General features: G+C 33.9%; 5 protein-coding genes and 1 long non-coding RNA gene across 10 annotated transcripts; 4 read left to right on the top strand and 2 right to left on the bottom strand.

The window, feature by feature from the left end:
* Nucleotides 1-5,337: 5,337 nt before the first annotated feature.
* Nucleotides 5,338-7,901, top strand: LOC133183802 (uncharacterized). The gene is made up of 4 exons (XR_009720729.1): nt 5,338-5,454; nt 6,492-6,923; nt 7,075-7,159; nt 7,265-7,901. It is a non-coding gene; the product is annotated as an uncharacterized LOC133183802 (long non-coding RNA).
* A 12,560-nt stretch (nt 7,902-20,461) lies between these two features.
* LOC133182856 (alpha-soluble NSF attachment protein-like) lies at nt 20,462-26,160 on the top strand. The gene is made up of 9 exons (XM_061317703.1): nt 20,462-20,654; nt 20,785-20,864; nt 22,067-22,183; nt 22,341-22,387; nt 22,548-22,625; nt 23,752-23,807; nt 23,912-23,996; nt 24,524-24,697; nt 25,077-26,160. Exons 1-9 carry the CDS (start codon nt 20,563-20,565, stop codon nt 25,221-25,223), a joined length of 876 nt encoding a protein of 291 aa, XP_061173687.1. The 5' UTR covers nt 20,462-20,562; the 3' UTR covers nt 25,224-26,160.
* A 4,299-nt stretch (nt 26,161-30,459) lies between these two features.
* Nucleotides 30,460-42,905, bottom strand: LOC133182797 (golgin subfamily A member 5-like). Of its 2 annotated transcripts, none has more exons than XM_061317641.1 (15): nt 42,772-42,905; nt 41,941-42,573; nt 40,475-40,717; nt 39,682-39,901; nt 39,000-39,123; nt 38,771-38,867; nt 38,417-38,523; nt 38,012-38,179; nt 37,428-37,556; nt 36,135-36,233; nt 35,715-35,864; nt 35,363-35,438; nt 32,447-32,546; nt 32,268-32,331; nt 30,460-31,528 (listed from the first exon to the last, which is right to left on the bottom strand). In XM_061317641.1, exons 1-15 carry the CDS (start codon nt 42,875-42,877, stop codon nt 31,418-31,420), a joined length of 2,427 nt encoding a protein of 808 aa, XP_061173625.1. In that variant the 5' UTR covers nt 42,878-42,905; the 3' UTR covers nt 30,460-31,417. The 2 variants fall into 2 exon arrangements, with proteins under 2 accessions (XP_061173625.1, XP_061173626.1); XM_061317642.1 differs by having other exon boundaries at nt 32,447-32,543.
* A 38-nt stretch (nt 42,906-42,943) lies between these two features.
* Nucleotides 42,944-58,562, top strand: LOC133183801 (uncharacterized). 2 transcript variants are annotated; one of them, XM_061318709.1, is made up of 17 exons: nt 42,944-43,064; nt 43,354-43,445; nt 44,120-44,304; nt 44,506-44,579; nt 44,818-44,936; nt 45,168-45,229; nt 45,323-45,414; nt 45,855-45,948; nt 46,077-46,224; nt 46,505-46,633; nt 47,227-47,368; nt 50,323-50,473; nt 52,126-52,359; nt 53,113-53,245; nt 53,475-53,573; nt 53,765-53,929; nt 58,314-58,562. In XM_061318709.1, the coding sequence occupies exons 1-17, from the start codon at nt 43,042-43,044 to the stop codon at nt 58,409-58,411; spliced, it is 2,040 nt and encodes a 679-aa protein (XP_061174693.1). In that variant the 5' UTR covers nt 42,944-43,041; the 3' UTR covers nt 58,412-58,562. The 2 variants fall into 2 exon arrangements, with proteins under 2 accessions (XP_061174693.1, XP_061174692.1); XM_061318708.1 differs by having other exon boundaries at nt 53,110-53,245.
* A 1,611-nt stretch (nt 58,563-60,173) lies between these two features.
* On the bottom strand, nt 60,174-76,972 carry LOC133182794 (forkhead box protein N3-like). 3 transcript variants are annotated; one of them, XM_061317639.1, is made up of 8 exons: nt 76,927-76,972; nt 70,851-71,479; nt 67,001-67,149; nt 65,616-65,689; nt 65,326-65,379; nt 64,300-64,359; nt 63,530-63,578; nt 60,174-63,306 (listed from the first exon to the last, which is right to left on the bottom strand). In XM_061317639.1, the coding sequence occupies exons 2-8, from the start codon at nt 71,445-71,447 to the stop codon at nt 62,817-62,819; spliced, it is 1,473 nt and encodes a 490-aa protein (XP_061173623.1). In that variant the 5' UTR covers nt 71,448-71,479; nt 76,927-76,972; the 3' UTR covers nt 60,174-62,816. The 3 variants fall into 3 exon arrangements, with proteins under 3 accessions (XP_061173623.1, XP_061173624.1, XP_061173622.1); XM_061317640.1 differs by lacking the exon at nt 76,927-76,972 and adding an exon at nt 73,846-73,998; XM_061317638.1 differs by lacking the exon at nt 76,927-76,972 and adding an exon at nt 73,199-73,383.
* A 19,119-nt stretch (nt 76,973-96,091) lies between these two features.
* Nucleotides 96,092-105,710, top strand: LOC133182791 (stress-induced-phosphoprotein 1-like). The gene is made up of 13 exons (XM_061317635.1): nt 96,092-96,177; nt 98,398-98,607; nt 98,966-99,107; nt 100,067-100,217; nt 100,866-101,070; nt 101,268-101,394; nt 102,084-102,186; nt 102,403-102,523; nt 102,771-102,867; nt 103,242-103,403; nt 104,448-104,551; nt 104,889-105,052; nt 105,422-105,710. The coding sequence occupies exons 1-13, from the start codon at nt 96,154-96,156 to the stop codon at nt 105,492-105,494; spliced, it is 1,683 nt and encodes a 560-aa protein (XP_061173619.1). The 5' UTR covers nt 96,092-96,153; the 3' UTR covers nt 105,495-105,710.
* Nucleotides 105,711-111,409: the final 5,699 nt, after the last annotated feature.

The raw sequence follows: 111,409 nt of genomic DNA, 5'->3' as shown, positions 1-111,409 counted from the left end.
TACTTGAACAGGTACTATGTATATTTCATTTCAATAGACAAGATGTGATGCAAGTTTAGAGAAGGCCAGTATATGTACTTAACTATAGTCGGCCATTGATTTCAGGTGGCCCCTAAGAAAGTTGTGATTGTACGTAACCTTTGAAATCACTTCCAAAAAGTACAACCATTTTTAACCATTTTTATCCTCATGACTCTGAGGTTTGAAGTACTTTTAAATTTTTTGAAAGAAGATGGGCGATCAAGGAGAGCGAAATGCCTATAGTGCGACAAACATGGAGGTGAAAAATGACATTTCAATTATGACATTTTCTCCAAAATTTCATAAAAAATTAAAGTTTACTTTACGTAAAATCTCAACAATTTGCAAAAATCTCACAAAGATTAAAATTATTTGCCTTTTAAAAAGCACACACATCCTAAAGAGGGCAGAAAGGATCATTTTCTCATGAGTGGGTCTTCGCTCCATATTTTTGAATGTTTTTTGGAGCATGCAGATCTATTCCCATGTAACTACAATCCCTATTGTCACTGAACTTGCAATGAGGAAGCAGCTTACCAGATTTGCTTCAGATGCTGGGTCTAACATACAAGATTTTGAACATGAGTTAAAAATTTTGGAGCAGGTACATTCTTTAAGTATTAATGAAAGGACTTAGTATCCAAACTTGCAAGACTGAATATAGATGATGCATCATGGGATACTCAATACAGGCTAGACCTGACCTACATTTCTAGACAAGTGACCAGTTAAAGGTTTTGAATAGGTCCATTGCAAATTAACTATAAATAAACCCTACCTTAACCACACTTGTATGATGGATGCACCTACATATGTAGGGATGCACATTAACCAGATATGCATCAGATGCAGCATCTGACTTATCTGGATGAACTGATCTACATTTTCCTGGTAACCAAAACAAAATTTTTTAGCAGAACCATTCCCAAGAAACTATAAAACTTACAAAGACAAAACTTGTATGCGTGGATTTACACCTATAGAATAACCCATGCACATATATCAGAACATTCTTGTTATTAGTGTGAGACTTTGACGGAAGTTAGATGACATTCATGGAGATGACATATTTAAATTGTTTATATTTAAAATTAGTTCATGAGATAATTGGATGCATGGTTTAAATATTTATAATTCAGTCCTTGGCAGAAGTTGGGTTGGATGTGGTTAGTAGTGGTGGTGGTGAGAATATTCTAGATCATCAATTAACCTAAATTCATACAAACACCTGTATTCTTTAAATGTAGTATTTAGTATGTTAAAATCCATAAGCCAATTCATAATTAAACTAGTAAGTAAATCATCCATAACACAGAGTCAAATATCAGGCATCTAATAAAGTACTGTTTATTTTCAGTTTCCTACTTAATATTTGAAATCTTCTCTCCGCTCTTTTTGCCGGGACCTCATTGTTGGAGATGGTGGAATAAAAACTTGGAGGCAGCTGGGCATATTGGATTGGAACAGCATCCCAACAACGCTGGAATGGAGGTATCTCTTAGTCATCAAGAAATAGCAGAGGTAAGATTGTTTCATTATTATTTTGGCACCTCTACTAAGTACTAACATTTCCCTTCCCTTCCCCTCTCTCAGCACATCTTTTTGTACAGTAGTAGTTTTTTGTTGTGTTGTGTTGTTTTTGATTTGTCTAATCTTCTCTGTTTTCTCTTTGCCGGGACCTCATCGTTGGAGATGGTGGAATAAGGACTTGGAGGCGGCTGGGCACATTGGATTGGAACAGCATCCCAACAACGCTGGAATGGAGGTATTTCTTAGTCATTAAGAAATAGCAGAGGTAAGATCGTTTCATTATTATTTTGGCACCCCTACTAAGTACTAACATTTCCCTTCCCTTCCCCCACTCTCAGCACATCTTTTGTACAGTAATAGTTTTTTGTTGTCTTGTGTTGTTTTTGATTTGTCTAATCTTCTTTGTTTTCTCTTTGCCGGGACCTCATCGTTGGAGATGGTGGAATAAGGACTTGGAGGCGGCTGGGCACGTTGGATTGGAACAGCATCCCAACAACGCTGGAATGGAGGTATTTCTTAGTCATTAAGAAATAGCAGAGGTAAGATCGTTTCATTATTATTTTGGCACCCCTACTAAGTACTAACATTTCCCTTCCCTCCCCCACTCTCAGCACATCTTTTGTACAGTAATAGTTTTTTGTTGTCTTGTGTTGTTTTTGATTTGTCTAATCTTCTTTGTTTTCTCTTTGCCGGGACCTCATCGTTGGAGATGGTGGAATAAGGACTTGGAGGCGGCTGGGCACATTGGATTGGAACAGCATCCCAACAACGCTGGAATGGAGGTATTTCTTAGTCATTAAGAAATAGCAGAGGTAAGATCGTTTCATTATTATTTTGGCACCCCTACTAAGTACTAACATTTCCCTTCCCTCCCCCACTCTCAGCACATCTTTTGTACAGTAATAGTTTTTTGTTGTCTTGTGTTGTTTTTGATTTGTCTAATCTTCTTTGTTTTCTCTTTGCCGGGACCTCATCGTTGGAGATGGTGGAATAAGGACTTGGAGGCGGCTGGGCACGTTGGATTGGAACAGCATCCCAACAACGCTGGAATGGAGGTATTTCTTAGTCATTAAGAAATAGCAGAGGTAAGATCGTTTCATTATTATTTTGGCACCCCTACTAAGTACTAACATTTCCCTTCCTTTCCCCCACTCTCAGCACATCTTTTGTACAGTAATAGTTTTTTGTTGTCTTGTGTTGTTTTTGATTTGTCTAATCTTCTTTGTTTTCTCTTTGCCGGGACCTCATCGTTGGAGATGGTGGAATAAGGACTTGGAGGCGGCTGGGCACATTGGATTGGAACAGCATCCCAACAACGCTGGAATGGAGGTATTTCTTAGTCATTAAGAAATAGCAGAGGTAAGATCGTTTCATTATTATTTTGGCACCCCTACTAAGTACTAACATTTCCCTTCCCTCCCCCACTCTCAGCACATCTTTTGTACAGTAATAGTTTTTTGTTGTCTTGTGTTGTTTTTGATTTGTCTAATCTTCTCTGTTTTCTCTTTGCCGGGACCTCATCGTTGGAGATGGTGGAATAAGGACTTGGAGGCGGCTGGGCACATTGGATTGGAACAGCATCCCAACAACGCTGGAATGGAGGTATTTCTTAGTCATTAAGAAATAGCAGAGGTAAGATCGTTTCATTATTATTTTGGCACCCCTACTAAGTACTAACATTTCCCTTCCCTCCCCCACTCTCAGCACATCTTTTGTACAGTAATAGTTTTTTGTTGTCTTGTGTTGTTTTTGATTTGTCTAATCTTCTCTGTTTTCTCTTTGCCGGGACCTCATCGCTGGAGATGGTGGAATAAGGACTTGGAGGCGGCTGGGCACATTGGATTGGAACAGCATCCCAACAACGCTGGAATGGAGGTATTTCTTAGTCATTAAGAAATAGCAGAGGTAAGATCGTTTCATTATTATTTTGGCACCCCTACTAAGTACTAACATTTCCCTTCCCTCCCCCACTCTCAGCACATCTTTTGTACAGTAATAGATTTTTGTTGTCTTGTGTTGTTTTTGATTTGTCTAATCTTCTTTGTTTTCTCTTTGCCGGGACCTCATCGTTGGAGATGGTGGAATAAGGACTTGGAGGCGGCTGAGCACATTGGATTGGAACAGCATCCCAACAACGCTGGAATGGAGGTATTTCTTAGTCATTAAGAAATAGCAGAGGTAAGATCGTTTCAGTATTATTTTGGCACCCCTACTAAGTACTAACATTTCCCTTCCCTCCCCCACTCTCAGCACATCTTTTGTACAGTAATAGATTTTTGTTGTCTTGTGTTGTTTTTGATTTGTCTAATCTTCTTTGTTTTCTCTTTGCCGGGACCTCATCGTTGGAGATGGTGGAATAAGGACTTGGAGGCGGCTGGGCACATTGGATTGGAACAGCATCCCAACAACGCTGGATGGAGGTATTTCTTAGTCATTAAGAAATAGCAGAGGTAAGATCGTTTCAGTATTATTTTGGCACCCCTACTAAGTACTAACATTTCCCTTCCCTCCCCCACTCTCAGCACATCTTTTGTACAGTAATAGTTTTTTGTTATGTTGTGTTGTTTTTGATTTGTCTAATCTTCTCTGTTTTCTCTTTGCCGGGACCTCATCGTTGGAGATGGTGGAATAAGGACTTGGAGGCGGCTGGGCATATTGGATTGGAACAGCATGCCAACAACGCTGGAATGGATGTTTTTGTTATGTTGTTTTGTTTTTATTATGTTAATGTTAGGTTGTTTTGTTATCTTAGTTATTTGTTATAGTTCTTGCTTTGTTACTGTTGTTAGTTGTAAGTTATTTGTTTATTTTTAGATAATATTATTTATCTAATGTTTATTTTGTTTGTTTTGTTCATTATATTAGTTATTTGTTACATGACATAATGTGTTACATTATGTTTTTTGTTAGACATTTGTTAATTCAAGTTTTGTTTGTACTTTGTTATGTTGATTTGGTAAGTTAAGTATTTTGTTATAATTGTTATTAGTATAATATTTTTGTTGTTGTTATGATTATGTTATTTGTTACTGTTATGAGTTTTAGTTATTTGTTTTTGTTATGAGTGCTAGTTATTTGTTATTGGTATATCAGTATTAGGTATTTGTTATTGGTGTGTTGTTATGGGTTTAAGCTATTTGTTATCATTATGAGTTTTACTTATTTGTTATTGTTATGAGTTTAAGTGATTTGTTATTGTTATGAGTTTTAGTTATTTGTTATTTCTATGAGTTTAAGTTATTTGTTATTTTTATGAGTTTTAGTTATTTGTTATTGTTATGTCAGTATTATTTTGGTATTTTTTATTGGTATGTAAGTATTAGGTATTTGTTATTGATATGTCAGTATTAGTTATTTGTTATTGGTATATATATCAGTATTAGTTATTTGTTGATTGTATCAGTATTAAGCATGTTTCTAATGTTCTTTGTTGTATTTTGCAGTGATATTTACATTTCAGTTCTGATTGAAAAAGACAACAGGAGATGGTGGAAATGGAATATGCATGTCTGATGGACAATCAATCTCCAAGATGTGGAAACAGCAGCTGCACTCAACAGAACTTGGTAAAACCAACTGGAGGAACAAGTTTGATGGATGTTGACCTTCCAAGATGTGGAAACAGCAGCTGGAACCAACAGGACTTGGTGGAAACAACTGGAGGAGACATGCCTGATGGATGTTGACTTTCCAAGATGTGGAAACAGCAGCTGGAACCAACAGGACTTGGTGGAAACAACTGGAGGAGACGTGCCTGATGGACGTTGACTTTCCAGGATGTGGAAACAGCAGCTGGAACCAACAGGACTTGGTGGAAACAAATGGAGGAGACAAGCCTGATGGATGTTTCCCCCCCCCCCCCCCTTTCAAGACATTTCACAGCAGATAACTGACACTGATCAGGTATGTGACATAATCATGATCCAAGATTACTAGGAATTCCAAAAAACTTTGCTATATCTGTGAATCCACTATATCCATGTACATACTAAACGAGTTTTACTGAACACAGCATTTAATGCGAATTAGCTTTGCTTAGCATTCACATGGAGCTAATGCAAAATAATTTGATAGGCAGTTGATTTGAATTAAAATAATTCACATTAAATTTTCCAAGTGAATGTGGTTCAAGTTGAATTCGCAGTAACTTGCATTCAATTGGAATTAAACCATCTATGTGAACAGGGCATAAATTGTGTAGCTTCTGTCAGACATGTGAGGAAACAATTTTTCATATTATTTCATGTGGGCCGGATTCCCACAGTGGGAATGCCAGAGGGTTCAGGAACATATAATTTCTGTTAAGCTTATAATCAGGTCGAGTACACTACCTTTTATGGAAGGTATTCTTAATCACGTGACGATATTTTCGTCAAACCCATTCTCCAATCAATTGAATGTGTTACAGTGCAAAGCATGACAGTCTACTATGTGTTTACTATTAAACAGCTACATGTGGTTTTTGTCATTATAGTGCATAATATTTACTTGGTCACTGGAAAAACTGTACATCTTTTTCATTTTCTATGGCTGAAATTGAAAGATTATATATATCAAAGACAATGTTCCAAGCTCACATTGAATATTGAAGATGTATTAGATTAATAGTTAAGTCAAATACTGTCTAAACTCTTTGATATATGCATACATTGAATATGTTTTGAAAATAATGAAAACAAAAATTGCGCACTGCATGGTGTACTGATGTTTAAGATCTAAGAAAAATATTTTAAATACAAGTTATATACTTCTGACATACATGGATAGATATATGTAGATACACAATTATGCATTCAATGACAGAATTCACACTCCTGAAAATATCAAAAAATCCTGTCCCACTCGTGAAATAAATTCCATATTCATCTACAAAACATTGAATATCCTCTATATATATACCCTGACTTTGGGAATTACCTTACTTTTACTTTCATTTTCAGATGTTTTTGCGAACATGTGAATTTTGCTGGAAAACGAATCTGACATGCCATATTTGTGCACCTTGAGATTTTAATCAGTTAAAGAAAATTTGATGAGCTTTCATTTAAGGGGTGTCCCATCCTTCAATGAAAATAATGGGAGAAGCTGTGTAAGAAAACATTAACATTGTTACCTAATATGGGAAATGAATTTGTGGACTGTACCCAGACTAATGGATATGTTGACCCTCTAAGATGTGAAAATGAGCTTAATTCTACACCAGACAGGAATTGGTGGAAAAACCTGGAAAAGGATGTTGACTTTCTAAGATGTGGAAATGAACAGCCACAGTCAGACAGGAATTGGTGGAAGCAACTAGAAAAGACGAGACTGATGGATGATGACCTCCCCAACAGCAAGACTTTTCCCCATGGAGAACTGTCACTGATCAGGTATGTGACATAATCAATGATCCAACATCTTTTTTTGAAAAAGTACAACAAAAAGATATCTTAGAGCTATATAATATTTAACTTAGATATTCTTTTATTAATTTCTGTTTATACTTAGATAGATGCTGAAGTATTAACTTCTATGTTATAGTGTGCTTTGATGACAATACCCAGTAGGAGACTCAGATAAAGTCATGTGGATGTGCTTGACATTATGAATGACAAGGAGCCCTCAGGTATGGAAATAAGCCACCCAAGTATGCCATTCTGTAAGACTCTGTTCTTCATTTTACTTCATTGATCCTATTGGTTAATTACCTTTTTTTCTCATTCATTGACAGAAAATAAAAGTATTGAAGAGGCATATCCTTGTGATCGCATGTGGACAAAGACAAAGATAGATGACCATGTAGAAAGCCAGATTATTTTGCACACACAAGCACATCCAGTTTACAATGTTATAATCCAAAACAATTTTTTTTTTGAAACATTTGTTTTGGAAATGGGTGTCTGAGTTGTAAGAGGGTATGGGGTCGCCCACTCAGACACGTGGGTTTTCTCCGGGGGCTCCGGTTTCCTCCCACACTGACCCCATTCTTTTTCTCTGTGCCAATGTAAATATATTTTATTATCTATTGTTTTGCTCTAATGTTATTTTATGTAGTTTGTTATATTTTATATTATAAAATGTTTAGATGAAGTAGTTGAAAGCTAGTTGTAAGTAGACCTTGTCGATACCCTGGGGCATTACTGGTTGGAACTTCGTGGATCCTTGGCCGCTACGGTTGCCAGGCTGGCCTGGGGAGGAGAGGTTGAAAACGCAACTAGTTGTAGGCTGCTTTGTCTTTAATAATCTGTTTTCATTTTATCTAAAATCAAAAAATCATATATGTTGCAGAAATAATGATTGTTAAATATTAAATTAGTATTCCTGGAATGTACAAATTCTGTCAGCTACTGTACCAGTAATAATTTGTATAGTCAATTCCGATTATCAGCTTATTGTGAAATTGAATGCATTATATACTGTCTAAATCTTCAGTAAAAGTAACTGATTATAAATTTTGATGTGAAATTATGATTTGTATTCAATAATGTAAAGTAATGGGATTTGAACATGTTAAATTGTGATCTGTGAATGTTAAATTGTGATTTTTGAATGTCAAATTGTGATTTGTTTATGTAAAAGTGATTTGTGAATGTTTGTGAATTTAATGTCTGATTTCATTGTGCAAAAAAAAGAAAAGAAAACAAACAATCAAAAAAAAGCCAGGAAAAAAAAACAAGAAAAGACAAAAAAAAAAAGAAAAAAAAGAAAAACATAGTAACCAAAAAAAAACAAAACAAAAAAACAAAAAACAAAAGAACAAAAAAAAAAACCCAAAAAAAACAAAAAAACAAAAACAAAAAACAAAAACAAAAAAAACAAAAAAAAAAAAAAAAAAGAAACAAAGAAAACAGATTTGAAAGAAAAAAATATATATAAAGGAGCAAAACAAAAAGGCACAAAACTTTTAATGCTGCCTGCTTGAATGAACATATTTGCATGTTTTTTCAAGCAGAAGGTTCCAAGCCCTTAAAAGCAGAGGAGAAGTTTTGGTATCTTATGTATATTGACATTACTGAATGTATGCCAAAGAAGATGTGCAGACAATGGCAAGCAGAATACCTATGGTGCAGTTCAAACATGAAGGTAAAAAATAAAATCTCAATTTATTTATAACAAAATTTTCTTTGATTTTCATCTAACATAGTATACTTTATGTAAAATCTCTGCAATTTGCAAAAAATCTCACAAAGATTGAAATTATTTGCTTATAAAATAGCATACACACACTAAAGAGGGCAAAAAGGATCATTATCTGATACTATATTACACAACTTTTCGATATGAATGGGTCTTTGCTTCATTTTTTTGAAAGTTTATCCTCAAAGTTTGCGTTAAACTAAACATTTTTTGGTGAACAAAAACATGGAGAAAAGACCCACCATCTCTTAAAAATACACTTTTATGACACAACATTTGTATCTTTCCGAGAAATATTTAGAGACCATTTAGTCAAGAGTCATATCACAAACATGATCTAAATGCTGCTATTCATCAGGAGTTGTGTAGCGTAGTGGTTATCAAAGGAAATTGATACTTAGGATTTTTATTGCTAGGATTAGAAACCCACGAATACCATGCTATTTTTTTTATGGAATTCCATATACAACAGCCAACTGCTCACTGCTTCTTTTTATATTCACATTATTATGCCTTTTTTGGCATTGCATTTGCAGGAAAATAATGCAATAGCTTTTTTTAATGGGGGGGGGGGGGGTAACATTTGTTGATATATGTATTTATATGAAAAATACTTTTGAAAATTATATTACAAGGCATTTTACTATATTTAAAAACAATTTAATTCTGGTTATAACACGGTATTTGATTGGATAAAAATTTACTTTATATCGTATAATATGGGTTGCCTGCGTCACAATTACTTGAGTGAAAAACGTATCGATCTGCCTGATGTTACATTAAAATTTTATACAATTTGATGTCACTTTTTAAGGGCAATAATTTTTTTTTCTAACACTGAATGAAAATTAAATTATAAGGAATGAATTTAAAAGCTATCCAATTTATATGGTATAAACTGGGTTGGAACAGTTTATGCTTTTCTAGAAACCTCTTCGCGGTTTATTAAGCGTAAACTATTCCAACCCAGTTTATACTGTATAGTTTATGGGAGGGACAACCCAGCCAATAATTAACAAGAGGCCCATGGGCCACATCGCTCACCTGAGCACATTAGGCTAGGCAAAAGCACAAATCAGTTCAGTATTGAAAAGATTTCGGGGGGGGGGGGGTTGAATTTTAAGGTAGTATGGGATACCTCTACGTTATGACGTATTTCCGTTTGAAGTATTGTTTTGATTTGCATGAGTGCTTATTATCGGGTCAAAATTTGTAGATACACCGTTGAAAAGAACACTCTGAAGCCTATTTCAATGCAAGTTCTCACAAGTCGGCATTTTTAGTAAAAACAGACAAAAAAATCGCAAGTATATAAATTTACTTATAATTGTACAACGGACATTTAAAAAAGCAAACCCCTGTAAAAGGTAGTTTCAACATTGCTGCTTTTGAACACTTTTAAGCAAAAGCTGTATTTCAATTGTTTGAGTAACTGTACAGCACCTTGTGTGCGGTGAGACATGGATAAGTGCGATTACTTCACATTGTGCTGAATTATCACCAATCAATTATCACGTTAACCAGAGCTGGACTTTTTTGTTATTTAATTCAAGAAGTAACTGTTTGGTCACAAATCAGCTAGCTGTTGTATATAGTCCCAAAACGTTCAGATGAATGCAATTGCTCTGAACAAGACACGTCCTGGAGAGCGATTGTCCATGCATTGTTTTCAAAACTGCTCAAAGTTGAAAACTACAAAGTGCGATTTTTTTATGGTTGGGAAAAAATGCTCATCATTTCTAAGATAGCACCCAGGTTTTTTCAACCCTTGGAAAATAAAGGAGGATAACTCTTCCGCTCGGATCTTTTAATTCAAAAAATTTTAAATGCATTTTATATTTTCCATTTATATATATATTTTCAATTTGTTTATTTCACTTTGCTAACATATTAAGATACATTCTTATTGTAGACTTTCATGAAATGTTATCCGTCTGTTTTCAAGAAATAAAGTTTTCCCAGTTTTTTACGCTTATTTTTTGTTGAAAGTTAAAAAAATACTCAGACATATTTCTTGTCATTTTTGTTTTTATAAACACTTTATATTAGCAAACGCCTGTCTATAATATTAAGCTTATGAAAAAAGAATTATGCAAGAAAAAAAAATCGTTTTTGTATTTCTCATTAAAATAATAAAAAAATTATTAAAATTACACTTTAATATACTGAAAGGTGGGGGTATTTCAAATCTTTCTAATTTGGGTACATAAATATGTAGGAGAAGTTTCGTTTGGTATCCCATACCACCTTAAACTACCTGATGATGCTTCTATGTCAATATAACAAATGGCTTTGATTATAAAAAAAAATGCTTCTATGTCAATATAACAAATGGTTAAGATTATAAAAAAAATTTCCCATATATTCCTTTGTTAAAATTTGATCCCCATTGTGGCTCCTCCCTATCCCAGGGGTCATCATTTGAACAAACTTGAATCTACACTACCTGAGGATGCTTCCATATCAATATGACTAAACAGAGCTTTTCTGAGAAGAAATATTTTTTCTATATGTTCTTATGTAAAACTTTCAACCCCCCATTGGGCCCCACCGTACCCCCGGGGGTCATTATTTGAACAAAATTGAATTTACACTACCTGAGGATGCTATCATATCAAAATGACTAAACATGATTTTCAGTTCTTGAGAAGAGGGTATTTTTCTATATGTTCCTATGTAAAATTTTCCTATTTTATATGCTTCCATATAAATATGTCTCATTATGGCTTTGCTGTTCTTGAGAAGAAGATTTTTCCTATAATATTTCTATTTATAAGCTTTGATCCTCCATTGTGGCCCCACCCTACCCCCGGGGGTCATGATTTGAACAAACTTGAATCTACACTATCTGAGGATGCTTCCATATAAATATGACTCATCATGGCTTTGCTGTTCTTGAGAAGAAGATTTTTAAAGGTTTTTCCTCTATATTTCTATGTAAAACTTTGATCCTCCATTGTGGCCCTGCCCTACACCCGGGGGTCATGATTTGAACAAACTTGAATCTACACTACTTGAGGATGCTTCCACATGAGTTACATCTTTCCTGGCCCTGTGGTTCTTGAGAAGAAGATTTTAAAAAGATGCTATTAATTTTTCACTAATTCTTTATCATCTCCCCTTGAAAAGGGGCCCTTCATTTGAACAAACTTAAATCCCTTTGACCCAAGGATACTTTGTGGCAAGTTTGGTTGAAATTGGCCCAGTGGTTCTTGAGAAGAAGTCGAAAATGTTAAAAGTTTACAGACAGACGGACGCCGGACAAAAAGTGATCAGAAAAGCTCACTTGAGCCTTCAGCTCAGGTGAGCTAAAAAGGTCACAGGCGTCATTATTGAGGGAGCATAACTGTAAAAACCCTAGTGCCCCCCCCCCCCTTCTCTCCACAGCCACCACCACCAATGTTTCTACAGACCTAACATTATCCATTAATTTGATTTAAATACAACACATATAAAAATCTCAATTACATGTACTTTTCATTTAGGGTAAAAAGAAACACTAAAAGATATTACATGTTTTACCCTTGGCAAAAGTTATGTTATTATGAGTTTTGTAAAATTTCTAGTATAAATACAATAATACATATACCAAAAATGTAACACCCAAGACCCTGCTGAAAGTTTGTTCTTTTGTCATATGTGAAACCCCCATCCCCCACCCCCACTCGTCAAACTCGTTTTGTGTATTATGTGTTTTTCTAGGTGTGTATGAATACATTCATTAAAATAAAAAACAAAAACCTCTGAAATTACACGTATCACTGTATTCAAAAGAGTCTTTTATATAATCTTTTATATCTTATATTTTTACCCCCCCCCCCCATTCCCCTACCTGAAACAACAAAACCATTGGTCAGGTATGAATTTGTGAAATAAAATTGTTTCACTGGAGGGGGTGGGGGGGGGGGTTAAAAAATATTTTTCATTTCCATTGATTTCTATAGTGAAAAAAAAACACACACAATTTTACCAAAATTATAAACTTATCTCCTTTTGTTTTCCCAAATAAGTTATGTTTTATGATGAAATTTTACATAAATATCTATATGAATATGAAAAATCATTCAAATATGTTAACATTTTAAATTTATTCGGAGATTATGGCGGCAGAATATAACCATCGTTTGCAGTGATATGATTTATTCAAGCATGGGCATTAAAGTATTAAGAAAACAAAATAGGCAATATCATCTATAAGCAGTGACAGTTGGCAGTAAGCAGTTGACAGTTGGCAGTAAGTGGGCAGTGACAGTTGGCAGTAAGCAGTTGGCTGTTGTTTATGGAATTCCATAATTTTTTAATACCAGAATAATTTTTGCTGAGAAAATTTTCATCATAAAAGTTTTGTTTATCATATACCTGTAATTTCATAAATTTCAATATTATGAACTTTACTCTAAAGACTAAATCACAAATTAAATATGATTTGTATATATCTGAATCTATAGGCACTCTGCAAGCCATCATGTTCACCAATCTCCTTAATGTTGGCACACCTGATCATGATATATCTCTAATCACTGGAAGATATAAATTATTTTGATATGTATAATGTATCAATTCAAATAATTAAAATCTCTTCAAAAAAAAAAAAAATACTCGTAATGGTATCTTTAATTCTGATTTTTTTAATGCAGTATTTTGTTGAAATGAGGTGCAAAATCATGATTTCTAAATACAACTTTGTTGCTCTCTTCAAATGGATTAATATCAACAGTTGAATTTATGCATGCACAAATTAAAAAAATATGTGCCACAATGCTCATTCTTATTGTTACATTGATCCTGCTGTTCTTGAGAAAGAGATTTTTTTAAAACATATACTTGGCTAGGTCTCATCTAAGTTGCTTTGACTTTTGACATTACTGTTTATTAGTATATGATGTTTCAAACCCTGTTTTAGATATTTCCATCAAATTAATACACTAATATAAATTTGTGAGTAGTATTTAACTGTGACATAATTTGCTGACATTAACCTTCCATGTGACCTTGAACTACATGTACTTGTCCTAATCTTAAACATAGAGGAGGGTACTTTTGAGGGTACTAGCTCACCTTGACGAAGTCGAGATGAGCTTATGCTATATCCCCGGCGTCAGCGTTAACGACTGCGTCCTGGTTAAAGTTTTAGGAGCAAGTCCAATTCCCAAGTAACTATAAGCCCTACCTGGACCAAACGTGCATGGATAATGCATCTAGAGATGGACACTACCACACTTGCTACAGATGCTGGATCTGACCTAGATTTTCCACATGTAAGACCAGGTTTAGATTTGGAGCAGTCCCGTTCCCAAGTAACTATATGCCTTACATGGACCAAATTTTAATGGATGATGCATCTAGGGATGTACACTAACCAACCTGCTTCGGATGCTGGATCTGACCTAGATTTTCCAGATGAATGACCAGGTTAAAGTTTTTGGATCAGGTCCATTCCCAAGTAACTATAAGCCCTACCTGGACCAAACTTGTAGGATGATGCATCTAGGGATGGACACTACCACACTTGCTTCGGATGCTGGATCTGACCTAGATTTTCCAGATGAATGACCAGGTTAAAGTTTTTGGATCAGGTCCATTCCCAAGTAAATATAAGCCCTACCTGGACCAAACTTGCATGTATGATGCATCGAGGGATGGACACTACCACACTTGCTACAGATGCTGGATCTGACCTAGATTTTCCAGATGAATGACCAGGTTAAAGTTTTTGGATCAGGTCCATTCCCAAGTAAATATAAGCCCTACCTGGACCAAACTTGCATGGATGATGCATCGAGGGATGGACACTACCACACTTGCTACAGATGCTGGATCTGACCTAGATTTTCCAGACGAATGACCAGGTTAAAGTTTTTGGATCAGGTCCATAGCCCTACTTGGACCAAACTTGCATGGATGATACATCTAGGGATGGACACTACCACACTTGCTTCGGGTGCTGAATCTGACCTAGATTTTCCAGATGAATGACCAGGTTCAAGTTTTTGGATCAGGTCCATTCCCAAGTAACTATAAGCCCTACCTGGACTAAACTTGCATGGATGATGCATCTAGGGATGGACACTACCACACTTTCTTCAGATGCTTGATTTGACCTAGATTTTTCAGATGAATGACCACGTTAAAGTTTTTTGAGCAGGTCCATTCCCAGGTAACTATAAGCCCTACCTGGACCAAACTTGCATGGATGATGCATCCAGGGATGGACATTAATAAGCTTGCTTCAGATGCTGGATCTGAATTACATTTTCCAGATGAGTGACATGGTTAAGGTTTTGTGGAGCAGGTCCATTCTCAGGTAACTATAAGTCCTACCTGGACCAAACTTGCATGGATGGTGCATCCAGGGATGGACATTACCAAACTTGCTTCGGATGCTGGATCTGACCTAGATTTTCCACATGAGTGAATTTTTGCTATATTTTAACCAAATTAGCATGGATGATGTATATAGGGATGGACACTTCCAGACTTGCTTTGGATTCTGAATCTGACCTACATTTTCCAGATGAGTAACCAGGGTAATTTTTTGGAGAAGTTTTATAACATTATGGCCTTTTATGATTAAACTTGCATAGTAAGGATGAAAACTTCCAGACTTGCTTTGGATGTTGGAACTACCACACTTGCTAACCCTAACTAGAAAAAAAAATTGTGAAATTTGCCTTACTTATAGATTACATTCGTCGAGGTGAGCTTCGTAATCTTTGATTACCTATGTTTTCATGTTGTTAATGAACCCTAGCTGGGGCATTCATGTCCTATGGTCATATTTCTAGTTTTAGATTTTCCCAGTAGATATTCCTATGGGACGTACCACCCCATTTCGAATAACATCATCTATCCAATCTAAATTAAAATTAAATCTTCCATTCGCTCCCCGATATAAAAAATCGGGGAGCGAATGGAAGATCTAATTTTAATTATATTGATCTCAGGCTAGCGTAAAATTATTGAAATCGAATTTTAAAAAAAGACAGATTCCCAAATACTCAACCATCGGTCATCCAAGTATATTTTTTCAAACCTACTATATATCATCGTCGAGTGCTTACACAGGCCTCGTGTGGCACAGTAATTCTAGTGTTCGTTTTGGAGTCACGACGTAATTCAGGAGCTTATTCTAAGTCACATGCAGGTCCCGACGTGGGACGTGGAGACTGCAGGTCAGTCGAATGAGACCGTAAAAAACTTAGTCCATGCAGTGTCGCAGTATACATGTAGATGTTGGCAAGAAAAAGATCCCTTACTGATGCTTTATGATCAATGGCCATAAGTGCCGAGAAAAAGTCTATAAATTAGGAGCCCTACACCAGGCAGATGTTCAATGAAATATATGGAGATAACGAACAGTATTAAAACTCAAAAGTCCAATGTTGTCGACCCAACAATTTTTAAAGGTATTTTAAAGAAAGAAACAAACTATTTTCAAGGGCCTAACTAAAGAAAAATATACTGGACGTCTTAGGAAGCCGTGCCATAAGCCAATTTTAAAGAATTCAACACTATTTGGAAAAAGTGTACCTGTATAAACAATATTTAATTCAACCAAACCAATTAAAATTTCATATATCTAATGTTATAGTCACGAAGTTTACCCAAGAAGACACCACATCTGAATTATATTTATCAAGATGAAATGATTAGAAAAACTCCTCTGGTCCTATATATATAGTAAAAATAGAATGATACATGAAGTGTTTATTACATCGAAACGAATGAAATGCAGTGAAATGTATTGATGTGCATACACAAGGTGGGCCCCTCATCTGCTCATGAGGCAGGCTTTGCCATGCTTACTACGTACATTAATTTTAGAGGACACGTTTGTAACACTCCTTAGTCATGGTATATTTAATTCACGAAGTGTTTCAAGAGTGTAGGATTCTAATAAGTTGAAGATATATATGTATAAGATTGCTATATCGCCGTTGTTTTATAACACCTCTGTGACGACATGTTGTAGGCGCTAAATGAGAGTAAAACAAAAGCCGGCGTTCTGATAAAAAAAAAAACGGATTTTGATGAAATTGTATTTTTAAAAAGTTGATAAACAATTAAAAAAAAATGTTTGAATAATCTTATTAAAAAAAACTTTTCAGTCGGCACGATTCAAGTGGGTCGGTCGCGTTAGGGGAAACAAAGGTATTTTTTATTTTGGCCTTAATATTTTAATTTTGATTAGTTTGATAAAACCGATTCACGTGTATTTCACAGAGAGAGAGAGAGAGATGCCCGTGTGTAGAAGTTCCAAGTTGCACTTGGAATTTCCAAGTAAATCACTTGGAATTCTTCATTTGGAATTTCCAAATCACCATTCGGAGTATTGGAACAAACTTCCAAATGGTTCCAAATGACTTCCAAGTTACTTCCAAGTTGTTTCCAAATAATTAAAATACAGAATTTTCTAGAAATTTCCAAATGACTTCCAAATGGATTCCGAATTACTCAATCAAATGTGATCAACAAATCAAAGCAAGATTTCATTGGCTAATTATATTTAAACATTTTGTTTAGATAACAAACAACCAGCGATTTGATAATATATATCACACAAAACACTTTTCTTTTGGCATCATTTAATGTTTAATATTCATTGCATTTGAAAAAGACAAACCTTCCTGGTTAAAGATTATCCTGTAAAACTGTTTTTGATTTGATTAAAATATTCACTGATAATTTTGGGAAATCTAAATCCAAGTCACAATTAATGAATAGCGGTGATTTGGGTATTTCCTTGGTTCATGAATTTACGGATGTAATAAAGGTCGAACACGTTGTATTATCATCAGATACAAGCACTGACACGTATCGAAATGACGAGTATTTCCCAAAAATATTGACACTTTCCACAGTTTCAGCAATGATGATCAATCTGAGAGTAACGGTTTAACTGTTATCCAAGAGAAGTGTGACATAAAATGGAGATACCAATGAAGGAGTCATGAATTCAAAAGATGTAAATTATCTCCATTGAATTACATATACTTCATAGAAGACCAATCCTCCTTTAATGTGATCATGATGCAACACTATTTATGATTGAACCGCCTGATTTCAAAAAAATATTTTATTGGCACAAACACAATTACAGTAATTGGTAAAGGCCCATACAGAACATATTAATAAGTATAATAATACAGTAGAACACAACTAGAATACAAACAATTGGTGTAGCAAATAATGTAGTGTACTCATCAGATACTAAATGATTCATAACAATGTAGTTAGCTCATTTATAGCTAAAACATTTTTTCTAATATCAGATATTTGACATAAAAATGAAGATAATATTTTAAGAACCCTTTTAGACCTGGTTTTCATCAATGATTTTAATAAATTGTCATTATTATGGATTGTTTGGTTGAAATTAGGGAAAGTAGATAATTTTGTTTTGAATATTTTTCTCTGCGCTTCATATTTCGGACAGAGCAAAATGAAATGTTTTTCATCCTCAATATCAAGGTTTTGACAAACTTTACACAACCTATCATTTTTATTAATTTCAACATATCTACCTTTTTCAATTTCTAAATTATGTGCACTTAACCTAATTTTTGCTAAAAATGATCTATCATGCAGTGACTCTAGTTTATCAACATAATGTGCACGTTTATTATTAAAACAGAAGTTTCGATAGAATGATAGTTTTGAGGAGTTCATAATACTTGCATTTTGTTCTTGTAATATTTGATCATGAATACGTTGCTTAACAATGCTAAGCACTGGTTTCAATGACATATTAAAATTTGTTAAATAAGAAAACCCTAAGTTATTAAGACAAGTCCTTAAACACATAGATCATGTGTTATTTTCTTTAGTTTTGATAAAAATATCATGTGCCAATGTATGTTCAAATGAAATTAAATGATCAAGGTATTTGATAGCAAACATAATAATTTTTGATCTGACTGGGAGTCTCCCGAGTTCAGAATAGCAAACATTATTTGAAGTTTTGCAATGACCGACTCAATACCCCAAACTTCGCTTCCGTATAGCAAAATGGGAATTACCATGGTATCAAACAATTTTTCAAGTAATCGACAGGAATTATGTATTCCAAGGGTTTTCTTTATCTTGAATAAAGCTTTTCTGGCTTTATCTACTAACTGAGCTGCAGCAAGGTTAAATTTGCCATTACATTTAAGATTTATACCAAGATAGCAATATTTGTCAACAGTTTCAATACAGATACAATTAATAGTAAAATGGTTTTAAAAAGTTTTACCATTAGAATTAAATACTATAATTTTTGATTTGGACGTGTTAATCTGTAGCTTCCAATTAACACAATAATTTTCAAGAATATTCAGACTACATTGTAGATTATCAGGACTACTTGACAACAAAACTAAGTCATCTGCATATAATAAGCAATGTATTTTTGTATCCTTTACTAATATTGGATCAGAGTTAATACTGTTCAATTCATCAACAATTTTGTTTATGAAAATGTTAAAAAGCAAGGGACTTAGTACATCACCTTGTTTGACACCTCTTTCAGATATAAATGGTCCACTTAACCCCTCATTAAACTTTATTTTGTTCATGGTGTTCGCATACATAGAATAGATCACATTGAAAATTTTCTTTGGAACACCATTTGTTAGAAGTATGTAAAATAATCCTATTCTCCAAATCGTATCAAATGCTTTTTTCAGATCAATGAATGCTGCATTAACTTTTTTCTTTTTGAGTTTGTAGTGGTCAATTATTGATTTTATAGAAAATATATGGTCAGCTGTTCTGCTGTGTTCCATAATGCCAGTTTGATTTTTGCTAATCTGATTATTATCTAGAGTAAATTTGATTAATCTCAAATGTATGATCTTATTGAATACTTTCCCCAAGTTTGAGCTTATTGATAATCCTCTATAGTTGTTTGGATCAGATTTACTACCTGTCTTATGCAGTGGGACGATAAATGTTTCATTCCATATTTTAGGAAACTCCCCCTTTTCAAATACAAAATTAAAAAGTTTAGTAAGTGACTCGAGCAAAGTATGTGTACTATTTTTTATCATTTCATTTGAAATTAAATCAATAGCTGGGGATTTACCATTCTTCAGGGATTTAATGGCTTTTTGTATTTCGCTAGATGTGATTGCACTATTCAGTACATTTGTGTCAAAAAATGACTCTTGTTTTTTCTTTAGCTCTTCAAATTTTTCAATAATTTCCCTTTGAAATGTATTAAAATTTGAATTATCTAAAGATAATTTTTTAAAATGATCCTTAAACTTATCATGGGGTAATACATCATCAATTGGGCACTTTGATGAACGATCAAGTTTGTTAATTTCCAAAATGATTTAGGATTGGAATCAAGGGATTTTTCTAGTTCATTACAAATCTTTTTTTTTTTTGCATTGTTTCTCCTCGTATATATACAGGTATTCATAGGGTTAAAACAAGTTTTCACAGACAAGCAAGTGTGGTCATTGGGAAATTTCGTCGATTTTAGAAAGAAGTCACATGTGGATAATCGCGATGTTTTTTTTAGACATTGAATATTTGTTATACATATTTATTTATCAAAATGTTCGCGTAATTTTTTGTCATAAATATATCAATATACGGACCAATATTTTTAAAATGTCAAAGTAAGTAATCTCTATGAAACAACAAATCATGCTGACTCATAACAGCATAATGTGTAAATAAAATTATTTGACTACAATCCGGACTTATCACCGATACATAATAAGATTGTATGCATATCATCAATGTAGTTTGTACGCTTTGTTCATTTAATTGTCATCTGATCTTCCGTAAAACTTTTTTGCGATCTTGATTATTATGATGATGTCGATAGTAAATAGTGGTGTGACACAGACGTAAAAATATATTTTGTGTCAATTGTATGTCGTTTTCTTAAATTTCAGAATGGCTGATAACGAAGCGAAGGGACGAGAATTAATGCAAGAGGCAGAAAAGAAGCTTTCATCCTCAAAAGGATTCTTCAGTTCACTATTTGGGTAAATATTGTTTATTTTCATCAGAAGTGGACTTCGTCCAAAAGTTGACACTTCAAAATGTGTCAGTAAGATTTTTATTTAATTCAAGTACTACTCGATAGATGGAAGAACTGCATTTTTACTCTTGCAGGAGCTCCTCAAAAGTGGAAGATGCAGCTGACTTGTTTGTTAGAGCGGCTAACATGTTTAAAATGGCCAAAAAGTGGGCAGGTATGTGTACTGGGATATTAACAGGTCCAGCATAATCTCTTGATTTAGCTATATAGCTTGAATTACTTATATCCCTTGATTTAGCTATTCGAAATAGCTTGGTTTAGCCATAGGGACTTGAGACAATCTTAGCAAAATCGGGTATATAGTATAATAGGGGATTATACTATATACATACTATTATACTATATACCCGATTTTGCTAAGATTGTCTCAAGTCCCTGTGGGTTTAGCTATCTTACCATACTTTTTTTCTTAAAAGTGCAATTTTTTCAGCATGTAAAAAAAAAAACGCACATAGGTGCAGTGAAAGTTTTAAACTTTTGAACGCTTCTGAAAACGCTACATTAAAAAAATCACTCATCAAATTACATCTCCTTGAGATACTTCGTACTCAGAGTTCTAAAAGTTTTGGGGCTATATAAAGCAATTGATTTGTGACCACACAGTTACTTCTTGAATGAAATTAAGAAGGTCTGGTGTGGTCAACAGGATAATTGATTGGTAATAATTCAGCACAATGTGAAGTAATCATACTCTCTTGAGGTGTGTACAGTTACTAAAACAATGAAATATATTTTGCTTAAAAAGTGTTCAAAAGCAGCATTATCCTGCCTCTGATAAAAATCTTGAAATTTCATTGGTCGAGAAGAATACTGTATTAAACCGTATTATGCTGCCTACCCACATCATATTGTTAATGTGTCCCCTCCATGTGACCTACCCACCACACATCAAATCAATATGCCCCCTCCACGTGCCATACGATATTCAGTATATTGTTTTCATTTGAACACACAAGGAGCCTAATAACTGATGTCACATAAGCATCAAATGACATCACAATGTAGACAATTGTTACGGAACGATTAGCTAACTCAGAGAAAATGAATCTCATTAAAAAAATCTTTGACAGGATAAATTCGTTATGTAGACACTTAGAGGGGTAATACGGAGATGTATGGGGTCTTTGAAAAAATACCTTATCATATTGGTTCAACTGATTTCAGTCCTTATTTAAAAGTTTAATTCAAATTACCATTGTGTTAATTAATACAAGATTAGTTTACTATTCAAAATGATTTGAAATGTTTACTTAAAAAAAACTTGCATATCAGTTAATTTCTATATTATTTTAAAGTTCTGGAAATGTATTTAGATTTTATTTTTGTGGCTTGACAGTAGGTACCTTATTTTTACAGCTGCTGGTGAAGCATTCTGTCGAGCAGCTGAGCTACAGGTGCAGTTAGGTAGCAAACACCAGGCAGCCACTGAATACGTTAATGCTGGCACCTGTTATAAAAAAGCTGATCCCAATGGTATGGATAAAAGCAGCTTAATTTTGAGGCACACTTTTCATAAATATAAACCTATGAAAAAGCGTAAATCCATTATTGCCCTTTTTAATAGTAAATGAATTTATCTTTTTTTAAATAATTTGTTGTAATGTACGTGATGTGTTCCTTTTCTTTTCAGAGGCAATCAACTGTTTACTAAAGGCCGTAGAAATTTACACTGATATGGTACTTGGCTATTAATATATTTTGACCTGATATCTTGACAGCGGAAAAAAATGTGTTGTAAACTGCACTCAATTTTAAAATAATCAACTTGAATGGCAGAAATGAATATCTATCAATGTCTTTAATGTATGGGATAAAGTTATATATCGATTTTAAACAGGGTAGATTTACCATAGCAGCTAAACACCATGTCTCCATTGCTGAAATCTATGAAACAGATATGGTGGACATAGAGAAGGTTAGTTACAACTTTAACATATCTTAAAAGCAACATTTTAAAGTATTTCAAGTTTTAATTTGTTATGTTATAGTTACACTATAGATATTAATTGGTTAGCGGTAAATACACTCACAGTTTTTCATTCACGAGGGGCGGAGCCCCGAGTGAATAAAAACTGTGAGTGTATTTACCGCTAACCAATTAATATCTATTGTGTAAGTTACTTGTACCAGAGGACCAATGAGAGAAAAGCAAGTTGATAATTAGCACCGCCTACTACGAGGTGTCAAGCCACGGTCCGTATATATAAGCTGTCTCCATCTGCAAGGATCATATTTAGCTGCGTCACTGCTACCTAATTTGTTGATGAAAGATTCGGAATTGGTACCTGTGAAGATATTGTACCTTTGGAATGTTGAAGACGCAGAAAACATGATCTTTGTCAGAAACAGGTACAGGGGTAGCGATTGTAGGCTTTTATATTCAAGTCGTGAAGTCTGAAAGAAAATTTATCTTTCTAGATCGTTTTTTTTTTTAAAAGGGGGGGGGGGGGTATGGGAAACATCGCCATTGAACTTTTTCTATATGGCAGTCAGTGCACAGAAAAAAATGAAATGATTTTTGACATTTTAATGAAAGTTTGAAATGGTATTGGAAGTAAAAAAAAAAAAAAAACGTGGGGACTTCTGATGTGAAATTGCTATTTGTATTTGGAGACGGGAAAGAGATTGATGAGAACTCGAGATAGGACGTATCATTTACTGATTAAGGATACGCGGAGAAAACATACAGAAACATTTATGAAGCTAACATCGACAAGCTAATGTTAGCATTTTTGAAATTAAAAATGTTGACTTAATTCATTCATCGATCAGCCAGGTCTGGAAATTGACATCATTCATTCATCAGTCAAGGTCTTGTCACAGTATGGCTTGATGCCAAAAGGTGGGCGTGACTTGAAAAAACTGTGATTCTTCTGGCAAATACACCACAGCAACATCAAAGCAAAATCTAAATTTGCCGCCAGTCCTATGGTACAAATATATATACATGTACATGATAATGGATAATTAGGTATACTCTGTTATATACATAATACATGTATATGGTTAAGCAGACATACAATGATTTTGTTTCCTCCCAGGCAATAACAAGCTATGAACATGCTGCAGATTATTATAAAGGGGAAGAATCTAACAGGTATGTCACTTCTTGTGTTAGAAGTCTCTGTCCAGACCCTTAATGCCAGCTGAATTGTAAGGTCTCAACGATTTTGTTTAATATGTCTAATTTTCTTTTGACAGTTCTGCAAACAAATGTCTTGTTAAAGTTGCCCAGTATGCAGCGCAGCTTGAACAGTATGAGAAGGCAATATCTATCTATGAAGAAGTAAGTTACAGTACTGTAGACACCAAAATTTTCCTGACACCCTAATTTTGCAAGATTAGTTGGTATTTATAAGCAAGACAAAATTTTAAAGAATTTTGGTTATTGTATTTAATCTTTAATTATACAAGTATATGCAAGAATGAAATTTTTGTGAGCTGACAGTCTCAAATAATTACACAAAAATAAAGTTCTCGCCTGTGAGTAGTGATTTTAATACAGTACAGTTGAACTTTGGTATCTCGAACACTATGGATATGTCAAAGTGATTTGGAAGCCCCAACCACTTATTCTTTAAGTAGTTTTCCCTCAATATCTCGAATCATCAGATATCTCGAAATTTTATTGCAGTCCCTTGAAGTTTGAGATAATGAGATTTGACTGTATATGTTAGTGGTCTAGCATTTAAATTATGCACTCCAAGTCTCTTCTAAAATAGTAGTCATGAAATAGTTGCATTGTAATTAATTTTAAACTACACATCTTAGCAATGTAGTTGCAATTTAAGAATTGATAAATTTGATTTGTAGATTGGTGTGTCATGCATGGATAACCAGCTTCTGAAGTACAGTGCCAAGGACCACTTTTTTAAGGCAGCTCTTTGTCAGTTGTGTGTGGACACACTGAATGCTGAGCAAGCCATTCAGAAATATGAAGAAATGTTTCCACAGTTTGGGGATGCCAGAGAATGCAAGCTTCTCAAGGTAGGATGTTCAAAATAAACACAATAAATAAATACAATATGTGTGTTTATTTAAGGATAGTAGGATTTGTAAGCATCTCAAAGAAGAATGTTTTCTGTGTCTTTTATGGAATTGCCACAGAATGCAAGCTTCCCAAGGTATGATGTTCACAATATTAAGTGCCTCATTTATGGGAATATGATAATGCAAGCTTCTCAGGGCAGAGTGTTGTGTTGAAAGTACAAAGTGTCTGTTCACTAATAGTGCAGAGTAAATAAGGAAATAATGATCATCTAACTTCTTCCTTTACATATTTTTTTTTCTCATTCTGAATGTATACATAACAAGGAAACAGGAAATAAATATATTTTATTTGTCTTTGATGATTTTTTTTTAATAGACTTTGATCAGTGCAATAAATGAAGAGGATATTGATAAATTTACTGACACAGTCAAAGATTACGATAGTATATCCCGTTTGGACCAATGGACAACAACCATGCTGCTTAGAGTCAAGAAGAATATCAGTGGGGAGGATCTTAGATGATTTCCCCCCTATTTTACCCTCCCACAAGATCACATTTAGTGTTTCTCTTTGATGGATGTAATTTTGATATTATACCTTTGAAGGATTTTTCTTACTACTGTTATATGCTATGTGTCAAAAGCAATGTTGTGGACATTTTCCTTTGAATTTTGAGCAAAAATGTACAATCCATTTGTTTATGACAATAATATGCAACATTCTCATTACCTCTAATACATTGTTCAGCTGTTAACGTGTGTTGGATCATCTTGAATGTGATATGGCATACGGCATTGTCATGTTATTCAAAACAAAAGTAGAAATGTGAAAAACATTTTAACTGATATATTACATGTTGTTGTTTTTCCAAAACATCAGTTGTCAATTGATAGACAATTTAGTAATTGTTTTTAGATTTACCAGTAGATGTACATGTAGATTTGCTGTTGATGCCTCATAGTTTTCTATAGACACAAAAGATAGCTTTGTGCATTCACTGCAAACTTAACCTAATTAAATGAACTTAAATGAACTTCATATGGCATTTACAGTGTATGGCAAAAGCATTACCTAGAAAAGAAGAGAAAAACTCTCATTTTATGTTTTAAAAATTATTACATAAAAGTGAAATCTTCTTACAGGCATATATATTCAGCTGCACTGGATTACCTGAATATCAGTTATGGAGTATGAAATGTTGTTACAAAATTGTTGACAAAATTTTATTACTGGAATCCCGTATTTAAAGTATGGTATATGAAGTTATTAAGTGCTGTATGTCTTCAATTGTCTTGATAACCATAATAAGTTTCTAATGTATAAAAATGATCAGTGGTTTGTTAAATATTTTATACATGTAACAGATGTAAGTTGTTATTATGCATTTCAAAATGTACAATATACTTGTCCGTCAATTTGTGAATAAGCTTGAATTGATAATAAAGTTAAAAAGCACCAAGTTTTAAACTCTGTTATAGTCAAACAAAGTCATGACTTTTGTGAAATAATGTCAAAATGATTTGGAAAAATGATAAAACATGGACCACCCTGGTAAGAAAAATTGGGTACCACTCTAAGTCCCAGTTTCAATCAGAATGCTTTTTAGCTCTTCTGAGCCAAAGGCTCATAGAGCTAATGCTATGGACATTTGTGCGGTGTGCGTTAACTTTTTAGAATATGGGCCATAACTCAAGAACCCCTTGGTCAATTATTGTCAAATTTTTCACAGGGTATCCTTGGCCCAAGGGCTCCCTTTTGTACTAAAACTAGGGTTGTGACCCTTAAACAAGGGGAGATAATTAGGAAAATGGAAACAAAAGTACTGGTTGCTAAAAAATCTTCTTCTCAAGAACCACTGGGCAGATTATCACCGAACTTACACAAAAGGATGAGGATATGTTGTAGATTAAAATTTGCTCTGGGATTTAGCCTGGGGCAAAGGGCATGGTCTCAAGGTCACTTCAAAGTTGACCAAAAATTACATTTTATTAAAATGTTGATATTTTGCTTACTATAAGGACTAGGTTCATCAAATCTTGTCAGTTTTGCAGCCATTCTTTTTCAAAATGATTTAGAGGCATATTTTGAACAATTTAAGGCCCATGATCATCCAACTTTGTCAGTTGATGTATCTTGGGTCCTCAAAGTACGTCAACTAAAAAGTAGGTCACCTTGACCTACTTTTTGAACTTTATGGCTAATCTTTTTCAAAAACAATTAAGGTCATTAATTCGAATACCGAGTGGTTTAGAATCATTAAATCTTGTAAGATGATGCATCTTGGGGCCATAAAACACATTTATTAAAAAGTAGGTAAAAAAAAGTAGTGACCTACTTTTTGAACTTTGCAGGCATTCAATTTCAAAGCATTTTAGAGGCATAATTTGGACATTTTAAGGCCTATGATCATAAAACTTTGTAAGTTGATGCAGCTTGGGTCCTCAAAAAAGGTCAACTGAAAAGTAGGTCACTGTGCCCTACTTTTCAATTTATATGACTATAATTAAATATTTCAGGTACTAATTGGCTTAGAATCAAAAAACTTTGTCAGTTGATGCATCTTAGGTCTTCGGAGTAGGTCGACTGAAAAGTAGGTCACTGTGACCTACTTTTGAAAATTTATGGCTTTAATTAAATATTTCAGGTACTAATTGGCTTAGAATCATCAAACTTTGTCAGTTGATGCATCTTGGGTCCTTGGAGTACGACAACTGAAAAGTAGGTCACGGTGACCTACTTTTGAAAATTTATGGCTTTAATTAAATATTTTCGGGTACTAATTTGGCTTAGAATCGTCAAAATTTGTCAGTTGATGCATCTTGGGTCCTCGGAGTAGGTTGACTGAAAAGTAGGTCACCGTGACCTACTTTTGAAAATTTACGGCTTTAATTAAATATTTTGGGTACTAACTGGCTTAGAATCATCAAACTTTGTCAGTTGATGTATCTTGGGTCCTCGGAGTACAACAACTGAAAAGTAGGTCACTTTGACCTACTTATAAAATTTTATGGTTATAATTTTAAAAAATATTTTAGGTATTAATTGGCTTAGAATCATCACTTAGGTGATGGGTCCTCAGGGAATGACAAGTGATAAGTAGGTCACCATGACCAACTCTCAGGTACTAATTGGCTTAGAATCATCTTGGGTTCTCAGAGTGTGAATTGGAATTTCAAGGGTTTATCTAAATATACAGGATACTTATAGGCTTCAAATATAAGTGATAGGTTGTACAGTTTATCAGAAAAGCGATTCAAGGCCCTTGGGCCTCTTGTTAATGCATGCTAGAAAATTGACCAGTCAGCAAGGGCCCTACAGAGGGATGGAAATCTAAAGATGAGAATTTGACTTAAGAAAAAATTTATATGGAAATTTAAAAAAAAAAAATATGTAGAAAGTAAAACAGCAACTGTATTTATAAAATGTTAGAGATACTTCCTAAATGACAAATGAGATTATCCAACCACCTGACAGAAATTAATAGTATCCTTGTATTTATACAAGTCAGTAAAAAACATCATATCATGTAATAATTCAATTCAATGTATATTTAAACCAGAATGAAGCATGCACTTCATAAAATGATAGCCTTTTGTGAATGCAAACATCACCCAGGCATGACCTTAACTTTAAAACAAGTATCATTTGCAAATGGAGGCATTAATTAATCTTAATGTGACAGATAAAAGATTAAGTACTGGATTTTCTACAGCAGGCAAGATAAATGATCCCGGGGATTAATTGATCTACTGTTTTATCATTTTATTCTAAGTTTACAACCTTATATTCTAAGTTTACAAAAAGAACATTTTCAGCTATGACAAAATGAGACTAAAGTTACCATACTGTAAAAATTAATATGTTCCTTGAATTTACACAAACCATCAATTAAAAAAAACTGATATTTTTAACTCCTTTTTTTTTGTTAAATTCTCCAAATTATATTTTAATAAAATGTGTATTTTAACCTGAATAAATATGGACATCATAAAAATTCACTCTTCTGTGATGCAAACATAATCCAATGTTGACCTTAACTTCAAAATAATCATCAGTTGCAGACAGAGGTGTTAATTAATCTGGATGAGACAGATACAGATCAGGCTCTGGATTTTCTACAGCATACAAGTTAATTAATCACAGGGGACTCGTTGCAGCTTTCATGGTTTACAAGAGGAACATTTTCAACAGTTATCTTTCTTTGCCCATTCATCTTATATTAAGTTAGGAAACTATCCCACCACCCCAGCTCCAAACCAAATGACAAATAGAATCAAACTTAGTACCAAAATAAGTATAAGTACTGCATGCTCAACCAACATACCAAATTTTAACTTAAAAAGGACAACCAAAAAAAGTTACTAGAAAAAAGAAGAAAATCTGCAGATGGAAGAATGACAGATGGACAGACACACAGTGATTACTATAGGACTCAACTTAATCCTTATGGGCCCAAATTTTATTGTTCTTGAGAAAAAAGGATTTATATTAAAAAGTATGTTAAAATTTTGGACCTCCACAGCTTTTATTCATTATACTCAGACCATTGATTCCTAATGTGGACAAAGCATACACAATACAAAGAACTAGAGATATGTCCATAAGTCATGAATGCCCCGCCAAGGGTATATTAGTAATGCTACATTTTAACACAAATTGAGAAAAGTGAGGTCAAGGTCAAAGGAAAGGTCAAGGTCAAAAATTGTTGATGCAGTTGAAAAGGTTACATCAGTATGTATTAGCATATGAAGTTTGATAAAAATATTATGAATGGTTTCTTAAAAACTGAGCTAAACATTAATTTAGGAAAAGTGAAGTCAAGGTCAAAGGAAAGGTCAAGGTCAAAAAATGTTGATGCAGTTGATTAGCTCTCATCCGTATGTATCAGCATATGAAGTTTGATAACACTATCTTGAATAGTATCTTTAAAACTGAGCTAAAAACTTATTTAAGAAAAGTGAGGTCAAGGTCAAAAGAAAGGTCAAGGTAAAAAATATTGATGCAGCTCTCATCAGTATGTATCAGCATATGAATTTCGATAAAAATATCTTGAATGGTTTCATTAAAACTGAGCTAAACACTTAAAAAAAAGTGAGGTCAAGGTCAAAAAATGTTGATGCAGTTGAATAGCTTACATCAGTATGTATCAACATATGAAGTTTGATTACACTACCTTGAATGGTATCTTTAAAACTGAGCTAAACACAAATTTAAGAAAAGTGAGATCAAGGTCAAAAGAAAGGTCAAGGTCAAAAAATGTTGATGCAGTTGAATAGCTTACATCAGTATGTATCAACGTATGAAGTTTCATTACACTATCTGTATCCTTAAAACTGAGCTAAACACTAATTTAAGAAAAGTGAGGTCAAAGTCAAAGGAAAGGTCAAGGTCAAAAAATGTTGATGCAGTTGAATAGCTTACATCAGTATGTATCAACATATGAAGTTTGATTACACTATCTTGAATGGTATCTTTAAAACTGAGCTAAACACTAATTTAAGAAAAGTGAGGTCAAAGTCAAAGGAAAGGTCAAGGTCAAAAAATGTTGAAGCAATTGCATAGCTCTCATCAATAATTATTAGCATATGAAGTTTGATAAAAATATCTTGGATAGTTTCTTTGAAACTGAGCTTTGAACAGAGCTAAACCCAAAGTGTGACGGAAGGACAGACGGAAGGACGGAAGACAGACATGACAAACACTATATGCCACGGCCATATTCATGGCGGGGCATAATAATAAAAATAACAAAAACCAGTCTACCCAGTATATTTTTAATGCAACATTAAACCTTAATCTTATAAATAATAAGTCCTGTGTACAGCAATGCATCTTTCATTTCACTTCTAAGAAATGGTATGTATGCCTTTAACACTTTTCATACTTAACATTGAAATTAGAAATGGCCATTCACTCTTTTTCAGATCTTGTTTCTACATATCATCATTAGGTAAAATTTGTCAGAAACAAACAGCGCCCAGCTTCATTTGTGTTACGATGACTCTATTGGATTACTTCTTATTGGGAACATTCTATCATAATCACAAAAAATATATACTTTTCTACAGAGTCTTCAAGATTAAAAAAAAAATATGTACAGGTATTATTTTCAATGCAAGTTAATGCTCACCTACAAACATGACAAAAATATAACAGCGAATCCCTCTTTATACAGAATATCACAATTAAATTTAAGTCACTAAGAAATGAGTCAGTTTTGAAAGGATATAATACAAAAATGAATCAAGAAGAAAGCAAGAAAAAATTAAACAGAAAATTTAAAATACATGTATTTAACAATCTCAAAGACAATGAATAAAAAGATGAAAAAATATTTTTGCTTAAGAAAAAGGCAATTTTAATTGTATCTAAATTTTCAGTGTATAATGTTTAGATACACGTATATGCTAAATGCAGCTTAATCAAAGTAATTCAGCTCCAGTTTGTTCTAAATACTGCCATGTTATGCAGATGGAAACTTTTTTATGATGGAATTTAATTTCCCACTCAACCACTTACAGAAAATAAATTAAAAAAATTTTTTACTCATTATACATATACAAGTCCAATTTTTTTTAGTGTTTTTAAAAACACAATACAGAGACTGCACTTATATATATAAAATGTCTACATATGTGATTTTTTGAATGTCCTTCAACATTTGAATCTAGATAAGAGTTATCACAGCCATTATGATGACCTTCAGCCCCCTGTGATTATTGTCCAGGGCCAGGGGGCTCTGGCTGGACGGGGCTTCCCGGATTATGACTGTGCATTTCTGGTTGATATGTCAGAAGTACAATCATCACCCAAATGTGCAGCAATACCTGAAATCATAGTATGAACTTCTGTGAACAAAATGATATTTGTTAGTACCGGGGTAATAAAACTAGATGTGTACTTCACACTTCCACATGAGTTGTTCATTCACAAGAAAATGTTTAATATCATTCCCTCACAACAAATTTGCAAGTGGATATGGCAATTCAACAGCATCCTTTGGGGCATCCATGCACCTCTCATGTTGTGGAAACAATATATAAGTGCTATTCTTTAATTTGCTACAGTGTGTTAAGTGACCAGAGGAATGAACATGTACAGGGTATTCATCTGAAGGTCAAACTTACACTATCTTCTTTCAAAAGTTGTGGACACGGGATAATTTCACCATTCAGACTCAAACTTATGATAGGGGTGGTCAATAACAAGAAGAACACGACTATTTATTTGAGGTTCCAAAGGTCATGGTCAAAGTTATTGTGAGCCTTTTACATTGCTATGGACACAATATATAGTTATTTCACCTTTTAGTCTTAAACTTGCTAGAGGTAATAAGTGACCAAGGGTACTAACACATACAGCAAAGGTCAAGGTTAGGATATTTTCTTACCAATATTTTGGACATGATATGTAGGCTACATGAGCATTAAATTAAGGGGATAGGGATTACTTTAATATGGGAGCATGAAATGACCAATCCAAGGGTCAGTAAGTATATAATAATAAATGTAATATTACAAAACATTTTCTCTGAAGATCTGCCTGTTAACTAAACAAACTGCCTACCATGTACATCAGGATAAACACTCTGGCAATGGGGTACCTCCGGAGAAACACACCTAGTCTTATGCTGTAAAATAACAAAATATTACCATCAGATTTTTTTTTTTTTTTTTTTTAATTATTTTTCTTTTGTTAGTTACATGCATTCACTATGTACACGTAAATAGATTATTATTTCTTGCCTGAATTTGTCAATGACATTAGCAGCCCTTTTCATTTTCTTTGTGACTTCATGATCTGTTGGTGTCTCCCTCATAAAGCCAGGGTATCTCTGTCGTACTGCTGTTTATAAACAAGATTTGTATTTTACACCTTAATTAAAGAAAAGAAACATCGTCAGAGATATTCAAAGGTTCCCTAATAATTATATTTAAAGCAATTTCAGCATGTAACCATTTATTACAGCAAAATACACACCAAACTAGTGTATCAATTCATCCAAACAGATGTAGGATATCAATTAACAGGTATGGGATATCAATTAACAGGTATGGGATATCAATTAACAGGTATAGGATATCAATTAACATGTATAGGATATCAATTATAAGGTATAGGATATCAATTAAAATGTAAGGATATCAATTAAAAGGTATACGATATCAATTAACATGTATAGGATATCAATTAACATGTATAAGATATCAATTAACAGGTACAGGATATCAATTAAAAGGTATAGGATATCAATTAAAAGGTATAGGATATCAATTAACAATGGTAGGATATCAATTAATAGGTGTAGGATGTCAATTAACAGGTATCAGATATCAATTAAGGACAGATGACATACACAAACTTTCTTCAAAATCATGAAAATAACATCGTCTGATACCCACAGGTGATCTCGTCCTAATAGTAAAATTAAGTAAATATTACTAGTAAAAGATGAGATCACTGTGGCTATCCAACAAAGGAAAATAACAAATAAAGCCATGTTTATACATGTGTAAGTAAAATTAACAAGAGGCCCATGGGCCACATCGCTCACCTGAGCACATTGGCTAGGCAAAAGCACAAATCAGTTCAGTATTGAAAAGAAGAAGAAGATATTTCCCTATATATTTCTACTTAAGACTTTGATCCTCCATTGTGGCCCTATCCTACCCAAGGGGGTCATGACTTGAACAAAATAGAATCTACACTACCTGAGGATGCTTCCATATAAATATGATCAATCAGGGCTTTGCTGTTCCTGAGAAGACGATTTTTAAAATTTTTCCTATACATTTCTATGTTAAAATTTGATCCTCCATTGTGGCCCCGCCCTACCCCCGCGGGTCATGATTTGAATAAATTTGAATCTACACTACCTGTGGATGTTTCCATATAAATATGAACAATCTGGGCTTTGCTGTTCCTGAGAAGAAGATTTTTCCTATATATTTCTATGTACAACTTTGATAGTCCATTGCAGCCCTGCCCTACCCCCGGTGATCATGATTTGAACAAACTTGAATCTACACTACCTGAGGACGCTTCCTTATATATATGACTCATCATGGCTTTGCTGTTCTTGAGAAGAAGATTTTTAAAGATTTTTCCTATATATTATTTCTATATAAAACTTTGATCCTCCATTGTGGCCCCGCCCTACCCCCTGGGGTCATGATTTTAACAAACTTGAATCTACACTACCCGAAGATGCTTCCATATAAATATGACTCATCATGACTTTGCTGTTCTTGAAAAGAAGATTTTTAAAGATTTTTCCTATATATTTCTATGTAAAACTTTCATCCTCCATTGTGGCCCCGCCCTACCCCCGGGGGTCATGGTTTGAACAAACTTGAATCTACACTACCTGAGGATGCTCCCATATAAATATGACTCATCATGACTTTGCTGTTCTTAAGAAGAAGATTTTTAAAGATTTTTCCTATATATTTCTATGTAAAACTTTGATCCTCCATTGTGGCCCCGCCCTACCCCGGGGGTCATGGTTTGAACAAACTTGAATCTACACTACCTGAGGATGCTTCCATATAAATATGACTCATCATGGCTTTGCTGTTCTTGAGAAGAAGATTTTTAAAGCAATATGAGCTGCAACTTTGATGTCAGAAATTTTTGTTGCAAAATTGTAATTAACTGTTTCAATGACACAAAAAAGAACGTATATAAACTTCTGTTGTTCATATTGGCGATAGAAGAACTATTTATAAGCTTTGATTGAAGCAAAATTACATTATTGTCGTCCTGTACAATATTAATTTCTTATAAAATACTATATATTTGATTGTACAGAATCCTTTATTCTGAAACAATTTGATACTTTATTTTTGTTTAATTGATCAAAAAAGTTTAAATTACATACAAATTTATCATAATAACACATTTTAACAGCAAAATAAAATTCTCAAAAATGCAGCTCATATTGCTTTTAAGATTTTTCCTATATATTTCTATGTGAAACTTTGATCCTCCATTGTGGCCCCGCCCTACCCCCGGGGGTCAGGATTTGAACAAACTTGAATGTACACTACTTAAGGATGCTTCCACACGAGTTTCATCTTTCCTGGACCTATGGTTCTTGAGAAGAAGATTTTTAAATGTTGCCATTATTTTTTCACTAATTCCTAATTATCTCCCCTTGAAAGAGGGCGTGGCCCTTCATTTGAACAAACTTGAATCCCCTTTACCCAAGGATACTTTGTGGCAAATTTGGTTGAAATTGGCCCAGTGGTTCTTGAGAAGAAGTGGAAAATGTGAAAAGTTTACAGACAGACAGACAGACAGACAGACAGACGGACAGACAGACGGACGCCGGACAAAATGTGATCAGAAAAGCTCACTTGAGCTTTCAGCTCAGGTGAGCTAAAAAGTTTAGCCACATACATGTAGATTTTAATTTTTCATTAAGTTTCACTACAATGTTCTATAAAGTGATGAAAAGTTGTAGAGATTTATAAGGGTGACAGCAAAAAGCTAGAATTTTGAAAACCAAAGAAAGTGTACAGTTTCTTACTATTTCAGAATTTTGACATTCGCCTCATTTACAACTAAAATGGATGCAAAAATATCCATCCAAGGTTCCATCTGTATGAGATATTTTGTTTTTATTGATTCTTTAGATGTAGTTTAGCTGGAATGCCTACCTTCTTCATCATCGTGTACATTGACAACCGTTGTGTTTGTCCTCAATGAGGATGACTGGATATCCTTATACTGTTGCTGAAAATAATTATTAAAAGAAATAAAATAAATTGAATTAAGTCCAGTATTCTCTAAAAATCAATGACACATAAATTGGAAAGGCACCATAAAATGTTTGCTCTACAGTTAAGCTGGAACACTCGTTTTCAAAATACGCAGTGGCCTCTTTAACTTAAAGCTACGTCACTTATAATACATTACATACTTGTCTTATGATTTCACCTACAGTTGAAATGCAGAGAAACAGTTACTTGTAATTCTCCTTTTCTTGAGCAATCCTGTTTTTTTTCTTACCTCCATTCTCTCCAGCTGTAAGGCCAGTGAGTTTTTCTGTGTACTCAGTGTTTCCAGTGTTGTTTGTTTCTGTATAAGGCTTTCTGTCAGTGTTTTTACTCGAGCCTCCAACTCATTCTCAGTTGATGAACTCATTGACTTGGTCATGATCTGATTAAAACAAAACACCAAATAAAAAATCTATTTCCATGACACAATATATCATTTCATGACATACTGCATGGAGAACTTTGAAAATTAAGGTTCTTTTTTCAGGCATTGTTACCAATCACTACATTATGAGAAAAAAATAAGATTTTTTACTAGTTCACCTGTTTTACTAATGATACATGTATATATTTCCTCAAACCAAAATGTCTAGTGCCGTCAACATTTGTGCCTTTCTGTGGATAGTAATTATGTTTATACAAACACACACACCTGGTTTCTAAGTTTCTCAATCTCCGCTTCTCTGTCTTTGATACAGGTCTGATAAGTCATTTTGGTCTTCCTCAGCTCCTCAATGTTGTATTGCAATTCCTGTCATGAAATATTATCCCAAGTTCACAATACATGTACTTCTCTAATAAACCAGATTTTTTATCCTTGTTCAATTTTTAAGGGATTCATTGTCATCTACATGTATATGCAGATCAAAATACATATCTATTCACCTACCCATGTATCTTTCTATTATACCTCTATACATGTTTTCCCCCTGTACTGTTTCTGTTTTACCCTTGTACCTGTTTCTGTTTCCCCCTTTAGTACCTGTTTCTGTTTTGTCCCTGTAGCACCTGTTTCTGTTTTCCCTCCATACCTGTTTCTGTTTTACCCTGTGCCTGTCTCTGATTTACCCTTTTAATGTGTCTCTGTTTACCCCTTTACCTGTTTCTGTTTTCCCTTGTACTGTGTTTCTGTTTTACCCCTGTACCTGTTTTTGTTTTCCCACTGTACCGTACATACTCGCCTGTAAGTCGGTTGTATTTTTTTGGGTTATTTTGGAGGGATTTGCCATTGACCTGCTTATAAGTCAGTACAACTTTTTGCCAGAATCAGTTGACAATTTCAAATCAATGCTCTGATGTTTTAACATGATTTCGATTAATATTTTTAGAAATGACGCCGATATTTAATTTTAAATCATTAAGAAAAATACAAATTCACACTTAAGATAAAAATAAAGTTATTAAAATATGTAAATAATGGTACTTTATGCACAACCTTAGAATACATAAATGATATAATATATCCAGACTTTGTCCGACCATAATCGAGGGAAATGTTTATAAAATACTACATTTCGCCATCCAGAAAAATACTAATCTTTTTATGACTCGCCTATAAGTCGGACATCGAGTTTTGGACCAAAATTAAACTCCCAAAAAAACGACTTATAGGTGAGTATATATGGTACTTGTTTCTGTTTTCCCCCCTGTACTCTGTCTCTGATTTTGCCTGCACCTGTTTCTGTTTTACCCCTGTACCTGTCTCTGTTTTCCCCCTGTACTGTGTTTCTGATTTCCCCTGTACCTGTTTCTGTTTTTCCCCCCATACCTGTTTTTGTTTTCCCCCTGTCCCTGTTTCTTTTTCCCCCTGTATCTGTTTCTGTTTTACCCCTGTACCTGTTTCTGTTTTCCCCTGTACCTGTTTTTGTTTTCCCCCTGTACCTGATTCTGTTTACCCCATGTACCTGTTTTCCCCCTGTACTCTGTTTCTGTTTTCCCCCTGTACCTGTTTTTGTTTTAAGAGTTCCTGTTCTGCCTCCTCTCTTCTCTGTTTTTCACTGCTGACATTGTCCTCCAGAGATCGAATCTGTTCATTAGCTGTGTCACTGTCATGCTGAAGCTGGGTTTCCATGTCCTAAATATATAAACATCAATAATATCATCAATTTTTGAAATTTTAACTGTACATTAGGATTCATTCTCTTGGGTTCATAGAATTCATCAATGCTCCTTGGTTTGAAATAACACATTACAATAGAATCATAATTGTTCATGGGGGACCAATGTTCATGGATTTCGTGGGTCACCCTTACCCACAAATTTACATCCCCAGGAGTGTTTATTTTGTAAACATATTGATTCCTTGAATCTATTGTAAAAATTGAGTAAACCACAAAATCATGTCCTTAAGAACAAGTAAAACTTTGCTTACCCATTAACATTGACCCACACAAATTAAAATGATTCCACAGTATGCAAATTTATAAAGAGGCCCAGACAGTTTTAAACACATTCAACTCATTTTTGTTTTCACTTGACAAAATAATGAAAATGTGTCCCAAAATATATACTCTTACAAATAATTTTTACCAAAAGCTCCATTCTCAAGTTCTCAACTGTCATTTTGTACTGCTGTAATTCCTCTTTAAACATGTCTCGTTCCTGCTTCACAGAGTCATACTCTAAGTTGGACACACCCATGGACTCACCGGAGGCTCCAGACCCTTCCCTTAGACTGGCAATCAGCCGTTCCTTGGACTATAATTCAAATAAAGCACTTCTTATAGCTTGTCTAAGAGCATTAACATTACGAAATAACAGACAATACATCTGCAGGTCTGTAGCTCACTGAAAAAATTTGGATGGACTAGGGATGACCAGTGAGCTACAGACCTGCAGCTAACAATATAACAACTCTCAGATGTATTTTCAATTGGGTTATAATTCTAATGTTTTGATGGAAAAATTGTTCTTACGATGAGTACATTTGTGTACCTGTAAAATTCTTGCTGCTTTCTCTTTATAATCTGCCAGCTCTTGTCTGGCACTATCAGCACTCTGCTTAGCTGCCTTCAGCTGATTGGCCAAATCACTTGCCTTACCTGAACAAAATAAAAAAGATTCCTGTTGTTAACAAGCATTGTTGACTTCTCTGGGACAGACCTTATGAGTGGAGTTTATTTCAACAATTCTAACTTCTGTACACATGTAATTTACAATGCACTGAAGCATATACATGTACATGAGGAAATATGTATGTGCAAAGTTTCATATCAGGATTTTCTCTTGCATCAGCAATTGATTTATATATCTGTACTATAAATCAAATCCTCATTCCTTATGACCTACTTTTCTCCTCTGTTGCTCTCCTGTCTGCCGCTGTTAAAGCATCGGCCAGACTTCTCTGTTCCTGTTCTAGCCTGCTCTGTCGATCAGATGCTTCTTGCTGTAAACAATGTAAACACAATTCTCTCTGAGTATTTAAATGCTAAAAAGTTCTTAATGTACAAATCAAATCAAAACATAATTTTGGTCATTTGTAAGAAACACTTCAAATTGTTCTTTTTCATTAACACACCTGTACTTGTTTAAGGGCATCCTGTTCTCTCCTTAGTGCCCCTTCTACCTCAGACAGTTTAGCTTGAACAGAATCCAGAGCTTGGCTATGTACTCCAGTAGAATCACTGTGGTCCCTTAATATTCTGAAATACACACAAAACATGTACATGTATATCTAAATGCCAATCAAATATTGTCTTCACATACATGTATCTTGCAATAAAAAAATAATGTCATCATATTTTTTCAACAAAATGAACTCAAAGGAGTTTGAGGATAAATACTCAAGATGTATACTTTTACATTTAACTTAAACTGTTTAAAAACTAAAATACAGTCAAACCTCGTTATCTTGAACTCAATGGGACTGAGAAAGAACTTCGAAATATCTGAGTATTCCAGATATCGAGGGTTAAATACTTAAAGAATAAGTGGTTGGGACTTCCAATTCACTTCGACATATCCATGGTATTTGAGATATCAGTGTTCAAGATACAGAAGTTCAACTGTGAATGTATGTATCCTGTTAACATTCAGAAACTAAAATATGTATTCTAGCTGTTATGTTAACACTCAAAAACTAAAATATGTATCCTGTTAACACTCTCTCCTTACCTGCCCCTTTCCTCCTCTAGTTCGGAGATACTTCTATCCTTCCCTGCCCCTTTCCTCCTCTAGCTCGGAGATACTTTTATCCTTACCTGCCCCTTTCCTCCTCTAGCTCGGAGATACTTTTCTGTTTGGATTCCATCTGTTTGTCTGCCTCCTCTAGACGGATCCGGAGAACTCCTAACTGGGAGTCCTTTGCTTGGAGGGCTTCCATTAAGTCAGATTCCCTGGACTGTAACTCTCTCACTAACTGGTCGGACTGGGATTGGGTCTTCTGATAATTGTCCATCTTCCTCCTCATTTGCTCCACCTCTGATCAATACAAATATTCAAGATAAAGAAATTCTCAAAATTCTCTTACAATTGAAAATTAAAAATATAATAAAAGTTAAACTTTTCCATATCATATACAAAGATAATCTAAAACAACTGAATGCACTAGGTAGGGTGAGACAACATGAAATTGTTCAGAATAAATTTTTTGCAGTATACATACTCTCTTGAAAAATATGTTACTTTGCATCTCCTTGTAAAACTTGAATTGTTTATAAAACAATATTTCTTATTTGAGATTCATATAATGCAATCACTGCTAATTTATTAAATGGTTTTCAGTAAAGATTTAAAACCAAATACTGTAAAATGAACTTAATTTTAAATACATGCACATATTGAGGTTTGGTTAGAAAAACATCAATTTTTGATTACACAATTCATGGATTATGGAGCATTAGTTTTAATTTTTAGAAATTGAAATCATGAAATAAAAACCTTTGATCTGCTTATATTTCAGTAGTGATCTAGGTGAGTGGATCAAAGGATAAAATTGTAATTAGATTGTAGCAAAAAGGATAAAGATTTGTAAGCATTTTCATTGATACCTACCACTTTGTGCATCTTTGGATCTCTGAAGAACAGTTGCCATTTCCTGGTTCAGTGAAGACACCTCATTTTTCAGGAGTTTGTTTTCCAGTTCTAATGATGAGACTTTCTGCTCTAGCTCACCATGTGGCTCTACTTCCTGGTTGCTATGGACACTGTTGCTAGGACTCTGTTCCATCATGGCATCTGCCAGGGCTGCCACATCAGTGGTGCCATCCAGCTCTGTGGGACTCCTGTCTCCAGGATCTAAGACAGTCAAAAAATCAAAATAATATGGACATACCTGTAAAGATGTCACACAAGAAATGTTATAGTATAATCTGTATCTGTAAATGTCTTTCTCTTTGATTCTTGACACGGAGCTCAACTTTCATCAAGGAATACTTATTTGGGAGTAACTATTGGCTCATATATTGAGTCTTAATTAATCAAAAGTGTTACTAATATTGCTTTATGAAATACATTCAAACAGAATCTAATTTTCTGATTTCTTACTAAGCGGTCAAATAAATATTTTATATAATTTTCAAGGATCAGGATCATACATGTGACAGAACTGAAAAATCACAACTGGAGATTTGAAATTTTTCAGCTGGAGTTTGGGTCTCAAAACTGGAGATTTTTTATCGGCATTTTTTTCAAATCACAAAAGACCATCCAACCCCCTAAATTCAGGAAAAAATACCTTCTCCCAGTTTATTACTTTACAAATTTTATTTCATAAAGTTGTTGTCTAGTTTTAAGAAAAATATTATAAAGTTTTTATTCAAATGAAGTGAAATTGAGTATTCAAAATAAAATCAATTAATTTACTAGTAAATTAATTAAGAGTTAACAGCATCATTACAACATTGGAAAAATTTTATTTTTGATTAAGTATTGCTATATCAACTAGTAAGTGAAGTAAAACATTCTAAGGTTTTATGTAACAAATTCTATATCAGTAATTTGTTTAGAATATGTACAGATGGAATAAAGTACCCTCTCAAAAAATATACAAATTAGAGTCCGGTATATTTTAGCAACACCCTGTAGTTTGATCTATATTTAACTAAAGTGTGACCTACATTATAACTGTATCTTTTAATGACCACTGCAGCATTAGAAGATGGCAATTGGGTATTGTAGCAACTAATTACAATGTTTTGCATTCAGTAATAAGCATCAATGGTCATTTATCAAGTTGATATGTCACTTATTTTTTTACAACATAATTATACGACCTCATGTTGATTCCTACGAAGCCTACTGCTGTGAAAATTTATACTGGCGTTGTATTCTCAATTTCTTTTCATTCTAATCTATTATATGAAACATGATAAAAAATATTGCAAATAATATTTAACATGTTTAATTTGAAGAATTTTTAAAACAAGGAAGATTTAAAAATTAATCGGGAGGGGAGGAAGGGGGGTGAAATATAGGGAGATTTTGTCTCCCGCCGGAAGAATCACATGTATGCAGGATACCTGATCCGGATGGCAGAGATTCTATGTGAACAATAGAAGATCCACTGGTGGAGACAGGGGTGTCACTTTCTTGTATGACCTTTCCACCCTTGTTTGAAACCACTGATGATGTACTTGATTGTCTGGAATGTCTAGCACTGCTGGCTGGTGTAGTCTTCTTTTTTGTCTCTGAAGATTCTGTCTTTTTCGTCTCTAATGGTTCAGGACTATTAAGAAAATCAAACAAGGCAGCATCTGTGTCTATTTTTTTCTTGGATGTCACATCCTGACTTATATTTGACTCAGGAGGTGCCTGTTTAGGGGTAGTTTCAGTAGTTTTGGGTTTCACAGTTTTGGGAGTTCCACTAGTCTGGAGTTTGCTCGATTGCCTTACAGGCGTACTAACACCATATGAAGAGAAATCACCACCAGTTCTTGATGTCTTGGCTGGGACACTCTGGGACCCTGCTTGTTGTAAATGTCTTGTTGACAAGGAGGAGGGAGGAGAGTGGCGGTCAGATGTGACTGGTAGGGAGGTGTTCAGGAGACCCTCCTCTTCAGTTTTGGTCAGAGCTTGGGCTGCTGATTGGTCCAACTTATTCAGAAAATCCTCAGCTTTTCCTGTCAGTCCTGACAACCATGACATCTTGCATGCTGTAAAGGAATTGAAAAATTGTGAGAGTCCCTGGGTATAAAAAGCAAATGTATCTAAGTTTTTATCATTAAGTCGATATTTGCAGCCCTTCGGGATAAAATGTAAGAATTGTAGCAGAGGCGAACTTTAAATACACATTCAGTTGAACATTTTCGGTGAATGCTAGCAATGTTAAAGAGAGATACTAAAATACTTACATCTGGATAACTGATAACAATTTAATCCACAAATATTATGTCTTCGGATTTGTCCAGTTGTAATAAAAAAAACAATGCAAAGTATTTTACATGCTTTTCCTGACATGCATTACTAGGTACCACAAAACGCCAAACTGATTCCGGAAGGTTGAAGACGTGTGACGTGACCACTGAAAGTTTCACTTCCGGTTTTATACACGTGCGTGAAGAATTTGTAAACAATGAGTGAACGGTGAACCAAGATCATGTAGCTTGTAACAAAGAACAAATATGAAGGTGGTCGCACTTGTAAGGTAAACTTGTTCATCATATACTATAGTAGAAATGCAAAAACTTAAATATTCTGGGTTGATCGTCGTTTTTTTTTCTTTTGAATTTTAAGTGTATATATTTTGGTTACAATTTACAAAAGACAGAATACATGTATCTGTATCTTTATGGTATACATTGTCAGTAGGTATCAAGTATGGTTTTTGTTCAAAGGGATTATATATGTTATGTATTAATAGAATATTAAATAAGATATCTACAGAAGTTGTCATTGTATCATGTGCTATCAGAAATTTCATATTCTTTTTCCAGTGGTGGTAAGGACAGCTGCTATAATATGATGCAATGTGTGAGTGAGGGGCATCAAATTGTTGCACTAGCCAACCTAAAACCAGAAAAGAAAGGTAATACTAGCTAAGGATCATCTTAATAATATTGTAGTGCAACCAAGCATGCAGTCTTTCTGCTACTTTAAAATCCTTTTACAATCCTTCGTATCATCTGGTAAATAATTTCATCCTCATTTGGTAGCATAAAATGAAATTCCAGTAATCAGTTTACAAATTTTTAAATGTTAATAGCAATCACATTATGTACAAAATTGAATTTACAAAACATCTAAATTTGAATCCTCCGAACCATGTGGGTGTGCTCCTGTATAAACAATTGTTTGGGGCAGCTCTGGTGGAGGTGCTAATACATGGCAGCTACTGGGTAGTCTAACAGGCACTTGATTGCATAAAATATATATACATCTAAATATCTTTTTTTTCTCTACAATATCATATTAAATGGGTCACCTGTGACAAGTAACGGTTGCTATTTATATAATTATTTTTTTTGCATGTACTCATGTAGGGTTTGACACACGGTGCACTGATGTATTTTCTTTTGAAAAGGAAGTTGAGCATTATTTAGACATAGTATGCTTACACTTTATAAATCCTTAAGTTTGTTTGCTATGCAAAAACAGTTGGGTATTGATTACATAGAGACAGACTTATGGAAAGCATAGTACAGGTATTATTTAATAATTTATGATTATAGTGAAAATATCTGATATTGTCAAATTTTTCAGATGAACTGGACAGCTATATGTTCCAAACAGTAGGTCATCATGGCATAGACTTGTACGCAGAAGCCATTGGTCTCCCCTTATATAGGCACACAATTCATGGCTCCTCAAAATCTATAGGACGAGATTACATGGTCACAGAAAATGATGAAGTAGAAGATTTATTCAATTTACTTAAAAATGTTAAGGTACATGTATTTTATTTTTTAGATGACAATGTGTATAATAAATAGTCAATTTTATCTGAGTGATGAAATATCCAATTGATGTCCTGTAATTTTGCTTTAAAAAATATATGGAAATAAATGAATGAAGAAATGTGAAGCTTATAAGTTACAAAGTTGACATTTCAATTGAAGATTAAAGTCATATCATTTTTTTTTTCTCAGGAAGAATGTGGAATTGAGGCTGTATCAGTTGGAGCCATTTTGTCAGATTATCAAAGAGTCAGAGTTGAAAATGTGTAAGTCAGATTTATACATGTAATAGGACAACATTACAAAATTGTCAAATTTGTTGATACATGTCTCACTGCATTTTAATTACTTCCTTCTTTTTAAAATAACAAATTTACAGAATTGTTAAATGTGTTGATACATGACCATTTAACTTATTAATTACTTCTGATACTCTGTTCATAATCTGTTATTTTATTTAAATGAATGTATCAAATAAAATATCTTCTTCCTTTTTTACCACAGATGTCAGAGGCTTGGACTTACGTCCCTTGCCTATTTATGGAGGAGAGACCAAGAAGAGTTGTTAAAAGAGATGATTGAATCACAGGTGATAGCAGTTCTAATCAAAGTTGCTTCCCTTGGTAAGATTATAATCAAGAAAAGCTTTTCAGGCAAAATTATACAATAAATCTTGCATGATCTTATTTTAAGAAAACACAAGCACTGTATTGTAACCTAAAGTTAAATTAATTGTGCAAGTTACAAAATTACAAACATATTACATCATAGAATTTATTAAATTAATTTATTACTGTTACATTGTTTCAAACTTGCCATATACCCCTGCATACATTGCCTCATTTTATTCTTAGGTTTAGAGCCTAAACACTTAGGTAAAACCCTGGGAGAGATGTCCCCTCATTTAAAGAAAATGGTAAGTTACATCATCTTGTGTGCCTTTAGTATCTGTTAAATAAGTTAAGGTATTTAAGGTGCACATGTACCCTTCTTATATTTCTATATTTAGAAAGAAAAATATCAGTTGAATGTATGCGGGGAAGGCGGAGAGTATGAGACCTTTACTGTGGACTGTCCTCTATTTGAGAAACGAATCATAATGTAAGTTAATAATCATGAGTATCCACAGTAGCAATCAAAGTATCCACAGTAGCAATCAAATCACTAATTGTAGGATATGTATACTGTGGAATAATTCAAGGGAGTCAATTTTCATGGGCAACAAAAATTTTACTGGTTCATGGTGACTTGTATATTCAGAAAATTCAATGAATGGATATGTGGACAATGTTATCATTTTGGAAAATTTTATTTCATGGGTAAGGGTTAACAACGAAATCCAAGATGATTTCACAGTTTTCTGTTTGAAAGGAAAAAAATCATTAAAGGAAAATGATATGTGTGTTCTTCTAAGAGAAAGTTTATTAATCTGTTATGATTATTCAATATAAAGATAAGCATTTTATAAAATCAATGAAATTGACCCCCCCCCCCTAAAAAAAAAAAACCCTGATGTTCATGTACATGTATTACAATTGTAGAGATGAAGTAGAAACAGTTATCCATTCTGATGATGCCTTTGCCCCAGTAGCTTATTTGAACATAAAAAGAGCACATCTAGAGGAAAAACCACTGGTAAAAATATAATTCTTCTTAAAACCTGAAATTGTAACAAGTTTTTTGTAACATATTCCGAGTTTTTAGTGATAATTGTTAAAATCAGTTTGAATGCTCTTAATTTTCACACAAATAAAACTGTACAGATAGATGAAGATATGGCAGACAGAGTAAAAGATTTGCCAATGTTAAGAAGCTCTCAGCTACACTCCTCCCTTCAACTGGAGAACACCACACAAGATCCACCCATGACTTCTCTCAGAGATGAAAGTCACAAAACAGTCTCACTTACAGGTAGAGTAAAATATGAACCCACTATTATGCTTGATTTGATTTTTGATAAAAATAATGTTATATGAGAGTTGTACAGGAGCATAATTATTTCCCATTGCTTTCATACCCTTAATATAAAAATTGTTCTTTTTATTGAACTTTTTTTTCCTTTCAAATTCTGGAATAAACTCCTACAAAGGAGTGTTGTATGCAATGTTTATTATTTATGTCAACTTTATCTCAGAAACAAAAAAAAAAGATTGACCCTACTTTGCTTCTCATACAGTTTTGTTATTTTCAGTGAGTGAAGATAAACTGATCTCTGTGGTAACTGAACATAACCATTTATGGATAACTGGACTCATTGGTCTGAACACAGGAAATACCAGCTTAACAGAAATCACCATCAAAACAATGAGCAAGCTTAAAGGTTTGTTTTTAAGCTAAATTAGAGTGTTCCAAGAAATGGAGAGACTGATCCCAATTTATTTTCTTACAATTTATCAAATGTATTTAAAATTCAGTTTGTGTGGTAACTGTTAAAGTACAGTGTCTTGAGCTCATAATGGTGAAATATACATGCTAATTATCAAATCCAGGCCTCTCAAAATTCCAAACACATAAGTTAAATTAGCTGTTTGGAGTATTCACCTAGATAGATGCTGGGGACAGTGATCCATAAGTGTCACCCTGCTCTGTAGTGACACAAAATATCCTCGCATGGTTTTTTTGATAATTGCTCGTGGAAATCCTTTGGGTAGTTGCATGACCTCTGTCCTTTCTTAGATGCCTTTTAGGTACAAAATTAATTGAAAGCAGTCTACCAGTACACTGTATGAAAAAAATATTTCCTTTTCTTCAAATTTAGTATTTTTATCTTCATGAGGTCATAAATCAGTGATCTATTGTTCCATTTTGTCAACAGTTAAAGTGGAGATCAACGTTAAATTTAGGAGATAGGGATTCAATATAAATTTTACTATCATGGAGGACCATGTGTTTAATAAATACGTCTTGTTTTAGAGATCTTGGAAAACTCTCCAGCAACCAGTAGCTGTGGTGTGAGTTGTGTTGCCATGGTTCACCTGTATATTCAAGACATGTCCATATTTGGTGAAGTTAATTCTGTTTACAAAACATATTTTGGGATTAATCCACCTGCTAGGTATGCTATACATCTGTATGCTATACGGTCAAACTTGTTTTGTATGAACACAGATATTGCCAATTTATTGATATGGCAAAGTTTTTTGGGGTCCCAAGCAAACATTCTTAAAAATTCCTTGTAAAATATTACAGTTATAACAGACTCTGATACAACAAATTAATGGATAAAATGAATTGATTTTGTGTCCTGTAGAGGTTAAACGTAACAAAATTTACCATCTTTTATAACAAATTTTTTAAGGTCCAAAAATTTAAAATATTAAACTGACTTTATACCTACCTACCTACGTAGTCGTCGTTATTCCCAGGGGCACATAGGGCAAGGACTACCGTATATACTCGCCTATAAGTCGGTCCGCCTATAAGTCGGTTGTGATTTTTGAGGTTATTTTGGAGGGATTTGCAATTGACCCGCCTATAAGTCGGTACAACTTTTTGCCAGAATCGGTGGACAATTTCAATTAATGCTCTAATGATTTAACGTTTTTCAAATAATATTTTGAAGGATTACGCCGATATTTTATCTCTTTTTTTTCCCTTCTCTTATAAATTTCATATCAATACTCTAATTTATTTACCTGTGTTCAAATAATATGTTAGGATATGACATCTGTAAATACTTGTACTTTATTTATAATCTATTTATACTTTATTTATAATTTATAATCATAGAATACATAAATAATATAATACGTTCAGACATTTCTCAACGATAATCGTCGAAGTTATGTAAAAAATACTACATGTTGTCGTCCAGAAAAATACCAAGCTTTTGATGTCTCGCCTATAAGTCGGACATAGAGTTTTAGACCAAAAGTTAACTCCCAAAAAACCGACTTATAGGCGAGTATATACGGTAGACTTCTCCATCTCACTGACTTTATAATTTAAAAGTAGTCATAATTGAAATTTTATTTAACAAAAAAATTTAGTTCTCCAAGATAGGTTTTATATTTGATTTTTCACTGAAGTTCAACATATTAGATAGTAATAAGAAGGAAAATACATGTATGCATTGTGAATTTGCCTTAGACACTAATACAAATTCGTTAACAGATATAAAAAAAACATAGCAAAGTAAATCCGGAGGTCCGTAGGACTTACCGTAATTGCTATTTATAAATCAAGTTTGTAATAAGGTCAGAAATAAAGACAGAAGAAACTCAACATTTAGATGTATTTGCCCTGGTACATGTATGTATATAAACACATGTATCTCATTTAAAGTGACAGTACGGCGCATCTCATCAAAAAACTGACTAGATAAAATTTTCCGACAAAATTTGGAATTTTTTACTACTCATAAATGTATAAACTTTCAGAAAATTACAACTTTTACAATTAAATAATTTGGATTATTTCATTAAAATTAATAATTATTTATGGGACGTAAATATATACATCGCAACGTGTTTGGGGTTCCACATTCCATGCTTTGCACGCATGGGTAGTTTTCATAAACAAAACAGCATGGTTAGAGAGGGAATCCCGGTAGGCCTGCTACATTGACAAAGTCGACTAAAAATAAAAAGAAACTGAAAATAGAACTTGAAAAAGCAACTTTCCTGACTAAAATTTAGTTTGGGGATTAATATAATCGCTGGATAAGGAAGAAACGGGAACTCGGCGACACTCAAGCAGGGCTCTCGAAGGTTCGACAGGTTTGTTGATACTTGTTATCATTTCTCATTTTTCCGTCGCTTTCAAAGAAAAAAAAATAGTGTAAACTCAACATAAAAAATACATCTTTGACTTATAAACATTGTTGCCATTTGAAATGCTATTTTTTTTAACTGTGCAGAAAATATTTTGTTTGACATTTGCCGCGATAACGTATGATTAGTTGGTTTTTCCTTTCTCGGGCCCCAATACACAAAACGTCAACATTTGTACTTTTAATTCTGTTAAATTCGCCTGAATGCAGACTAAAATCTTTACGATTATTATTTTAGATTATTTTATCAAAAAGTTAGGATAATATGTGTTTTTGAAAATTGCTTTCACCTAATATTCATTATAACTGTAAACTCTACAGTGTAGGCACGTGCCGTTTTGGAATTCACATGGTACAAATAAACAGATCTAAGATTGCTCCAGTTCGTACGACCCTTGATTTTCCGGCAGATTCTAATTACGTTAATTTTGTTTGAGTAGAGAATATTTCTGTTTCTCAAACTGCTTACATCAACTTTATACCTTATTTCTTAATGATATATTGGGTAAATTTGGATGAAAAAGCACACATTTTGCAGCCGTACTGTCGCTTTAATGATGTTGGAAACAGCATCATTAAAATAAATAAGAATAGTGTACATGTATGTTTACTGAAGTTCTTGGATATGATATATTTATGCCCTGTTCACACGGAGAGTTAAATTCGCAGTAAATTAATGCGAAGTAAAATGATGCGAATTAAACTAATGCAAATTAAATTGCATTCACACGAAAGCTAATGCGAAGTAAACTAATGCAAATATAATTTTATTTCTACAACAAGGCTATTCAGTGAGGCTATTATGATGTCATTTACAAATCACGTCATATTGTGCAGAGCAGATATACATTCTACAAAATGTCATGTAGTGTTTGTACACATTTTAGTGATTAACATAATTTTCCTTTGTTTTCCACTCAAAAATAGCACAAGTAGCTATATTTGACCATCGACATGTGGTCTGTGACTTTATTCTGCCCTTACGCATGCGTCAAAATTTTCGAATTAGCTTCACTTAGCATTCACATGAAGCTAATGCAAAGTAATTTAATACGCAGTAAACTAATTCGAATTAAACTAATTTGCATTAAATTCTTCGTGTGAACGCGGATAAAATTTAATTCACAGTAACTTACGTTTAATTCAAATTAAACTCTCCGTGTGAACAGGGCATTAGAGTGAAGTCACAATAAGCAAGGCTCTTCTGGACTACTCGTACATTTTTCACTTATTTACAGAATTTGTGTCCAGGCCACCTTACCACCTAATGTGGCCCTGCAGATAGATTGTTATTGTAACAAGGATGTTAATGATAGACAAACAATGCATGTTCAGGGCCTATCCCACTGGGCACCAGCAAACATTGGTCCTTATAGTCAATGTGTGAAGGTAAGGCTAATTCATTTCAGTCTAATAACATCTCCATGTCTGGATACATTATTTCACAATAAGTGGTTCATATTATCGATGTCAGTAGCTTAAGTATTGTATTTTTACCGGTATTGATAACTCTCTATAAAACAGTAAAACCAGTGTACACCTCTAAAGAACTCCTTTATTTGACTGAGTTATAGGCCTTTATAGACTTCAATCAAAGTTGATGTTTTTAGGGATTGGGGATATTTAGGTCACCTGAGTTTACTCAAGTGACCTATTGCTCTCTGTTTTCATTCGTCGGCGTGCATCGTCCATCGTCCTTTGTGTGTTAACATTTGAACATTTTCAGCTTCTTCTCTGGAACCACTGAACCAATTTCAACCAAATTTGGCATATAGCATCTATCTGTGGAGGGGAGTGAAAATTGTGAAATTCATGACCCCTACCTCCCCCCCCCCCCCCCTGGTGCCTGAGGGGTGGGGCAAAACCATCAAAATAAATGCAATCTTTAAAAATCTTCTTCTTTACTCCTGAACATCAAGCAGGCAAATTGTTGGCATTATTGTAATAAGCATTGAGCCCTCTACTTAAATTGTGAAATTCATGGCCTCAGGGTCAGGGGTTCTGGTGCTAGGGCAGGGCTCTGTTGAATATATAGTGATAATGCATTATTTCTTTAAAAATCTTCTTCTCTGATCCAGGGCAAACATACTAAATGCACAGTTATGATGAGTAAGGGTGCCTCTTCCTTTATTTTGAATTTCATGGCCCCTGGGTCAGGGGTCCTGATGTTAGGGCGGGGCTTTAATGATTACATAGTAAAAATGCAATAATTCTTTGACAATCTTCTCCTTTTCTCCTGGGTATTAAGCTGATGAACTAAAAGTTTAGTGTAAAGTAGTGATGAGTAAGGGTACATCTTCCAAAATTGTGGAATTCATGGCCCCAGGCTCAGGGGTTCTGGTGTTAGGGTGGGGGTCTGTTGAATATATAGTGAAAATGCATTATTTCTTTAAAAATCATTTTCTTTGATCCAGGGTATTAAGCTAACAAACTGAATAGTTATGCATAGTTATGATGAGTAAGGAAGCCTCTTCCAAAATTGTGAATTTCATGACCCCTGGGTCAGGGGTTCTGGTGTTAGGGCGGGGCTCTAATGATTACATAGTAAAAAATGTAATAATACTTTGAAAATCTTCTCCTTTCCTCCTGGGTATAAAACCGATGAACTAAGAGTATAGTTATGATGAGTAAGGGTGCCTCTTCCAAAATTGTGAATTTTATGGCCCCTGGTTCAGGTTCTGGTGTTAGGGCAGGGCTCTAATGATTTCATAGTGAAAAATGCATTAATTCTTTGATAATCCTCTGCTCTGTTTCTGGGCATTAAGAAAGCAAAATAAATGTAAAGTTATGATGATCAAGTGTGCCTCTTTCGAAATTGTGAATTTCATGGCCTCTGGTTTAACCCATGAACCCAATTTAATTGTGGCAAAGTTCTTACATGATACTCAGGTGACCTATAAGACCCATGGGGCTCTTGTTGTTTATAAGGGCAACAAATGTATTCCAAAGATAACATACAATGTAACATGTAGAATACTACATGTACAGGTAGCTTCCCAGGAAGATTTATTTAAATTTAGTTTTTTTTATAAACAAAACAGGTCAAAGACAAACTATATGTGGCAGGACAGATAGCAATGTGCCCAGCTAACTTGGCGATTATAAGTGGAGGAATAGTTCCGCAGGCAAGACTGTCTCTCCGCCATGTACAGAGGATATTAGAAGCAATGCATTGTGGGATGGACAAACTAAATATGGTTGTTTGTTATGTTACTGATATTGGCTATGTACAGTCAGCTCAAAAGGAATTGGAAACATACAAATTAAGATATGAGGTAAAAAAAAAATCCTTGTTTTGGTATGAAATTGGCAAAAAAGGAAAGAAAAGATTTAAGTGTCTCAAGTTTAAGAAATTTTATCCGTTGAGTATGTCTTCAATGGATTTCAAGTAGATGGCATTTCTAAAAATTACTTCAGTACATGTATCTACATGTTTTTGTTTGAGTGCAGCAGCCTTGGGGTAAATAGAATAATGGACTTTTGCGAGAAACGCTGACTTGTACAGTCGACAGCTTACTTTGACATTTAAACTTGTGTTATGTACAGAGGTACAGAATTGATAATAGATAAGAAAACATTAATAGTGGTTATAGGTATGGTGTTAGAGGCCCATAAATGATTTACCTGTATACAACCAACACAACAGATGATGGGAGACAGAATAACATTGCTTATATGTTATTTGTAAGGGGTAGTATCTCCTTTCAGTTTCATTTGTTGATGAAATTAAATAAGGAAGGAAAAAAACATTTCAAAAGGAAAACTTGACAAGAGTTGGTCAAGGTGGAAAGGGAGGGGGTTGAGGATAGGGTGGTTGCAGTTCCCTTCCTAGACAACATAATATGTGCTTTGAAACTGTCCATTATTACCTTTTAATTAATTGTTCAGCTGAATATTTATATCGCAAAAGGGCCTCTGTATATTGTCCTAGTAAAAAAATATGCCGTCGACTATAAAAGTCAGCCCTTCTCGCAAAAGTCCAATGTTGACATTGTGATTACATCACCTGTTTCCTCTGTTGTCAGAAGGATGGGGAGTTTGGAGTAGAGGAACAGAACAGTTCCTCACCCACAGTGGTTTATGTAGAGGTACCAAGGTTACCTAAAGATGCTCTCATAGAATGGCAGGTCACAGCTAGAACAGACCTCCATGAATTGTCTGGTAAGTGTTAGAAAGGTTGATGTCAATGCCCTACATGCAACATTTGAAAACATAAGAAATAATGTTAATGGTGTTTTGGAAGATATGTATCAAAGTACACTAAAACAGCCACAATTTTTTTTTATGTTACATGTGCATATTCTTGAGACTTTATTCAGCAGGAAATATCAGAGGATATCACAACATTTATCCACAAGTTAATTTTACATAATCATTCAGTACTGTTCAGTTGCAGAATGGAGGAAGAATATTCAGTTGCCCCACTTTAAATGTTATGTACATTGTCTCCATACTGATGAAGAAATCATTTCATGTGTGATATCAATAAGTAAGTAAAGAAGGGAAACTATACACATATTTTTTTTAAATTCAAAATATTTAAATATTTAGTTTGTAAAATCAATTTCCAATTAAAAACATTCTAATCATAGAAATTTATAAAATGAATGTAACATTTTCTGCTTATTTAAATAAAATTGATGACCATTGACTGACCCCATTGAACTAATTCTTTTTCAGGAAGTATAGAATCTGTTGAGAATTCATTAACAAAGAAAGTGTTAGACTGTTTCCGTCAGGTCCTAAATGAAGTCCAAGTATCACTGCCAGCAACATTTAAGTCAATATTCCCACTACGAATTTTCTTCTCCTCTAGTCAGCTCAATATCAATGAACTTTATCAGGGTAAGACTTTCATTGATATTTTCTCATTGTTCTTGCTTGTACTAATTAGTATAACTTTTTAGCCAGTTAGATTTGCTTGGATTTTATTTCAAAAGCATTTACTGCTGTTTTTTTTTTTTCTTTTTGATGTTTGTTTTTAAGTCAAAAATAACAACTTGAATTGTAGTGTAGGAGAGATTTAATTGTCTTGTTGTAGTGGTAGCTGATATTAATGTCCTGTTGTAGTGGTAGCAGATATTTATGTCATGTTGTAGTGGTAGCAGATATTTATGTCTTTTTGTAATGGTAGCAGATATTTATGTCTTCTTGTAATGCTAGCTGATATTTATGTCTTGTTGTAGTGGTAGTAGATAATTATGTCTTTTTGTAATAGTAGCAGATATTTATGTCTTGATGTAGTGGTAGCAGGTAATTATGTCCTGTTGTAGTGGTAGCTGTTATTAATGTCCTGTTGTAGTGGTAGCAGATATTTATGTCTTGATGTAGTGGTAGCAGATAATTATGTCCTGTTGTAGAGGTAACAGATATTTATGTCTTGTTGTAGTGGTAGCGGATATTTATGTCTTGTTGTAGTGGTAGCAGATATTTATGTCTTGTTGTAATGGTAGCAGTTATTTATGTCTTGTTGTAGTGGTAGCAGATAATTATGTCTTGTTGTAGTGGTAGCTGTTATTAATGTCCTGTTGTAGTGGTAGCAGATATTTATGTTGTGTTATAGTGGTATCCGAGATATAGGTCATATTGTAGTTGTGTTAGAAATTTATATGGATGATTTATGTCATATGATAGTGGTTGTAGAAATTATATTATGTTTTAGGGGAGCAAAAAATGTGTGCTGTGTTAAGTTGCAAAATTAAGGTCTTATTGTAATGGTGACAGAAAATTAAATCACCAGATAATACAGTAGCCTGTTGACATTTTTGTTTCTGTCATGTGCTGCATGTATCCTTCATCATTCAAAGATTTTTGAACATTTTTATTCCCCCCACAAACAAAGTTGGGAGGTTGTTATATAGGAATCACCTTTTCTGTCTGTCCATGCGTCCATCCGTCTTTCTGTGCAATCTTGTCCAGGCTATAACTTTGTAATGGAGAATCACTGGAAGCTCATACTTGATACAGAGATTGCTTATGACATGAAGATGTGCCATAACCTTAAACCAAGGTCTTTCTGGCAAGTTCAAGGTCACTGGCAAAAAGAGAATTAAATTCTTATCTGGGCTATTACTTGTAATGGAGAATCACTGGAAGCTCTTACTAGGTACAAGGACTGCTTATGACCCAAGGGCATGTTATGACCTTGTACCAAGGTCATTCTGGCAAGTTCAAGGTCACTGACAGAAAAAGTATAAATTTTTTGTCTGAGCTATAACTTTGACTTTATATTTGAGAATCACTGGAAGCTCATGCTTGGTACAGAGATTGCTTATGATGCTAGGGTGTGTGATGACCTTGATCCAAGGTCATTTTGGCAAGTTCAATGTCACTGGCAGAAAAATTATAGAAATCTTGTTTTGGGTATAACTTTATCATGAAAATCCCTAGAAGCTCATATTGGCTTTGACCCGATAGTGTGTCCTAACCTTTAACCAAGGTCATTCTGGCAAGTTCAAGGTCACTGGCAGAAAAAGTATAAAATTCTTGTCTGGGCTATAACTTTGTAATGGAGAATCACTGGAAGCTCGTACTTGATACAGAGATTGCTTATGACCCACAGGGTGTGTCCTGAACTTGAACCAAGGTCATTCTGGCAAGTTCAAGGTAACTAGCAGAAAAGTATAAAAATCTTGTCTGGGCTATTACTTTGTAATGGAAAATCATCAGAAGCTCATACTTGGTACAGAGATTGTTAAGGACTTGAGAGTGTGTCATGACCTTGATCCAAGTTCAAGATCACTGGTAAAAAAAAATGTAACATTTGTAACAGGTCTATAATTTTCTAGTGTGGAAATACTGCATGTCCATATTTCACTGAAATAATTTGTTAACAAGATTTCTTCTGGTAAGTTCAAGGTCACATTTACAAAATTTGAATGGGCACATTAAAAATTGTAGCAGGGGGTATTATTTTGTGAGCTTACTCACAGTACCTCTAGTTCTATATCTTCAATAATCCTTAATCATTCTTTTGATCAATCTCTCTCAGTGTATGAATTTTGGTTAGTATATCTTGAACACTTTCTTTGAGCTACACACAAAGTGTAAAGGACAGAAGGACAGAATGATGGAAGATGGACATGACAATCACTATGTGTGTATATGCCTCGGCCATATTCATGGTAGGGTATAAAAAATCTTCTCTAAAACAGCAAGGTCATGTTAGTCATATTGAAATTGAGGCATCTCAATGTTGTGTGGATTTAATTGTTCATGTCATGACCCCTTGGGGCTAAGGTGAGGCCACAATATGAGGCCACAATTTTCATGTTAAAAAAAAAAGAAACTGAGGGGAAAGATATTTATAAATTCTCCTTCTGAAGAACAATAGGACTAAGGTGACTCAGGTGAGTTTTGTGACTCATGGGCCTCTTGTTTAAAAAACAGCAGAGCCATAATTAATCATTAATAATTTTAATATGCACATATTTTCATGTAGTGTAAATTCAATTTTCTTCAAATCATGGCCCTTTAGGCAGGAGTTGTTCAGCAATATGACTCCAAATTTTACATCAAGGTAAATAGGAATAGGAAAGATCTTTTATGCCTTCTATCAAGAAAATATGGACCAAAATAAGTCCATTTCCCCTGGAGAAAGGATGGGGCCATAACAGAGTTTTACATATAATATTTAGACTTCAACAAAAAAAAGGCTACAGCTGTAAGATAAGCATCAATCCTAAATATTCAATGAATTATAGTAAGGATCTTCCTGTATTTATTTATTATTCATTTGTTGGAAAAAGGAAGTTAACTTGGATGAGCATAGTGGCCCATGGGCTTCTCGTTGGAAGTCATCAACTTCTGTATAATGCATTTGTTGTGTGGACAAGCATGTGATATCTGATACAGCAGTAAGAGAAGCTCAGATAACACTCAGATTATTTTTTTTTAATTATGTTAGTTGTTCTGCAGTCTTGAATCATTAGCCTGCTTATCACAGCTGAGCCTCAAAGAATTGAAAAAAAATATATTCACAGTGCCATTCCATGTCCTAAAAGTAATTATTGATTCTGAAAGACATTTGTGTTTGTATCAGGAATATACAACTAATGTCACAGCTCTGACATGAAAGTCGACAGATTAAGTTTACCTTTATCCCCTTTTAGGCTTAAGTTCTCATTAAATATTTACCACTGCACTCTCGTTACGTAGTTGTATAGTGAGGTCAGTGTCCTGTGACGCCAGTTTTATGTCACCTTCAACTGCTTCATGACAGACATGTATATTAAAAGGTATCACTGCATGTGTAAACTTTTTTAGTTGTATGTCCATTTTACACCAATGCCAAGTTTTCAAAATTTGTAAAGCTTTAAAATATTCTGTAGAAAGATGATGTTCTGGTAACATCAAAGTCCATGTTCCCAAGTTCTCTACTTTTTGTTAGTGTTAGCCGATCGTCATTCTGTGTTAATATAGGATGACATTAACTGTATGTGAAACTTCAGGAAAGTATCCATTACAAAGAGATGAAACATTTTATGGATTACTAAATATTTCTTGAACTTCCGTGTTTTTACATACAGAAAAATACCTGGCACAAACTCAATGAAAGCCTTCAAAATCAGAGAAGCTGTGAGCTGCCAGTTGCAGTTTTTTTTTATACCTGCTAAACCCAATGTTTCTATCTTTAAAAAAATGTAGACTGGAAGGTATCATACACTTTTTCTGCCAGTGACCTTGAATTTCTTAGGTCATGAGCAATATTTGTGTCATGTATGAGCTTCCCATGTTTCTCCATTACAAGATATGGTCAGGAGAGGAATAAAACATATTTTTCTGAAAGTATAACTTTGAACTTGTTCAGATGACCTTAGGTAAAAGTCATGCCACACCCTCAAGTCATAGGTCATCTTTGTATGTAGTAAGAACTTCCAGTGTTTCTCCAGACATGGTCCAGACATGATTACACAGACAGACCAACAGACAAGGTGATTTCTATATACCCCCATGCTTTGTTTGCAGGGTGTAATCATACTGATAACACTTCTTCAAGAAAATTCTTAAATCTCTTCAAAACAAAGACACCATTTATAAAATTTTTACCTCTCACAAAAATATTGCATTTTCCATCAGTTTAATTTCTGTCTCGTTGTTTGTCAGTCATTCAGCTCATTTGTGAATTTTTCACATTAGGTCATAGGTCACACAATTATCAAAAATGATAAACATATTTTACTGTGTATAAGTTTGTTGTCGATCTCTGATATTTCTCTTTTTTTCCTAGATCTTGATCACCAGGGAACAGATTCAGATACCTCATTTGTTTTTGTTCCTGTATTACAACTCTCCTCTCCAGACAAGCTGCTAGAAGCATGTTCATGAAGTTATATCACAGGACAGAGAGTTGACTTTTTTGTTTTTTAAATTAATAATAACAAGATTACAGTGTACATTTTATATATGTCAAAACTGCCTTTACCCTTTTACCAGATGCATTATATGAAAATGATAGACATTTTAAAATGGAGATATTTTGTTATCATTATTTCTTTGAAAATAAAATTTTGGCAATCTTTTTTTTTTTTAATGTGCTTTCACTCCAGATTCTTCCGCTTTCATTGCAGTCATCATTTATATAAACACAAAGAATAGGTCTTATTTTTAAATTCTTAAATGTGCCAGATTAAGTTAAAGCTGTGTTGGGAAACATGAAACTTTTTTGTTATACCTTTAAAATTGGTTCCTTTATAAATCTATACTCAAAAAAGTCTAACATTTCCAATGTTTTACTAATCTGTCATAAAAAAATTGATGTTTGACCACAGAGTGAGATATTGGACCTGTCGCTGAGATATTAGTTTTTATATAGTGCAGGTAAAGGAAATTTACATCATGGAAGCCAGCACGAGATACTTGTTTGTCAAAAAAAAAATAAAAGGTATAACAAAACATTTATTGGCCATGCTCTCCGGCAAAATGCATTTTGTCGACCCCTCGAACCAAACTGTTTGCCTGAGGCCGTTCTTGGGTACGACAACGCATGTTGCCCTTGAACCCAGTCAATAAATGTATATTATGCCAGTACAAGTCCATGTACACTACATTCAATTCATTCAAAAATAAAATATCTGTAAAGTTTGATGAAGTAAGTTATTCTACTAGCATTTGTAAATACTAAATATGTTTTCTAAATGCAGTTAACTTGTTATGATGAAACAGAAATACAAATTTTGCTCTCTGTGGTGTATTAGGTATATAATTATAATTATCCAATTCAAGGGAGCCGACTGGAGTTTTATTGCATAAAACTACAATGGAAAAACTACTTTTATACCATGTATAGCCTACACAGACTTCAGTGAACATGCAGTTTCAGGAAAATCCACCAGTCAGATAATTTTAGGGACCATCTCAAAATACACTTTATTGTACTATAGGATTGTATGGGGAAATGCATATTTTGCACTTCAAAGCAAATTACAAAAATATAAAATGAACTTGTTGCTCAATTATGTGTGATCAGTAATACATTTTTGTACTAAATTGTACATTTGTAAGAAAGACAAAATTTTACCATGAGGTTTCCAGATTGGGCATCTCAAAATTTAACAAATTTTCCTGTTTTATGGAGTAAAATTATGTATGACAGATACCAAGGATTAATATCTAAAAGAGATTCTCAAACTCCTGTGTTTTGAATTTCAGCATATATTTTATACTTTTTCATTTATAACACTTTTTGTGACATCCTCCTAAAGAAGTCCAGTTTAAAGGAATGTCACCAGCACACCATAAAACATACATCTACCTATCACTTGAAAAATCATATAAAAAATGTTTAAAAATTTTTTTTTTCCCTGTGATTACTAACTTTTGTTAAATTTGATAAATTATGTTCAAATATATTGCTTTAAAAGTAGAAATACACTTTCATTATGCTGTACAAAATTTTGTACACAACATGTAAAAACCCCCATCAGCCTCCATAAAACAAAAATTATTTATATTATAGATGAATATCTGCATCAATCTTAATGTTATAGATGAATATCTGCATCAATATTAATGTTATAGATGAATATCTGCATCAATCCCCCTTTTTTTAAATATATGCCAGCACTGAAACAAACACAATTTGTTTAGATTTTAAGATTTTTCTCTTTATTAAGAAACTGTACATTGTACAATAATAAACAAAACTGCATTGTCCAGCAAATAGAACCTGATTTTCATTGCACCTACAATGACCAAGTCTATGAACACTTAGCAGGCTTCTGCTAAGTTTATCATTGCACGGGGGGGATATAACGGTGATCTTGCCCATACCTTTTACATTTGATTATTGAGTAAAATATTACATCATATAAACAAAAAAGCATTTCACAAAAAAAATGCAATTCTGAAATTTTTTGAACACATAAAATTATTTTTGAAATATACTCTTAACATTGCTTACTGTAGCTCATACAGTTAATTGCTGCATTTCCAGATATTTGTGCAAGGATTTAAATCTAAAGGGAAAAAAAACTAATCACATCTGAGTAAAGTTATAAACATGATTTTTTTTTTAAATTTAAGATTAATTTTAACAAATAATTCTTACGTAAGTTTTTCTCGCAATAAATTCTGTTTTATGCAGCACAACTGAACAAATGAGCTATGTTGGGTTATAAAACATGTATCGCTACACAATTCTCTGAGTAAACATAATGATGACTATTGCACTATTGTTCGCAAGTGCTGGTTTGCATAGACAGCAGTGTTCTGTTGTTAGCTACAGTGAAAACTTTGGCTTGACTATAATATTGTCTTTATACTCCAGCACCTGACTAATGAACACAAGGAAATCAATGGCCACGACAGCAGTTGTCTCCCTTGAGACCTCACCACTCTACCTATCTATTATAGTAACAAAACAAACAGTTATACTGCACTACTGAAACTTTCTGGTATACATATTGTTGAGAGAAGTTTATAACAATTTTTTTGTCCTTTTTGTGTCATGAATTTTTTGTTTTCATTTTTTAGGTGTAAAAATCCAAATCACATTAAAATGAACAATTTACTGTTTCTCTAAAATGTTTTTTTGAATTAAAAATAAAACAAAAATAAAACTGTTGACTAGTAAACCTTGTGAACATTCCAGGCATACATCTGCCTGTGTTTATACATAAACAGTGGAAGATTTGAGCATAATGGAATACAAAAAAAAATCCTCTCAACAGTTGTTAATGCATGATAATTTATGAATGTGTATAAGAAGATGTGTGAAAATGCTAATAACAACAATTAAAATGATCAACCTTATCAGGTATGTTAACATACTAAGTGCCAAAATAGTGAAAAATACAACAAAACTTATCACAAAATGATTAAACCATGATCGGTAACAGTGTATTCTAAATAGACATATAATGTTGTAAATAGAAATAGATCTCTATTAAACTGCCCTCCCCTCTGTATGCCTCTTTCCCAAAACCCATTTTCATACACCTTAAAACAAATCACTTATTGTTACATTTTTCAGTCAATGAGGTTGTCATGAATTCTCTGTGCAATAAAGCATGTGAATTGTTGAAAATGAGATTCTCAACTTAGTTAATTTTTTACATTTCATTTAGGAAAAAATGTATTGTGTCATTTAAGTGGAAAATCTTTTTCAAAAAAAATGTATGTACTATATAAAAAAGTACAGATTTCCTAAGTTTCACAGTAAATACCTGCATTATCTGAATTAATTTTCTTTTTTCAAGTGCCCTAATCATTGATACCTTATCACAACTTAACATACACATACAGATAAAATTCCCATTAAAAAAGAAGTTATAGAAAGGCCTAAACAATAAAGTGAAACATTAACAAATGTCTGACCTCTAACAATTGTAAGCACTAACAAGGGAGTATTACTGAACAAAATATATACATGTATAACAAGTTAACAACTGTACACGCCTATAGCCAGACCACGAGAAATGTTCTGGGGTACCAGTTGACAGTTCCCTGCCCCTACATTCACTTTTTCTTCTACTTTGATTGCCAGGTATGTCTTCACAATAATAAAGTAACATGTTATATAAGAGTTGCAAGGCTAATATCAATATAGGTATTGAGCCCTATTTCTAAGGAACCCTTCATTTGTCATGTTTTGTAGGAAAACAACAATCATGACCTGAAATTGTCATGAACTTGTGTTTTCTTAATTTTTCTTGAGAGTCTGTTTGAGTAAAATATTATTAACTTCAGTAATGATAAGATGATGAGATGTTTTAATAAAAACTAATTAATTGTATAGAACACCATGTGGAAATTTGATTGCACCTTCCTGTAAAAACTTGATGAGCAGCTGGAATCTTTGGTTAACATGAATATTACACAAATCAATGGCACGTTTGAATACAGAAAATAAAATTCATATTAAACCTGAACTGCTGAAATTTCAAATGTTTGTTTTTTCCACTGTTTTACAATAACAGTTTGAACATTTCTTGTAAAATAAATCTAACAAAGCAAATTTTGAAAAAAATGACAAGTTTGTTTCTATATGCAATGAAAAAATGCAGACAATTAATGTGTGAAATACTAAGTAAATACAGGATTGTAATAAAAGCACCACTCTCAACAAAGACAATGAACAAATGAATAACCTAACAAGTGGGCGATATGGTTACTGAAAAAATACAAAGTACAGTCACACATATGGAAGACTTCTGGAATTGTGTAACAAAAAGTGTCCCTGGTCCTCAATGCAAATCTCAAAATGGCAAGAAGTCTACTAGCTGTCTTGGCATCACTTAATGTGTCCACGTTTGGCAGGGGGAGACCGTCTTTTCCTCGGGGTGGATCCTCCAGAGGAGGCACCTGAGTCATTAACACTGCTGGAGGAGCGGGTGGTGCGAATTCCCGCCAAATTTAACAGGGCATCTGCTCCCTCTTCAATTTTCTTCTGCTCTTCCTCATCCTCCTTGGAAACAGTTTTCTTGCCCGGCAGTTTTACAGTCATTCTACGCTGTTTGTTGTGGCTGTGATTCTGTCGGACATCACCGTCTACCTCGTCCATTTCACTGTCCCACTCATCGTAACTCATGTCATCATCTGAGAATTCTTCTTCCATGTCGTATTCATCCTCATCTCCGTATTCAAATCCCTCATCCACGGAGGAGTTAGGAGATCCTGGATCTTTGTGACAGGTGGCACTATACGTGTGATCCTCACTCGGACTGATGGTGAATACTACATCCTCTAAATGGCGACGCTTTAACATTCCATGTCCTAGTTGTCTACAATTTTAAAATATAAATCTTATCTATAGTTCTACTCTATCTTATATATACTTCTACTCTTACTTTGATTTGCTACATATTACTATTCTAAGTTTTTAACAAGCTAATTAGGTAAATTTAAGTATTGTTGCTTGTGCTACAAGAGAAAAATAAATAAAATGATACTTTTGAGTCACACACAAACAAGTGGATTTTAAAGAGAATTAAAACCATGAGCTACCTCTGTTTCCTTTTCATGCGTATTCTCTGAAGCACTGAATTATCATTATCTGAAAGAGAAAAAAGACATGAAAAAAATTATTCAAAATGCTCCGCGTTCAGCTGCTCCATTGTCAACAGGTCAATAAACTATCTCCCCAAGGACATCACTTAATTCTAATGTTCCTCCCTACCAACGTTGTGAATTAGGGTCTACATAATGACACTACACTTCTGAATACATGCTGAAGTAATCAAGGGAAATTCTCATCAATATTCGTAAAAAAAAAAAAAAAGGCAATTTGTTGAAATAATTTTCCATTCCCTTATTTTTACTGTCTACTTCAATTTTATTCTCTGCTTTCTTCTTTTTTTTTTATTTTTCAATAAAGCAGCCAGTGGTTGCCCAATATATCTCCCATTTTGTACATTTGCTAATCCACAAGATCAATAAAGGCAATATCTAAAGAAAGATGAACAAAAAAATTCAATTTCAGGATTCTGGACAGTTAAACAGAAGTGTTGGATCAATAGCTCAGATCCAGAATCTAGGCCCCTATTGATCCACCGAGGGGGACATACGCCACAGTGGAAGATTAAATTATAACGAGTAACAAATCAAGAAAATTATGTCAATTGCTCCCAGCAAAAACTAATCTATAAAAAGGCTGTTGAATATTCTGTGATCAGTAATATTGCTCTAGTCTTAGATATCTTTGTAGAGAATTGCAATAGGTAATCAACTCCCTTGTTCCAAGTACTCATAAAAATTTTGATTCTAAAAATATTTACCCTTTGTGCCAAGTCCTTTCAGGGACACCAGTGTTTGAGCTACATCTTTGATGTCAGAATCTGAAAAAAAAAAATGTTCTTCATTATTCATTATTTGTTACCAAATAAAAGGGTTTGAAATTTCATACCCTTAATATTTGATTAAATATGCATCAATCTCTCATTATTAAGCTTGCTATGCCATTCCAGAATACACTGTCAATTTAACACAATAGATTGCTCCTGGATAACACATATTTGTACAGTCATAAATTAACATTGTTCAGTGATGTTGTAAAACAATTTATTTTTGTTATAAAAAATATATAGGGATAAATCTGTCAAATTTAATTAACCAAAATTGCTAATATTTTCATTTTGATCTGTAAAGTTGAACTGAATTATTCAATTTCATATAATTATACATGAGATGCACCCATCTTGAATAGAAATCGCTGGTTATGAACCAAGTATTGGTGCAACTTACAAAAATTTATTGCTTCTACAGTCTTTTTTCTTAGTGAAGTAACAATTCAATGGATACAAATACTTATCATCTAAAAACTCCATTTTAAATAAATAAATAGCTTCTGGTTTTTTATTTTATTCCATAAATAATTAGCATCTGGTTAATTCTATTCCATCCTTTAAAGATCAAATGAAGACCAATTCAGTATCTGATAATGGATATTTCTATCGCTTTCAATCCTGTAACCTGAGCTGCATCAGCAGTCAGCTACTTTTTTTCCACACAAATGCTTTATTGTACATCTCAAATTAGAGACAAAGAAAACACTCAAGAGATGCTGATCTAAAACAAATCCTTGTGACAGTAACATCTGTGTAATTAATGTTTGTTGGTTGTCATGGAAATGTTTCCACAGATATCTTGCTTGGCTAACACAGACAAGTGGGATGGCTATAGAAATTGATTAATATACAGGAGTAAAGTTACACCCCTGGTCTTGTCTTGTCAGCTTAATGCTACTTCACCATGTGGGACTGTGTGCATAGTGGACCTTCAGTTCTATTGTCATCATCACTCACCTATATCATTGTTATTGGACTGGGCTAATCTTTTACTTAGGAAAGGAAATAAATCTGAAAAAATAAAAATAAAAAAGAACATGAAAATTTGTTTTAAAAAATAGGATGAAATAAAGAGTAAATATATCTCTGGTATTTCTCATACTCTTTGATTAACCAGATGAATGGAGAATAAATTACATGCTTCACTGGATATTCATCCAGAAGATATTTAGTGTGCCCTATTTAATTGTTATAGTCTGTTGCTTATCTCTTATCTAGATGGCCTATAGATAGAGTAATAAACTTACGTGGTGACACTGTGTTTGGCCCGAGTCTAGGAGAGAGGGGTAGAGGTCCGGTGATTCCTGTTATCTGCTTGCCACTGAAATAACGATTTTTAAAAAGGGTCGGTTATAAAACAGATGATACTATTATCTCTTGTGCTATTTCATTCAAATCTGCTTGTCATTTCAACACAAAACCTCTTATAACAATCAATGCTTAGTTGTGTTCAAGCCTCCAGTATCCATGGTAATAGTACACTCTTTATGCATGTTTTTTTATTGTGAATTCTTGATTCCAAAGAGGAATCTACGTGTTCAATGGCAAAAAATGGTAATAAAAAAATTCAAAAAATTGCACCTCACAAGGTAAAGATAGTTCGAACAATATAATATGAATGGGTTTAAAACACTTTGAAGTGGAGATACAAATAAAAGAACAGCAGGTGATAGGTTAAGCCATTGAAGATAGGACAAATTCACCTGTCCAGGTGAGTTAAAGAAGCCACAAGTAAAACAATCTCACTCATTGTATTATTAACACCTTACCAAAACCAGACATGCTGCAAAAATAATTACATTTGTTGAACCTAGGAATTGAAACTTTAAGCTTTGAGGTGAAAATATTAGTCTAACTTGACTTCTAAGTGCAAAAATATTGCTTATTAACTGAAGAGATTGAAATCTCAAGTAGCTACAAGACAGATTCTTCATGAAGTAGCCTATATTGATTTGTAGACACTACATCTACTATTGGAGGTCTTAAATGTGATTAGGGAGGTTAAAGAGGCATTCATCAAAGGTCATAAAAATGGATAATGTTTTCTCAATGATAGCAAGTTAAATGGACTTTATCATGTATTAAAATTGAACAAATTAGTTCATCAATACTAATTAATTTTAAAAACATGATACAAATCAGCTACAGCTATATTCAAATGGATGATACATGTACTGATAATGGTACACCTTACTTCATTATACTGTATTAGATTTCAGAATATTCCCTCTAGATGACATTACACTCAAGTGACCATGGTCACTTTATGCTTCTGATAATTCAAACATGTGCACACAGATAATATTGACAAATCTTACAAACCAAGCTGTTTTACTCAAAGGGATTCATTTTACAAAGGCTGAGGAAGAATTATAGAAATCCAATCTAACAGTCTCTATAGATCAAGAAGTAAACTCTTCTTACATATATACTAAAGTGTGGAGCAGAGGTTTATAATGTTCTCTTAATTAAAGTTTTTGTGAAGACTTGCTTTTATATTAAAGCATTATCAGTAATCAGAGTGACTTGTTTCCTGGAGAGACCATAATATAATCAATACAAAAGGCTGGAACACAGTTATTAGACAGAGGAGAGGGGGTGGGTTATATGTAGGTGGTACTGATATACTTACTTGTACATGTAGGTGTACTGAGGCTGGGGTTGTGGGTTGGCCAGCATCTGTAGCTGGTGGTATGGGTGGTAGGGAGTCTTTCTGAGGGCCTGGAGCAGGTTGGGTCGATAGTCCGGGTCAATGCACCATAGGGATCCTTTACCAATGGACTGTAATTACAAAAGGTGTCCTTCATAAATACATCGATCATTCTTACAGTAATCATCTCATTATATTTGATGCATTAGCTGTAAAGCCCAGTCCCATACAATGGCATTAATGTGAACTGAAAAAGTCATCCTCTTTCTTATAATACATTAAGAACATAATGATCTTGTATCTATTGGATAGTAAGGATGTAAGATTCACACATCTGCCATACAATACAATGACCTTTGACAAGGCTATACATGTTCTTCAATGTCCTTAATGCTTATGGGGTAGACATCAATTTATATTTTCCAAGCAAATTTTCAGGATCTTTCATTACAGTAGGGCTGTGTCAATATATCGAATATTCAATACGTATCGATTTTCAGGAATGTATCGTATCGAAAAAATTACTTCCAATACGTATCAGACAGGCAGTTTTCCTTATAATTCTGTAAAAAGGTTGGGAATTTCATTTACCAAAGATTATCTTTAATTGTTTTGAATTAAAAATGATCAATAATGAAATAAACATTAAGGAGATAGCACATCTTAAATAACTATTACAAAATACATAGACTACTATATTTTAACATGTTATGTTAGACTCACCCAGTTTTTATCAAATTTATGCATTAAATGTCATTTACAAGACATTTGTGAAAGACTTAATAAATAATCCAATATATCGCATATCGCTTTAAAAAATATCGTATCGTATCGTATCGAAATATTTTGCTCAATACACAGCCCTACATTACAGTGATTGGACATTCCTTTTTCTGAATATTTTATGTGATTTTCTACTGGCTTGGAAACCAGGCATTATGTTTAATTAAATACAGAAGTACAAGCATGTTCTTCTGTACGGTCTGGAAACTGTAACATGAGAACAGTGTCACATGTTCACCATAAAACCCAGCAGATGGCATTTTGTTACAATAGGCAGCATAACTTGTTAAACTACTAATAGTAGCAAACAGCTAGATATCTTATCATATTACAATTTTACCAAATAAAATGATTAATTAATTACAATGTGCATTATACAGCAGTTTCTAGTAAGTTTTTTTTAAATCTATTATTTTTTTCAACTTTTTTTTTTAGGGGTTGGGGGTCTTTATTGGGGTTATATTTTTTTCACATTATGTATGCATGCTATTCTATATTTTTCCTTATCTGTAATTGTTACAACATGTCTCAAATTTGCTTTGTTCTTCCAGAGAGTGTTAGAACTTGTTTAATCTTGGCCTGTCATCAATTCAGTGGGGTCCGATAATCAGCTGTGTTGTTGGAGTGGAGGGTGACCTTTGAAGTGTGCCCAGAATACAACATCCAGTCTACCCTTATGTCCGTGGACCCCCATTATCTCTGTATCCACCTTCCCTCAGTTCTACATATACACTATCCAGATTACAGCATTCCCACCACTCAAGATACTTATCAAGTGCTAAATACCAACAAAACATGGGTCTCTTCTAGACTTCACAGGACTTTATACCTGTTGGTGTTTATTAGTGCAGGAATGTACCAGTCTTAATGCCGGGGTCACCTGGAGGCTCTTTAGATACTTGTCCTTACTTTTAATTTAATCTTTATTTTTCTTTCTTTCTTTTTTTTGGGGGGGGTACCTCGAGAGGAATTTGATTATTGGTTGAAATATATGACGTGCAGGCAGAAGTTGTGGCATACTGAACACTGATTAAACCAAATAAAAAGAAATAATTTATATAAATCATGCAAAATCTGCACCAAAATTTTCCGATAATTGCATTAATTGACTTTGTAATAATCAATGTCTTGCGTCTTGCAAGCAAAGTTAAGGATTTTTTAATCTTTCTTTTTTTTTTATCAAGGAAACAGGTTGTTATGTTGATAAGATAGTGACCATCAATGACTATGGGAAAATATCAGCATATCTATAGTGTTTTATTTAGTTGTAGAACCAATCATTTCCTCTTCCAATGCCTATGTTAATGCCATGTATCATAATTTTACTACTCCTCTGTGATATCATCAACATATTGAAGAACAAGCAATAAGAAATGAATATCTGCAGATTTAAAGGGGGACAACTCTTAGCATTTGGAATGGCTTTGAACATGTTGAATAAATGGAATGATCAATCAATCAATCATAATTACTGTTTTATATTTTTAAAATTAATCTGATTTTATAATTGGGACCTTGACACTATATTTTTCATGGAATTGAAAAATTTTTAATGTTTTATTTCCACATATAACTATTTAATATATTAATGTACTTGTTTTATTTATAAAATGCTGATTTCCAATACAGTCTACTGCAGGGTTCTCCATCATTTGAAATTTTACTGTGTTGCAGACTTTATGCGAAGCGCTAATATTCGCGGTATATTCGCAATGAAATTCGCAACTGAACCACTATTCATTATAATTACACAAGCATACACTGTACATGCACACACAACTTTTTGACTTGCTAATTCGTTACACAAATGTTATGATCGTACGTATTGATTTAAAAAAAATAAATTAATGGATATAGAAAAGGATTAGAATGTCTCCAAGTATATATAATAATACAATGTCTATATACTATTACAAAATCCAACTAACCCCCCCCCCCCCCACGACCACCACCACCACCACAACACACAACTTAAAAAAATAAATACGATTTTAAGAAAAATACTTATATAATATACTTGTATCAGTATTTACAAGTTGTAAGTATTAAACCTTGATATTTTTGTATATAACTTTATATTGTACACATGCACTGAAGAGCAGATGAAATTCTGGTTGATACAATCGAACTACTTACCATCTTAAAAAGTTTTTTTTTAAACGAATTACCAGTAAGTTTTAGAAGCTTTAGAACAGCAAAATACTTTGAGGAGATGCCTTTAAATTCTTCAACAATACATAAATTAAATGATTATTACGTATGATGTTTGACTCACAGAGCCATCATAATTTTAGAGACGTGATTCTGAAGTAAACACATATATATACATGTAATTAATTTTTATAGATTTAAATTATATTAAAAAATGCAACTACCAATTATACGGTTACACGAAAGTGTGAAATTGATTGATCGTGTTTGTTCCTTCATGCATAAAGTCCAGCGAGGGTCTAGGACGAAATTGATAATGCAAGGTGAAGCAATATAATGAGCCCTAATTAAGAGATAATTAAATGCTCTGCGTTAAAATTGAAAGACGGTATATTTGTTTGATTAAAGTTTCAGTTATAGAAAATTTAAGTTCTGATTTTCTGATTATCACGGATCTTAGTGTGTCGCAAAATTTTTACTGTGTCGCACGCATAAAATTTGAGTCGTTACTGTGTCGGGGAAATTTTTATTGTGTCGGGGCCGACACAGTAAAACAGCTCATGGTGAACCCTGCTACAGTAATATATCCAATACAGTCTACTGTAATATTTAAAAAAAAAAAAAATAGAAAGTGTCTTCCTTCAAAGTTGTATGTGCATAATAATTATAGATACATGTATATATTTTTTGTTACAGAAGATTTAAATGTTCATATCAGAAATGAAGCTGAAAAAAAAAGAATTCTAAAATATCCTCTGAATTTCATATTAAAAAGTCTTAACACGCTACTTAAATTATCAGACCTCTTAAAAAAGTTTTATAAATACATCCTCCATTATTAATTATAATGAATATACTGACCAATCCTAATGAGAAGTAAAAAATAAATGCAGCCTACCTGGCCTCTATCCTTGTCCACCTTCTTGAAGCACTTGTTGAGGGACAAATTATGTCGCACTGAATTCTTCCAACCTGTGGGGGCATGCTGGAAGTATGGAAAATGGTTCAGGATCCAAGAGTAGATGTCTTTTACTGGCAGTTTTTTCTGCGGTGAGTCTTCGATGGCCATAAAGATGAGGCAGGAGAAAGAGTAAGGAGGCTTGCTGTTGATGTGTTTCTGGGGATTGTATGGGACGTGAGGAGGGTGAGACTGGTTTATGTGGTTCCCACTCAGCAAGTCACCATTTTCTTTTTGGTCATCATCACTGTCTTCATCAGCACAGGCGATGTTCTTCAGCAAGTTGCTGTCCTGTAGCCAAGATAAGGGTTTAAGGTCATCATCACTGTCTATGGGTCCTTTTTCCAAACGAAGCTCGGCAAAACAGCTACTGCTTAGGAAGTCCCCTTTCATGTCATCATCTTCGCTGTCTGATTCTGGCTGCATGCACTGCAGGGCCTTGGACAAGGCACTACCAGGAAAACTTTGACTCAAACTCGTCACTAGCCTCTCTCGCATGGAAGCATCACTCTCATCAAGTCTGCTTCCAGGAACCATGATTCCGTCTTTATTATTGCATCAGTTGTTTGCTGAAATACAAAAAGGGTGCAATTATGAGTTTTGAAAGATACTTGGTGAATCATCTCTAGGAGAAGACCTGCAACCTAATGCTCTGAAAAAAAAAACATGGAGGATAAACAATTGGAATTACCATGGTGATCTTTGTGTGACAGCGGGCTTACAAGTACTTGGAAAAAATTAGTGGGAAGATAATACAAAGCAATTTACATTGTGTGAGGCTAATGGTTATCTTACAAAAATAATTAATCATTTTAGACTTGATTTATTTGGGTTTTTCTGTTGTAAAAGATATATTTTAGTTAATGCTTCTTACTGTTAAAATAAATTTGAAATTAAATTTTCTTTTCTTGCAGTATAATTTGTAAATATAGCTCAAGTTTAAGCTCATTTTTCACAATAATTGCAGATTACCTCACTGAATTTTAAATTAACATCCGTAAAATTTTATTTTTGACTAGATAATAATTTATTTATCATGACTTCATCTGCCTTCTGCGAGCAGTAATTTTATTCAAATGACAGTGCACTTGTTTAGAAGTTACCATGGAAACTCCCTACAGAAGTCATCACAGGTATTACAATTTTTGAAATTATAATTGACTTCAATGACCATTCTCTTACTTTAATTTGTGAATGCCCAACTTCCGCAATCATTCTGACATAAAATTGATCCATTGAAAAGCATGGCAAGCACTTTTATTCACCTTGAAAAAAAATCCATTAAAGACAATGGAAGGTTTTAATATGACAGCATCTGTGAATCACATGGGTGGTTGCCTTGGCAGGATGTAAACAGTTTGTAACCTCACTTTTCATTGGCTGAATTTGACTGATGCTGCTGCTGATGAGATTACCTGTATTTTCACCTGAAGACATTCACCTAACCAGCAGGTAAGTGATTCCAACATGTTAAACCAAATTGCTTTTATACTGCTGCATGATTTTGTTTAAAACTATTTTCATGTCACATTTAATGAAACAAACAAAGAAAATTTTCATTTGATTGTACTTTTGTTGTAACTGTTCACAAAATTTGACACATTAGCATTGTTTTGATTCCTGCTGTGGATGCTAGGACTGTCAGCCATTATTGACTTTCACACAACCAAAGAATTCACAGTGGGATGTAGGAAGTGTTATATCATTATAAAACCATTGATTTACATACTTTGTTAATTAGTTTGAACATCTCAATTATTTCACTTTCTCTTATTTTTTTTCAGTAAATTATTATAATACTTTCTATATGACTTGAACTTTCCAACATTTAGTTGGTATTAGCTATGTTTATGTAATGGTTGTGTAATGGTCCTTTTCCTGCACTTAAGAAGCTTTTGCTACTCTGTGCAATAAATGTCTTGTTGATCTTTAAATCACTAACTTTCAGATAGGGAGTCCTTGATCATCTCAATACCAATACAGATCAAAGACAGCTATTGGTATGTATATTTAGATTTAAATGGCCATTTAAATGTCTAAACATCAATACATACGCACATGGTTTTCAGCCAGATGTGCTTTTCTCATGTTTTCATCAACAGAAAAAGTTAATTAACAATAACAAATATTAATAATTATTGCCTTGTAATCTTCATACTCAGAAAATCACTCCCACACTAAACACACATCCTCCATATTGTTATTTTGTCACATGTTTACTTCACACTGCCCCACATTTCCCTGTCGTAAGGAACATAATAGGTTCATATACCAATGAATTTGCCTACCTGATCTTTTTTTAATCCTATTCTAATTACTTCCAATCATTTCAGATGAAGAAAGAAGTTTTGACAACTTTTTGCAGTTTTCTGAGAAAGTTTTACAACAAAAATGGCTGTCTCCAAGTTACCAACTCATCACCTAGAGAACTGTATGCTGGGATAGCTCATCACTTAGATCACAAATTTGATTGGCTGAATGCTCCCAAACCAGTCAAGTGATACAAACTATTTTTATGCACAGCGACCTCATATTTAACAGGCATCATTGCCATAGCAACCTATTACAGTTGTCTTGGCAACATACATGCCTCAGAATATTCTAATTAGAAGCCCCTTAGCCAGAAGTTTTTGCACTGGTTTTGCACAGATTATTGTATGATAGGTGTACTTCATAGCCTGGGGCACCAAGTTTCTTTATAATATATTCCCACAAACTAATTATTCTCTCATTACATAATACCCCTGGGCAGTCAAGAAGACACAGCAGGGAAGTGTTTAAGGTTTTCACACCTGTCATAAATCTGAAGGGAAGTTTATTAAGAAGACAATCACTTCCATGAAAATGAAACAGAAACAAAAATTGTTAAGAAAATATCGGGAATAAAAATTTAAATACCACCAAAAAAATCTAAACACACCTGTACTGAGCTTACCTATTTTTAGAGAAAAATTGGTTTCATCCATTAATAATACAGAAAATGTTTAAATCCACGGCAAAGTCTGACTATCCCCTCTGTTCTCTAAATTGACACCTGCATGGTTGACATACTTATCAGCAAGGAGAGAGAGATACCTAAATAACTGGGAGGATTCTCTGCCTGATAATGTCACATACATATATATACTGCATATTGATAACAACTTCACAAACTCCCCACTGCCTGCCTGACACAGAAACATACACTTAACAGTGTTATTTAGCTGTGAGTGAACACATCCTGGAAACTAACTCTTTATTTCCTCAACAACCTTAATCTCCTTCCTGTTCATTGAAATCATGTCTTATTGTATACTATGTAGTTTATCTGATAACAGTCATAGATGTAAATATTTTTTATGAAATTTGTTTTGTTTTTTTCTTTTTGCTTTTGAAAGATATTAAACTGTCACTTTATCAGACTTATTAGAGTTGTCTGTCTTATCAGCTTAGAAAATAAAAAATGCCACTCCTGCATCTACTGCTCTTTGGAATAATGAACTCACAAATTGGTATATATATGTGTGTGTGTGATGGCTAGATATTGAGCAGTCAGCCCTGAGCTCTGTAATTGGTGGTGTGCATGAAGAGAAAAGGCCCATAGGAGTTGGACACTTGTTTGTGCCGACTCTGTCAAAGGCAGACTCCTGATCAATACAACAAAACAGGGTCATAACCAATCACATGCCAGCTGCCATGGAAACCATACACATTTCTTTACTTCTGCTTTGTAACAGATGTAAGACCTCTTAAAAGTTTCTATGGTAACCTTATCAACAGCTGGGGGGAGATGAAATGCACATTTTTTGTAAGACATTTAAATAAAGGGTTGCTATAATCACTTAAAGATTTGTTTTCACAAAGCAATTTTTCTCAAACCTTTGCAAATTCATATTCATTTTTGCATGTCATCAAATTTATTATTATAGAGACTAAATTGGGAAGGAATTTTATACCAAAACTTGCTGATTTCGGTGTACAAAATGCAAATACTATTAATTTGAAATGAATAAAAAATATGTAAAATTCAAATTCTTACCTATTTAAATTTGGTAAATGGAATAATAGCTGCTGATTTCTCTCTATTTTCTTATTTATAAGTGTCTAAAAACCCTTTACATAGGGAAAAAAAATCCATTTTGACCAAAATGACCATCTTAACAATTTATTTTTTGATGTATAGAATGTGTGCAATTTTCTTCTTGATTAATTTGGTTTGCATTGCAAATTTTCAACTTTAACTGGAAGTTCATTATATTTAATAGACTGACTCCCCCCTTTTCCTACCTCAAAAATCTGAAGAATGTGACAGATTTGAGCAGATTTAAATCAGTCATATTGTGCTACAACAGCCATAATGAAATTAATTGAGCCTATATTTATCAAAAAATATGATCAGTGAAAAGTATACTCATCTACTATTTTCAATTCAGTTTTAAACTAACACCCACTTTTCAAATCTTGATTTAAGATGTTAAAATCAAAGCAATATTTGCTGTACAGGTCCTGGAAATAGATTGTCAGATTAAAACGTGATTTTAAATGATGAAGATCAAGATTTTAAAAATTTTCTCAAATTCAGATGCAAGATCTTTTTATTCCATTTTTCATATAACTAACCCATTGTACAACTGCCCTTAATTCTAAAGTATGCTGAATATGGTCAAATTTGATGATTTTTTTACTTTATTAAAGAAACAATGTATGAAATCACTATTTTCCAAATTCACTATGTTCAAGTTCAATTCTTCTCAATTCCAAATGTGCATTTATAAGTTTAAACACTACATGTACCTTTTAAGTACCACTTTTCAATATCAAGGAAATGTTTTAATTTTTAAATCATAATTTGACAAGAATCAAGTCTACTGTTACTGTACAGTTACAACTGTTATGCTGGTGAAGATTATTAAAAGATCAAATTTTTTATTTTAATTTCCTGGAATTCAATTATAAATATATTTATTGTAAATGAACCTCATATCAAAATGTATAAGCCTCTTATTTTGGATGCAAAATATATTTCAGGTTTAATATATATACATACCTGTGTGTGGACAGTGGCTTCCCTAAGATATTAATCTTATCCTACACATTAAAGCTATATGTATTAGTATTGAGAAAATGCTAATGGAGTTCCTCTTAATTAATTAAACAAACAGCTACTCTCATAATCCTACTTCATTCAACAGATAATTCAAAGTATTTATTGAGATCAAAGCTTATTAACTAATTTAAAGGTTTTTAATTAATCAGTATAGCTCACGTCTTTAGAGTACTCCAATAACTGTTTTATCACCTGTGTTTTACTATCAAAACATGAAAAGGAGACTCAATTACAACAAATTATGCAATCTGTTTTTATATGCCTGTCATAAAGCTTACCACGAGAAAAGGCAAATGCTACATATTTATTTAGCTTCTGCGTTACAAATATTTTAAATAAATCGGGCTTGTAATTTTGTACGAAAATAAAGAAGATACATTCACCATGTTTTAGGCATTTGTGTACGATGTAATACCATTAATTCCTACATTTCTATTTTTTCTTTTAGAAACTATATGTTTTTTTTTAATATTATTATTTTCTATACTAAGTTGCCTTTCGTTGTATTATAAAAACCCACAAGACATCTGTCGACATCATAAACATGTGCTTAGTTAAAACTTTTAAAAATGGTGGTCTTGTGCGTTCTACGTTTCAGTAGAAATTCAGTACAAAAAGGTCGCAAGAGTATGCCAAAGGTTATTTTTCGAACCCAGTGATAAAAGAAGAACATATATACACTAAACTAAGTTTCAGAATGCGACATATATCTTTAAAATTCTCACAAAGATATCGTTCTTTTTCGCGGGAAATGAAATGTAAACATGACGGCGTGGCCAGAAATCCCGTGTGTTTCAAACACAATATTTTCAACAATAGAAAACTGGTTTTACAAGAAAAAAGGATTGTTTAAGTGAAAATAATGCATATCTTTCAATTTTTGCTACTGGTTACATTTGTTAAGTTAAATAAAAGATAAAAAATTCTTACTTTGTGTTACAAAGTGGGTCAGTCAGCGAGTCAAACCGGAAGAATATGTGACCACGTGATAACGCTACGAGATGGTTACCGCGTCATGTGGTCTATGGTAGATCTAATGACTCCGGAGTATGTTATAGACAATAAAAAATAGAAAACGGTTCCCAACATTTTGGGACGAATTAAATAATTCTGTCAACATGTGGTAGATCTAGGACTTCCATCTGAACGAGGTAGACCCTTTTAAAGGTTAACTTATTGAAAAGGGACGATCTTAATGGTTTTTCAAGACTTCTCATTTTAAGGTTCATCATCTCTCTGATCACTTATATATTATATCCTTTGATCATGATTTTCCAAAAGAAATCAAATTTATGATAAAATGAACATAATTTCAGCAAACGTTGTGGGACAAAATTTAACAGGAATGACCTATTATCTTGATAATTTTATAAAGGAATAATAGTCGTTTAATCATGCCAGTTGGAGTTATCTTTCTTAACAGAGTAACGATGAACCTTAAGGGGACAGGTCAATGCTGACAACTTGGATTGGCTCTAAATATTGGCTTGTGTTTTTCAAAGTGATCTTCCACTGGATCTCCGGCTTTATAATATTACATCAGAAAGTACTCGACTGCGTTCAAGGTTTACGATCCCGGGCAAATTTGGAAACGACGTATGTTTACCAGAAGGATATGTAAAGTATGGATACAAAGTGTTAGCATTTGCAGCATATTTTAAAGTCAGAATTATGAATGCAATTTTATTTAATTTGGTCAAATATGTGCCAGTGGTAACATTTAGTATAGGGATAGTAAAATAATGGTACCTTCGGTAGTAAAATGGACAATAATCTATAATACATATGTTTGATCATGTCTAGTCCTAAATATCTGACGTTTTCAAGGCTTTTTTCCACGATTTTGATATTTTACGTGACAGGAAAACGTCAGAACCAGCGCCACTACGAAAACTGGAAATTCGCTGTAAGCCTCCACGCAATTGTAAGCAGCGACATTCTTGGGTTGATTTTCGATACTTGCGAACCGAATTGAATGCTGGATTCACAACTTATCAATTGTACAATGCCTTTAGTACTCACCAACATCGTTTTTATGGTTTGTTTATGAAATATACAGTTTCAGGCGCGGATCCAGGAATTTAAGCTAGAGGGGGCGCAAAAAGTAGACAGGGGGGTCTGGGGGCCGCCTTGAGGCTCCCAGTGGGTCCAGGGCCTGACGTTTTCCTGGCACGTAAAATATCAATATCATGAAAAAAGCCTGGAAAACGTCAGAAACTTCGGACTAGGTCCTGTCATGTGGTCAAAGACAGATTCTGAACTTTTACCCAAAGAAGAAATTAATGAGGTATATAGACAGATATAAAAAAAATTATAAGAGAGATTATGTAGTTAATTGGTGCATCATCCTCGCAACGCCAGGGTTCCTGAATCAATTCGTTGCCGTTGGACCACTGGCAAATTCCATTATCGGCCGCTCGTGCGGCCGATCTATTTGTGATTTTGTTAGAATGTGCACATTGGGAAATGAGACGTTATTTTTCATTGCTTCGATGGAATAATTATGGCACGCCGATTGCACCAAAGTTATTTTCTGCACAACGATCATGATTTTATACACGAGGTTAATCAAAAATATACACGAGTAAAATAAAAATGCACGTATCGGTAAAAATTGCACATAGTTTGAAAGATTTCCTTATTGATAACATTCGTAAAAGTTATGAATAAAAGTTTTTAAATATTGCTTAATACTAAGTCTAAATGATTGTTATTACGTTTTTTGTTTTTCGTTTCTCATCAGATTTTCATTAATTTATGGTTTTAGAAAAAAGTTGTTGGATGAACTGCTCCCCAACATGGGTGTGCGTAAGATACAAAGACAAAATTGATTAAGTTTCTGGATATGAATTACAGTGCCTAAAACAATTAAAAAATTGTAAAAGTTTTAAGAAGAAGTGAATTTTGTTTTGAATACACTACAGTTGCAAATGATAAGATGATTTTTTTTTCTGCACTTCACATTTAATGTGACACATATATCATCGGTATTATCACGTGATAAATATCCAGGGTATCAGCATGTAAAGTTTATACGTCCTTTTTTTGTCAGCATTCAGATATTCATAATTAATAATTTTAGATATTTGTAGAATTTGTCTTTGAATCAACTAATTTGACAATAATACATTCCTATTCTTTTAATTGCGCGTAGTCCGATTTTCATTTCCATGAATTTATTTATTTGGATTAAATAAATATTTAACAATTGATCACTGAAATTTAAAGTATACAAAATATGCACAGAAAAGTAAGGCAAGTGTACAGTTTGCAATAAAAGTGTATCGTATACTTTTTCTACTTTTTCTGTTTGGACTCTTTCTTGTGGAAATACTTAAAAATGCTTAATTTTTTTGCGGCCAATTTGATGCTTTACATCAATTTAACTCGTTCGATACAGCAACGTCTTTCGGGACAAAAATTACAAATCTTGATTGTTTTTTTTTATCTCAACCTTTTGGTGATAAACAATGCGTAACATTTTAGGTGTCAACTGATTTTATCTGTCTACATCAATTTGATTGGCGCTTTTCATTAAGAGACGCAAGCCCGAAGATTGTCAGGGGTCCAACGACAACGTGTTGAAATCAGGACCCCTGACGTAGTAAGGATGTTGGTGCATATATTTGGTCTGTTTTCTTATTAATTTTTAATTATCTTTCAGATGTCTTTTAGATAAAAATATATATATTTTTTTAGTTATAAAGAGAGACTAGTAATATTTATAGCTCTAAAAATCATCCTCGCAAGCCAGGGGTCCTGAGTCAACACGTTGCCGTTGGACCAACGGCAACGTGTTGACTCAGGACCCCTGGCTTGCGAGGATGCTAAAAAATATAACTTTGCGCTTCTCACCATCGGTGTTATAGACGTCGAAAGCAGTTAAAACGCAGGACTCTCAAACGGGTAGGCCCATGAGCCACAACGCTTACCTGAGTTAAATGTCTTTCGCTGACAAAGGAACGTGAAAAGGAAATCACTTAAATGGCCTCAATATAAATTACATGTTTCAGTCTGGATTATATTAATGCTTGATATCAAGTCACTTTTGATAAATTGCATGTTCTTGTTTATGAGTTTTTACGTTGCTGTGTAAATTTTGCGGTTTTGGTATGGCTCCAAACTCCGATGTGATTCCAGGGGTTATGAAACTTACGATTTTCACAAGTTGGGATACTTAGTAATTGAAAATACAAAAATATCTCTGAATTCATAAAGTAATGTATATGTATATTTACCCACAGTATTTCTTTAAAGTTAATCATTAAAGTTAATTATATTATATAGGGAAAATTATCAAATCTCCAATATATATTCAGGAAAGGCAAATAGAAACATCAACTATGCATTTTTTAATTAAGAATTGATCAACAAATATATTTAAAGGTTAAAAAACTATAGGTAATACCGAGGCATTCAGAGAAATTTGAATGTTTTTACACTTATTCGGTATTCCAGGTCTTATATTTCCTTCAATTATTATATGATACATAGTGTAAAAAGCTTGTGCTATCATTGCAAGACATCATAGATCACTTCTAATTTCGTCTCATGCTAATAAACGTCATATTAAGATGCATAAAATGGAAATTGTTGCATGAAAATTTTTCATTTTTCATTCAAGCTACCTGATGAGACTTTTTAAAAAAAATTAAATTATAAAGAGTTATCCTTCCTGGCTGAGGATGGATATCCTTAATGACATGTTTTAATTTCAGCATAGGCGTAGTCACGCGGGGGGGGGGGGGGGGCAGCGGGGGCACTAGCCCCCCTTTCAGATGGGGGGGGGGCAAGGGTATGTCTGTGCCCCCCCCCCCACTTAATGTAGAACAAAATCACAGCTACTATATGTTGAAATTATATTAAACCTCATTTTATGGCAAATTTATTTTATTTTCAGCAACAACTGAGTAAGCATTTCTCTTGAAGTAATAGTAATGTAATATACTTTAGAATATATCCTAGCAAATCCGAATCTCATCAAGATTAGTAATTTCTACAAGATAGCTGCAGTATTGGAGATTCTGATTTCTGTATACCTGTGATGAATGTCAGTCAACTTTAAGTGCACTATTTGAAGTTCTCTCATTCTCTCGGCCGATATATATATGGAATACTATAGAAAACATAGCGACTATATGATTATGCCTCCTCAATAAAAACGTCTGATGACCTTTTTTTTTTTTTTGCTTGTCAAGGAATTTTGGTAGTTGATAGTGCCCCCCAACTGAAAATATATGGTTGTGCCCCCTCAAAGTGAAATTGCTAATTCTTTATATTACACGTTTTACATCTTTCTTGGATTTGAACAACCCCCCCCCCCCACTTTTAAGTTTGTGACTACGCCTCTGTTTAGTATAGTTTTGTATAGAGAGTACACAGAACCGATAGCTACATGTCAATGAACATGTTACTGTTGAAAACCTCCTCGTTTCTTGGCGGAAAAAAGACATTGAATTGAATCGAGTTTATCAAATTTAAACATATTTGTTAAGCTTAATCTATACTTATAAATTGATAAATTTTGCAAATAAACTCCGAAACGGCTGCATCAGGGTTCTTACTTACTCCTCTAAGAATAAACTAGATACAAGATGATGTCCGTAAACTATATTTAGATTTCACTCGCATAGTAAGTATCATACATTAAATTAAAAGTCTACTTTTTTCTATAAACAGTCATGAAATAGCAAAAACGTGAGTACGGTGGTGTTTCCGGTTGGCGGATCTAAGTTACTGGCAATTTTTAATGAAACTGACAACAAGCAATCGTTTATTTATTTCATAAAAAGCCATCACTGAATTATTCAATTAAAACTTGATTTAAATGATATAAAAGAAATAAGTTGTGATAACCGATTAAAGGGGGAAATGTGCAAATTATTTCGTCATTCACCGATCTTAATATTGACGGAGGCTTCTAGAACTTCATAAATCATCGAGCCCGATGTTAAACTTACATATTCATAAACCAAGACCCAAGTACCGGTTAACTTTTAACCCCCCCTCCCCTTCCAATCAATTTATCAGTAAAATGTACATATTCGCTGCTTTATCATTGACGGAAATGAAATAAGAGCATCAGAAGTACAATATCAATAACATAGTTTAACAGGTTTCACAATAAACGTCAATTAATGAAATTGTTATTTTTCGAGTTTTTACAACAAAAAAAAAAAAAAAAAAACAAACAAACAAACAAAAAGCGGGAGGAGGAGACGTACATCTAGTTCATTTTTTCCTGATATAAGCCTGTAGGCTGTCAGTAGAAACTACAATATATTTTATGTCGGTAGCGGTATAAATTGAATTTCCCGCGCCTGCTCGGGATTTCATTACAGGCCGCGCAAGAGCGCGGTCTGTCCTGATACGGGTTTTGATTTTGTACATGCGTTTCTGCGGGATTAAGGGTTTTCAATTTATTAAACTTTAGCTAACAAAGTCCAACTCTCTTTCCTTTTATGTACATATTTTATTGTTTTTCATTATTAAAAAAAATGTTTAAACATGTTTTAAGTTCTTCTATGTATTAAAATAATCGTTATATTAATGCTGCATAAACGAAGGTTATCTATTCTATAAATAGACTACGCAGAAAGTAAACATTAAAATGAGGTCAACCGAAGATAGGAACTTGTACGGTGTTTGTTTCGGATTAAGTAATAAATCATTGATCTGTTTATTAATTTATTTAAAAGTTATTTATTTTATATCTATTTATTGTATTTATTCCGTCATTGTCTTTAATTTTTCAACATGCGTTTTTATATACATTTGGCTTAAAGTGATGTTTTCGTTTTCTTATACTGTGCTAAGAAACAGTCAGTAACATGTAATTTAGATGGTTGTAGTTTTAACTGACAATACGATATGTATTTTTGAATAAAAAATAAGCACGCTTAATTTTTAGGTTTGCTGAATTGTTGCATAATGCAAGTAGTTTAGACATACATGTAATAGGCTTTTTGATATTAGTCGTAGAATATACTGTAGAAAAGGTTTATTTTTGTTTTTTTTCTCCCCATTTGTTCACATAAAGTGCTTTTAAAAATAGAGACAAATTTTAAAATTCAGTCAACTTGTAAGAATTTAAATCTAGTCGAAATACATTGGACAAAAATAACCATATAGTGTATGTACAATGTTCTCTAGTCATTGTTTATTAATTAATAGCCCTTTTTAGCTCACCTGAGCCGAAGGGTCAAGTGAGCTTTTCTGATCACATTTTGTCTGTAGTCCGTCTGTCCGTCTGTCTGTAAACTTTTCACATTTTCGACTTCTTCTCCAGAACCACTAGGCCAATTTCAACCAAACTTGCCACAAAGTATCCTTGGGTAAAGGGGATTCAAGTTTGTTCAAATGAAGAGCCACCCCTTCTTCCAAGGGGAGATAATTAAGAATTCGTGAAAAATTAATGGCATCATTAAAAAAATCTTCTTCTCAAGAACCACTGTGCTTGAAAATATGAAACTTATGTGGAAGCATCCTCAGGTAGTGTAGATTCAAGTTTGTTCAAATCGTGACCCCTGGGGGTCAGGTGGGGCCACAATGGGCGATCAAAGTTTTACATAGGAATATATAGGAATAATCTTTAAAAATCTTCTTCTCAAGAACAGCAAAGCCATGATTGGTCATATTTATATGGTAGCATCCTCAGATAGTGTAGATTCAAATTTGTTCAAATCATGACCCCCAGGGGTCGGGTGGGGCCACAATGGGCCATTAAAGTTTTACATAGGAATATATAGGAACAATCTTTAAAAATCTTCTTCTCAAGAACAGCAAAGCCATGATTGGTCATATTTACATGGAAGCATCCTCAGATAGTGTAGATTCAAATTTGTTCAAATCATGACCCCCGGGGGTCGGGTGGGGCCACAATGGGCGATCAAAGTTTTACATAGGAATATATAGGAAAAATTTTCTTCTCAAGAACAGCAAAGCCATGATTGGTCATATTTATATGGAAGCATCCTCAGATAGTGTACATTCAAATTTGTTCAACTCATGACCCCCGGGGGTCGGGTGGGGCCACAATGGGCGATCAAAGTTTTACATAGGAATATATAGGAAAAATTTTCTTCTCAAGAACAGCAAAGCCATGATTGGTCATATTTATATGGAAGCATCCTCAGATAGTGTACATTCAAATTTGTTCAACTCATGACCCCCGGGGGTCGGGTGGGGCCACAATGGGCGATCAAAGTTTTACATAGGAATATATAGGAAAAATCTTCTTCTCAAGAACAGCAATGCCATGATTGGTCATATTTAAATGGAAGCATCCTCAGATAATGTAGATTCAAATTTGTTCAATTCATAACACCCCCCCCCCCCCCGAAACACTTCTATATTTAAACTTTTCAACCTTTCAAGACTGAACTGATTTCTGCTTTTTTCTAGCCATGGTGCTCAGGTGAGCGATGTGGCCCCTGGGCCTCTTGGTTTTTTTTTACTAGAACTATTACAATTTTTTGTGAATGCTTGCATGCATGATATATATAATGTAGTTTAGAAATTGTGTTCATTAGAAATTGTGTTCATTATGTTCTAGTCATAATATTTCTTGATTGTTAGCATTACATTGCATGTTATTTAAAAAAAAAAATCAGTGAAATCTGGTCCATTCATAAAAATTTTTTTTGGGGGGGGGGGTGGTGGTCATGGAAATCCAAACCATATATCATTGTTATTAAACCTTTTTAATGTACATATATTACTTTTTTTTCTCATGGAAATCCAAACCACATATAACTGTTATTAAGTTTTTTACTTGTACCCATGTTCATTGTTTTCTAAATGGAGCACTCCTTTCAAGGAGAACTAAACCTTTTTTACAGTTTAAATATTCAGAAATGTTCATAACTTTTTAAATGTTTATTATAAAATATGAATTTATATTCCACAGTTTTTTTAAAATACTAAAACATGATGATTTCACTAGTCCTTTTTGATTCCTTATGAAATCCGAAAAGGATAATGTTTACTTTAAATGAAGATAATCCACCCCAATTCTGCTAAATGAATCATTTTCCACCAAGAATTAGGATAATAAAAAAAGTTTCATTTTCACTTCCTTCAAATTTTGGCAGACTTTTGATACGATTCTAGATAATTTTAATCACTGTACAGGGGGCCCTTATTTCCTGACAATTGAAAAAGACCTAAGGGGGCGCTTATAGGGACAGGGGTGGTTAATAAGGATTATACGGTATAGTTTAATTCCCATTTGCAACTTCAATGAATTGTAGTAATTGAACAAAAATGAATCAACACCAAGATTTTGGATTATGGATTATTTTAAAAGACTTTCCACAAGGAAACCGATGACAATATCGGAAAAGGATAATGAACTAACAAAGTTCTGACTAAGCTAAATATATTAATTGTTTGCGCAAATGTGGAATTTTTTTTTTATGGGCCATCGTGTCCATAATTTTGGGCGAAGCTGAGGGTTGGTATGTCAGAGATGAACAGGCAGGCATCCATTCTTCTGATTTATAATCCAAGATTGCTTTGTGTTTGAAATAGGTCCCTCTGTACTCTTCATCCTTTCAAATGTGTAATTTCATACAGCCACCATTTGACATAAAATGGGATAAATTGTAATTTGCACTATAAGACATATTTTAAAATAAATTTATTAGTATTTTAAATATGATATTAGACAAAGATACGTGTAGATTGGTTGACTAAAAAAACATTTCCCATCTGTGTTTAAAGTGTCCTTAAAAGGTTTTGCGGCCTGATATCTTTGACGCTTGCGTCAAGATTGTTTTCTTGTCTAGTTACATATACTTGAAACTACCTTTAGAAACGTAAGACCAGTTAAGAATATCAATTAAAAGTGAAGAGAGATAACTCTGTTCATAACAAATATTAAGACTTGATCGAAAATAATATTTTTCAAAAGCTTCCATTTAATATTTAATAATTATTTTGTAGTTTTAAAAAAAGATTAATTTTTTATGACATTTGTTGCAAATCAGTCACAAATGTAAATAGAAAATAAGATATCACCGACAATTTTATGATTTGGGGGAAAATTCACTTGGTACGTGATTAAATTTACTTTTACAGAGAAACATCGCACATTTTATACGATTACAACTTCCTCTTCCATCCCAAGAAATGTTCGAAAATATATTTTATAACTTCAATAAATGCAAATGGTTCATTGGGAGTGTATTCGAAAAATAAAACTTTACTGATATGGAATGTAAATTCTATGTTCTGCAAGATCAATAAAGTGTACACATGAAGAATTTTTTTTGTCTGTCAAAGTTTTCAGGTGAGTTGATTTTTTTTTCCGGTGGGGAGGGTGTGGGTGTCAAAACCGATACTTTGTGCCTGGATATACCCCAGTACCACCCTGCAGTAAAAAAAAAAAAGAGGGGGGGGGGGAATCCTAAAGTTGAAAATCCTAGGGGGGGGGGGGGTAGTCAGACTTTTCTGACCAGGAAAAAAATATTAACATGGCAGGATTTGGATTTCACTGCATTACCAAAAAAAAGAGGGATGGGCAAACCGGCCTTTATATTACTTTGAACCTGCTTGTTGATATAAAAATCAAAACACAGATAAATTGGAAAAGTTTGCAATTAAGAACTCTAAATAATGCTTGTTTAAAACCAACATTAATTTTTATTCAGATCATACACGAAGTTCACAAGAGGGTGACAAAGTTGAATAATTTACTGAAATTTCTCAATTTTGGTGGAATTTCGTTTAATATTTGAGATTTATTTTTCACTTCGGCAAACATAGAGCACACACTTGGCTGTCTGATATTTCATACATAAGATGTATCTGATACTAGTGCATGATTTTTTTTTTTAAATTAGTAGATAGAAAAGCTTGTGCTCTGTGTTTTCTGAAACAAAATGTTCTTTGGAATTGGTAAAAATTAGGAATAAAAGTGAGAAAATTGGAAAATTTTCAAACTTTGTGACCTTCTTGTGACCTCTTTGTATCCTATCACTCGGAATGAATACTCATGATATAACAGGCTGATAACAGGTTTTTCATTATGAACTATTTCATCATTTTAAGATTCCCCAAACCGGGGGCTAACAAGTCACAGGTAATGAACGTGTCAATGATGATTGCCCTATCTTCGCTCCTTCAAAAGTTTGAAAATTCGTCAAACTTAAAGGTCAAAGTAACGGGGCCAAATATCATTGCATATTCGGAAACATTTTGACACAGGTAATGCACTTATCAAATATGAAAGCCCTATCATATATTATTTTAAAGTAATCACCAAAGTTAAAAATTTTGAAAATTAGGTCAAACATGATGGTCAAGGTCAAGGGGTTAAAAATCATAGCATGCTAAGAAACACCTTCCCATTGGTAATGCACATGTCAAGTATGAAAGCCCTATCTATTCTCAATCAAAAGTTATGAGCAAAGATAACAATTTCAAAAAGTAGGTCAAATTTCAAGGACAAGGGCTCAGGGGGTCAAAAAACATAGTATGTTTGGAAAGGTCTTGTCACAGGTAATGCACATGTCAAAGATGAAAGCCCTAGCTCTTCTCATTGAAAAGCTATAAGGAAAGATAAAATTTTTGCAAAGTATGTCAAACTTCAAGGTCAAAGTCACGGGGTAAAAATCATAGTATATTTGGAAACGTCTTGTCTTAGGTAAAATACATATATAATAAGAAAGCCCTATCTTTTCTCATTCAAAAGTTATGACCAATTTTAAGTAATGTTAAAATTTTTGAAAAGTAGGTCAAACTTCAAAGTCACAGGGTTCAAAATCAAAGTATATTTGGAAAGGTCTTGTCACAGGTACAATGTAATGTTCATGTGAAATATGAAAGCCCTATCTCTTCTCATTCAAAAGTTATGACCAAGGTTAAAGTTTTTGTAACAGACAGACTGACAGACAGATGAATGAGGTTTAATGTTCCCTCGCTTTCGCGAAAACGGGGGACAAAAACAATATGTTCCCAAAATTCATTTAGGGAAAAATAAATATGAAAGCACTATCTCTTCTCATTCAAAAGTTATGACCAAGGCTAAAGTTTTTGTGACATACAGACTAACAGACAGACGAATTAGATTTAATAGCCCCTCGCATTCGTGAAAGCGGGGGACAAAGTGGGTCTTACCCTATCTTGTCCTTAAAGTTACATAATGAGTCAAAATCATGTGTTTCTTTTAAGGTAATTGTATCATAAAACAAAACAAAAAAAAAAACAAAACAAAACAAAACAAAAAACAAAAAAAAAAAAGATGTGTTTGTGAAACACTATGCCTCCGATGGTAACACAATTCTGGAGTGGGACGGAGACTACAGTGCAATAGTTATGGCCAATGTTAAAGTTTTTCAAATGTAGTTCAAAGGTCACAGTTGAGGTCATATGATCAAAAATTTCTGTACCAATGGAAGGTCTGTTCATAATGAACACTCATGTCAAATATTAAAGCCTTACCCTTGACAGCGCAATAGTTATGGGCTAGGTTAAAGTTGACAACAGACAGACAAACAGACAAACAGGACAAAAACAATATATCCCCGGGATCTTTCGATCCCGGGGCATAAAAATATGTGAAATATGAATAAAGCGAAGTTTTGACTACTCAACTGCACTGTAAAGCAAGAAAAGAAGTGCAAAATGTAAGTGCCGGAAAAACAAAGGTTGTATCTATCGCTTAGTTGTTATCGTCAATGTCAACAATGTCAAGCTCATGCGTCTTTTATTTTTAGCGTGAAACTTGTAAACAACATTGAATTGGTGCAAGCAAAAGTGAGGAATAAGTTTGGTAATCTTTATTGAAGACTGTATCAAAACCCTCAGTCATACGTTTATACATTTATATCTAAGGAATTGACACCATGGTAAATTTTTCAACTTTTCTGCGCATGCGTACAATAAAGAGGAAGAAGTGAAGCAATATTTTTACTTTTATTTTTCTCCGTAAAAGTAGATTTTTTAGGTTCTGAAACCTGTAATTTTCTGAAACCTAATATCTTAAAGAATTCAACAAAATTTGCATGTATCTTGCAAAAATTCTACTTTTGTCAATTTTCCCCTTTTTCCGTCACGGTGTCTCTTTAAAAAAAGGGGGTAACTCAAGCAAATAAATAATGAATATTAGACAAGAACAAGTTGTGTTTGTGCAACATTGATGCCCCCGTATGGCAGCTAATGGCGAAGGTTAAGTTTCTCAAATGCAAGTCAAACTCCAGGTCAAGACATAAAAAATGTTGGTACTTAAAGAAATGTCTTGTCTCGAGGAATATACCTGTGAAATTTGAAAGCCCTAGCACCAACTGTTGAAAAGTTATGGCGAAGGTTAAAGTTTTTTAGAATTAAATAAACATCAGGGTCAAGATCAAATGATACCCAAGGAAAGGTCTTGTCACAGGTGATACACATGTTTGTGAAATGTGAAAGCCCTAGAACCAAACGTTCAAATGTTATGGCCAAGGTTAAAGTTTTTTAGAAGTAGGTCAAACTCCAAGGTCAAGGTCAATGCCAGAATTGTTGGTATCGAAAGGAAGATCTTGTGACAAGGAATATACATGTGAAGTATGATAGCCCTAGCACCAACTATTCAAAAGTTATGGTCAAGTTTTATTTTTTTTTTAAAAGTAGGTCAAACTCCAAGGTCAAAGGGTCAAAGATGTTGGTATCCAAAGGAAGGTCTTGTCACAAGGAATACACATGTGAAGTATGAAAACCCTAGCACTAACTGTTCAAAACTTAGGGCCAAGTTTTTCAAAGTTACAGTAGGTCAAACTCCAAGGTCAAGGTCAAAGTTGTTGGTATCCAAAGGAAGGTCTTGTCACAAGAAATACACATGTGAAGTATGAATGCCCTAGTACTAACTTCAAAATTTATGACCAAGATTAATTTTTTTTCAAAAGTAGATCAAACTCCAAGATCAAGGTCAAAGGGTCCAAATTGTTGGTATCCAAAGGAAGGACTTGTCACAAGGAATACACATGTGAAGTTTTAAAAGCCCAAGCAGTTGAAAAGTTATGGCCAAGGATAAAGTCTCAAAAATATTTGCAAAAGTGGGTCAAACTCCAAGGGCAAGGTCAAATATGATGGTACTCAAAGAAAAGTCTTTTCACAAGGAATACACGTGTGAAATATGAAAGCCATAGCTCCAACCAATCAAAAGTTATGGACAAGGTTAAAGTTTTTGCAGACAAACAGACAGCTAGACGGACGGACGGACAGGGCAAAAAATCTTCGATTACGGGGACACAAAAATGAAAAAAAAGAAGAAGAGAAAATGTGTTCAACCAATCAAAAGGACAAGGTATGGTAACATCCGAGTTTATTGCTCCCCGCATTCGTGAAAGCAATCCATTTAATCTCATTCATCTTTTAGTCTGTCCGTCTGTCAGTCTGTCTGTCACAAAAACTTTAACCTTGGTCATAACTTTTGAATGAGAAAAGATAGGGCTTTCATTTTTGACAAGTGCGTTACCTGTGACAAGACATTTCCGAACATATTTTGATTTTCGACTCCTTGACCTTGAAGTTTAACTTAATTTTCAAAAATTTTCACGGTGTTGATAATTTGTGAATGAGAGAAGATTCGGGGGTATATGGTTTTTGCCCTGTCCGTCCGTCTGTCTGTCTGTCTGTTTGTTTGTCCGCATAAACTCTAACCTTGCCCATAACTTTTAATTGGTTGGAGCTATGGCTTTCATATTTCACATGTGTATTCATTGTAACAACGCCTTTCTTTGGGTACCACCATATTTGACCTTTTGACCTTGACCTTGGCGTTTGACCCAGTTTTGAAAAATTTTAAAAAACTTTAACCTTGGCCATAACTTTTGAACAATTGATGCTAGGACTTTCATACTTCACAGGTGTAATCCTTGCGACAAGATCTTCTTTTGGATACCAACAACTTTGACTCTTTGACCTTGACCTTGGAGTTTGACCTACTTTTGGAAAACTTTAATCTTGGTCATAACTTTTAAACGATTGGTGCTTCGGCTTTCATATTTCACCTGTATATTTCTTGGGAGAAGGCCTTTCCTTGGGCACCATTAATTTTGACCATTTGACCTTGACCTTAATGTTTGACATACTTTTGAAAAAAACTTTAACCTTTTCCATATCTATTCAATAGTTGCTGCTAGGGCTTTCATATTTCATAAGTTTATTCCTCGAGACGAGATCTTACTTTGGGTACCAACATATTTGATTTGCATTTGAGAAAGTTTAACCTTTGCTATAAGTTGCCATACGGGGGCATCAGTGTTTCACAAACACATCTTGTTTTTTTTTTTACATTGGTAATAACTGAGCATTATTGTCCGCTTTCGCGTAAGCGAGGAGACTTTAAATCTCATTCGTCTGTCAGTCTGTCTGTCACAAAAACTTTAACCTTGGCGATGACTTTTGTTTGTTTGTTTGTTTGTATGTTGTTTAACGTCCCTCTCGAGAATTTTTCACTCATATGGAGATGCCACCACTTGCCGGTGGAGAGCTGCAAATTTTGTCCTATGCTCGGCACTTACGGCCATTGAGCAGTGAGGGATCTTTTTCGTGCCAGCACCTACTGCGACACGGGACCTCGGTTTATACGGTCTCATCCGAAGGACCGGTCTTCACGTCCCACAGTGGGATTCGAACCCGCGACGTAAGGATCAACTCCTTACTTCGCGACTCTAGAGCAGACGCTCTAACCACTGCGCCACGCGGGCGACCCATGACTTTTGAGTGAGAAGAGATTGGACTTTCAAATTTCACATGTACATTACCTGTAACAAGACCTTTCCAAATATACTGTGAATTTTGACCCGGTGACCTTGACCTTGAAGTTTGACCTACATTTCAAAAAAAAATTATCATTACATTAAATTGGTCATAACTTTTGAATGAGAAAAGGTAGGGATTTCATATTATACCTGTATATTACCTGTGACAAGACCTTTCCAAATATATAATACGATTTTGACCCCATGACCTTGGCCTTGAAGTTTGACCTACTTTTCCAAAATTTTATCTTTGCTCATAACTTTTGAGTGAGAAGAGATAGGTCTTTTATATATGACATGAACATTACCTGTGACATCAGCTTTCGAAAATTTACTATGTCTTTTGAACCCTGACCTTGAAGTTTGACCTACTTTTCAAAAATTAATATTACTTTAAATTGGTCATAAAATTTGAATGAGAAAAGGTGGGGCTTTCATATTAAATATGTACATTACCTGTAACAAGACCTTTCCAAATATACTAGGGTTTTTGACCCCATGACCTTGACCTTGAAGTTTGACCTACTTTACAAAATTTTTATGTTTGCTTATAACTTTTGATTGAGAAAAGATAAGGCTTTCATATTTGAAATGTGCATTACTAGTGACAAGGTGTTTCCGATTATGCTATGATTTTTGACCCTTTAACCTTGACCTTCATATGAATTAAAAAAATAATAACTTTGGTGATTTCTGTTGAATGACATATGATAGGGCGTTCATATTTGACAAGTGCATTACCAGTGTCAAAATGTTTCTGAATATGCTATGATATTTGACCCCATGAGCTTGACCTTCAAGTTTGAACCAATTTTCAAACATTTCATCAGTGTTGCTAACTTTTGAAGGAGCAAAGATAGGGCATTCATATTTGACTCGTGCATTACCTGTGACAAGCATTTCCAAATGCACTATGATTTTTAATCACATTACCTTGACCTTGAAGTTTGACCTAATTCTTTAAAAGTTGAGCATTGCTAATAATTTTTGATTGAGAGAAGATATGGTATTTACATTTGACATGTGCATTACCTGTTTCAAGACTTTTCCGATTGTATACTCTGGTTTTTGATATTTTTTTTTACATGTGCATTACTTGTGACAAAACATTTCGGATTTTATTATGATATTTGACTTCATGACATTGATCTTGAAGTTTGATGTAGTTTTGAAAAGCTTAATTTATGTCTTTTTGTATAATGCACAGACAAGACAGGACACACTAAGACAGTTACAACATGCCATATATGTATAATGGCATCCCATCCACTAAGACACCGAAAGCGGGGGACCACAATTCTTTGAATTTGCTTGTTTATTAAATGTAGTGCATAGTTATGATAAGCAAGGATGCCTCTTCCAAAATTGTGAAATTCATGGCCACGGGGTCGGGGGTTCTGGTCGAAAGGGGGGGGGGCTGTATTGATTATATAGTGAAAATGCATGAATTCCTTGAAAATCTTCTTCTCTGCTCCTGGATGTTAAACAAACTAAGTACATAGTTATGATGAGCAAGAGTTCTTCTTCCAGAATTGTGAGTTTCATGGCCCCTAGGTCAGATGTTCTGCTGTAACAGTGGGATTCTTTTGATGATATACTGAAAATGCATTAATTCTATTAAATAACCTTTTCTGCTCTTTGGTATTGAGCAGATAAACAAAGTGCATAGTTATGATGAACAAGGGTGCTTCTTACAAAATTTTTAAAACTTGTGGTCTCAGGGTCAGGGATTCTGGTGTTTCGGAGGGGGGGGAGGGGTCATATTGATAATATAGTGAAGTGTGTTAATTCTTTGTTAATCTTCTACTAAGTGCGTAGTTATAATGATTAGGGTACCTCTTCGAAATTTGTGAATTTTTTTTACCCTGGGTCATGGGTTCTGGTGTTAGGGTAGGGCTGTGTTGAATCTGTAGTGAAAATGCATCATTTCTTTGAAAATCTCCTCTGCTCCTGGGCATATTGGAAGCAAACAGAGTAAAAGTTTTAATAAGCAGAGGTATTTTTACCAGATTTTTGAACATCTGGACTATTTGATCAAGTGTTCTGGTCCTGACCAGGGTTCTATTAATTTGTATTCTACTGAGAGAAGGTATTCCCCTTTGCCATTCACTTTTGATATTTAATCATTGTAAATAATGTATTTGAAAGGTTAATAGAATAAGAGAATTTAATGCAAGAATTTTTATTGTATAAAATAAAAAGTACTTTCTTAGTATTAATGATTAGGTAATCTTGTAAATAATAGAAAATAAAAAAGAGACAAAAATAACTTATTAAATGTTCTTCAAAGACCAAGAAAGACCAGTGTGGGAGGTTATAATATTGGGTTTAAATAGTACGTACAGAAGCACTAATAGTTTGTTAATAGTCTGCATTGTGATAATAATAAATGGGGGGGGGGGAGAGATTAAACTTAATTTATGAGTTGTTACTGAATTGTAGACTAATTATTTTGTTGCATGGGAAGAAATTCTGTGGATTTTCTCCGGTATAGCTTTAGACTAAATTTAATCTAAGCGAAGTTAACGCTTATCTTTATATTACCCATGAGAGTGATGCGAGACAAATGATGTCAGCAGTGCTGAGGGAAGGGTGCAAAACTAGAGGGACTTGCACACTACAGATTCTCCTTAGATTCAGAAATATTTGAAGGCTATAATAAAAAAAAAACCGCTAAATTCCAAGATTAATTCAATTAATTCTAAATAAAATTGAAATAAATTCCACATGCAAAAAATGTAGAAGAACGCGTGGTAGCAAAATAATTGATCACGTTAATGGAAATGTATGCTATAATCAATGACATCCGAAGAAAATATTTGTAAAAGTAATTTTTTCATTAGATCCACCTCTCCAAGATTCTGACATCAATTTTCGCGAATCACTCTTAGGGGAATGTCGGTGATTAGCGTTAATAGCACTTGTATTGAGTTCAGCTCACAGCTAAATCGGACGGGATTTCTTGGGATGATCCTGATCATCCTATTTCTCTTGCTTTTGGGCAACAAAGCTTCATCTATCAGTTAATTTTATACTCTATGCAGGCGCAGATCCAGGATTTTATTCCCGGGGGGGGGGGGGGGGGTCCATCCCAGTCAAAAAAAAAATTTAATCCAAAAATTTCTTGACAAGCAAAAACAAACAAACAAACAAACAAACAAAACAAAACAAAAACGTAAAATCCATTTCACAAACGTGAAAAACACCTACTTCGTTATGGTGATGGTGGGATAATACACGTTTCTTGGGGGGGGGGGGTGTCAAAGTCATTATTTATTTGCTTCATTATATACTTTTAATAAATTTGCAAATTGCAGGGGGGTTGGGTTGGACCCCCCACCCCCACCCCACCCCTCTATAGATCCGCGCATGTCTATGGATCCTCTAAATTGTTGTATTATACTCAGGTGACCGTAAGGGCCCTTGGGCCTCTTGTTTTATTTTTTTTTATTTGGGGGGAGGGGGTAAAGTCATTGTATGTATAAATAACGATTTTAAAATTTTTATTTTCATCTTCTTAATTTTTTATCTTACCAGGCTTTCGTAGATAATTCAGGTCCTGGGAAGGGGCCGCGCCATGCGCCATATGCGCATACTGTCGAAAAATGGCGCAATGAAATAATGGTGCGCAGCGCCATGCGGCGCACCCCGCAAAATGCGGGTATGCATGTTTTATTACTTCGTAAGTTCATCCAGAGACATATAATAGATCTCTGGTTCATCGCAGTCCGCGCTATCTTTCTTCATCGAAGTTAGATGGAATCTGTGATATATTAAATAATAAAAATCGGAACCATCATTCGGCATATTAACATCCACTGGCAAAGAAACAGTTTTTTTTTCATGTTGTTCGATTCGTAAGTGTCAAGTCGTTTTCGGTGGTTGACCACCATGACCACAGCTTTACGAAAGTCACGCACATGGAAAATTTATATACCTTACAATGAAATACTTTTTCAACGAAGTCCACTTATTTTAGCCTGTCCCGTTATCTCTAAATCGGCATCGTTAAAAAATGGTGCTTTTGGTTTAAATATAATTTTTCTAAATACTTGTTGGTTAGAATCTAGATGAGATTGACGGAGAAATCATTTGTACTAGTCAATGTCATATGACTTGTCAATTCCTATCGCATTTTTCTTTTTAATTTTCCTAAATTTTATTGTCAGAGATATATGCATTATCCTATAGCATCATACTATGATTTATTTTAGAATGGCCCCAATATATTTCCCCTCGGCCCCTTAAATTTCAAAATGGCCCCATCATTTTACGAACAGTGGGGCCATTGGCCCCACCTGTTGCTTGACCTTCCCAGGCACTGAGATATAAGTACCAAATTTACAATTTGTAGTACACACGAGTTTCCGTACGAAGAAAGGGCAGTAATTCTGAGAAATTTCGAGAAGAGAACATGGCTGACGTAAATAAGAAGAAGGTAGGGAATAAGAAATTCTGTTTATATTCTTTTAGCTGTGGAAATATTTAGATGTATAATTGTTATAAAGAAAGACTTCATGTCGAATATTTGTTGTTTAGTAGCAAGTGTGCCTGTTAGTTAGCACCCGGCATCAGAAAATTGCACGTGTTTCTTCTCCGATCCCGAATTTAAAAACATCGCAAATTCTAGAAATGGGTATTGATAACCTACGAATTGTTTATTTTTAGTTAATTCCAATCCAATGTCATTAACTATTTGTAATGTATTTAAGCACAGTATTGTTTATTCAATCACTTTATTATTAAAAAAAAATTTAGTTTCATTTTTTTGTGGTTGCCAGAATCCAAAGTGCGAGGATTTATCAGTTTGAATTTGATATCGAGGAAGTGTTATTGAATATTCTAGAATATGCTGTGGAGAAAAAAACTCTACATGTGATTTGAGACATACGTAGCATTAAGTACCCTCTATACACTAGTGATAAATGATTTTTGGATATTGAAAAAATTATATCACATGATATAGTGTAAAATGTCAATATTAAATTATCTTTTTCATTTTCAACAGTTTATCTGTCATTCATCCCTAGGAAAAATGTTTAAAGACAAATGTTGATATTCAGAAATCACTGTTGCTTAATTAAATGGGGGAAAATACATGCAAATAAATTGTTAATCAATATATCTTGGCCTAATAAAATGGTTAGAAAGCCTGAATTGATTGCAAATTGAATGATGCTCTGTATATTTAAATTTATTTCATTTTGGATCTAAGGGCTGGGCAGATCACTCTAAATGCATAAAAATACTATGGAATTAGAACCCTTAAGGTCCTAAACTAACTTTTTAAAAAAAAAAAATTTTGGTATTTGAGAAAAATAAGAAAGTGAGGAAATGAGAAGATCAAACATGTTAATTTAGGAAAAACCTACTGCAGCTGGGATCCCAACCTTGTCCTAATGATAGCTCATAGCAAGCTGATCGCTCAGCAGTGTTTTCCCTTTATTTTAAAGTAAAAGGCTAGAGTCCAATGATCAGGGGTTAAGGAGGCTGTCCAGACCCCCTTGTGAGTCAAGGGTGAAACCCTCATTGGGGGGGGAAGGCTGAAATCGATTATATGCATTTTAGGAACCATTTGGAGAGCTCTCATATCACACAATGTTTTAATTTCAAACATTTTTCAACATGGAGTAAATTGTTACATAGATAATTACAGAACATTCTTAAAACCCCTTTGTCAATTTGAGGTTGAAGACTGTTTAATTAAGGAGGGAGGAATGTAGTAAGCTGGGCAACATGGACCAGGAAATCAGCAAGGGTGGCTCAGTGGTAGAGCACCTGGCTAGTAATGCAGGGGTCCTCTGTTTTATTCCCTGCTGATTATATATTTGTTCATTTCTTTTTCCTCTTGTAATGGCCACCAGGGCTTTTTGATGGGGCCTCAGGAGGGGGTCAAAAGTTGAACACAGGAAAAGGAAGAAAAAAAACTTCGAAAATATTTTTGAGAACAGCTTGGCCACAAATAGTTGTAATCATTATGTAGAATCAGTGGTATATTTAAAATTTCACTAGGTTGGGGTGCAAATGGTAAGACTTCAACATATATAGGATTATATTGTAATTCTTGTTGACAACAAGTCTACAATTTGTGAGCTTACTTGTTTTTAGTGTCAATCAATATTGTGTTAATTAACACAGTAAGGTGTTTTATTCACACATTTTCTTGAAAAGGAAATGTGACTCGGGCAAGCAGCATGGCCCATGTTAAATTTTCTGACAACTGATCTATTTGACCATTGTCTGATTACCACATTAGTTTTCCATTTAAAGAGAGGCATTTCTTATTAGAACCTTTTAAAGAGTTGGAAGTTTGATACTTTGGCTATTCATACTAATTTGTATGTCCTCTCTCTGAGGTTTAAGATTCACATTCATATTTTGCTCATTGATAAAATTACAAGTAGGCCTATGTGCAACTATTTAGAATAGAACTTAAATAAAATTGCTCTCTGCAAATTATATTGCTTAAATTAGAGATACATATGATAGGCTTTTCTCTGTTGCTGAATTTTTGTTTTGTTTTTTTTATGATTTTTGTCATCAGAGCTTCTCTGTCTTTGCCTTCAGCAGTGCATTGGGCAGTGATAGCACCTGACTGTTAAACTAAGTAGAATGTTTTTGATATACAATATGCCCCTCCAGCCCTGAAACTTTTTAGGCAGAAGCCCTGAAAAGTCAAGGAAATGAGGCATTAAGTCAGGGAAAGTTTGAGGAGGCCATAGAGAATTATACTGCAGCGATTCAGCTGGACCCTGATAACCATGTACTGTACAGCAACAGATCAGCTGCTCTCACTAAAGCAGGGAATTACCTGGAGGCTATTGGGGATGCTGACAAAGCAATTCATCTGAAGCCAGACTGGGCTAAGGTAGGTACCACACATTTGTTCAGTTCATTTCCATTTGCAACGTTGTGTGTTGAAGAAATCTTGAAAGAGATAGCAATTTTAAAATCTGAGCGAGTGAACTCTGTGTTACTCATGTTCATTGGTAAATTGAAACCAATGGGTAGCTTAATGGTATTATATATCATGAAATATCATCGAAATCTTGAAAGAGATAGCAATTTTAAAATCTGGGCAACTGAACTCAGTGTTACTCATGTTCATTGGTAAATTGAAACCAATAGGTAGCTTAATGGTATTATATATCATGAAATATCATGTCATTAAGCTAAAGAGATGGAAATAACTGTGTTGAGGAATGTGAATTGTTTTCTGTTTATAGGGATACTCCAGGAAAGGCACCGCCCTGTGTTGTCTGAATAGATATGAAGAAGCAAATGAGGCTTTCTCTGATGGTCTTAAGGTGGACCCAGACAATGCAGCTCTCAAAGAAGGACTAGAGAAGACCGAAGAGGTTCTTACAGGTAAAAAGTATTCAAAGAGATCAATATTGTGAATTGCCTACATTTCACAAGTATTTTCTGTTTTGCAGAACTAGAGCAAGATATTTATTTGCAAGAGCTATATAATTTTTTCATGAATCCTGCATATGATAAGTAATGAGTGACTTAACCTTGTTTTTTCCAGAGAATTTCTAATTCTGTGTCAAGTTAAATTTTTAGAATTATTGTAAAAATAAAGTTCACATGAATGATGATAGATCATTTCAATTAACACATATGTATTTACTATTGTACCTCTTTTGAAACTATTTTTAATATGGTTATTGTGGTCATTATAATCATCACTATATCAATTCCCTAGCAATGACAGCTATTGTTTTTGTTTTTCAATGTTCATGTATATTATTGTAAAATTGTGAATCTTTGTAAGTAATTAAGATTTTATGTATGGGAGAGGACTATCTAAGTGTTTGGAACTTGTGTCCAATCCCTTTGACATATTGTCAACAAGTACAAAACAATGATGGTAGGTGAAATAGTACTTGGATATTACATGTACAAGGTTCACTTCTCAGTGCAAACACAATTCTAGACTTCGAAAACTTCACTTAGGCTTGATATTGTTGATGGAATAAATTCATTATTGCACCAAATAGCAAGTGGTTCAGTGGAATACACTGCTAGATGTAAGGAGTTCTAATCTTTAAAAGGATTAGGATATGAATGTGCCATTGAACAATACAGAATATATAATTATTGTTTACTATTATTTTCCTGAATCACACACAGGTGAGGAATAGGAAACTGTAGTGAATTGGGCTGAGAGATGAGAGTCTATTAATTTAAACACTTGTAGTATCACAAAAACCATGGATAAGTAAAAGCCTCGTGATATTTTCATTGTTTGAAACATATCATTTTCTTTGTCATTTGGGAATTAAAAGTATTTAAATTGTATTAAAATGGATCCTTCTTTGTAGGTCCTGGAAATAGCCAGCCTATACCGAGTCCTTTTGCAGGTCCTGATGTTATGGAGAAGTTACAAGCAAACCCTAAAACCCGAGAGTTTCTTAAACAGCCCGATTACTGCGATATGATTGAAAAGCTCCAGAAAAATCCTAATGACCTCAAGTTAGTACAAGCTATCATATTTTTTTTATTTTTCAGCTGTAAGTTACCAAACATAAGTAAAGAAATTAAGAGATCACAGGAAATTATGGAAGGATATGAATACAGTATTTGAAAATGAACAAATGTATGGTATATTTAGAGTTCTAAAAAAAAAACTTAATTGTCGGACAGTAAGTAATATTTCACAGGTCCAAATGTGTGATGAAAAGAAAAGCATTTTAACCCCTGTAATTTACTGTAATATTAGAGAGGATTTTGAAATGTATGAGATAAAGAAGAAATAGAGATGATATAATAGGGAAAATATGCATAAACTCCATTTTTATTAAAATATGAAATAAAATGAATCATTGCCACGGATATTTTGATAAATCAAAATTTTCTTCTTTTCATCAAGGGCAGATAACTCTTCAAAAACGTTTAAGGTGCAAAATGGCCTGCTTCTTATATATTATCAGTCATATATTATCAGTCATGTGAATTTGATTCATTTCATCGTTATCTAGCAATACATATTTGACTAGTATAAAATGATTCAAAATTGTTCAATATCATTTCATTATACATTGAATACCTTAAAAATATTGAATTTTAGACTTGATATATCTTTCTTGGTGTTTGAGTTATCTATCTTGATTTCCTTTACAGAGACATGTCAGATCCCAGAATAATCACCACTCTAGGTGTACTCCTGGGTTTTGATATCAGCACACCTTCAGCTTTCACAGAGGAAAACATGGAAATGGACAAACAGCAACCTCAGACTTTCCCAGAATCTCAAAATGCCTCATCTCCTAACCCCACCCCCTCTGAAAAGTCAGCTACTAGTAGTACAAAGAATGTTAATTCAAAGGTGATGTCAAGAGACAGAAGAGGTTTAAATGAAAAATTACAAGAGCTGATTGGAAAAGTACTGGTGTTCTTGTACATCACCTTTCCCACCAGAAAAAAAAAATTAAAAATTTAGTGATTGGCATGGAAAAAAATATCATCTAGTGATTTTAAAACAATTAGAAGAAGTTCCTTAATTTTTACTTGTATCATTGTTAGGCACTTGAAGAAAAACAAAAGGGTAATGCAGCATATAAGAACAAAGATTTTGAGACAGCCCTCACCCACTACTCTGCAGCAATTGAACTAGATCCAACAGACATCACATTCCGCAATAACAGAGCAGGTTGGTGATTGTAAGATATATAAGAAATCTAAACCACTTTACAACATGTCTTCCTAAAAAAAGATCCCTAAGTTACAGGGTATTTAACAACATTTTTTTTCTCTATTGGTCAGAGACCAGGGCCCCAATTTACAAAGGAACTTCAGACTTAGACCAAAAAATGTTTTTGTGAATTATTTTCTCCTTTACATTAATTTGAAAAAGGTATACAAGCTACACTAAAATACATAATTCTCGACTTTGATGAAAGGGTTGCCATATTGACCAAAAATTGAAATTTCTGTGAAACTCTTTCAAAAAGCTACCGGGTACTCCTCCTACAGTTTAGGTCTGATTTTAGTAAAACTTTTTACATAAGTAGACTGTAGTAAAGATATATAATTCTTTTTATTAATTTTGGATTTTGATGAATGGTGCTGCCATGGTTACTATAAAATAATAGAAATTTCTGTGAAACCATTTCTAAAGGCTTCTCTTCCTACAGCTTTAGTCCAGTTGCAATAAAACTTGATACATAAAGAAACTAAACCAAGGATCATTATTTTATTTATTGCTCTTGCTATAGTTTCAAGTCCAAGTACTACTTTTTCTTCGTTTGTCATAAGTACAAACCAGTAGAGCTACCGTCTTGTCAGAGACTTCAATCTGGTTTAGAAGTGTTCTTTTATGCTCTCATTTATATATTGTAGCGGTGTATTTTGAACAAGAAAACTATGACAAATGTATAGAAGAATGTGAAAAGGCGGTGGAAATTGGACGTGAAAATAGAGCAGATTACACACTTATAGCAAAGTAAGGATTTTATTTTTAATATCATTGCCACTTAGTGCAGTTTGCATTTCTTGATAATGTGGCATTGAAGAAGTGTAAGATTAAACATAGCTATGCCAGATTCTCTGATAGATAAAGAATATGTAAGTTGAATGCAGTAGATAAATCCTACACATGAGAAAAGTGATAAATTTGAATCAATTTGTTAAGTAGAGGAAATTTTGTTTCTTGTTTCAGAGCATTAGCCAGAATTGGTAAGGCTTATATGAAAAAAGATGATGAAGAGAACGCTCTACGCTACTTTAACAAGTCTATCTCTGAGTACCGAACGCCAGAAATTTCAAAATTAATTGTAGAAGTGAGTGTGGTTTATAATCTGTTGATGCTTATTGATTGCTGAAATTTCTTTAATAAGAATTTGCTACTGCAAAAGCAGTTCATTTTACAAACACCGGTAACTTAATTAAAATAAAGAAATAATTAAAATCAACACGTGTTAACACATAAAAACTTGTGATGTAAGGCATGACAGTGTAGGTAAAATTATTCACATTATTGAAATGTATTCTTAAGTCAGATTTCTGTAAACTTGTTTACATTAACAGATAGAGAAGAGAATGAAGGATAAAGAACGCCTTGCTTACATCAACCCAGAACTGTCATTAGAGGAAAAGAACAAAGGCAATAAATTATATCAAGAAGGTAAATGTCTGAAACTGTGACTAAATAACACTTTGATACATGGATAGTTTTGGTCCTAAAAATGTCAAATTAGTTCATTTTTGACTGACATCACCTTTCAAAAAATACAAATAAACACCGTTAGATTATAAACTGGTAAAGGACATGAAGTATTGGAAGTAAATGTTGAAATACGGGATTAAGTCTTTTTTACATATCACTTGATTCATATTTGTACATTACTACTTGGGGGGTAGTACTTGGGATATACATTTCCTCTCGGTAACAACAAAAGATATGTAGTAAAAAGAATCCTGTGAACTCTAGAATCTTGTTAATGTTAGCAATATGGCTTTTAGAAAAATGGAAATATGAACAATTATTTTTTTCAACAGGCAAATATCCAGAGGCTAAGAAGCATTATGATGAAGCTATCAAGCGAAATCCAGATGATGCCAAATTGTACAGCAATAGGGCGGCCTGCTACACAAAACTAATGGAATTCAACTTGGCTCTTGCAGATTGTGACAAATGTATTGCACTGGATCCCAAATTTAGTAAGTTTAATCATTCTACAAGGGTAAAGTTGCCAAGTTGATAAAAAGAATTTTTTAGGATTATTGATAAAATATACAGGTTGTAATACAGATGTAATTTCCTGGGCAAGGGGTTATTGAACTTGAAATTGAAATTGGTGAATATTGGCACGAGTTGGTTATACAAATGCACAAGCTTGCGAGTGCATTTGTACTTCTACGAGTGCCAATATTCACCAGTATAATTTCAATGACTCCATTATTATATGGTTAAAACATTTTCCCATTGATTTATATTAACTATTAATTAAAATTAAATAACTCAAAATTAATGAGAATTTTTCAGTATCAGTATATAAATTAAAACTGCAATGTCAGTGTCAGTATCACGTCATTTCAATGACCCTACCAAGCGTTATGATTTGCTTATTGAGGTTTTATTGAGGCTTATAGGTACCAAATTACTCTTAATTTCAATTTTGTCTGAAAATATAGAAACATCTTGATTAGCTGCCACTATCCATCATAATTATTGACCATTGAGTGGTTGGCTAGATGACATTTTTTGTTTACATTATTGAATGCTTGCATTCAAAATGTTTCAGGTCATAATTTAATACATAATATTAATTGAGCCTTCAATAAAACACCAAGATATTGCACGCTAAAAATTTCTAGACTTTGATAGTTTTATATTATAGATTATTTATTACCTATATAATAAATAGAAGATATTATCTGTATATCAAAATTCCTTGTGGTTAAAAATTGTGTGATGGGTACCCATGAAATCCACAAAAAATGAACCTCCATGAAATAGGATGCTTCCACAGTAAATATGATAGAAAACCTTAGATAGTGGGAGGCAAAAATCTTGAAATAAGAAAGTCATGTTTGGTCCATAGATAAATATATAGACAGACTCTATTCTGCATGCTATCAAAACTGCAAGCAAGAATAGAAATTTCCTAATATTTCATATAGGTGTTAAATGATTGTAATTTTAACATGGTTCAGTAAATAAGTTTCACTGTATTAAAATTTGAAATGTTCTGTATTAAACAGTAAAAGGTTATCTAAGGAAAGGAGGGATTCTGCTGGCAATGAAGGAACCCACCAAAGCTATATCTGCTTATCAGAAAGCACTGGAGCTTGATCCAAAGTCTGAGGTAGGATCACGTCCCCTTACTTCTATTTGTATATTTGAGATTATGGATTGCCTGCTTTCTTTTTAAGACCTCTACAGCATTTTAAGTTATTAACAAAATTGTTTTTTTTTTCTCCAAATAAAAATGCATAAGGTATATAAAAAGATACATGTATAAGCCAAAAAATACTAGGGACTTTTCTGATCAAATTCTAAACCATTTCAATATGTTGAGAAGGATTCTCATTTTCGATTGTTCTACTGAATTTCAGAGCCATTTTCTTTAAGTTTTATACAGGTGTTTATTGTTTAAAGTAATAAACAAGCAGTTTTAAATTGTTACTTAATCCTTTCTGTAGGAGGCTCAAAAAGGGTACCGTGATGCTTTAATGGCTGAGGGTAGTGACCCTGAGGCTGTCAGAAGACGAGCAATGGGGGATCCAGAGGTTCAGGCCATTCTAAATGACCCAGCCATGCGCATGATCCTGGAACAAATGCAGAAAGACCCCAATGCTGTCAGAGAGTAAGTACAGCATTTGCTTATGTTTCTAGTGAGGTTTCTCTGGACTCTGGACTTGTGTCAGAAACTTTTAAAGAGCATTTGTGTTTATCAAACATACCTGCTCTTTGTTTTTTTTACCCCCAGGGTGACATGTTGTTCATTAATATTGTTAATTGTGAATCCTATATACTAGTACTCTCTCACATCATTTTTTTTTTCAGAATTTGTGAATTTTTCTGTATGCTGTAGACTACCTGTATCCCATCCCCCCACCCCCCACCCCACAAGAGATCTTTTAAATTTTGTAAAGCATGGTATTTTATTGTATTGCATATTTAATATTATGATTGCTCAAAATGAGAATATAAATATTTGGTTCCTTTATTTTAGGCATTTGAAAAATCCAGACATTGCTGCAAAGATCGAGAAACTCCTGGAATGTGGCATAATAGCTATTCGTTGATGAATGCAATAGGATACTAGTTTTTATTCTCAAAGTATGAAGAAATGAAAAAGACCGAATTCGGAGATTAACACTCAGAACTTTCTGTTTAATGAGGACCAATCAGTGAATGAATTGCTTCATTTAATGTGTATTTTAATGTTTCAATGTACACAAAAAAATGATTCAAACACAAAAAAATTGATTTGATGTTCAGTAAAATATCAAATTGCTTGACATATGTTTGCTTCTAATTTAAAAAAAAACAAAACATTTCAGCTTTTAATTTTAAAACAACAGAATTTTCAGAACATAAGACATACTGCATATATACAGTCAAACTTGCTGAGTTCCAATCCATGTCAGGCATTCTGGCAAAATATGTTAGGTCCCAAATATTTCTTTATGTTTCTTAACATTTTCCAATCTAAACGTCTAACCCAGCAAAATATCAACTAGGTTTACCGTTTTTGTGTTGGAATGAGACATAAAATTAGTTCACATTAATTATCAAGGAAAGAAGTGAGACTTCAGGTATATAAATGTTGTGTTGAGATTTGCAGCATTAATAGAATCTGGACAGGGAACTAGTTCCCATGTTGTGCTAAAAGAATGGAGGCATACAAGGCGAGGACAATCCCCACTCTGAGGCAAGATATTTCTCAACTCTAAAAGTTGATGGAAAAGTTATTTTTTCAAAACTTTTGTCAGTATCATCTTTTACACATATGATTCTTTTATTTTTATTGAATGAATTATTGATAAATAATTTATTTTTCAGTTGGTTATGAGGTATGTGAAATAAAAAAAAAAGAGCATCACCAATGATTCAAACTCTCCAAAGCTTCTTGTAACTCATGTTGTTCAACGTGCTAACCACTACACTACGAAGTCTTTTTAGATTTTACATTCATCTTCCCGTCATTTAAACACTACCGGTAATTTAGAATGGAGATTTGACCCATTCATATTCAATAATCATTATTTCTCCAGTAAATACTTAGAGAACAAATTATCAATCAATTACTTATTCAATAAATTGAATCATCTGTGTTAAAGATGAAGTTACTGACAGCATCATTTTTTAAAAATATAACTTTTCCATGAACTTTGAAAATTCAGAAATATATTGTTTCATAGCAGGGGATAGTGCTCACCTTGTATGCCCCCATTTTTGTGATGACAAACGTACATAATTTGAGAAAGTATGCAATACATAGGTTTCCTCTAAGAAAAAGATATATTGTAGTATTATCTTGTATTTGACAATCAAATCAAGTTTTGGTGTGAATGGTTGATATTGATAGGTAGTGTAGAGTCAAGTTTGATAAAATCATGACACTCCACCCCCACCCCCAGGAGGGAGGGGTCATAATGGAATAATAGTATATGGCAAATAATAGAAAAAAATCTCAAGAACAGCAAAGCCTTGATTGGTGACATTTTTATGGAAGCATCATCGGGTAGTGTAGATTTAAATTTGTTCAATTAATGACCCCCGGGGATAGGATGGGGCCACAATGGGGGGGGGGTCAAACTTTTACATAGGAGTGTGTAAGAAAAAAACTTCTCAAGAACGGGAAGCTATGGTTAGTAATATTTACATGGAAACATCCTCAGGAAGGACCATAGTAACTCAGGTTAGCATTGTGGCCCATTGGCCTCTTGCTTACTTTTCTCTGACGCATGTTTCTAGTATCTCTCAAAATTTAATAATTCTAAATATAAAGGGAAGATGAAAGTATCAGAACAGATGTTGAATTGGTATAAAATTGCATTGTTTAGAGTCATCTAGAAAGGGGGCCACAAAAGAATCTTAGTGCATGTTTTTCCTAGCAAAAAAACGTACGGGTTGTCTGAAACTCTTAGAAACAGATTTGAAGTAATTTGGCACAGGAATTAGTGAATACTGAATTATTTCCCAAATTTTGCTAACCCCGCTCATCTTTGATTTTGCACAATAAAGTCTGTCGCAATTCAATTTTCTAAAGACTGTCCTTCCCTTAGTGACCTTCATACTTTCTTCATTTCTTCACTATCTATTGGAAATTGCGTACAGCAAAGAACTCTCTAAAGGAACTAGATTTAACAAAAAAAAACCTGTCTAATTTTTGGTTTTATTATGTGATTAATCAGTTTGCTCGCGTGATAATTTGCATAAACGCCGAAGTTCATCACGTGTATCATACGAGCAAACTGATTGATAATCATCATAAAACCAAAAACACAGATATTTTTTATTCTTATATTTACATTTTTATCTGATCCCTGATTCAATTTTTTTTTCAATAGTGTGAAATCTCAGCAAGCCCCGCTCTGTGTATTACTAAGGAACACAGGGAAAGCATGCATGCAGTTCTGTGTCGTGCTGAGCAAATCGCTTTATGAAGTTATAACGCTATTACCTTGTATGTCGTTTTATCTCGGACAAGACAATTGAAAATGTAAATACATTGTATGTATAGTTATGATCTGTAATAAATATATTATACTAAATAAAAATACATGTATAATAAATATAACTGTTTAGTTATTAATGCATATTAACAATAACAACATTTTTTTCAAGTTTAGTACAACTTCTTTTCGAAGTCTTGTGGACATCCTCAATTGTGGGAAATTTTCTTGAAGAGCTCATATAAACGCATTGTGGGCTGGATTTCGAAATGGAACTGGACAGCGCCTTGACTTATTTGTACAGCGACTGTCTGGTGTCACGTCTGAGGCTAATGTGTTAGCAGGCGTAAATGTCTTATTAGGTGTAAACATTCTACCACCAGACAGAGCTGCCGTTGCTGGCGTGAAAATAAATGGCAGGGGTTCCACTGGGAGATTTGCCTCGTTCCGTCTGTTGCTTTCGCGAGCACTTTGCACTTCTGGTAGGAATTTCGGAATGTCTCCGTCGTCTGTTTTTCTAGCGGTATTTCGACCAGTTGTTGTCATGTCTGTAAGAGACCCCCAGCCACCCGGCGGTCGCTTAGCACTAGTCTGCGTGCACTTGTCTCTTTCAGGTTGTGTGATTTCTTTTATCAGTTGGGGCAACTTACTTTCACTTCGTGTGTGAAGACCACGATTTGACTTTAGTTCCGAACTCTCCTTGGTACTAGTAACACCAACAGTTGTATGCGACCGCCGGATGGATATGTTGGCTCGCTTTGGGGGAGGGCGTGAAGGCATGGAGGGTGGGGTGTAACATTCAGACACGGTGGGTAGAGATCGGGATACCTCCTGAGACCAGAGCTTTGGTCTGCTTGGCTTTTCTGGTGACACATCCAGTCTGGTGCCAGATATCGAGAACACATCTTCCCCAGCTGAGTAAGCTGTAAGTCCTGCAAATGTCTTCTGTCGCTCCAGGCCACTTGGACGAATGTCACCATGTATTCGGCTAGTAACTATTGGTTGTCTTTTCTCCGGAAAATGTGTGTTCCTGAACCATTTCATTTGTTCACGCAAATCGGTATCCGTTGCCAGTCGATGTATTCTGAAATTCACACTGCATGTCTGAGCTCTTTGAAGTTCAGGCTGAAACCCAACAATCGTGAAAGACGACGTTTGCATCATTGTTCAAAGTTATATTGTAGTGGGTAACTTATTGAATATCACTGAATGTTTTCATCACAAAAGTGTTGCAATTCAACATTGTGTGATCTGTGGTAATAAAACACTTTAATACCGTTAATATTTCAACCTGCGCTTATCTAAATACATGGTAATCTCGGGCATTTAATCCTTTTTAGAAGATTTGCATTGACGTTCTGTTTTTAAGCGTAATTAGCATAGATTATGTGAACTTAGCAAGTGTTTTAAATGCACCCATTAAGGACTTGAATTTAACACGTTAACATCATTTCAATACCTCCCATTTGACAGATTTAAAGAGTTTGGCACACAAGAGTGTTTGATAATCCTTAGCAAATTTTCAGCTGTAGCTTTTTTAATGCTGCATGTAAAATGTATATATCACTAATTCAAAATTTCAGATAAATTTCTTTTAAGAAATTCTATAAGCGCATATGAACAAAAGTATATTTAAATTCTTATTAAAGCAGCTGAGCTAGAGTCTCGTCAGAGACATTTGATTGTTCAAGATTTGTGATAAAGGACTTTTGATGGCGTTATCTGCTAAATGTATAAATCGATAAAAATACTTAGACTGATCCGCTCAAAACTATATCACACCAGATACAAATTTAGGCTTATTTTGTTTTCCTAATACGACTTCAAAAGCATACCACTTATCCGGTATGTAAGTCCGAAATACCTGACGTTTTCCTGGCTTTTTTAACAATTTGATATTTTACGTGCCAGGAAAACTTTTCCTGGCACGGAATATGGCGGATACAATACAAATGAAAAATTATCGAATACAAATAAGAAGTTTTACAATACAAATAAGAAATTATACAATGGAAATGAAAAATATAGAATATGTACAAACAAAAAAAATTATACAATGCAAATGTTTTTTTTTTTTACAATACAAATGGAAAATATAGAATGCAAATAAATGTTACAGTGAATACAATCCAAATGAAAAATTATACAATACAAATGGAAAATTATAGAATATAAATGAAAATTATACAATACAAATCGAAAATTATACAATAAAAATGGAAAATGGATCGAATATTGCAACGTTTGACATGCTATAACGTAAAATATCAAATCGTAAAAAAGCCAGGAAAACGTCAGATACTAGTATGTAGGACTAGCTAGTGGTAGGAGAGGGGAGTCAAATTTTTTTTTTTTTTGAAGACAACCCAGATCAAATTCATTTTAAATTTCTTAAACATTTTGTTCATGGGTGTGTTGAAATAATCTGGTTGGCATCCTTTCTCTCTCTTTCTCTCCCTCAATATATCCGTAATCATTTGTGAATAAAAACTATCAATACTGTGCTGAATGCTTCCCACACACAAAGGTTATGTTGTATTGCAATTTACTATATTTGGATTTTTTTCATGTACATATAATTTGTACAAATTTAATTTACTTCTGATTGTAGCCTGTTCATAGCAAAGTTTTCTGTTTTGTTATTGTTGGACTTTGGGGTGTAGTCTAGAATACAGGCAGTAGCTCACTGTGTAACTACCCCTATTTTGAAGACACTGGGTGTATACATGCTCTACCCTCACAGTCACTTGACGTTTTAAATATTTCACAAAAAAGAAAGTTCCATACTATAATAGTATATTTTTTTTAATTTATGAAGTTTGATGTTTTAAAATGCCAAATCCTCTAAATATCCTAACCTCCACCCCCAAAATATGATCATGATCATAAAATAAAAGTTCATTATTTTGTTCCAAAGGTTGTCATAGCCGATGGCTGGCAATGGGGATACGCTCTCAATATCTATAAAATGCTTCTCATGGCGTGCGCCTCTAATGACCTCTGACAACCAAGTCCAGCTCCTAGCCTGCTCGTGTGGTTTGCATCAAGCCCGGCGGAACTGCTATTACCGATAGGAGAAGGGGTGAAGGCGGGTTACCTGGTACCTGAAAACACTAGGTGCTTTGGGTAGACGGGGCTCATCAGTCTGGAAGGACAGCTCATCTAAGAGAAGGAACACTCTGATTCCAAATCTCCGAAGCCTTGCGGCCATACACACTTATGGAAAAGGCTAGGTGAAGGGTATCACCGATATAAAACCGAATGGACGGACTTTATTCAATATCCAGGGATGGAAAGAAGTCTAGGAAGGACACTCCAAAATCAAACCACCTTTCTTCGAGGTTATTAGAGGTTTGCGTAGGGCCAACAACTCTACCTACAAAAAAGCCAAATTACAGAAGCATCAGCGACAAACGAAAACCAACATAACCTGAGCCAGATTGGACCTACTTCAAGGGGAACTATGATGCTGTGCAATGAAAGCCTAAAGGAAGCTGCAGGGCTGACTCCCTTTCTGACACCCAGGAAAACCTTCAGAC

Source organism: Saccostrea echinata, unplaced genomic scaffold (genome assembly GCF_033153115.1).
Source record: "Saccostrea echinata isolate AGI-Se365-2 ecotype Australia unplaced genomic scaffold, CSIRO_AGI_Sech_v1 ptg000009l, whole genome shotgun sequence".
In the NCBI taxonomy this organism is placed as follows: domain Eukaryota; kingdom Metazoa; phylum Mollusca; class Bivalvia; order Ostreida; family Ostreidae; genus Saccostrea; species Saccostrea echinata.
Note: the sequence above shows the minus strand (reverse complement) of the source record. Positions and strands in the feature narration are given on the sequence as shown.

Coding starts and splice junctions, on each gene's coding strand:
- LOC133183801 (XM_061318708.1), top strand. CDS start 43,042: ATGAAGGTGGTCGCACTTGTAAG. Junction 45,949..46,076: donor ATCTAGAGGAAAAACCACTG/GTAAAAATATAA, acceptor AAAACTGTACAG/ATAGATGAAGATATGGCAGA. Junction 46,225..46,504: donor CAAAACAGTCTCACTTACAG/GTAGAGTAAAAT, acceptor TGTTATTTTCAG/TGAGTGAAGATAAACTGATC.
- LOC133182794 (XM_061317639.1), bottom strand. CDS start 71,447: ATGGTTCCTGGAAGCAGACTTGATGAGAGTGATGCTTCCATGCGAGAG. Junction 65,690..67,000: donor CAGTACACCTACATGTACAA/GTAAGTATATCA, acceptor TCGTTATTTCAG/TGGCAAGCAGATAACAGGAA. Junction 63,579..64,299: donor GAAAGGACTTGGCACAAAGG/GTAAATATTTTT, acceptor TTTCTCTTTCAG/ATAATGATAATTCAGTGCTT.
- LOC133182797 (XM_061317641.1), bottom strand. CDS start 42,877: ATGTCAGGAAAAGCATGTAAAATACTTTGCATTGTTTTTTTTATTACA. Junction 39,124..39,681: donor CTAGAGGAGGAAAGGGGCAG/GTAAGGATAAAA, acceptor TGTGTATTTCAG/AATATTAAGGGACCACAGTG. Junction 38,868..38,999: donor ATGCCCTTAAACAAGTACAG/GTGTGTTAATGA, acceptor CATTGTTTACAG/CAAGAAGCATCTGATCGACA.
- LOC133182791 (XM_061317635.1), top strand. CDS start 96,154: ATGGCTGACGTAAATAAGAAGAAG. Junction 100,218..100,865: donor AAAAATCCTAATGACCTCAA/GTTAGTACAAGC, acceptor TTTCCTTTACAG/AGACATGTCAGATCCCAGAA. Junction 103,404..104,447: donor TGCACTGGATCCCAAATTTA/GTAAGTTTAATC, acceptor TGTATTAAACAG/TAAAAGGTTATCTAAGGAAA.
- LOC133182856 (XM_061317703.1), top strand. CDS start 20,563: ATGGCTGATAACGAAGCGAAGGGACGAGAATTAATGCAAGAGGCAGAA. Junction 20,865..22,066: donor AATGGCCAAAAAGTGGGCAG/GTATGTGTACTG, acceptor TTATTTTTACAG/CTGCTGGTGAAGCATTCTGT. Junction 23,997..24,523: donor CAATATCTATCTATGAAGAA/GTAAGTTACAGT, acceptor TTTGATTTGTAG/ATTGGTGTGTCATGCATGGA.